This window comes from Heloderma suspectum, chromosome 2 (assembly GCF_057233095.1).
Source record: "Heloderma suspectum isolate Gila_16-S chromosome 2, 16-S_ref, whole genome shotgun sequence".
Lineage (NCBI taxonomy): Eukaryota > Metazoa > Chordata > Lepidosauria > Squamata > Helodermatidae > Heloderma > Heloderma suspectum.
In genome coordinates this window covers 45199856-45344034 of record NC_139459.1, presented here as the reverse complement: position 1 = coordinate 45344034, position 144179 = coordinate 45199856, and the positions used below count along the sequence as shown (strand labels likewise).

The 144179-nt window shown below is 45.6% G+C and overlaps 1 long non-coding RNA gene across 1 annotated transcript; it reads left to right on the top strand.

Annotated features, from left to right (window-relative positions):
* The first annotated feature begins 32229 nt into the window (after positions 1 to 32229).
* Positions 32230 to 117038, top strand: LOC146352155 (uncharacterized). Its single transcript, XR_014787617.1, has 3 exons — positions 32230 to 32500; positions 34401 to 34575; positions 116457 to 117038. It is a non-coding gene; the product is annotated as an uncharacterized LOC146352155 (long non-coding RNA).
* Positions 117039 to 144179: the final 27141 nt, after the last annotated feature.

The window sequence follows — 144179 nt, the reverse complement described above, 5'->3', positions numbered from 1 at the left end:
ACTTCAACTCTTTCTTGCCCTAGGCTCCGAGTCCCCTTAGTTATGTGGTAGCCTAGGAATTTTACAGTTGGTTGGGCCAACTGTACTTTTTCTTTTGACACTTTATACCCCCCCCTGCTAGATAGTTGAGGAGGGAAACCGTCCCACTCAGGCACGCATTCTTGGCCTTGGCTGAAATCAGGAGGTCGTCACAGTACTGGAGGAGATGCACCTCTGAGTGCTGCTGGACCCAGGGTTCGAGATCCTTTTGGAGCTGCTGGCCAAAGACCACCGGTGAGAGATTCAGCCCCTGAGGGATGACTGTCCATGCTAATTGAACTTTTGACCCCCCCCCTGGGCTTTCCCATTCAAAGGCGAACAAAGGCCTTGAATCAGGGTGGAGGGGGATGCTGAAAAAGGCGTCTTTTAGGTCTATGACAGTGAACCAGGCGTGCTCTTCCGGAATTCCTACAAGGAGGGTGTGTGGGTTGGGGACCACAGGATGGGGGGCCTCGATCTGCTGATTAATGAGCCGGAGGTCTTGCACTAAGCGGTAGCCCTTGCCCCCCCCTCCCCTTTTTGGCACAGCGATGATGGGCGTGTTATAGGGAGACATTATCTCAATGAGCCGGCCTTCTTCTCGGAGCTTTGTTATTACTGGTTGTAGGCCCTCCTTTCCTTGGCGGGAAAGGGGATACTGTTTCACATGAACAGGCCTTGCTCCCTCCTTGAGGGGAATTTTGTATGGTGCTGCCGACTTGGCACGAGAGGCTCCTCCAATCCCGGCCCAAGCTAGAGGGTTGACTCTGTTTTCTATTAAGCTCCAGTCCTCGGTGGCCTCTGGGGTGGATTCTTCTGCAACCTTCAAAAGGGCCATTTGGTAGTTACTACTCTGCTGTTTAGGGAGCCGTATCTCCATCCTTCCGTCAGGAGTAAAAGCAATCTCAATTTGGAGTTTAGTCAATAAGTCCCTCCCTAGCAATGCCACCGGACAGGAGGGGGTACAGACAAATGCATGTTCTAGGTGTGTTTTCCCAACCTTGGTGAACAGGGGACGAGAGAGGGGCACTTGAGTTGCCCTTCCCTCGACCCCCATTATGGTGGTGAACCCCCCACCTCCCGTTGGGGGCTCACTGAGGGGGAGGACGGACAGGGCGGCCCCTGTGTCCACAAGGGCTTTGTAGGAGTGGCCCCCAACCTTTATTTTGACCATGGGGTCCCGTCTTGCCTCAGAGACGGCTAAGAGGGGGCCGGGCCCCGGTCTGTCCTAATCTCTTTCCTGTTCATACAGAACTCTCTGCGCTTCTCCCGTATTTTCCCCTCTCTCTTTCTGCTTCAAAGCCTCACAGTCATGCTTCCAGTGCCCCATTTTCTTACAAAAGGCACATTGATCTTTCCCCAGGGGAGATCCTTTCCTTCCCCCTTTCCTCCCCTTCCTGGCTCCCTCCTTGTCAGGTTTAAGAACCGCAGCAAGGAGCTTGGCCTGCCTCTTGTCTTTTTCTTTTCCTTCTTCTTCTTCTCGCCTCTCATAAACCTTTTGAGCTACTTCAACTAAAACTCCTAAGTCAGCTGCCAACCCTCCTTCAACTTTTTGCAACTTCTTTCTGATGTCCTGGCAGCTATTTCCCACGAACTGAGTCATGAGGATCCTTAAATTATTTGGATCATTCAAGTCAATGTCAGTATATTTAGCGAAGGCTTCCCTCAGCCTTTGGAGGAACACAGCAGGAGGTTCGTTTTTGTCTTGCTTTAGAGTCAGGACTTTTTGCAAATTGGGGGCCCTTCTCGCGGCTTGCTTCATGCCTGCTAAAATGAGTCGAAAATAGTCAGCATGTAAGCGTCTATGTGCCGCTGTGGCCACCCCCCAATTGGGTCGCCCTGTGGGCAGAACCTCCACCGTCTCCTCCTCAGTTGCTTGGGGATTTTCCTCCCTATACTTGGCTCGTGCCCCCGCAAGGATGGTTGGCTTTTGGCTGAGAAAACAGGTGTTCAATAGCATTTGTGTATCGTCCCATGTGGGGTTGTGAGTAAGCCTCACATTCTCCATCAGAGACAGGAGTGGCCCGGGATCCTCTTCAAAGGAGGGGTTAAATTGTTTCCAATTATACAAATCAGATGTTGTGAATGGGACATAAACAAACATCGTCCCTTGAGGATGTTGGGCGGTAGGGTCGGGGACTTCTCTGATGGGGAAGGTGAACTTCACCGGTGGTTGGGGGTCCTTTCGCAGGTTGTAGTTAGGTCCCCCTTTTGCCTCTCTCTGTAGGACCTCCAATCTTTCCTCTAGGGAATATAGACGATCTTGGAGAGTGTCCTGGCGTTCAACTAGAGGGGTGGGGTCCTCCGGTACTATTTCATGAGAGGGGTCCTTCTCGGGGGCATCTAACCGCTGGGCGGGCCCCTCAGGAGAGGGTGGTGGTTGCAACGAGCGCCCTGCGACGGCTGTCCCGTAGGGAGGAGGAAGCAGTAGGTCCTCCGGTGCCGTGGCCACGACCCTGGGTGGTCCTTCTTTTGGTGGTTTCCTTTTGACCACCATGGGAGGGGAAGGGACATGCATTTAACAACCCACGGAGCAGGCCTGCCGCCAAGGGGCACACAAGTTGCCCACGAATCAATATAAGGGAACTGGTCCCAACTTCCCCTCTGTGCTACTATTGTTCACACATCAGATACCAAAGTTGGGTCAAAAGACCCCTCGGGTGGCCATTTGGGTTCTAATATTGGCCATTCCCGGGTGCAAAAAAAGACAAGACGATCCTTTGTCATCTTAGTTCCATAATCCTGCTTAAAATGTGACCAATTGCGCAAACAACACTCCAAGGGCGTATGGGACTTCTTCGCAGACTTAGATTGGGACCCGCCCATGACGGTGGGAATTTCAGTCAGCAATTCTTGCGCTTCGCCCTCCTCTGACCTAGCCCGTCTCCGGGGTAAGGAAATGCAGATCGGGGCTCCTCACTCGCTTCGCCCGTAGGCGTCTCACACAATCACAAACACACCACCGTCCCGCGTTTATCCCCTAATGTAAGCTGTTTCACTTACCCCAAAAGCCTCTTCTGTCCCGCCCGCAGCTGCGTCCAGCTGCTTTATTGATCCACTGCCGGTGCCTAAAAGGAGTGATCACGTCTCCCTCTTCCTCTGGCGTTGGTCCCCAGGCGCTTCTGCCGCCACCGTCGTGAGGAGAAGGCAGTATAAAACAACCGCCTGTGGCCACTTCTCCTCCGCGGCCCCTCGGCTCAGCGCGAAGGGGACGCGCCCCGAAGCAGGATCCGAGTCACGGCACCAAATTGTTAGATAAAAAGTCCTTGCTTTCGGTTTAGAAGAAAAGAATGCCAGGCAGGCAGCAGTGGATCCAACACTATTTTATTGAACGTTTTGCAAAACGGGTGCAGAGCAGTCTGGACCCCGAGACACGTGTGCAAAAGCCTTTTATATCATATCGCTTCTATTGTTCTCACCAGTAACCAATGAAACAGTTAGTACATCGGCTCACTAAGTTAATATCCAATAAACAGTCACTATCAGCTTACCAAGCCGTTAGTCATGAGTGCGTCAGTATGATTCCCTTTTTGCTCCGCCTATATTTTCCCGCCACTCGGGCTCTTACGTAACTTGAGACGCCAATGGTTATGGAGTCTCCTTTTTCTAACAGCCAGGGGGCTCTTGTCAGGGCCCCCCTGCTGGGGTGTGGCTCCTTGACAGGTGTCCCACTGCACCTACCATTGACACTGGCCCTGGCTCTTCTGTATTCTACCAGGTCTGCTGGCCTGTTCCCTGCATGCTTGCCTTCGCTTATGCAGTTCCTCCACTTATATGGTGGCTCGATCCTGACTGTCTGAGTCCACCCTATCTTTCTGTTAGGGAAGAGAGGCAGAATGCTGGTTCATGCATGCAAGTTAGCCAATAGCCCCCACCCTCTCCATATGATCCCTCTGGATTCCTCTAAACTTGTGGGCCCATGTTGGTGTGGAATTCAGTGGTACATGGATACAAGCTGGATTACTTGCAACGGTTTGTGTCCCCTGTGTTTGCAAAGGCTGTGAACAGTGCTGGCCTGACTGCAGAAATTGCAACTTGCCTTCGGTGACTTTGGATTACTCCAGCAGCTCACTTATTGATTGCCGGCTGCCAGAAGCTTTAATCTGATCAGATGCAGCACAACTGGTTTCTCTCCCTGGCGCCTGACTCAGATTTCAGAGCAAGGAAGAAAAGTGTGACATCATCCTCACCTGCGTCTGTGTCGGAGAGCTAATGAAATTACACAATGGGTTTTGAAGACCATTAGAGCCAATGTTGATCCTGATTATTATTAAGAGCACTTTCAAATTTACTGCACCACAGGGTGGTCTTGAAAGCATCATTTTTCAAAGGTGTGTGTTGTATTGGATTGCAGCTAAGGTGGGGAGCAAAGGGGGTGAAAGGGAGAGAAAAGGGATTGGGAGAGGATGCTGGAAGCCAGGAGAAGCTGTTCCCAAATTCATTGCAATTAAACGGCCTGTCATTTCCTTCCTATTGTTACCATGGCTTTGTGATAATTGAGCTTGATGACAATCTTATGAGAAAAGCTTTCAAACCATAGGTGGAGCTTCTATCTGAGAGTTTGAATGTATGTACATTCATGCATGCACTGCTTTAGGAAACTCCTGAACAAACTACACATGTGTGTGCATACATGCATGCACACCCACATGCGTGTGGTTTCTTCAGAAGCTAGGCTTAGCAATTATGAGATCTGAAAACCAAATAAATAAGGAGCTCTTCTTGTTGCCTTTGATTACTTAGCTTTTGACTTCAAATGGTGTCTTCCATACTATGGCTGTGTGATTCTCTAATTGTGCACTTTTGACTCATTTGCCATGCAGGATGCTAGTATCTTTCTTTGCCCCTGCCCCACCTAGTTTGTCAGTAGTGAGAGTAGAAAGTGCTGCATGGAAGAAAGGGATGCAAGAGTCTGAGGCATCTATTGGATAGCGTCCATGACATCATTGGTTGTGTTGATCCAATACCCTTCTCCCCAATTCTGATGCTAAAATAAAAGTTCTGTATTGCCTTCCTATTAATGTTGATCTCTTTTTTGCATTTGTGATGAGACGGAGGATTAGGTAGAGAAGAAACTTACATGTGAAATGTGAGTAGGCCTGGCCTAGCTGGGGCAAAGTAAGGAGGTGAGAACAGAAGGGGCCTGCTTAGAGTTGGAAGGGATCTTGGAGATCATTTAGTCCAACCCCTTTCTCAAGGCAGGCTCTGAACTGCAGAGTGCAGCTGCAGCATCCCTGACAGATGGCCACCCAGCCGCTGCTTAAATACCTCCAGCAAAGCAGAATCCACTGCCTCCTGAGTTAGTCTGTTCCACTGTTGAACAGCTCTCTCACTGTTAGGAAGTTTCTCCTAATGTTTAGCCAAAATCTGCTTCCCTGCAATCCCCCCACCCCCGGTTCTAGTCTTGCCCTCTGGAGCAACAGAGAACAAGTCTGCTCCATCTTCTGCTCTTTCAGATATTGAAGACTGGTATCTTCTCTCCCCTTAATCTCCTCATTTCCAGGCTAACATACCCAGCTCTTTCAACTGTTCCTCACTGGACTTGGTTTCCAGACCCCTCACTATTCTGGTTGCTTTTTTCTGGATGTGCACCAGCTTGTCAGTGTCCTCCTTAAAATGGAGTGCCCAGAACTGGGCCCAGTACTTCAAATGTGGCCTGACTAATGCAGAATAGAGCTTGCTTCATGCAAAGTGATACAGAAAGGCAAGTAGCAGCAAGAAGATACATGTTCTCCCAGTCACATAGGAGGCATGTGAGCTGATCTAGTGCTGTGGCTTAAGGCAAACTGCATGTGACATTACCTGTGTCTTTGTACCTAGTGTGCCAGTTTTAAAAAAAATGCAGATTGAATCATCTGGGGTAGGTGGGGTGGCAGCTAGGGATGTAAGAATCCCCTTACCTTGAGTCCGCAAGGGGGTCCACGGGGGGGGGGAGGCAATCTGTTCCTCCCCCCCCGGAATCCTTGCTGGCTGGCTCTGCTCCGCCGTGAGTCCGTGGAGCCGCTGGCCAGGTCTGTTCCACAAGTGATACGGTCGCCATTGCTGTGCCGTATCGCTGCTGAGCAGAAACAGGAAGTGATCCGGACACAAATGGCATCCGCTACGCCGTTTGCGTCCCTGTTTCTTCTCGCGATAGGCTATGCGTCTGTATTTACGTAGATATTTACGTAGCCTATCGCATGAAAAAACAGGGACGCAAATGGCATCCACTGCACTGTTTGCGTCCCTGTTTTTCATACGATAGGCGATGTAAATATCTACGTAAATACAGGCGCGTAGCTGATCACAAGGAAAAACAGGGACACAAACAGCGTAGCAGACACCATTTGTGTCCGGATCACTCCCTGTTTCTGCTCAGCAGTGATACGGACAGCAATGGTGGCTGTATCGCTTGTGGAACGGAGCCGCTGGCGAGGAGGATTTGGCTCTGCGATGGTCCAGCGGGAGGTGGAGGTGAGTGGGATTGTTCCGCCACGGATTCCAGAGGCCATATTCCCTGGAATTCGGCCTCATTGGAGTCCGTGGTGGAATTCTGGATCATCCCTAGTGGCAGCAGCTGATAATCAATGGAATCAGAGCAGGCACAGAGGGGAAATGTAACCCTTTCCTCCCATGCTGTGGTTCTTTGAAAAATCCCTCTTTGGAATCTAGGAGGACGAAATTCTAAACTATCAATGTAGAAAGTGCTTTTGTGTAAGAATTAAGAGCAGAAAACTGCATACGGATAGTAGGAATGTGAACTTGCCTAATTTCCTTTGAAATTGAAGTTATCCTTTGAAATTCACACTTTTCCAAATTTTGCAATGGAGTACAAGGACTAAATGTGTAAAAAACCCAATGTGTATGCTAGGCAAGAGTGGATAAAAAAAAGGATATTTGTGAAAATCACATTGCATTATATTAGGAAACTGCATATTAGCCAAAATTGCATACAAAAATGTATCCATTAGGAGAAATGTGCACAGAAATTCCTACGATTTTGATGCAAACTTAAAAAAAAAATAGAGTTTGGGATGAACTGAATATAAGATTGGAAAACTTCTCAAAGTCTGGGATGAACCAAGTTTATGATTAAAAATTAGAACAGAGAGAAACCAAAATTTACAGATACAGCTCTCCCTAGATAGTAGTAATGCATGATTATTTGCATATTGGTCTGTTTCAGTAGTCATGATAGCTATATATTATTAGGGATGCTATTTATAATGTTTGCATTTTTTTCAAGTTTAAATTTGTTACATCTCAATTATGCATCAGTTTGTGAAAAAAGTTTTTTTTTAAGCCTGCATGACAATTTATATGTATTTTTGTGCGCACATAAATGTGTATTTATTTTGTACACAGTTCCCCCTAATATACACGATTTTGCAAGCATTTTTTGCAATACACTTTTTGGTATGCAATTTCCATTAATGTACACATTTTTGTACACGATTCTCCAATTTTCCTTAATGTATGCACTTGTATATGCATTTTTTTAATTGGAAGACTGCATTGCAAAATTCAGAGAACTGTAAACACCGAAGAATAATTGTGTTCTGGTTTGCATATAACCGTTTTAAAATTTTTTGCATCGTGTGGAGACAGTGGGAAAAATGAAGTAGCCCCTTTAATAATGCTCCCTAATATTAGGCAGGCAGGCTTGACAATCCCCATAGCCACACCCCCAAGGAAAGTACAAAATGCAGGCAGCTTTGTTGAACCTTCTGTGTGTGTGTGTGTGTACTGGTAGAGTGCTTCCATATGAGTAATTTGCAGCAGAATTGCTATGCCCCGTTCACTCATATTTAATGAGCAGCTCAGATGATGCAGCCATTTATTTATGTATTATTTATCTATTTGCATTTATATACTATGCTATCTGCTAAACAGCCATGAAGGCAGTGTATAACAATTTAAAACAAAACTTTGCAACAACAAGAACAGAAATATTATAAAAACAGTAAAAACTACACATTTTAAAAAGGCTAAATTGCAGAGATGCATCTTCACACCCTTGCTAAGTGGGGGCCAGTTGTCGTTCTTGACAGAGTGCATATTCCACAGTATGGGGCTAACCTTACTGTCGTGTTGTGGCTGCTGTTAAGACTGCAAGAGCCTCTTGCTGAGACAGTTTCCAGCACGAAGTAGCTGCTTCAGACTGTTCAGCTGATCTGCATTGCATAACATGACATGGTCGCCACTTTTTATTGGAGTTTTCTAGAATTTGGCCAGTTTATATTTTTCACCACGTAGATTCTTCATCCCAGATTTCATACATTTGGCACAAATTGTCCTGCCTACTGAACTGCATTTTCAAGAACTGTAATGATAGAAGGCCAAACAGACATATTGGCTTGGATTTTGAGTTCCTATTTGCAAACCGAAGGCTCTTTCTGTTCATGGATGGGCTTGCAATTTAGCAGAGGATCCCACTGACAGGACAGGGGATGCAGTTTTTGCTGATTTTCCCTGCAGCCTTCCCCCATGCTTTTCTGGAGGAACCCCAATCCTCACAAAAATATTTCCAAGCAACACAAGGGGAAAATCAGTACAGGGAGTTAGAGTTGTGTGTGACTTGATGAAACATACATAGTACTTTGTGGCATGTCCAGGTTAAAATGCCCTGCCCCTTAGTAGTCCCTGACTAACAACCTTCTTAGTTTCACTTGCTCCAAATAGGTTGGAGTTAGGTGACGTTCCAAACCTTGCAGCTCAACTCATTAAAAATTTGAATCTCAGGGCATCTGCAGAAGTTTATTTCGTTGGAATGGATTGGAAACTTTGTTAATTTCTGGGTTTTCTGGCAGTCTAGCTGTTGCAGAGATGGCCCACTAGACACTTGCCACTGAGCAGGGAATTGTAGACTGATAATAATGTCTAGAACTATATTGCTTTTTCTGACTAATGGGGCTGGGACAAGATAACAGGCACCATCATATGGAATCTATATCTATGGAAGGCTTTGCTGGGTTAGCATTGGGACTGGTGTGGCTGGGAGAGAAAGGAATAAGGGTAACCTCTCCTGTATCTGCATGGATGAAGGGCATAATGAGGGACAGGGGAGAATTTTGTTTGGTCTGCTTTTTTAAGCAGATTGTACTTCCTGGACCAATATCCGGATGAGAACATGATTATCCCTCAGATTGTGCTCATCTCTGAATTTTACAAGGAAATTCTCAGCTGAAACGTTGCATACAAAAATGCATATATTAGGGAAAGTTGCATACAAAAATGTGTGTATTGTGAAAAATTGGGAAAAATCCAATGGGATGGATTTTCCCCCAATGCAAACAACAGGTGTGGATAGCCCAAACTTGATTGGGATTGCAGTGATGGGTAACGGGTTAAAGCCCCCTGCTCCCAATGCTATGGTCTCAATCTGGATTACACCCCCCCCAGTGCCTGCATTTTACTATTTAAAAAGTCATTAACGCAATTGCTAATTGCATGAATAGTGGTGTGTCTAGTTTGGCCCTGGATGTTCCAAAACTGCTGCTGCTACTGCTGCTTCTCTCTCCCCCTGCCCCCCAACTTACATCAGTCCTTCTGCTTAGCCTGCTATAGTTACTACCCCAAGCCCCTATGACTAACACCCAGGAATATTTTCCAGGTACTTCGTAACAATTCCTTCCCTATCAAGTGACAGTAATGGACCATTTGGGGCTATTAACTTTTTTTTGTCAAATTCCAGGCTCTGATCAGGCACTTCTTTAAGGCAAAACCATAGTGATAGACTGATCTAGAGTACTCAGACAGCAAACCCTCAACAACAGTAAAACATTTGAACCGAACTGAGTAAAAACGTGACTGTGACATGGGCCCTTTTCAGATGACGTATCTGTGGAATTCAGAGAATATGTGGAGCAGGAAGTAGGATCATGCCATCTCTCCCTGTTCCCAATCTCTATGTGTTCATCTAAAACTGTGCAGTTTATGTACACACAACTGTAAATATTTAGGGTTTCTCATTTTCAGCTGTGCTGAAAATTTCTCCCACATTTTTTTCAACCATTCTCATTCAATTTGATGGAAAAGAAATTGCTTTCAAAAAGAAATTCAAAGGAGGAGAAATTTCGGAGAAATTCTCATGGGTTGGGTTTGGGGTCCTTGGGCTCATCTTACTTATGAAGTGGCTGAGGAGTGTGCATGAGTGTCCTATCTGTCATTGTACAGTAATCTCTGGCAGCCTGTAGCCTCTTTGGCCTCCCACACTTCAGTTAAAGCCATCATGAGGAAGACATCATGAGGCAATTCTTCCCATGGGGCTTTTTCAGTTCACAAAGTGCAGGTGGCCTGGGAGGCTGCAGAGCAATGGAAAGATGTGTAACAGAGAAAATCACACACCACCCTCAGCCACCTCGCAGTAAGGTGGTATTTTTGAGCGTAGGTAAGCTCAAAAATACCACCAAAAGACATTCAAAATTCTACCTCAGAAAAGTGGAAGCCTCAACACAGCTGCTGCTGTTGCTGCCTACAGAGGCAGTGCAATAAACCAGAACCCCTTACAAAATAAAAAGAAGCTGTGCTACAACCCCTGCCAACAGTGAGCCCTATCTGTGAGAAACTGTTGGAGAATTTCTCCTTCCCTAGGAAAAACTTGGTGAAATTCCCCCCACCCCTTTTCTCCGCCCACAAATAGGCTGGAGAATTTTGAGAGGCCATTTCTGCACAGCTCTAGTTTCTCAGTGTTACTGGGATCAGTTCCGGAGTGCACAAATGATCAAACTAACTGTTGTTTTAAAGATGTAGCTAATAGCCATTTTCTTCTTTACTCTAGTGTAAGCATGGAAGGCCTAGTTCACATTGGGACTTTAGCTTGGGGGGGGGTTAGGAGGCTTTAACCCTTTGCCCCCCACTGTGGTCCTGAGCTGGATCCTCCCCCATTGGCTCCTATTTGCATTACCAGAAAGTAAAAGCTGGGGAAAGAGGGTGAGGCCTTCAGCCTCAAGCATAAAACTGTGCATCCTCTTGTAAGCAGGGGAGGGAAGAAGAGAGTAACAGTTGGAAACGGGGTGGATGGGGAGCAGGGGACCAGGGGAAGGCACAGAGGCAGGATGCACGACAGGAGATGGAGGCTTGCAGGAGACAAAGAGATCCTAGCTCTCCTAAGTGGGAGTTGGGGCTGAAGAGACTTTGTTTCCCTGGAATGACAGAATGGCTCCCCAGTCCCCACCAACTCCGCACCAACTCTGCCCCCCTCTTTACGTTTAAATGCCCATAGAGGAATTTTTCTTTAATAGCACAGAAAAGGCCCGTACCACTTATACACAGTGGTGTAGTGGAGCCAGGGCTCACAGGGATGCGCCACTGGGACTTTTTGATTAGCGGGGACACAGATGACACCTGTCACTCAAAATTCCCTGTTCTCACTGATCTGAACTGCAATCTTCACTGTAGCGGGGGGGGGGGAGAATTTTCCCAATATATTGTTGTGAGCTATCCCTGTTGTAATATTTTGGGGTACCCTGGTCTTGAATGGCTAATTAAGATCCATTAGCTGCCTGAATGTGTGGATTCTCCTTGAGGGCATGGCTGTGGGGGCTGTCATGAGTGCCTGCACCTCAAAAATTACCAGTATACCATGCCTAATACACTGTGGCACCCCCACAGCTCTGCGGTGCAAATAAAAAGATCCAGGTTGTCTTTACACAGGGTAAATCTTCCTGTCAAATCACCCCCTACTGGTAGGACAGCTTGTAACAGCTTATAAAATGTATTATTGTTGTTGTTGTTGTTGTTATTATAGAATACCATGCAAGGGAAGGGAGGGTGGGAAGAGTGACAGCAGACACATTCCTTTCTCTCCACTGTACGAGGGTATATCTTCTGGAGAGGGGCCATCACTACTATGTTTGTGGGGTGAGATAAACTGGGAAGACCACACATGCTATTTAGATCGATAGATCTCCCTATCTCTAAATTTGTAGCCAGTAATGAACACAAAAGCCAGCAAAACAGTGTAAGGGTGCTTCCAGATAGAGGTTCCTAGCACTACTGATCAAAAGTCATTGAACAGGTATTCAGTCTTTTCCTCCTCAATGGATTTTTTTCTGCTAAGGAAAAAGAAAAGATAGAAAAGGTGGTGGGAAAACATGGGAGGATAATGACATGAGGACCCCCAGGAAGACGACGACGACAACAACAACAACAACAACAACAGGCAAGGCGATTGAACAATACATGTGCAAAGTCTGGAGGCAGCCTAAGCTTCCATCTGATTCAGTTATGTTTCCCTTCTCTTTCCTGGCCTTGAGAACCAATACAGACATGAAGGTTATACAACACTTCCCAAAAGTGCTTGGACTTTCACAGGGAAAGTGAAGTGAACTTCATAATTGGGTACCTCTCCACTCAGAATGCCTTTCCTTGTGCCCTGTTGACTGAAACCAGTGTGGAGTTATTATCGAGGGCCATGGTTTATGGATTGCAGAGATTGTGATAGGATACAAGGGAGAAAGCTGTCTCAGTCTAAGGCAGGGGTGCCAGACTTCAGATCCATGGGCCAAGTCCAGCCCAGCTGGGGTCCTAATCTGACCTTCCAGGGTTCCCCTAGTCCCACCCCTTTCCACTGACTGCTGATCGCTTAGCCAGGGTGGTTCAGGCATTGGTAACCTTAAGACTGGATTACTGCAGTGTCCTCCATGTGGGGCCACCCTAGTACTTGGTCTGGAAGCTGCAGCTGGTGCTGAAAGCAGCGGTGAGTAGGGCTGCTGGAGAAATTCGAGGCAGATTAAAATGAGCTCGGATTTCTAAGAATCTGACCTGCGGAATCCACTGCGGAGCAACCCCCTCAGGCCCTGCAGCGTCTGTGGACTTTCGGATGATTTTTTTACTTTCCTGAAATTTACGCATATAAATCTGTAGAAAAATACGTAAGTTTCTGCTGAGGAAACGTAGAATGGAATTGAGGACAATGCACTAAATGTGACATACTGGGGTAAATTATGTAAATACTTACGTAAATATTTCCGTATTTTTCCGCATGACGAAAAAAAAAATTCACATCCATCTGTGGTAGGGATGTACGAAAATCACTTACCTGTTCGCGGATTATGCTGATGGTGGGGGGGGGAGGCGTTCCGTCCCTCCCCCCGGAATCCTGGATGGGGGGGAGGTGCTCCGTCTCTCCCCCCGGAATACTGGACGGGGGGGAGGCGCCCCGTTCCTCTCCCCCGGAATCCGCCTTGGCCGGCTGTGCTCCACGGTGGCTCCGTGGAGCAGCCGGCCAGGCCCAGGCAGGCCAGAGCCGTCCGCAGCCGGATTTCTGGCCGCGGAGGGCTCTGGGGAAAAAAACAAAACAAAACCGCGTACGCAAATGGCGGCGGCTATGGCCGCTGCCATTTGCGTTCCTTATTTTTGATGTCTTAATCTACGTAAATATTTACGTAGACTAAGACGGCGAAAATAAGGGGAACGCAAATAGCGTAGTGGATGCTATTTGCGTTCCCCTTATTTTCGCCGTCTTAGTCTATGTAATTATTTATGTAGACAAAGACGGCCCAAAATAAGGAATGCAAATGGCGGTGGCCGTAGCCGCCGCCTTTTGCGTATGCCTTTTTTTTTTTTTTTACCTAGTCGTTTTAGGCTATGTAAAAACTTACGTAGCCTATCACGTCTCTGTAAAAAAAAAAAAAAAACCCCCTGCAAATGGCAGCGGCGGCAGCCAGTCGGAAGACCAGCCGCCGCAGCCGCCACCGCCGCTGCTGCCACCAGAGCCGCTGCAGATCCACCCCAGGTAAGTCTCATCCCGGGGGGGATCCGCGGGGGGGTGGGGGGATGGCAGGCCGTTCCGCCACGGAGTTCGGGGGGCCAAATGCACTGGCATTCGGCCTCACCGAGATCCGTGGCAGAATTCTCTGCCATCCCTAATCTGTGGGCAGGTGTCGGAACGAAAGGCACCTGACAATCTGCAAAACACAGACGGAGCGGATTTTACACAGTTTGCACATCCCTTGCGGTGAGGCTGCTAACTGGGGCCTCTTTCTGACAGCAAGTTACACCCATGCTAAAAGGGTTGAACTGACTGCCATAAGCTACTGGGCCACATTGAAGGCATTGTTGTTAATAGAGTGTTTAGTGTTGCAGCACCCACCCTCTGGAACACTTTACCAGACATTAGACAGGCCCCCACAGTTCTGATGTACAGACGTCTTCTCAAGACCCATCTCTTCACACAGGCTTTCCCTGATGTGTGACCCAGCCAGCTATTGACTGTTGCACACAGCAGAGTTTTACTGCTGATTAACATTTATTATTATTATTATTACAATAGTAATAATAATAATAATAATAATAATAATAATAATAATACAAACAGGAAGGTTATACAACACCAAAAGTGCTTGGACTTTCAGAGTGAAAGTGAAGGGAACTTCATAACTGGGTGCCCTCCATTCAGAATGCCTTCCTTTTCTTGTGCCCTGTTGACTGAAACTGGCGCAGTTATTATCAAGGGACATGGTTTATGGGTTTTTTTTAATTATAATACAATTTTTTATTATTGTTTTGTTTTACTGTTAGACTTTATTGTTGTTTTGATGATGTATTCTGTGTGTACTGCTTTGATACCTCTGGTATATAAATTTGAGTAGTAAATAATGTAAAGGGGGGAGCAACCCTATGGCCTCTAGACAGCATCTGGGGGTCATAGGATTTTTCAGATTCCCAGATCTGAGGTTAGAGACAGCACTCCAGCCTCAGACCCAGGAGTCCAAGTGCCGCGCCCCCTTGCAGCCACCGTGGAGGGAACCGTGCTGGCCGCCTCTCTGAGGTTGCAAAAGTGACCTTGGAGAGGAAGGAAAGAGGCAATTCTGTGGGCGGGGAGGGGAAGGCACCGCAGAGACCAGCATACGAAGAATGATCCAGCCTCCCCAGCATTCTTCCCACTCCACAGAGCCCCAGCTAGACTGTCGAAAAAGCCCATCTAGCAAAAATGCAGAGTGGGAGGAGCACAGAGGTGAAGATCGCCTCCGCACTCCTTCCACTCGGCATAGGATGCCTGTCACCTCTGAGTTTGGAGGCTGATGGGCATCCGGATAGGATTGCGCCCTAAGTGGCATGTGGCCCTTGGGCTGAAAGAGGTTTGCTAGCCCTGGTCCAAGGCATTGTTGAGCCCAAGGGCTGTTCACTATATGTGAACAGACTGCTGGATGAGGACTACGAATTGGTTCTTTTATAGAAGATTCAGTGCGAACGGCCTGGCAGACAATTTCTAAAACGAGAGCTGGAAACTGCTTTTATGTATAGAATTACAGCAGCAGGGTCCTTCTGTGGGCAGGGCTGCTGCTGAACAGACGCTGCCTGCTGAATGCGCTGATGCCAGGAAGCCGCACAAAGCAAAGCACCTTGAGCACAAAAGGTGCTATAAAAATCTAATTGCATTCTGCATCTGATGCTAATATAATATTCTCCGAGCTAATGGAAGACTTCATGCCGCACACTTAATTTCTTTAGCATTAACATTCTAGACAAATTTAGACATGCTACGCAGGTTTTATGTGGAAAAGGATTCACACACACACACTTTTCTCTTTGTTTTCTTCTCAGTGTGATATGACAAATTGAAAGCCTAACTCAACATGTACACAGAAGCCCCAAACAGACATTCCTTTAAATCTACATCTAGCAGCGTCATCGTTTTGTTCCCCCAATTTGACTCTAGAGTAGGTGCATGGCCCCCAATCTGGACCAGGACCCTATCGTGGGGGATAAGAGGGCTTTTAAGATCTGGATCAGGCCCCCTGTGCCTTCTCTAGAGTAAAAACAAAAACAACAACATACCTGCTAGATACAGATTGAACGTAATGTCCGTTTTGGCCCAGAGCTCCTGGGTAACAGGAAGTGCTGTAGGGAGAAAATTTGGAAGTGCAGGTGCTTGTCATGGCAGTCCCCATAGCCACACCCCCAAGGAGAGTCCAGACATTCAGGCAGCTGTGTTGACCCATATCAGCAACTCAGTTCTAGCATTTTTGTCTCGAACAGGAGCAGATCCTTTGTAAACCTAATGGGTCTTAACTGCCCATTCAGGACCAAGCCACCCCCAACTGCTTTGCATTACAACAGAGAACAATATATTGTTGTTCGGAAAATGAAATTTCTTCCAGCTCCTGAAAGAATTGCAGCTAAATTCAGAGGGAACAGGGAATTCTGAGAGGGGTGGCAAATGTTTTCAGTGCCCCTGCTAATAAAAAAGCACTGGCGCTTTGTCTCTGTGAGCCCTGGCTCCACTGTACCGCTGGTAACAGGGTTTCCAAGTTTGTAATATAAGGGGCCGCGCCCCAGGTGGAAGAAGGATGCTGCCATCAGCCGTGTGTGTGCACAGGACCCATCATGTATACATTATAGCTTCTGCAAGCACAAATAGCACAAATTGAATGGTTGCGATGGTTTGTATTCCTTTTCCTTTGCATTAGAGAGAAACTAGCAAATCATTTGGATCTCCCATCACAAGGTTATATCCAGCGTCTTAGAATAATGTCAGCGTACTTAGGCTCTGCCAGGCACCACTAGTTGACTCCATTAAAATCCTTAATGTTTCGTTCTATAATACCCTTGCTTCCAGGCCCTCTGTATGGTTTGCATGTTTTACCTAGGGTTGCCAACTGATCAGAAAAAGTGGCATGGCTTGCTCCTGTGAAACTCTTCACATTATGGATTAGCACAATGGTAAATATGCAGGCAGGGATAGGCAGTGGTTCCTTCCCCCAGAGCATCCAGCACGCATCTCAGTGTACTCATATCATATCCGATAACACAAATATACAGATGGTAAGGAAATACTCCCCTTCATGGATCACTGCCTTGTTGTGGCGAAGGGGCTTGCGTAACTCAGTGAAGCCATAAGCTATGCCGTGCAGGGCCACCCAAGACGGACAGGTCATGGCAGAGAGTTCTGACAAAATGTGGTCCACTGGAGAAGGAAATGGCAACCCACTCCAGTATTCTTGCCAAGAAAACCCCATGGAACGTATCACAAGGCGAAAAGAGATGACGCCGGAAGATGAGCCCCTCAGGTCGGAAGGTGTCCAATATGCTACTGGGGAAGAGCAGAGGGTATTTCCAAGTAGCGCCAGAAAGAGTGAAGCGGCTGGGCCAAAGCCGAAAGGACACTCAGCTGTGGATGTGTCTGGTGGTGAAAAGAAAATCCGATGCTGTAAAGAACAATATTGTTTAGGAACCTGGAATGTCAGATCAATGAATCAAGGTAAGCTGGAGGTGGTCAAACATGAGATGGCAAGATTGAACATCGACATCTTGGGAATCAGTGAACTCAAATGGACAGGCATGGGCGAATTTAATTCAGGTGACCATCATATCTACTATTGTGGGCAAGAATCCCTTAGAAGAAATGGAGTAGCACTCATAGTCAACAAAAGGGTGGGAAAAGCAGTACTGGGGTACAATCTTAAAAATGATAGAATGATCTCAGTACGAATCCAAGGCAAACCATTCAACATCACAGTAATTCAAGTCTATGCCCCAACCACTGAGGCCGAAGAAGCTGAGGTTGATCGGTTCTATGAAGACCTACAACACCTTCTAGAACTAACACCAAAAAAAGATGTCCTCTTCATCATAGGGGATTGGAATGCTAAAGTAGGAAGTCAAGAAATCACCGGGATAACAGGCAGGCATGGCCTTGGTGTACAAAATGAAGCAGGACAAAAGCTAATAGAGTTTTGCCAAGAGAACACGCTGATCATAGCAAACACTCTTTTCCAACAGCACAAGAGGCGACTCTACACATGGACATCACCAGATGGTCAATATCGAAATCAGATTGATTATGTCCTTTGCAGCCAAAGATGGAGAAGCTCCATTGTTGTTCAGTCGTTCAGTCGTGTCCGACTCTTCGTGACCCCATGGACCATAGCACGCCAGGCCTTCCTGTCCTGCGCTCTCTCCCGGAGTGTGCTCAAGTTCATATTCATTGCATCCGTGATGCTATCTAGCCATCTCATCCTCTGCCGTCCCCTTCTCCTTTTGCCTTCAGTCTTTCCCAGCATCAGGGTCTTTTCCAGGGACTTTTCTCTTCGCATTAGGTGGCCAAAATATTGGAGCTTCAGCTTCATTATCTGTCCTTCCAATGAGCAGTCAGGGTTGATTTCCTTTAGGATGGACTGATTGGACCTCCTTGCAGTCCAGGGGACTCGTAAGAGTCTTCTCCAGCACCACAGTTCGAAAGCATCAATTCTTCGGCGCTCAGCCTTCCTTATAGTCCAGCTCTCACAGCCATACATTACTACTGGGAAAACCATAGCTTTGATTAGACGGACCTTTGTCGGCAAGGTGATGTCTCTGCTTCTTACTATGCTGTCTAGGTTTGCCATAGCTTTCCTCCCAAGGAGCAAGCGTCTTTTAATTTCATGGCTACAGTCACCATCTGCGGTGATCTTGGAGCCCAAGAAAGTAAAATCTGTCACTGCTTCCATTTCTTCCCCTTCTATATGCCAGGAAGTGATAGGGCCAGATGACATGATCTTAGTTTTTTTAATGTTGAGTTTCAAACCAGCTTTTGCACTCTCCTCTTTCACCCTCAACAAGAGGCTCTTGAGATCCTCTTCACTTTCTGCCATTAGGGTGGTATCGTCTGCATATCGGAGGTTGTTGATAATTCTCCCGGCAATCTTAATTCCGACCTCTGATTCATCCAATCCGGCATTTCTCATGATGTACTCTGCATATAAGTTAAATAAGCAGGGTGACAATATGCAGCCTTGTCGTACTCCTTTCCCAATTTTGAACCAATCGGTTGTTCCATGTCTGGTTCTTACTGTTGCTTCTTGACCCTCATACAGGTTTCTCAGGAGACAGGTAAGGTGGTCTGGTACTCCCATCACTTTAAGAATTTGCCACATTTTGTTGTGATCCACACAATCAAAGGCTTTAGCGTAGTCAATGAAGCAGAAATAGACATTTTTCTGGAATTCTCTTGCTTTCTCCATGATCCAGCGAACGTTGGCGATTTGATCTCTAGTTCCCCTGCCTCTTCGAAACCCAGCTTGTACTTCCGGTAGTTCTCGGTTCGCATACTGATGAAGCCTAGCTTGTAGGATTTTGAGCATCACCTTGCTGGCATGTGAAATGAGCGCAATTGTGCGGTAGTTTGAACACTCTTTGGCGTTGCCCTTCTTTGGAATTGGAATGTAAACTGACCTTTTCCAGTCTTGTGGCCACTGTTGAGTGTTCCAGATTTGTTGGCATATTGAATGCAGCACTTTAACAGCATCATCTTTTAGGATTTTAAATAGCTCAGCTGGGAGACTGTCATCTCCGCTAGCTTTGTTGTTACTAATGCTTCCTAAGGCCCACTTGACTTCACTCTCGAGGATGTCCGGCTCAAGTTCAGTGACCGCACTATCATGGCTATCAGGGACATTCAGATCTTTCCTGTATAGTTCTTCTGTGTATTCTTGCCACCTCTTCTTAATCTCATCTGCTTCTGTTAGGTCCCTGCCTTCTTTGTCCTTTATCATGCCCGTCATTGCACAAAATGTACCCTTGAGATCTCCAATTTTCTTGAAGAGATCTCTAGTCTTTCCCATTCTGTTGTTTTCCTCGATTTCTTTGCATTGTTCATTTAAGAAGGCCTTCTTGTCTCTCCTTGCTATTCTCTGGAACTCTGCATTCAGTTGGGTATATCTTCCCCTTTCTCCCTTGCTTTTCGCTTCCCTTCTTTCGTGAGCTACTTGTAAAGCCTCATCAGACAGCCACTTGGCTTTCTTGCATTTCTTTTTCTTTGGGACGGATTTTTTTGCTGCCTCCTGAACAATGTTACGGACCTCCGTCCATAGTTCCTCAGGCACTCTGTCTATCAGGTCTAATCCCTGAAATCTATTCCTCACCTCCACTGTATATTCATCAGGGATATGATTTAGGTCATACCTGAACGGTTTAGCGGTTTTCCCGACGTTCTTCAATTTAAGCCGAAATTTTGCAACAAGAAGCTCATGATCTGAGCCACAGTCAGCTCCAGGTCTTGTTTTTACTGACTGTATGGAGCTTCTCCATCTTTGGCTGCAAAGGACATAATCAATCTGATTTCGATATTGACCATCTGGTGACGTCCATGTGTAGAGTCGCCTCTTGTGCTGTTGGAAAAGAGTGTTTGCTATGATCAGCATGTTCTCTTGGCAAAACTCTATTAGCTTTTGTCCTGCTTCATTTTGTACACCAAGGCCATGCCTGCCTGTTATCCCGGTGATTTCTTGACTTCCTACTTTAGCATTCCAATCCCCTATGATGAAGAGGACATCTTTTTTTGGTGTTAGTTCTAGAAGGTGTTGTAGGTCTTCATAGAACCGATCAACCTCAGCTTCTTCGGCCTCAGTGGTTGGGGCATAGACTTGAATTACTGTGATGTTGAATGGTTTGCCTTGGATTCGTACTGAGATCATTCTATCATTTTTAAGATTGTACCCCAGTACTGCTTTTCCCACCCTTTTGTTGACTATGAGTGCTACTCCATTTCTTCTAAGGGATTCTTGCCCACAATAGTAGATATGATGGTCACCTGAATTAAATTCGCCCATGCCTGTCCATTTGAGTTCGCTGATTCCCAAGATGTCGATGTTCAATCTTGCCATCTCCTGTTTGACCACCTCCAGCTTACCTTGATTCATTGATCTGACATTCCAGGTTCCTAAACAATATTGTTCTTTACAGCATCGGATTTTCTTTTCACCGCCAGACACATCCACAGCTGAGTGTCCTTTCGGGTTTGGCCCAGCCGCTTCACTCTTTCTGGCGCTACTTGGAAATACCCTCTGCTCTTCCCCAGTAGCATATTGGACACCTTCCGACCTGAGGGGCTCATCTTCCGGCGTCATCTCTTTTCGCCTTGTGATACGTTCCATGGGGTTTTCTTGGCAAGAATACTGGAGTGGGTTGCCATTTCCTTCTCCAGTGGACCACATTTTGTCAGAACTCTCTGCCATGACCTGTCCGTCTTGGGTGGCCCTGCACGGCATAGCTTATGGCTTCACTGAGTTACGCAAGCCCCTTCGCCACAACAAGGCAGTGATCCATGAAGGGGAGAAGCTCCATACAGTCAGTAAAAACAAGACCTGGAGCTGACTGTGGCTCAGATCATGAGCTGCTTCTTGCAAAATTTCGTCTTAAATTGAAGAACGTCGGGAAAACCACTAAACCGTTCAGGTATGACCTAAATCATATCCCTGATGAATATACAGTGGAGGTGAGGAATAGATTTCAGGGATTAGACCTGGTAGACAGAGTGCCTGAGGAACTATGGACGGAGGTCCGTAACATTGTTCAGGAGGCAGCAACGAAATCCATCCCAAAGAAAAAGAAATGCAAGAAAGCAAAGTGGCTGTCTGATGAGGCTTTACAAGTAGCTGAGGAAAGAAGGGAAGCGAAAAGCAAGGGAGAAAGGGGAAGATATACCCAACTGAATGCAGAGTTCCAGAGAATAGCAAGGAGAGACAAGAAGGCCTTCTTAAATGAACAATGCAAAGAAATCGAGGAAAACAACAGAATGGGAAAGACTAGAGATCTCTTCAAGAAAATTGGAGATCTCAAGGGAACGTTTTGTGCAAAGACGGGCAAGATAAAGGACAAAGAAGGCAGGGACCTAACAGAAGCAGATGAGATTAAGAAGAGGTGGCAAGAATACACAGAAGAACTATACAGGAAAGATCTGAATGTCCCTGATAGCCATAATAGTGCAGTCACTGAACTTGAGCCGGACATCCTAGAGAGTGAAGTCAAGTGGGCCTTAGGAAGCATTAGTAACAACAAAGCTAGTGGAGATGACAGTATTCCAGCCGAGCTATTTAAAATCCTAAAAGATGATGCTGTTAAAGTGCTGCATTCAATATGCCAACAAATCTGGAACACTCAACAGTGACCACAAGACTGGAAAAGGTCAGTTTACATTCCAATTCCAAAGAAGGGCAACGCCAAAGAGTGTTCAAACTACCGCACAATTGCGCTCATTTCACATGCCAGCAAGGTGATGCTCAAAATCCTACAAGCTAGGCTTCAGCAGTATGCAAACCGAGAACTACCGGAAGTACAAGCTGGGTTTCGAAGAGGCAGTGGAACTAGAGATCAAATCGCCAACATTCGCTGCATCATGGAGAAAGCAAGAGAATTCCAGAAAAACGTCTATTTCTGCTTCATTGACTACGCTAAAGCCTTTGATTGTGTGGATCACAACAAACTGTGGCAAATTCTTAAAGTGATGGGAGTACCAGACCACCTTACCTGTCTCCTGAGAAACCTGTACGAGGGTCAAGAAGCAACAGTAAGAACCAGACATGGAACAACTGATTGGTTCAAAATCGGGAAAGGAGTACGACAAGGCTGCATATTGTCACCCTGCTTATTTAACTTATATGCAGAGTACATCATGAGAAACACCGGGTTGGATGAATCACAGGTCGGAATTAAGATTGCCGGGAGAATTATCAACAACCTCAGTTGATAATTCAACTGTTCAAAGAGTTCAAAGAGAAACCAGAAAGATTGAAAGTTGGTTCAAGATTACAGGACCGCACCAGAGAACAGGCTCAGCTGGACTAGGAAACCCCTTAAACTTCTTCCTGCCCAGAAATACCCAATGGCCAAGCTGGGTGGGCGGAGTCAATGCAGCGCTGGAAGGTTCTTCACTGAGAAGGCTGCCACCTGTGGATGAAGGGTTTGCCATTTAGGGCAGCCACACACAGATCCAGCAGCTTCCTGACAGACAATGACTGATCAACAACAGAAACCAGAAAAGGTGCTATATTATAAATAGGGAGTATGGGGGGATATTTTTATGTAGTTCTTTTATATATGTGTGTGTGTGTAAATGCCTTTTGCTAATCATTCAGCGAGGTCCTGGAAGACTGAAGGTGCAATCCTATGCATGTTTAGACAGAAAAAAAGGCATACAACTCTCAGCATGCCATAGCCAGCCTTGGCTGGGGGCATGCTGGGAGTTGTAGGCCCTTTTTGTGTCTAAACATGCATAGGATTGCGCTGTTAGGCATTAAGCTTGATTCAGTGAGCTTGGGCAGCTCACCTATCCAATCATAAACTGATGGCACCATGAGGTTCAATTGAATGCTCTCTTCAGCACAGGATGTGCATGCTGAGGGCGTTGCATGCGCTGCTCAGCTGCCTCAGTTTTGCATGCAAAGTCGTTTCCCCAGGAAGGGACTTCTGGGCTTGGCGTGCCAGGGCCACAGCCAGAATTCCCTCCCCCACCATCACCTCAGATCACAAGGGCAGGAAGGAGGACCTGGAGATCTGGCTCACTTTCCTAGCCAATGTAACTGGTATATTCTTTTGGCAGGAGCAAATCACCACTAGGGATGTACGAAAGTCAGTTACCTTTTTGCAGGGGTGATTCGTGGTGGGGTGGAGGCGCTCCGTCCCTCCCCCCGGAATCCTCCCTGGCCGGCTGTGCTCCGTGGCGGCTCCGCAGAGCCGGCAGCCAGGGCCGTCCGCAGCTGGAGTTCTGGCCAGGCTGCTGCGGACACAAATGGCGGCCGCTGTAGCGGCTGCCATTTTCGTCCTGCTAAGCTGCCGTGATAGGCTACGTAAGTATTTACGTAGCCTATCATGGCAAAGAGCAGGGGCGCAAACGGCAGCCGCTACACCGTTTGCGCCGCTGCTCTTTCCGTGATAGGCTACATAAGTATTTACGTAGCCTATCACGGTAAAGGCAGCCACGCAAATGGCATAATGGCTGCCATTTGCGTCCCTGCTCTTTGCCGTGATAGGCTACGTACATACTTAGGTAGCCTATCATGGCAGCCTGGCAGAACACAAATGGCGGCCGCAGCAGCCAGCCGAAAGACCAGCTGGAGCCGCCGGAGCTGCTGCCGCCCCAGGTAAGTTTTGTTCTGGGGGGATTCCGCGGGGTGGCGGGGGGTGGGAGGCCGTTCCACCATGGGTTTCGGGGGGCTGAATGCCAGTGCATTCAGCCTCACTGAAATCTGTGGTGGAATTCTCCGCCATCCCTAATCACCACTGGCTCAAATCTTTATATCCAATCTGACACTTCAGGCAGCTTTGGTTTCATGGTTGTGTGGCTGCTGGTGCTCTGGGAATTGTTTCAATCACTGGGTTGCCTTCAGCATCACTTAGGGATGACGCAGGAGTCCGAAAGGGGGGTGGAGTCTGAAGGACTCCCCCCCATCCAGTCTCCTGGACCCCGCTTGCCAAACTCTGGGGCACTGATGGGCCTGGCCACTGAGTGCCTGGAGTTCAGTAGTTGGAAGTGCTGTGGCACCCCAGGAAGAGGTCAGGGCAAGAGTGCTGAGGGCTGGTTGCGCTGGGACCTGCCTACTCCGCGCTGGTTGTTAAGGAAGCCCTTGACAGCTGGCGTGGGGAGGAAAAGTCTCGGCGGCACCCCAGTGCTCTCACCCTGGGTGAGAGCGCTGGGGGCTGGCTGTGCTGAGGACTCAGCGGTCAAACCCTTGTGCACAGAAAGCACAAGGGCTTGACAAAGTCCTTGGCGCAGAGAGGAGGGGCGGTTCAAACGGCTCGGCAGGTGGGCAGGGCGAGCAGGGAGGCTCACCAAGCGGGTCCAGGCCATGTGACCTGGGAGATAGTTCATTAAGCTCCCCCTGCCCTGGACTGAGACGGGTCCATCCATCCCTAGCATTACTAGAGACCTCACATTGTTGGAGTTCAACTCTGGTTGCAGTTTATATATGGCAGGAGGAGTTCAGGAGAGAGAGCTCGATTTTGGTATAACACAGGGTTGTTGTGAGGATAAAACGGAGAGGAGGAGGATTGTGTATGCCACCTTGGGTTCCTTAGGAGGAAAAAAAGGCAGGATATAAATGTAATAAATAAACAAATAATAAATAAATAAATAAATAACAGGGCCAGGGCTAAAGGAAAAGGGGCAGGCCCCCAAATACCAGCATGTTTTAGCTTAAAGCACTTGCTGCCAATAATGTAGCCTGAGGAGAGCCATTTCAAACTCTTAGGATTGGGGGTGGGTGGGTAGGGGCGAGAGAGAGAGAGAAAGAAACTGCACCAATGCCAGAAAACCCACCAAATGATCAGTGGTTAGGGAAAAGGGGCATGGCCATCTCGGAAACCCCAGAAGGTTGGATTGGGCCCTCAGGCAGCTCACATCTCGTCCCCAGGTCTAAGGCTCTGCACCCCTGCTGTAGGGCATATCGTCTCTCTCCCCAGGGCATTCACTGTTGATCTTCTTTGAAGCCATAGGTTCCAGATGTTACTCCATATGGACATAACACAGTCCATTCAGCTCAAATGCAGACTTCAGCATCTCAATGGGGACTTAGAAACTGCACATTACCTGACATGGCAAGAAGGTCATGCTGTGGAAAGTCCTCATCCCACTGCTAATTAAACAGGTGGCAGCACATGACCCACAAGGTGCTATACTCCAACCTCGAGCCCCCTAGATGTATTGGACTACAACTCCCAACATCCCCAGCCAGCATCTGAGGCACTTTCTGGCCCTCATGATTAGGGATGTCAGAGAAATCCAGAATGGATTCAAATGTTTGACCCATGGATTCTACAGCACACAGGCATCTTCCACATCTCATGGACTTGCGGACCAGTTTTTTACTTTCTGAAATTGTACCCAAATTTAGTCATACGAAAGTTAGTAGAAAATACACCATTAATACACCATATATATATATATATATATATATATATATATAATCTCCAATCTCTCTTCAGCCTCCAGTGTGTAGCACTAAGAAAAATACACAAAAAATTGTGTACAAGCAAAAGTTACGTAAATTGCAGCAGATATTTTTGCGTACTTTTCTGAAGGGGGAAAAAATCTAATTCCATCAATGAACAGATGATGGAACAAAAGACACCTGACAATCTGCGAAACATAGATGGAACAGATTAAACAAAATCCATGCATTCCTACTCATGATCTGATGGTCTGATCCACCCATACAGAAATTGTGGTGGGTGGCCACTTTTGAGAAAATGCGCATTTTGCACATACGTAAATATGCACATTCACAAAATTACAAATTTTTGCGATCATTTTATTTTCAAAAAATGGTGATCGCGGAGCTTGATGAGGCTGCCAGGGTGAGTGCAGGCTGCTTGCGGAGCACAGGTGGGGCTTGAGCATGGTCCAGGGACTGGCGAGCGGGGCAGGGGCTGGGTGGGTTCCCGGAGAACCTGGACGGGGGTGGGTTTGCACATCCCTATTCAGGAACAGGCAGACAAGCAAACCCAGCAGGGGAAAACCCAGTGTGTCGAGAAACAGAGGATTATGTACATTAGATACAGGAAGCAGACAATGAAAAGCAAATGAGCTATAAACAGTGCAAACCAAATACCAGAATATAATGAGGAAATTCTCTAGCACAATCACAGAATTAGACCAGCAACCTGAAGAATGTAGTCCTTACATAATGCAGAAGAACAAGGCTATATGAAATATTTAGAAGGGCATTTGCAATACCTGAAACCCTCACCAACATTACACTTAGCTATTTTAGGGTGCAATCCTATGCATGTTTAGAGAGAGAAAAGCTGGGGCATGCTGGGAACTGTAAGACTTTTTTCTGTCTAAACTTGTGTAGGATTGTGCTTTAAGTAAATGAGGCAGGTAGAAGGGTCCTCCATTTTGTTCTGTGCTGAGGGAACAGATGCCAAGGCCTGAAACGCCAATACCAAACAAGAAGTCTGAGCATACAGGAGTGGTGATGTCATCTGCCAGAGCACCAGGGTAATTCACAGACCCTCCTTGTTCTGGCAAGTGAATAAGGTGATAACTTTTTTCTATTGTTTGTGATGGAGTAATGTGGAGGAAATTAGAGAATGAGGAAAATAGCCAAGCAGAGGCTGGAGATGTCTTTCCCCTTCTTTTTAACTGGTTCAACTGCTTTATTAACTTTGATGGAATCCCTATTCCATGCTAGCAGCTTAAATGGTAGCACTTCTTTGCGAGATGGTTTGCATTTATAATTAAAAGCTACACATTGCATTTCAGCCGGCTGAAGATATTTTGTTAAAGCTCAGTGTGTGTTACAAGTTATTCACAGTAAGGACCACCGAACAGGGCTGATGTCAAGGGTAGGCGTGGTTGGGCACCTGCTGAGAGCCCACACCCCAGCAGGGGCCCACTGACAAGAGCCTTCTGGAGTTTCTCCTCCACCTCCTCACCATTTCAATCTGCTTGTTCACCTGCCTTTCACCTGGCCCAGACAACAGTGGTGGTGAGGAGGAGGAGCAGGAGCTGCCCCTGTCTGCTTGCTCGCTGGCTCTCTGCCTGTCAAGCAAGCAAGCAAGTGGTAGCAATGATGGGAAAGAGGATAAGGAGTGATAGCAGCTGGTGACAATGGCTGTGAAAAGGCAGACTCACTGAGGGAGGGGGCCCATCGACGGCGTCTCGCCCAAGGGCTCTCAGGAGCCGGCACTGCCACTGAGTACAACGGCACTTACTCCCAGGTAACTATGCCTAGGATTGCAGTCATGCTGCTTCGAATAAATTGGGTATTATGCTGTGTGCTGCTGCTGCTTGTTCATGTGTGTGCGCGTGCGTGCGTACACATGCCATCTTGATGAGCTCCTGCACTTCAGAATTTGCCACAATACCACCGAAAGCAGCTTGAGGCTAAGACATATTCCCCCCACCCCCGCCAAATATGGGAAGATAGCCATCTCCGGTCTGCAAAGAGCCAGTGTGAGGGACTACCTAGAATGTTGTTTCTGATAGGCTGGAAATCCCCACTTAGTCACGAGGCGCACCGAGTGACCTCGGGCCAGGCAGTATCCCTCTAATTTATCTCACAGGGATGTTGTGAGAAAGATAAACCGGGAAAGCCCCATTTGTGCTATCTTGAGCTCTTTAGAAGGAGGGCAGGCTATAGAGGGAATAAAAAGATTATAGTAATTGGAAACTATGGAGTTAAATCTTGCCTCCAGTTATTATGGGTTGGAGTTTAGACTCCACCCCTTAAAGTTGTGCTTGTGATTACTTTCGTTTTCTTATTTTGTCCAGTGTTGGCCTGTTCCTCAATAAACAGCCTCTTATCGTTTGGGTTTATATGCGAGTACTCTGTTTCATTTATATTACATAAAGGAGAACTTAACAAAGATACTATATGTCAGGGCTCACAGATAAGGTAAAATCAAGGAACATTATGAATACCAATACTAGTACTGTCTGCACTTAAATAATCAGGCCATATTTTTTAAAAAACGATTATTACATTTATATCTTACCTTTTCCCCCTCTTGTAAGGAACCCAAAGTGGCTGACGTGGTCCTCTTGTCCATTTTACCCTCACAACTACCCTGTGAGGTAGGTTAGGCGGAGAGTCAGTGACTGGCCCAAAGTCACCCAGTGAGCTTCATGGCTGAGTGGGGTCCAGAACTCAGATCTCTCTTTCTTACTGGAAGTAATATTTTCAAGAGGGATAGCTGTGTTAGTCTATTACAACAAAAACATCAAATAGCCTTGTAGCACCCTAAAGATGAACAAATGTATAGTTTTTTAGGTGCCACAAGACTCTTTGTTGTGTCTGGAGATAGCCTTCATGACGAGTAGCCATTGATAGCTTTATCCTCCATGAATTTTCTGATCCCCTTTTAAAGTAGGGATGTATGAAAATCACTTACCTGTTCGCGGATTATGTTTATGGGGGGGGGGAGGCATTCCGTCCCTCCCCCCGGAATCCTGGACGGGGGGGAGGCGCTCCGTTCCTCCCGCCCAGAATCCTCCACGGCTGGCTGTGCTCCGCGGCGGCTCCGCGGAGCAGCTGGCCAGGCCCAGCCAGGCCAGAGCCGCCCACAGCCAGATTTCCGGCTGCGGAGGGCTCTGGGGGAAAAAAAAAGGGTACACAAATGGCGGCTATGGCCGTCGCCATTTGCGTTCCTTATTTTTGACGTCTTAATCTACGTAAATATTTACGTAGACTAAGACGGCAAAAATAAGGGGAAAGCAGCGTAGCGGACACCATTTGCGTTCCCCTTATTTTCGCTGTCTTAGTCTACGTAATTATTTACGTAGACTAAGACGGCCCAAAATAAGGAATGCAAATGGCGGTGGCCATAGCCGCTGCCATTTGCGTACACTTTTTTTTTTTTTTTTTACCCAGTCGTTTTAGGCTATGTAAGTTTTTACGTAGCCTATCACGTGGGTGTAAAAAACAACAACAAAAAACCTGCAAATGGCGGCGGTGGCAGCCGGTCGGAAGACCTGCCGCTGCCGCCGCTGCTGAAGCCGCCGCCGGAGCCCCTGCCGCTTGGAAGATCCACCCCAGGTAAGTCTCATCCCGGGGGGATCTGTGGGGGGGTGGCGGAGGGGGTGGCAGGCTGTTCCACCACAGATTTCAGGGGGCCAAATGCATTGGCAGTCGGCCTCCCTGAGATCCATGGCAGAATTCTCTGCCATCCCTATTTTAAAGCCATTCAAATTGGTTGACATCAACACATCCTGTGGTAGCAAATTCCATTCTTTCACTATGTGCTGTGTAATGAAGTACTCCCTTTCATCTATCCTGAATCTTCTACCATTCAGCTTTGTTGGATGATTCCAGATTGTTTTGAGAGAGGGAGAAAAATGTCTCCCCACACATTTCCTCCACACCATACATAATTTTGTATACCTCTATTATATCCCCTCTTACTCACCTTACTAAGGTAAAAAGCCCTGGTTTAGTCAACTCAGTTGATCATTTTGATCATACTCCTATGCCTTAAATTCTATGGCACTTTGATCTTCCAAATCTCTTGTTTCCATATAATGCCAGTTTTCATACAATACCAGAAATACAGTATATATATGGGTGTGTGGGGGGGAGGGCATTTCTGAGGGGAGGGGATCAAGCTTTGTCTTTCTGAAAGCACAGTAATAGTATATTTCAAATTAATACTCCCATCTTCAGTGTATTTTCTCTGCTGTAAGTCCTATTATTTTGATGGATTTAACTTTCAAGTAAACATGCTTAGGATTTCCAGTTTATGACTCAGAATTTTGTATGTGAAAAGTGCCTTTCCATCAAGTAAGCACAAGGGTCTAGCAATGGGAGGAGAGATGCTTGGACTGGAGGGTGCTTGACTCCTCACCCTCCCTGACACTGCCTCTGAGAGGAGCTGATTGAGACCCTAAGCCAGGGGTCTTGACCCTCTTTCAGCTTGAAGGACAAATTCAGTTTTGGAGAAGCTCTCCAGTGGTGGGTGAGGCCAAAGGTAAAATGGGGCAGGGCCAAATACCAGCATATTTTAGTTTCCAGCTGTTCCTGCCAGTAACTAATCCTCGGGAGAGGCATTTCAACCTGTTTGAATGGGAAAAAGACTGCACAAAAGTCGGGACAATAGGTGGTTGGAGGAAAGGGGTTGGGCCAGTCGAAGGGAGTGCAGCCCCTTCCCTGGGGAACCTTGGAGGGCAAGATTGGGACCTCAGGCTGGCTGGATTTGGCCCGTGGGCCTGAGGTTCTCCACCCCTGCCCTAAACACTTGCTTCAAGTAAATAGCTTTCTGCATATCTCCAACATTCTTTGAAAGTCACTGTGGATGGTGCACTGTCTATAAATGTGAAAACTCGATTATCTGTCTTACAGTGGTAAGTCTTCTATGACAAGCTTATAGATCCGCTTCATTGTCCAAATGCATATATAATTGATGTTTCTCCATTAGAGTGTCTGGTCTGGTGGTACCTCTTTGCTCCAGCTCCATCAAAAGATCCCAGAGTGCCCATTCATGAAGGACGATAATGGCCTTATAATGCTTATTTTACAGCTGGCAGTGATCAATATCAATTAATTAACAATGTTATTATCACAACCACCAAATCAAAGAAAGCCAGTATATTGCGTATTATTGAATTTAGAGCTGAATGGTGGTGTTTCATTTAGATGGACAGTGATTGTCTGTTATTCAAAGTTCCTCTTAAGCTTTGGCATGGCTGACAAATGAGAATGGCTACTAATGAATGGGCAGTGAAAGCCAGCTAGGCTTGCCAGATATGAGTGAGGGCTGAAACAGGTTTGGACTTCGACCTGGTGGAAAATAAGGGGCAGATTTGAATTTGAGAGTGAAATAATTTGAGTTTTTGAGATGGTTGGCAAGATGTAGTCTTGAGTAGTTGCAAAGACTTCTTGCTGCTTTTGTAGACTGATGGACTATTGGACTAATGCACCTGCTTTCTTCCGTCCTGCTATACCTGTGTATTTTTCAGATAAGAGGAGGAACTCATGAGAGAAGGTTGCCAGTGCAGTAGTAATAAATGACTACTGCTGCCAAGGGGAAGTGGACAATGCCTCCCACTCCGGTACTGTCTCTCTTGGAAGCAATTCCACTTGGCTGCATCAGAAGGAGAGGTGAGACAGCATGGCCCACTCCAGAGCTTGGCTCGAAGGAACTGCCATTTGGCTTCTCTCCTCTCAGATGTTTTATAACAATTCTATAACAGAACTGGTACCTGAAATTGATGATTTTCTTCTTCTGTCCTCATCCCCTTTTCCTCTTGTATTATGTCTATTAGATTGTATATCATTATTTTAATCTGCAAACTACCTTGAGTGTATTGGCATAAATCAGTAGTAGTAAAGACATGTTGCCTGATTGCTTCCATTTTGTCATCATATCTCTATTTTTTCTGTTTCTAGCTGGGAAAGGCTAACAGCAAATAGTGACAGGGTTTGACCCTCAGGACTGCTCTCCATTGAATTGGAGAAGAGAATGCCCTGGCCAAGGAACTCCTGGACATGCTAAATGAATCTCCTTTGCACCTATTCAGTGTTTCTGACCCCTTCCCCACGTGGGAAGCCACATCACTACAGCTTCTTAGTGAAGAACCTTCTGGATTGACTCCACCCAGGCTAGCCATTGGCTCCTCTTGGACAGGAAGGGGTATAAGAGGACTTCCTGTCTCAGTGGAACTTTGCTTGAACAACAAGGTCTACCTGAGTTCTAGGGATGCCTCTGGTGGCTCTTTTTGGTCCTGTTTCTTAGTTTGACCACTGATTCTTTTAGCTCCTTGGTCATGCCTCCTTTTCCCCCTCTAATCCTGATTGTTGACTCTTGGCTTGTCCTCTGATTTGCTTTCTTTGATATGGACTCCTGGTTTCCATACCAAATTATTATTTGGTATCGACTCCTGGTTCCCAGGAGCTCCTGGCTCGCTCCAGACTGCTGCCTATGGCCCTGATAGAGCCCTAATGCAATCAGGGCAACACCCTGTCACTCATTAACTAAAAAAACTGAAAGTCTTTGTGACATTCTACTTAACTCCAAAAATGCCCATCCAGCTCTGGAATATCCACTGCTCTTGCTCCCCTGAAAGCCTCCCATTTTAGCAGACACTGTTGTCTTTGTTTTCTAAAACAAGAGGAAGAAAAGTATAATTACTTTTGGATCCTTGGACCAAGAATACCTTTTTGGGAATGATCCTCTGGGCATCCACATTGCCCATGGCACTCTTTCTCTGAGCTCCCAGCCAGCCATCTGTATTTGTGCCTCACCCCCGTTTCTGCCCAGTGGAACCCCACCCTACTATGGCTTGGGAAGAGAGTGCTCCTGCCAGGTGAGTGCCTTATTCTGGGCTGGGAATGAGTGATTTCTTTGGCTTTCATATTAATTCACTGCTGAAGATTTCCTCTACCCTTCTCCAATTGTCTCAGCAGACTACGGATAGGTAAAAAGCGCCCCGCTTCTCTCATCATTTCTTATCTTTTAGTTTATTACCCTTCATTATTCCTCCTCCTTCTGCCTTCTCTCTCTCTCTCTCTCTCTGATGCTCACATGCACACATGCTCAGGTGCTCTCTCTCTCCTGTTTAGGCGCAACCACCCTTGACTTGCCGTAACTCCAGCTTCCCTTCTGGTATAGCTTTGAATATATTGACTGTGATTTTGAATGTCATTGGCCTTTAATAATAATCATTTCTGAGTTACGTCCCTGCTCTGTTTCCCGTCCTGGGAACCTAACAAGGACACTCCGCTATCTAGACCAGGGGTGGGCAACTTCCAGGGGTTGGGGAAGACAACCATATTATCCCACCCCTGGGGTTACACTCCTCACCCTGTTGGTGTGCTGCCAAAATTTGGTGGTGCAGATGTTCCTTTTTAAAAGCCACAAGCAGTGGCTAGCCACTGAAATTTGTCAGCATGATTGTGATGAGGGGGAAAAAGTGGCTATTTAAAATAGGCTGTTTTTGTTGCAGCTGCTGCACTACCAAATTTTGGCGGTAAACCTCGGCTTTTGGCTTTTACAAGGAGGCTATTTTCCCTCACTGCTGCCAAATTTCAGCAGCTTTTGGAGGGTGGGGGCAATGAGGAGCTGCAAGAAAGGTCAGGGGGCTGCATGCAGTCCTTTTGTTACATGTTGCTCACTCTTGATCTAGGACCCCCCCCCCCAGTTATGCATGGTGTGCTCCTGTTAGCTTAGCAAATTGTGCTAGTTTCTGAGTCAGATCTACTGGATTGACAGCAGCCTGCCCTTTGGCAGGAATAGAGCCAGAGATTGCATAAGGAAGATGTTCCTCTAGTCCCAAACTAATTCCCCAATCCTCTGTTTTTCCAAATACTCCCCAAACACAGAAGTAAGTTTAGTTGTGTGTTGGAGACACATGTCCCATGGAAACGGGGAGCCGTGTGTAAATGGCTTCTCGAAATTCTCTGCCCTATTTGTGGGCAGAGAAATTGTGGAGACAATTTCACTGAATTTCTCCATAGGGAGGAGAAATTCACCAGCAGTTTCTCACAGATAGGGCTCACCATTGGCAAGGGTGTAGCACAGCTTCTTTCTTTTTTCCTAAGGGTTTTTGGCTTTTTTGTGCTCCCACTACAAGTGACAACAGCATCAATTGTGTAGGCAGCCTCACTCAGTACGTAGGATTGTTCTGGAATATTGTGGGGGGTAGGGGGAAGAGGGAAGGTGAACCCCACCCAAAAATGGAAACAAAATTTGGCCAAATTTCTCCAAAGTGGCCTTTTATTACTGGGGGCGTGTGAAGAGGGTAAGAAAAGAAAAATCTCAGCAGTGTTCCAAGAAAAAAGTCTCAGAAATTCTGGCTCAACTCTAGCTGTCAGTTTTCAAGGTTCAGCACCTTCCCCAGGGTCTTCCAAATGTTAAAATTCTGAGGGATGATTGTGGATGCCTGTTTTCTCTAATGCAGATGCCGATAATACTGCTCATTCCCTGTAAGCCTCATGGCAGGTGTAAGGGGGGCAGTGCTGTGTCAGCTCCAGGGAAGAGGTGACAGCTAGTGCTGTGCCAAAATCTGACCTCCAATTTCCTGAAAATTTTCTTCATGAAAGAGGCTTCCATTTTTCTGCCTCGTTCTCAGGGCATTTTATAATTTTTTTTGAATTTCTTTTGGAGGTAATTTTGATCAGATCTAGTCACTATGAGGTGGCCGAAGGTACTGTGTGTGTTTTTTAAATTTCTATTACACACCACTCCATTGCTTTGCATTCTCCCAGGCGCCCTGCACTTTCTGATCTGAAAAAGCCCTATGGATGGAATTACCTCATGCTGTCATCCCCTGGGCTTTAACTGAAGTGCAGGAAACCAAGGAGGCTACAGGCTGCCAGAGAGATGAGTGTACAATGAAAGACAGGGCACTAGTACACACTCCTCAGCCTCCTCATGAGTAAGGTAAGCACAAGAACCCTGAACCCAATCCAGAAGAATTTTTCTGGAATTCCTTCTCCTTTGAATTTCTTTTTAAAAGCAATTTATTTTCTATCAAATGGAATGAGAATGGTAAAAAAAAAAAGTGTGTGTGTGTGTGTGTGTGTGTGTGTATATATATGTATATATGTGTGTATATATATATATATATATATATATATAATCTACTAGTGCAGTGCCGAAGATTTCTTCCACTTTTTTAATATATATATTAGAAGAAGAAAAACATAACTTCTAAAATTTCTTTTGGAGTCAAATGTATGATGCATTTTTTCTCTTTTTTGAGAACACTGTCATCCTCAACTGCTGTTCTTGCTGACAAAGTGGCAAATGGTAGGAAATAATTGAGATGTTACTGTATTGAACAGAATGAAGCAGCTCACCCACAGTACCGCCCAAATGTGGCAGAACAGCATGTATCAGAGCAGAAAACAAACTGGGGCAGGCCCAAACTTATATGCATTAAGAGAAATGAAGAGTCATGCCAGAGCCATTAACTCTTGGCACAGCTGCAGTCTTGCTCTGAGAAAAAAAGAATCGGATGAAAATGCTGCATTTGCCAAGATTAGAAACATTCTATGAAGAATAAACAAGGCAAGGATTGTTGTTGCTGCGATTGTCTGCAATTGCTCTTAGTTCTTGCAGCTAGCTAGATTCCCAGAAATGTGGTCCATTTTCAAAGAGAGCAAGAGGGACTACTTTAATGTGCTGTCTGGAAGACAGTCTTGCAGAATTCACTGAGGTGCCCCCAAATATCGCTAGGCTGCAAAAGCTGGTGGATATTGTTGTCATGTGATCTAGAGGGAGCATATCCTGTGATACACCTAAATCATGCTAGACCCTAATTAACCCATTGACATGATAGCCCCTAATATTTCTTTTAGTTGGGGGAACAGCAGGCTGTGGCTGCAGTCCTAAGTCCTGGAGCATAGTGGCTAAGAATGTGGCTTTGATTTGGGAAGTCTCTGGGTCAAATTACTTCTTAGTCATAAACTCACTAGGGGTTCTTCCATTGTTGTTGTTGTTGTTGTTCAGTCGTTCAGTCGTGTCCGACTCTTCGTGACCCCATGGACCATAGCACGCCAGGCCTTCCTGTCCTGCGCTCTCTCCCGGAGCATGCTCAAGTTCATATTCATTGCATCCGTGATGCTATCTAGCCATCTCATCCTCTGCCGTCCCCTTCTCCTTTTGCCTTCAGTCTTTCCCAGTATCAGGGTCTTTTCCAGGGAGTTTTCTCTTCGCATTAGGTGGCCAAAATATTGGAGCTTCAGCTTCATTATCTGTCCTTCCAAAGAGCAGTCAGGGTTGATTTCCTTTAGGATGGACTGATTTGACCTCCTTGCAGTCCAGGGGACTCGTAAGAGTCTTCTCCAGCACCACAGTTCGAAAGCATCAATTCTTCGGCGCTCAGCCTTCCTTATAGTCCAGCTCTCACAGCCATACATTACTACTGGGAAAACCATAGCTTTGATTAGACGGACCTTTGTCGGCAAGGTGATGTCTCTGCTTCTTACTATGCTGTCTAGGTTTGCCATAGCTTTCCTCCCAAGGAGCAAGCGTCTTTTAATTTCATGGCTACAGTCACCGTCTGCGGTGATCTTGGAGCCCAAGAAAGTAAAATCTGTCACTGCTTCCATTTCTTCCCCTTCTATATGCCAGGAAGTGATAGGGCCAGATGCCATGATCTTAGTTTTTTTAATGTTGAGTTTCAAACCAGCTTTTGCACTCTCCTCTTTCACCCTCAACAAGAGGCTCTTGAGATCCTCTTCGCTTTCTGCCATTAGGGTGGTATCGTCTGCATATCGGAGGTTGTTGATAATTCTCCCGGCAATCTTAATTCCGGTCTCTGATTCATCCAACCCGGCATTTCTCATGATGTACTCTGCATATAAGTTAAATAAGCAGGGTGACAATATGCAGCCTTGTCGTACTCCTTTCCCAATTTTGAACCAATCGGTTGTTCCATGTCTGGTTCTTACTGTTGCTTCTTGACCCTCGTACAGGTTTCTCAGGAGACAGGTAAGGTGGTCTGGTACTCCCATCACTTTAAGAATTTGCCACAGTTTGTTGTGATCCACACAATCAAAGGCTTTAGCGTAGTCAATGAAGCAGAAATAGACGTTTTTCTGGAATTCTCTTGCTTTCTCCATGATGCAGCGAATGTTGGCGATTTGATCTCTAGTTCCTCTGCCTCTTCTAAACCCAGCTTGTACTTCCGGTAGTTCTCGGTTCGCATACTGCTGAAGCCTAGCTTGTAGGATTTTGAGCATCACCTTGCTGGCATGTGAAATGAGCGCAATTGTGCGGTAGTTTGAACACTCTTTGGCGTTGCCCTTCTTTGGAATTGGAATGTAAACTGACCTTTTCCAGTCTTGTGGCCACTGTTGAGTGTTCCAGATTTGTTGGCATATTGAATGTAGCACTTTAACAGCATCATCTTTTAGGATTTTAAATAGCTCGGCTGGAATACTGTCATCTCCGCTAGCTTTGTTGTTACTAATGCTTCCTAAGGCCCACTTGACTTCACTCTCTAGGATGTCCGGCTCAAGTTCAGTGACCGCACTATCATGGCTATCAGGGACATTCAAATCTTTCCTGTATAGTTCTTCTGTGTATTCTTGCCACCTCTTCTTAATCTCATCTGCTTCTGTTAGGTCCCTGCCTTCTTTGTCCTTTATCATGCCCGTCTTTGCACAAAACGTTCCCTTGAGATCTCCAATTTTCTTGAAGAGATCTCTAGTCTTTCCCATTCTGTTGTTTTCCTCGATTTCTTTGCATTGTTCATTTAAGAAGGCCTTCTTGTCTCTCCTTGCTATTCTCTGGAACTCTGCATTCAGTTGGGTATATCTTCCCCTTTCTCCCTTGCTTTTCGCTTCCCTTCTTTCCTCAGCTACTTGTAAAGCCTCATCAGACAGCCACTTGGCTTTCTTGCATTTCTTTTTCTTTGGGACGGATTTTGTTGCTGCCTCCTGAACAATGTTACGGACCTCCGTCCATAGTTCCTCAGGCACTCTGTCTATCAGGTCTAATCCCTGAAATCTATTCCTCACCTCCACTGTATATTCATCAGGGATATGATTTAGGTCATACCTGAACGGTTTAGTGGTTTTCCCGACGTTCTTCAATTTAAGACGAAATTTTGCAAGAAGCAGCTCATGATCTGAGCCACAGTCAGCTCCAGGTCTTGTTTTTACTGACTGTATGGAGCTTCTCCATCTTTGGCTGCAAAGGACATAATCAATCTGATTTCGATATTGACCATCTGGTGACGTCCATGTGTAGAGTCGCCTCTTGTGCTGTTGGAAAAGAGTGTTTGCTATGATCAGCATGTTCTCTTGGCAAAACTCTATTAGCTTTTGTCCTGCTTCATTTTGTACACCAAGGCCATGCCTGCCTGTTATCCCGGTGATTTCTTGACTTCCTACTTTAGCATTCCAATCCCCTATGATGAAGAGGACATCTTTTTTTGGTGTTAGTTCTAGAAGGTGTTGTAGGTCTTCATAGAACCGATCAACCTCAGCTTCTTCGGCCTCAGTGGTTGGGGCATAGACTTGAATTACTGTGATGTTGAATGGTTTGCCTTGGATTCGTACTGAGATCATTCTATCATTTTTAAGATTGTACCCCAGTACTGCTTTTCCCACCCTTTTGTTGACTATGAGTGCTACTCCATTTCTTCTAAGGGATTCTTGCCCACAATAGTAGATATGATGGTCACCTGAATTAAATTCGCCCATGCCTGTCCATTTGAGTTCGCTGACTCCCAAGATGTCGATGTTCAATCTTGCCATCTCATGTTTGACCCCCTCCAGCTTACCTTGATTCATTGATCTGACATTCCAGGTTCCTAAACAATATTGTTCTTTACAGCATCGGATTTTCTTTTCACCGCCAGACACATCCACAGCTGAGTGTCCTTTCGGGTTTGGCCCAGCCGCTTCACTCTTTCTGGCGCTACTTGGAAATACCCTCTGCTCTTCCCCAGTAGCATATTGGACACCTTCCGACCTGAGGGGCTCATCTTCCGGCGTCATCTCTTTTCGCCTTGTGATACGTTCCATGGGGTTTTCTTGGCAAGAATACTGGAGTGGGTTGCCATTTCCTTCTCCAGTGGACCACATTTTGTCAGAACTCTCTGCCATGACCTGTCCGTCTTGGGTGGCCCTGCACGGCATAGCTTATGGCTTCACTGAGTTACGCAAGCCCCTTCGCCACAACAAGGCAGTGATCCATGAAGGGGTTCTTCCATACTAGGTGTCTAATGCAGAATAGCCAACTCTGGTTCACTTACTTTTTTATGCAGCGTAACTTTTCACTTTTCTAAAATAAAGCCAATTGTTGCCCTCCTGTATTATCCCCATGGTTTTTCTGCAGGTGGCTGAAAATCCTACTTTGGGGAGGGGGGTGTCAGGGTGAGGTGGTGGCCAGGGAGAGAATGGAACAGTTCTTCCAAAAGACAGTGCAATCATGTTGATCACCTTAGCACTACTCTTCTGTCTTCCTTAAGGTGGCATGGTTTTGATATGTGACCTCTTCAAACCATGTTTTGGTTTGGGTCAATTCTGGTTAGTGCTAACCATAGTTTACACCATTTCAAATATTATATCAAACCATGGAAAGGAAGGGGGAACCTACCCGAAAGGGGGAAGAGAGGGAGCATGTGACCACATGACATGGTTGTTACCTCCAAACCATAAGTAGGAGATCGGGAAACATGTTGTCTGAATTTAGCCAGTGATTGGCTTCTTGCAGACACCATCCCTGAGATTACTGCAGAGAAGGCCTGCAGTGGTCCTCATTGTGGTGCCCTACTGATGGAAGGCCCTCCCCAGGAAAGTTTACCTGGTGGCAACCTTGATTCTAGTTCAGCACCAGGCAAATACTTTAAAAATAAAGTCTGGTTATTTCAGCATGCAGGTAAGCTGATTTCAAGTGTAGGTTTATCCGTTCTGCCAAATGTTATTGTTTTGTGACTGCTGTTCTGCTATTTTTTTATGTTTGTACAGAGAGAGAGAGAGAGAGAGAGAGATCAGAAGGGCATATAAGTCTCTCTCATACTATATATATATATTTATATATATATATATATATATAGAGAGAGAGAGAGAGAGAGAAACTTTATGCCCTTCTGAGAGTTTTATTCTCAATGGCAGCACAGCAAACTTCTAAATAAATAAATAAGCAAATAAGGAGCTTTGTAGTTGAGTGAGTAACTGAACCCACACTTCTCCAATCCAAATGTCGCACTCTATTTGCTATAGTGCACTGGCTAACCAAATCCAGGTAAATGTCTGTTTTGTTGCCTCCAGAAGCATACTCAAACACTTAGGGAGCAATCCTATTACCGCTAGTCAGTGGCTAGACGGCCATAGGATATGTGGGTTTCCAGGAACCGAACTGACCTCGGAGCCCACGGTCCGAGGTCCGGTCCCGGAGAACTGACCTTCCCCCCTTACACGCTGCCTCGCAGGCAGCACAGAATGGCCCATGCTCTGCCCTCAGAAGAGGAATGTGGAGCAGCCAAAACGGGGCGTTCCGGGGCGGGGAAGGCGGAAATACTGGCACGACACATCCTATGTGTCGTCCGGCAGCCTCCTCCCCTGCTCCGCCTTCCTGCAGCTAGAAACCAGCTCTCTAGCCACAAATGCAGGGCAGGAGAAGCGCAGAGGGGACGCTCCCCTCCATGCTTCTCCTGCCCGGGATTGATTTGCAGTCACCTCTGAGTTCAGAGATGGCCGCCTATCCCCATAGGATTGCGCCGTTACAGTACAATTCTATGCATGTTTATGCAGAAGTAAGTCTCACTATATTCAGTGGGGCTTCCTTCCAAGCAGGTGTGCATAGGATTGCAGCCTCATCCGGATCCATATCTCAGTTGGGTTCTGCTCTATTAATTCAGGAGGGAGCAACTCTGGAGGGTCTGGAGGTCCCCATCTCCCACTGCCAAAATCGCTCCATCATCCCACCAAATTGCCACCAAAATTTGGCAGCACAACAGCAGTGGTGCAAGGAAGCTGTATGTCCACTTTAAAATAAGTTACACGTTGAGCATGCATGCCATGTTTAAATGCAAATCACACTCCTGGAAGACCCGAAAACAAGGGACGTGCTCACTGGTGCCTTGTTTTAAAGGGGAAATGTGGCTTTTTTTTGCTGCTGCTGTGCTGCCAAAATTGGGTGGCAACTCAGCAGTGGCAGCACTTGCAGGGGGTGGGGGAGTGGGGGATGCAAAACAGACTGGGGCCCCACATCCAACCCCTGTGTTGCCCAGCTCTGCATTGTTTGAAATACCGAGGACCAGCTCTGAAATGTGTAAAGAAATCAGCAAGAAGAGAATGCTTCGGAGAATGTGCAGAATACTGTCCCTTCACTGCTATGGGCTTGTATATACCCAGCTCACAATGGCTGTGCTTTTTCTCTGTAGCCATAATGGCTGCCTCAGTGTGGGCTGATCTGTGGCACGCAAGATTCAGCTTGCCTGCGGCAAATAAGTTAAGATATCCTAACCAGGCAGCTACTGGGCCACAGGTAACAAGGAACACTGGCCTTAAATAACCCCAGACAGCCTGTAGAACTCTGAGAATAGGGTGGCCAGATGCAAACAACTTCCTACCCTTTGGGCTGGATAGACTGTTCATCTTGAACCCCAATTCTATGCATGTTGTAGAACATTCCCCTAAGTTCAATGGGACCTATTGCCCAGTAAGTGTGAAAAACTGCAGCCTTAACTTCCACTCCCTTGCTATCGGGTTCCAGTCCATTTTTACTGTTTTACTCACCAGCTAGTCTGTGTTCAAGAAAAGGACTGTTTTCATACAGAGTATGTGAATAGTTGTAGTACATGACGTTAAACATTTCAATGCAGGGGGAAAATGACTCTTTTTTAAAAAAATCATCCTACAGCTGCTCTGAAAAAAGCAAAATAATTCAAGTTAACAGAGGGGAAGGTTAACAGAATTGGTGAGGAGCAAGAATAGCTGAATTACTAGATAGGAATTGAGATGAGCTTTTATTTGGTACCGAGAAGGTTGTTTTAAATTCTCAGTGTGAGTTTTTTGAGGGAAAATTCAATTCGATTTGCAACAATGGGAAGAACAGCTCTAATAGTAAGGCCTATATGGGAACCATGCAGAGAAAATTTTGGTGACCTAACGTAATTGAATTAACACTGTGATCCTAACATACCTCAAAATAAATCTCATGAAAACTCATGAAACTTACTTATAAGTAAACATCCTTAGGATAGGAATTAAGCACCATTTATTTTGTTGGGAAATAATGGTCTCTGGGTTGTATCTGATATTTCCTGCAAAATCCACATGGATTTTGTATTCCAACGCAACAGGGTTTTCTTTCAGTTGTATTTCTACACAGCTATAGAAGAAAAATTTCATTTATTTATTACATTTCTATACTGCCCAATAGCTGAAGCTCTCTGGGCAGTTTGCAACAATTAAAACCACAAAATACAGCATAAAATACAATATAAATTTAAAGGTTTAAAACTACAATATAAAAGGAAAAACCAGAATAAAAACTAGCAGCAATGCAGAGATTTAAAATACAATAACAGATTTAAGACAGCAGAGCTGAAAGACTAAAATGCCTGGAAAAATAAAAAGGAATTGGCCAACATGAGAGGCATAGATAACATGGCTCACTAATGGTAAGACAGGACATAAAAGGTATAAGAACACCAAAAGGGCCCTGCAGGTTCAGACCGAAGGCCTGCCCAGGGAAGCCTACAAGCAGGATATGACTTGCTGCAGCAGCAGCAGCACTGCCCCCCCCCCCCCCGGGCGCTTCCCCAGCAACTGGTATTCAGAGGCATGCTGTCATTAATCCTGGAGGAAATATAGCCATCCTGACTAGTAGCCATGGATAGCCACCTCCTCCATGACTTTGTCTAATCCCCTTTTAATGCCATCTAAATTGGTGGCCATTGCTACATCTGGTGCTACTGAACACCATAGTTTAACTATGCTATGTCCACAGATCAAAGTGCTTGATGTGGTTTTGAAGCAGCATGGTAAATGGCCAGATTGTCCATAACTTGCAAGGTCAAAAGGTAGCAACTCTGAATGCAGGTGCCCAGAGAATTGCGACATTTTTGAGTGCAAGTAGGGCGTGTGTGTGTTTATCTACTTAAGCATTTTAATTAAGAGCATGCTGCAATTATACAGATATAAATTATGTGTTGGCAATCCTACTGTGCACACAGTTCTTAAAAACCATTGCCTCCGGGGTCTGGCACCCAAGGGATTAAGTATAATACAGGTTCCAGACATCATGCATAGGCCTGTTTCATATGTGCAGACATTGTGTGCAAAGGTATCTCGGAGTATATCACACCTAGCACTAAAAGCAATCTGATAAATTGTCTTGTGTTTTTCTCATTTGAACTCTTCAGCTGATTTTCTCTAACATGCTGGCTGACACTGATTCGTAGCTGGCTCCCTTCTGCAATCACAAAGGAAGATGGCCTCTTTTCCCTTTGGCCTTAATCACGGTCACATGGCTCTTTGTACGGTATTGAGTAGCAAAGACGACTGCTTTGTTAAAAAGACAGCAATTGTAAAACAAGGACGTGTGCTTTCATATAAAAAATAATTGGAAGGTTTTCCTCAGTTCTGAAAACTATAAAGCAAAATTTCTAAGGAAATTATTCTAGATATTTTAAGATCATAATAAAGGTCTGATGATGGGGAAATACAGTTAGGCCGGAGCACTCTATTAGAAACCCCCACCAGACCTCCCATGATTTTTCAAACTTTCTCATAACTCTGGAATGCAGGACCACCTAGTGAAATTGATCCGCAGTAGGTTCAGGACAGGCAAAAGAAAGTGTTCTTCATGCTACACAGAAAATAACCAATGGGACTGTGACACAAGATGTGGTGAAATCCACTAGCTTAAGGGCCAAACTACACTTAAAAAAACAACTGCTTAAACATGCAATCCTATGCGTATTTAGACAGAAAAACGTCTTGCAACTCCTACCATTCCCCAGCCAGCCTTACTGGCTGGGGGATGTTGGGTGTTGTAGAACTTTTTTTCTCTGTTTAAACATGCATAGGATTGCACCCAGAGTGGGTACTTTTATTGTGAAAGAATAGCAGCCACACAGGGTCCCAGTCCCAATGATCCCAAGCTGGATTAGGTCCCCATGCTGATTTTCCATCCAATATATCCCAGGATCTAGTATTATGAGAAAGGCACCTCCGCGTCCTTCTTTCTCGGCAGCCTGCATAATTTTATAAAACTCTGTCATATCCCTTCCCCTCCATACTCACCTTTCCCCTGCCCCCCCAACTAAAAAGCCTGAAATATAATCTTTCCTTATAAGAGATTGCTCCAGTCTCCTGATCATCTTGGTTGCCGTATTTTTCCCTACAATATACTTTTCAAGCCCTACCTTATACTTTTTGAGGTGCAGTAACTAGAACTGTACATGGTATTCCAAGTGTGGTCACAACACAGATTTGTATAAAGGTATTACAATATTGGCAGTTTTATTTTCAGTCCTTTTCCTAATGATCCTTAGCATGGAATTCACCTTTTTCATAGCTGCTATACACTGCTGAAACACTATTTAAATTTGATTTATCTGCCACAACTGCAAGACCTGTTCCCTGGTCAGTAGGGATGTCGCGGGAGCTCGACTGGGTCCGGGGGTCTGTCAGGACCCGCCCCATCTGTGACTCCTGGACTGCACCCACTGAGATGCTGTCCTCACTCACCCCCCACTTGCACCCGCTCGCATCCCGCTCATGTCCTCCAGGACTCATCACGATCCTGTCTGGTGAGCACCCGCCATTTTCCCGCCTTTGTTGTGTGCACAAAAAGGAAGTTAAAAATGTGCATATTTAAATATGCGCAGTTTGGGGGCCAGGAAAGTGTAATGTGTGCAATATTAGAGGCATAATACAACTTGCTGAACTCATGGGTGGCCCGAGCATGGCTCTGGGGGGTGGGAATGGGGGCCATGCTTCTATGGCCTCCCAGAGAACCCGAGTTGGGATTCCTACTGGTCAGTCACCACCAGCTCAGACCCCACCAGCATCTATGTGAAGTTTGGATTCTTTTGCCCCAGCATAATCACTTTACACTTACAACGAACCACCTTTGCCATTTTATTGCCTGTTCACCCAAATTGGAGAGGGCCTTTCGGACTGCTTTGCAAGAGCAGGCTCCAGGTTTTGAGGGGCCATGTGCAAGACACCCTCAATGGGCTCTCTCCCTCAGTCTACTCTCCCACTGCCATTGTCACCAGAAGCTATTGCTCCTCCTCCTCCTTTCATTGCTACCACTTGCGTGCTTGACAGGCAGAGAGCCAGTGAACAAGTAGGCAGTGGCATCTACTGCTTCTTATCGGGGACAGAGCGAAAGGCAAGTGAACAAGCAGGTTGCATTGGTGAAGAGGAGGAGCACGTCCAGGGGGCCATTGTCAGTGGGCCCCTGATGGGGTACCTACCTTTGGCAGGTGCCCAACCATGCCTACCCTTGACACCAGTCCTGCTGTTTGCAATCCTTTTTTGTTTTTACCATCCTGAATAATTTGGTGTCATCCAGCATAGTTGGCCACGTCACTGCTCACCCCTAATTGCAGGTCATTTATGAACAAGTTATAAAGCACTGGTGCCAATACAGAACTTTGGGGGAACCCTCTTCTTACATCCCTGCGTTATGAGAACTGTCCACTTATTCCTACTCTCAGCTTCCTGTTCTTTCACCGTTTACCGAACAATAAGAGAACCTGACCTCAGGCCTCTTATTGCTAAGTTTACTGCTATATTTACCCAGGAACTTTTGGAGGACTTTGTCAAAACTTTCTGAAAGTTCAAGTAGCTATCCATATGCTTATTAACACGTTCAAAGAACCCTAAAATGTCTTCCATCCCACCCACTTATCTGACCCTAAAAATCAACACTTAGAACTTTCTCGGTAGACTGCCAACACGCCAGTGGCTGTTCATTAGTTTAAATAAGCCCTATATTATCTGGAGTTAATTATATGGACTAATCTGGAGACTAGTCTGGTAAACATGCACCAGAGAGGGCATGAGTAGGCAGTGCTGGCGCAAGCTGTCCTGCTGCCTGAGGCAGGAGAGCACACACGTGCTACCACTGCTCACCATTGCCACCTCTGCTGCATCCATCTCCTTTCCTCCCACCCACTGCATCTCCTTCAGCCTGCCTGTTCACCTGCTGCGGCAGCATCCATCTCCCTCCTCCCAGGCTGCCCCACCTCCCTCCCTGTCAGGAATGAATCTGAGCGTGTGGACTGTGGAGATATCTGGCAGCTCAGATTCAGAATCAGAATGGGGACAGCAAGAACAGAGGGAGGCACCCTCCCTAGTGAGCCAAGATACGGTGAGACTCTCTTCCCAAGACCTTGACACACAGATGGCCCCGCCTGAATGGCTCCGCCATTCCTTCACCATGAGAACTCAAGTTTTGGAGGAGGAGGGCAAGGGGCATGACTTGAGAGTGGCTAGGGTCCATCATAGAGCTAAGCAGGAAAAGTCAGGGGCAGGGCTCAGATGCTCTGCCAGGTTGGCCACTCGTAGAAGCCAATGTAGGAAGGAGCCACCCTAAGGGAAGGGCATCCCTGTGAAGCAAGTCTGGCTGTGAAGGTCATGCCCAGACTGCTGGCAACTTCTCTAACTTTCACTTCGTATCCTCTGTTGCTATTCATAGATATGTGGATTAGCTGGTTCTATGCAGTCTGAGAGTTTCCTAGAATCTGCATTTGTAAAGAAGCTAGTTGTTAACTAATAAAGTAGAGTTAGCCTGAAGCCTTGTGTTCTGGAGTGTGTTGATTGCAAAGGGAGAGGATGTACTAGGTACGTGACATTCCCTTCCCTCCCCGCCTGCTGCATTGGTCTCCTCGCACTGCACTACACTGCCCAGCCCACTCACTGCTTTGGCACTATGTCTCCCGCCCCATTGCCATTCTCTGAAGGGCTGCGTCAGCCAGAAAAGTTGCTGGTGCAGCTGTTCAGAGAGTTGGCCAGGCCCAGAGAGCTTTGGCTATTCGGCAGTGTAGAAATGAAATAAATAAATAAAACAAAAAATGCCCAGCTTTGAAGGGTCCTTCCTTGAAGCCAGCTATTGTGGGAGGGGCCTGCCAACTCATGAGAGGGCCTGCCCTATGAGTACAGGTTCCTGGAAAAAAGTAACCCCTGCTCACATTCAGGCACAGAATTATGATTTTCAAAGTAAAATTCCAATTATTATAAAAGAAATCAATGTTCATAAAAGTAAAGGACAGAAAATACTTCTAATGAGGTGGGGAAAAATAATAAAAGGAGAAAAATACAAGATGGGTGACCTGTATAATTTGCTGTTGTTGTAGGATTCTCTATTTATTTAGCTGAGTTTAATACATGATAACAAGGTGGAATGTTCAGCTAAATGATTCTGTACTATAGTGGATGGTTTTTAGATGATGTATTATTGCTTATTCCCCCAAAATTGTATTTTGGGGGGCTATTATGAAAGTGCAATTATACTTTGCCTGATTCACTGTTCATTCACTTAGAGCTGATTTTAAATATTTGTTTCCCTTACAATGGCCTACTGTGGGAATAGGAAGGTTAAAGACAGTTCTGTGGACTTTGCTTGCAGTGTCACTTGACCCTGGTTCATTTTGCTTAAAGGTTCTCCTATTTATTTGGATGAGATTTCCTACATGTTTTGAGAGAGAGATGATTTTTTGTCTTGTAAATGCAGAATCTTATAGAAATGCCTTTCACTTCCCTTGAATTCCCCACATACCCCTTGAGATTCCTACAGTAGTTTCATTTGTAGAAAAACATCCAGGTTGGCCTCAAATTCTGGAACTTTTAAATTTTGCAGGTTTGCTTGCCTCCTCTGAAGTTAAAAACTCCCGGCATCAAAAAGCTATGGAAAAATAAGAGTTGAGTGTTTGATTTATCGATGGTTTGTATTATCTGGAGCTGATAAAATGTTTCTAATTACTCTAGTGTAGGGGTAGGTAGACTCCAGTGGAGGCTGGTGGCTCCTAAGTCAGTGGGGCAGAAAATCCACTCCAGGTTTCAGCCTCCACTGTTGCCTACCCCTGTTAATGCCTCTATAGTATGAATTTTTTTCCATGCCATACTTTAATGGGCTTTGGGATGTTATTGTTAAGAGTGAACTATAAAAAGGGAACCAAATTACAAACATAGGCTTACTTCTACAATTACGCTATAGACTTGATCAGTCATTGATCAGCTGTTCTCTCTTCTTTTCCTCCCAACACCTTATCACAATATAAAGATTTTGCTGACAGTGCAGCAGCAGTAGAAAGAAATGCATGCACTTATTGGACTGATACCCAACATATGGGCAGCACAGAAGTATATTTATATAGCCAACATGTGCAGGATAGAAATGCATATGGTCACCAGATCAATATGTAAAAAACAGTTGGGTGCAAAATGCATTACAGTAATTCTTCATGAGCGCAACCTTTTCATATCTTTGAAACATTCCTTGTGTTCATGTGCAGGTGGTGGGGCTGTTTATGTATTTATTCAATTGCACTAAGTTCAGTAGCTAATTGCTAATGGGTGAAATTGCTGGCGCTTACAGGGAGACATTCTGGTAACAGATAATTAAGCATCTAAGTAGTTGAAAATGTCAGGAGAGAAAAATGATCTCTTCACTTGGCTGAGCTCATTTTAAAAAGCTGGGTCAGTTCATCTTATGTTGCCTCCACACAGCCAAGATCTCACCACAGTCAATGAACTGTAATAAAGTCATAGCATTAAATGGAACGAAATACAAAATGGAAATATGGGTGGGAAAGAATTTCCCTCACCTATCCCCTTGCACTCCTTGTTTGATGTTTAACTTGATTCAGAAGAATCAAGTAATAAAGCTTTTCCAGGACTACACTGCTTCAGGTTACAGGTAGTTAGGGTGGCTACTTATGCATTGCCAAAAAAGGGGAAATGCACCACAAAAAAAGAGGACAAAAGAAGGTTTTTGCATATGCTAACTTGTATGTATAGATGCAAATTTAGAAATAATATCTATAATTCAAATAGAAATACAATACAGCTCACCAGAGTGGGGATGACTGACCAGGTGAGTCGTGTGCTAGTTCACTCTGCTCTCCAAATGTTAACTGTATCTGGTAACATGAAGGTCCTGACTTGCCGTTCTTACAGTTACTCAACTTTCAACCAAACTTGGACTAGACAGCCCTTCAGACAGAGGGCACATTCAAATACAGCACTGTCCTCTGGCAGCACTTCAAACAGAGGACTGTCCTCTTTAAAGCAGGCCAACTAGCCACCTTAGGAGTTTGAAAATTTGAAAGCTCCCTGTGGAGAAATGCTGTATTTTTATCTGTTTATATGCTGTAATATTTATATGAGTAACATCTGAGTGAGGTTATCAGACAACCAAGTAAGCCAGAAGCCTGGCTCTTCTACTTTGTACTGAGCATAAGTCAGTTGCTGCTGCCTTAGTAGCTGCTGCCTTAGTAACTGCAGCTAAAGAAGAGAGGCTTCAAGCTGACAGTCTGAGGAAGACTAGTGGGAGAAGTTGTCTTTTGTTATATATGGATAGAGTAGATAGCAAAATAGAATTTGGACTGATCAAGGGGTCAACAAATTTTAGTGATGGTTATAAGGTCAACATAGAATCAATGATTGGTCACTACAAGAAGACCATTAGGTGAGAGCCCTGACAGGGGTTGATCAGAAGTTCTGGTGAAGAGAAATAAAAGGGCCAGTCAGAGTCAGGGTTTGCTCAGTTAGAGATTGTTGGGTGGAAGAAGGCTTGAGGACTAGGCCTGGCGGTTGAAGGCAACATAGCTCAAAACTGAGAAAGGAGAAGTTTGAGAGAATCCTGCTGGGAGAAGACCGGAGCTGGTGGCTCAGGAGAGTAGGAAGCCATGGTGTGAGCTTCTGGTGAGATTTCCATCAGGCAGCACTGCCCAGCACCAGAAGGCTTCAAACCATAGAATCCTAGAATCTATGACCATAGAATCATAGAATCATAGAATAGTAGGGTTGGGGGGGCCTACAAGGCCATCGAGTCCAACCCCCTGCTCATTGCAGGAATCCAGGTCAGAGCATCCCTGACAGATGGCTGTCCAGCCTCATCTTGAATGCCTCCAGTCAGTGTGGGAGAGCCCACTACCTCCCTAGGTAACTGGTTCCATTGTCATATTGCTCTAACAGTCAGGAAGTTTTTCCTGATGATCAGCCGGAATCTTGCTTCCTGTAACTTGAGCCCATTCTTCCATGTCCTGCACTCTGGGATGATTGAGAAGAGATCCTGGCCTTCCTCTCTGTGACAACCTTTCAAGTACTTGAAGAGTGCTATCATATCTCCCCTCAGTCTTCTCTTCTCAAGGCTAAACATGCCCAGTTCTTTCAGTCTCTCTTCATAGGGCTTTGTTTCTAGTCCCCTGATCATCTTTGTTGCCGTCCTCTGAATCCTCTCCAGTTTGTCTGCATCCTTCTTAAAATGTGGTGCCCAGACCAGAGGGAGAACTTCAGCAAGCTGTATTTGGAACATCTGAACCCCCTTAGAAGCCAGAAGAGCTTGATGCAATGGATGACTGCTACCCATTATCTGTTCCTGGTTGTGAGTGATTAGCTGGGATGAAGGTTAGGGAACTCGGGTCTGAGGGAAAAGCTACTGAGAGTTTGTCTGTAGCTGAGGAAGACTCTCTTAAATATTAAGAACTGTAACCAAGCATAGCTAAGAACTGTACGCTTAAGCAATTGCATCCTCCCATCTGTAAAGAAGCCCTTTATTCCCTGATGTAAAGAACTCTCTTAATAATCCTCTTAGAGAGCAATTTGGACTGGACAGCCCTTCAAACAGAGGACCACTTCAAAATAGAGGGCAGCCCTTCAGACAGAGAACTGTCCTCCATAAAAGAGGACACATGACCACCTAAAACGTCACAGAAAAGCAGGAGAGAAAAAGTTCTCAAAATGCCTACATATTCTCAGATAGCACTGTGACAGATGTTTTTGTGTATATCAGCATCCAGACCTACAAATGGGAGATACATAGGGATCTCAGTGGAGGCCCTTCAGCTCGAGGGAGGAGACAGTTGGAAACCCCGTTTCTCTCTGAAAAAATTGTGGAGGAAGGGCAGAGTGCAAATCTTGTTGGTGGGCCATTAACGTTCCAATCAAAACCTGCTCGTATGTAGACCACTTTCTATCCTGTGCTCCAGTTCAAGATGAGGAGTGTAACACTTACGCCCTGTTGAGGACGACATAAGGACTTTGGCTGTATGTTCCTACATCTCACTAGATTTCTGATGAAATGCAAGGCAAGCATTGCATAGACCTTGCATCATTGCAGCACATGTGGTGACCCTTTATAAATCACATAGCACGTCTTTTGCTGCCATAGGTATAATGCACAGTACTTCTCAGTCTGAGATTGTCTTGAAATAGAAATCCAACTGTTATGTATATATTCTAGTCTGATTACATTTGAGATAGATTACAGATACAAAACTCGAGGAATGATTGGGGTGATGATTTTGCAAACTTGAGAGTGAAATGTATGTAGCGATCGACAAAATATTTGCTTTGCAAGACTACAAGATGGAAAACCGATACAAGTAACTGCATCTGTTCTCTTTCTTCCCTTGCTTGTGTGCAACAACAAAACATCTTTGACGGAAAACAAAGAAATCTGGCGAGAACTTATATGGAAAACAGATCTATAATGTCAATCTGTACTGAAAATGTGCAAAGGATGCTATAGAAATGAAACGGTGACCTAAAAATGTAGAGCTGTGCGCAAATGACATCTTGAAAGTCTCCCCTCAAGTTGTGGCCAGAAAAATGGGGGCTGGGGGGGCGGGGTGAGAGATTTCACTGAATTTCTTCAGAAGGAGGTGAAATTCTCCAACAGTTTCTCAGGGGTGGGGTTCACCATTAGCAGTAGCATACCTTCTTTCTTTTATCTGTAAGATTTTTTGTTTTTGCTGCTGCTACCTGTAGCAACAGCAGCAACAACTGTCTTAGCTTGGCAACTGTCTTAGCTTGCATCTTCCACAAGACCCTGGACCTAGCATCATTCTGGGGCATTGAAGGGAAGGAAATGGTGGTTGTCACCAAAATAATGATGGACAATATTTGGAGAAAATTCTGTAAAATGGACTTTTCCTAGGGACATGAGAAAACGAAAAAATTCAGAAATTTTCTCAGAAAAATGTCTTCTGAGCAATTTAAGCTGAGCTCTACCTAAAATTTAATGGAACAATATTACTCGTTTGCTTCAGTGAGTTTTGGATCTGGCCCAGTGTTGAAATCTGTACAGTGTCAGTGATATATATTTTTGGTAGAGAAACTTCCTCAACTTTTTGTAATTTGCCTGATAGGAACAATTATACTTGGCTTGCTTAACATTCCTTTCACATAAATTAGTGAATCAACATTAAAACCTAAAATTGCATGGCTTCAAAGAAAGTATTGAGCTCTAATGGGGCGTACGAGTAAGTATACTTTTTTTAAAAAATGGCCTAAATACAGTTTTATTTGACAGGTTAGAACAGGTCAGTGTTTCATGCATACTTCCCACCCACCCATCTCAATTATTTGCAAGCCTGAGAGAGTTTCCTTAACTGATTTTTTTTTTTAAATTAAAGTGATATTAATCTCTCTGTCTTGTCCCCCCCTCCAGTTGGTGGAAGTGGGGTACACTAATAACGTAGGGCGCAATCCTATGCATGTTTAGACAGAAAAAAGTCCTACAACTCCCAGCATGGCTGGCTGGGGAATGCTGGGAATTGTAGGACTTCTTTTCTGCCTAAACATGCATAGGATTGCATCCTTAAGTGTTGATGACATAATAGTAAGAATAGTAATAATGCAAGTAGACCTGCAACAAAATGTTGCAGTATGTGGCATGCTGCCTTCATTCCATTCTCCCTCTCCCCTGGTTTTCTCTCCCCTCCTCCCCGATAATTCAGTATTATGTGGCCACTGAGTATGTTCAGTCCTCATTGGACTGTTTTGAGGGTTCCTCCCTTTAAGGTTTTTCTAAAGACTTTTACATACTTCTGCAATTGTCTTAAGCCTCCTAATGCCTTTCTTGTGCATGGGTGGTTACTTTTGGCTATGTAAGCAATGGAGAGCCAGGGCCTGCAGGAGAAGCCACCACCACCGGGGAAGAGGCGTGCCTGCTGCTGCTGGGCCTGCCGCCGCCGCCACTGCTGCCGCCGCCGCCGCCGCCACCAACACCAGGCCTTCCCCGCAGACTTCTGCCTGGCATTATTTTTAGGGGGATTTTTTAGTTGTTGTTTTTTAATTTCTGGGGGGAATCTGTTGCGTTTTTAGGGGTGGGTAGCCTGCCTGATAGGCGGGAACGAGGGGGCAGGTGTCCACCTGATGGAGGCAGTAGGGGGAGTGTTGGGGGCCAGAACATACCGAGGCTGGGCGGCAGGCGCTGGCAGAGTGCTGGCGGAGCGCTAGGGGCAGGCCATGCCAGGTAAGGGGAACAAGGGAGAGATGTGTAGTATCTGTCCCCTGCTCCAGGCCTGTCCAGAGCCAAAGGATGACTGGGGGAGGCGTGACTCCATCTTCTGGCCTTTGTTTGCTGCTCTGCAATGCCAGGTCTGTTACCCAGAAAACCTCCCTCATCCATGATATGATCCTGGACGAGGGTGCAGACCTGGCATGTATTACAGAGACCTGGCTGGCCAAGGCTGCTGCTCCAACTCTTGCGGCCATGTGTCCAGCTGGATTTTCGTATGCACAGTAGCCGAGGGCTGGGGATCGGGGAGGGGGAGTGGCTGTTATCTACCGAGAGTCCCTGGTCTTCACAAGACCCCCTCTCCGGGAGACCCAAGGTTGCTGAGTGCATGTACTGGAGGTTGGGCCCAAAGGGCAGTCTGGGGATTCTGCTTGTGTACCGTCCACCCCGCTGTATGACTGACTCCCTGGCCGAGGTGCTTGAGGTGGTCTCTGATGTGCGTGTGCAGTCCCCTAACTTATTGGTGTTGGGGGACTTCAATGTACATTCGGAGGCCATCCTCACAGGAGCACCTCGGGACTTCATGGAGACCATGGCTTCCTGGAAGCTGCACCATATTCTAACCGGGCCCACCCATGTAGCTGGTCATGCACTAGACCATGTGTTTGTTTCTGGAAGTCGGGGGAATATCCACCCCCCCTTGTCATGGTGAGATCACTATCTGGTGACGTTAGACTTCTTGGTTCCACAACCCCTCCGCAGGGGTGGAGGACCCATTAAAATGGTTCACCCCAGGCGTCTTATGGATCCGAATGGATTCCTGAAGGCGCTTGGGGATTCTCTGGAGCACGCCAACGGCCACTCGGTCGAGACCCTGGTGGGTGGCTGGAATGCCGCAATCACTGGGGCATTAGATCGGGTGGCTCCGAAACACCCTCTCCCCCTGAACAGGGCTCGGACTGCGCCATGGTTCAATCCACAGTTACGAGCTCTGAAACAGGAGGTGAGACAGCTAGAGCGCCGGTGGCGGAAGTCTCGCTCCAAAGACGATCAGACACGGGCTAGAGTATCTTCAGCCTATCACGTAGCAGTGAAGGCAGCAAAAAAGGACTATTATGCTGCCTTTATCACGTCAGCAGAGTGCTGTCCCAGGAGGCTGTTCCAAGTGGTCCGGAGCCTGGTCGGTCCTGTGGCTCTGGAACCACTGGAGCATTCTAAGGCCTCCTGTGAGGCCTTGGCAAGGCACTTTGCAGATAAAATTGATCAGATTAGGAGTGTTACTCTGCACGCTGTGGATACAGTTAGTGAGCAAGAGGCGGCCTGTGGCAAACCGGTTTTGTGGGATCGGTTCCAGCTTCTTCCTTCTGATAAAGTGGACAAGGTGCTTTCATCTGTAAGGCTGACCACCTGCTTACTTGATCCTTGCCCATCTTGGCTCATTATGGGCTGCAGAGAGAGACTGGGTGAGGGGATCAGGGCGGTGGTGAACACCTCCCTTGAGGAGGGAGTGATGCCATCAGCCCTCAAGGAGGCAGTGATAAGACCGCTCTTAAAGAAGCCCTCCTTGGATCCCCAATTTCTGAACAACTTTTGCCCAGTCTCAAATCTGCCATTTCTGGGCAAGGTGATTGAGCGGGTGGTGGCGATGCAATTAGGGATGGCGGAGAATTTCTTCCCGAAACTTCGGGGGGCCTAGCGCCAATGTGTTCGGCCCCCCGAACAAGTTTCAGGGAGAAATTCTCCGCACCCCCCCCGGGACAGGACTTACCTTTGCCGAATGTCCCTCCCGGTGGCGGGTCCGGCTGGCGGTTCGGCGGGTGTTCGTCCGGGGCGGGAGCGGCAGCCGGTCTTTTGACCGGCTGCCGCCGCCGCCATTGCAATAAAAGAAAAAAACAAACAAACGCCCCCGTGATAGGCTACGTGACGATTAACGTAGCCTATCACGGCTAGATCTTCAAAGTCAGCCGTGATAGGCTACGTAAATCGTCACGTAGCCTATCACGGGGGCGTTTTTGTTTTTTTTTAACTTTTGAGTTCGCGGCCAGGCGAGGCGAGGCGCCTCCTCCCCGGCCTGAATTTCGGCCGGGCGAGGCGGGAAGCCTCCCCCCCGGCCTGAATTTCAGCCGGGCGAGGCGGGAAGCCTCCCCCCCCGGCCTGAACTTTGCGGGGGGAGCAGCGAAGCGCCTCCCCCCCACCGCGAACAAGCTTCGAGGACAGGTAAGTGACTTTTGTCCACCCCTAGATGCAGTTGAAGGCACACTTGGAAGAAACTGATTATCTAGACCCATTTCAGTTGGGCTTCAGGCTTGGGCATGGGACAGAAAAGGCCTTGGTCGCCTTGGTGGATGATATGAGGAGGGCTCTGGATAGGGGTGAATGCTCCTTCCTTGTTCTCCTCGACCTGTCAGCGGCTTTTGATACCGTTGGCCACGGTATCCTCCTGGACCGCCTGGAGGGGTTGGGCATTGGAGACACCGTATTGCGGTGGTTCCGGTCCTTCCTCTCCGGCAGGTACCAGAGGGTAGCACTGGGAGAGGAGGTTTCCGACCCGTGGCCACTCACTTGTGGGGCGCCACAGGGTTCCATCCTCTCCCTGATGCTATTTAACATCTATGTGAAGCTGCTGGGGGCTATTATCAGGAAGTTTGGGGTGCGGTGTCATCAGTATGCAGATGACACGCAGCTCTACCTCTCATTCAAATCTTCACCAAGGTTGGCCGTAGAATCCCTGTCCAAATGTTTGGAGACGGTGAATAGCTGGATGGGGAGGAATAAGCTGAAGCTGAACCCTGACAAGACCGATGTACTTTTGGTGGGAGACAAGAGGAAGCTGGGGGATGTTGACCTGGTGTTGAATGGGGTACGGCTACCCATAAAAGACCAGGTCCGCAGCCTGGGGGCGATTTTGGACTCCCAGCTGTCCTTGGAGGCTCAGGTGTCAGCTGTGAGCCGGACAGTGCTGTATCAACTGCATCTGATACGGTGGCTGCGCCCCTTCCCGACCATCTGCTCGCATTGGTAGTACATGCCCTGGTCTCTTCTCGTTTAGACTACTGTAATGTGCTCTACGTGGGGTTACCCTTGAAGACTGTTCAGAAGCTGCAGCTTGTACAGAACGCGGTGGCTCGCCTGATGAAAGGCAGCCGCCGGCAAGATCACATCACTCCAGTGCTGAAGGAGTTGCACTGGTTACCAGTTGTTTTCTGGGCCAAATTCAAGGTGTTGGTTTTGACCTTTAAAACCCTATATGGTTCTGGTCCAGCCTATCTTAAGGAGCGCCTCCAGCAACACCAGGCAGGCCGCTTAACAAGATCAACTTCAGATAGCCTTCTCTCTGTCCCATCAGCCAGGACAGCTAGACTGGTGGGGACAAGGGAGAAGGCATTTTCTGTGGTGGCCCCCACTCTGTGGAACTCCCTCCCTAAGGAACTCCGTCATGCCCCCTCTTTAATGAGCTTCCGCCGTGCATTAAAAATGTGGTTGTTCAGGGAGGCATTGTCAGAGGCTCCTTGGAGGCCTCTCTCAGTCTAATCCAGTAGCCAAGTCCAGACACAGACAAAGGAATTCCTTTCCAAGCTTTATTCTTCTTTTACAACTTAACAACTCTACACGTAGCAACTAGATCTGAGCAGCAGAGTACCTATGCACTAAGTTGGAACAGTTGGTCCCCGTTTGAAAGGGAATTACTGGCAGACCCCTGAACTTAAGGACTAGGGAGAGTCCCTCCCCTTTTCCCTTGGATCCTCTGGGCGCAGCTGTTGTTTGCACGCCAACCGGGCACTATGCCTCCTTTCTGCGCCCTCCATTTGGCGCCGCTCTCTGCGTCGGCATCGCGCGTCCACCAAGTCTGCTATCTGCGCTCGGTCACTGCCTGGACTGCTATCTAATCTAGGAATGCTGGTGGGAGGAATCTCCGTCAGCTGTGGGCCCTGGGAAAGAGGAGCGCGCTCCTCTCCCAGGAGCGACTGCTTTTCCTCAGAATCAGAACTACTCGGGGTTTCTATGGGCTCAGTGTCCACCCTGACAGGCATTTGGGGTGGGTTAGGGTATTTTATAAAATGTTTTTACTGTAGAATTGTATTGTTTTAAACTGTTTTATTATATGTTGTACATCGCCCAGAGTGGCTGGGTGACCAGCCAGATGGGCGATTAATAAATTAAATAAATAAATAAATACAGCCTGAATATTGCAAAGAGAGGGAATAGAACACAGGAACATAGGAAGCTGCCTTGTACTGATTTAGACCATTGGTCCATCTAGCCCGGTATTGTTGACATTAATTGTTAGCAGCTCTGTAGGGATGACGACGACGACGACGACAATAATGATAATAATCAGTGCCAGCTCCAGATTTTTGCAGGCCCCTGGGCAAGATGCCCTCAATGGACCGCCTCTCTCAGTGAGTCGACCTTCTCACCAACATTGTCACCAGCTGTTGTTGCTCCTCCTCCTCTGTCTCATCATTGCCACCACTTGCTGGCTTGACAGGCAGAGAGCCAAGGAGTGAGTAGGTAATTGCATCTACCGCTTCTCCACCACCACCACCACCACCATTGTCTGGCCCAGAGTGAGAGGCAGGTGAATAAGGAGGTTGCAGTGGTGAATAGGGGCACCTCAGCAGGGGCCTCCGGTCTGTGGGCCCCTGCTGAGACGAAGGCCCTTGGCAGGAGCCCAACCCTGCCTACCCTGGTCATCATCTTCATCATCATTTGTATGACACCTGTAAGTGTTCAAAAGTGCACATGTCATGCTTACCAACAGTTCTCTAAGATAGGCTGGCGTTATTGCCATACTGAAGACAGGAACAGGGTGCTTGAAGTTATCTTGTGTGTTAACGCTCTTGCCTACTATGCTATACCAGCTCTCACATACCATCAGCAAGTGTTTTCCTGATGGGGGTGTTTTGGCCAATTTTTTCATCCCAATGTTCACTTGGGGTAGAGATGGATACATTGATTGATTGATTGATTGATTGATTACATTTATATCCCACCTTTTTTCCTCTTGCAAGGAACCCAAGGCGGCTAGACAATGATAATTAAATACTAGACAGTGATAATTAAAACTGGTGTCCATACTGGAGAACTGGAGGATAGGTTCATTGTGAAATTTGAATGAAATCGTGACAGCAACATTCCTGTATTACCAATTAAACCTAGCAATATTATTTATTCATTGAAATACACTTTGTAAAAGTGTAGTTCTATACCCTAATTATGTTTATCTAATTCTTCTGTCCAGTTAAATGAGGATAAACTTTTATATCCAAGTGGGAGATTCCACACAGTTCTCAGGTCTGATTTTAAAAATAACTTCTAATGTGGAAACAATCATACCCTTCCAGATTTTAGATAAGCAATATGGCTACAGCCTCAACCATACAAGATGGTTGTACCAAGTGACTTAAAAATGGAGCTAGCTTGGGGATGGAGGAGCATCGTTACCACATTTTATACCTGTGGAAACTACTGCAGCAAATTTAGCACTTATAGACTTGTGCTAGAGTTCATTTTGCTGCGGGTAATGTGTGTAACTGAGTCCCAATGCTTTTTTTTAAATGTAAAATGTTTTGGGAGGGAGAGATGTGGATCAGGCAAGCAGCGGGGAAAAGAAGGGATGCTTAATCTGCTTTTTGAACCTCACAGAGGAAAAGAAACTGGGGGGAGGGGGGAGACAAAGAGATTTGGAGAAAAGAAATGGTGGACCTGCTCCTCACCTACTGCTTTTTTTCTCTTCTCTTAACTGATGCTGTTCTATAGATTATGAATAGGGCTGTGCAGGGACCCCTCCTCTGCTGCCGCCGCCCACTGCTGCCTCTGCCTCCTCCTGAGGCCTGGATGCACAGCGTCTGGTTTTCTTCCAGGGAGTCACCATTTTTAAAGTGGCAACCTCCTGGAAGTTCCAGGAAGTTGCCATTTTAAAAATGGCGACTCCCTGCAAGAAGAGTCACCCCGCGTCCAGGCCTCAGGAGGCAGCGGCAGAGGCAGAGGCACGGCAGCGAGGAGAAGGCAGCTCAGGTAAGGACCTGGAGGCGCTGGGGTGTGTGAGTTGGACCACGGGCTGAAGTGCACTGAGCCCCTGACCCACTTCAGGCCACTTTGTGCCCCCTCTGCTTCGGAAGGGGCACAAAGTGGCCCGAAGCAGCCTGCTTCAACTCAGGGTTCGGGCCTCGGGCCGAAGCAGTGCACAGCCCTAATTACAAGCCTGTCTACACAAGCCATTTATTATGTGCTTGTGGTTCCTCATTCACAGTAGTTTGCAGGTGCGTTACATGATGTCATCCTTCTCCAGGGCCTCTCCCATTGTTTGCAATCATTATAGTGGGGTTTTTTTCTAACAGGGAAAGTCTGGTATATCTGTGAATGGTGTCATGAAACCATAGTGTATTTGTGCAATTCCGCTATACCACAGTACCACCTAGTGGTTGTGTAATGGAAGATATAGAAAGGCAGAGAAAGAACCCCCACCCCAGAAAAAAAAACACCCTATGTGTAAAGGAGCCAATCTCAATGCCACAAAGAATCTGGAAGGAGAATCCTCAGTGAAGTGGCAGGTGAAAAGTCTGATGCAGAAAAGCCCTATATTATATTACATACTGGATGGTATTGGTTTTTATACATGTTTATTTTGTAAGGCACCTTGCAAAGGACTTTGTCCTAAAAGGCAGGATATAAATATTTAGAATAATAATAGGTTGGATCCAGAGTTATTCATACTTGTTTTGGTGGAAGCCTTCCTTAGGAGCACAAGCATTTAATTCAATTTATTTATTTAATCTCAAAATACATGTTGCTTTACTAGAAATACTCAATGAGATGAGTTCTCTGTAAGCTGAATCATGTCAAGAAATGGAATACATTTAACTAGGGAAATGGAATTCTCAGTAAATGGAAGGCATCCACCAAAATGAAATTTGTTGAGCATTTTGCTATTTCATCAGAGTTATATATGGAGTCATACTTAGAGCAGAACCATTGAAATCGGTGGGATTTAAATTAGGCATGACTAGGGACGGACAAGACCATCAGTTCTACTTTCTCCGACATCTGGGTTTTTTAAATCTCAAGTTCTTTTTGTCCTTTTTATGAAGAACATTGTGAATTTTGGTAAGTTCTTATTAGACAGTGAATGGAACAAAATTCTCACCCATTCCCACTGGCCAAATTCAATAGATACCGCTATTCCTATCATGGGGAGGACCATGTTGTGCTTGCCTGGCATGTAGTTATTGAAGCTGAGGCATGTATCAGGAAAAAAGAGCTTGCATCTCTAATTCAGTACCACAAATATAGCTGAATACATAGAGATTCAAATCCAGACTTCTAGAAGCCAAGCAAGCAAAGCCCTGGACCTGGATGGACAAATTTCAGTTTTGCTTTCTCCTGCATTCATTTTTTTTCTTTTTAATCTCAAGTTCTTTCTGTCCTGTTTATGGAGAAATGTGCCAACTTTGGAAACTTCATATCAAAACTTGAACTGAATGGGTCTACTCTAAGCATGGCTAAGGCTGGATCCAACCCATGCCCCCCCCCCCCCAACGCACACAGAACCATTTTAAGGCTTCTTTCTTTTTGCTGCCTTGTGTCTGGTGCCCTTCCCCCCATCAGGTGTGATAAACCAGCGACTCCTGCTGTGGCTGGTGTTTTGCTTGACAATAGCCATGTTCTTGCCACATTTGTTTATTTGTTTTTTAAATGTTAAGCTATATAGACTCAACTTTTTCATTCTGTTCTTCAGCAAATGTTTATCTGTCTCTTTCTCCCACCCCCTTTAAATCCAGTTGTGACACTGAATTAGAAGAGTGACTGGGGAAAAAAGAAGGAGTATCTTGATGTTCAATACTTCGTTCCTTCCAGTTTGTAATGAATTTTTTTAAAAAATGCTTCAGATTTCAATCTGTGGTTCCCAGCAGTACTGTAGTAGGCCCACAAAAATCACTCATGCTGATCCAACATTAGATAATGCAGTCAGCAGGGATGACATAATGCCCTAAAAGAAGACGATGATGTAAGATAGCTGCAAAATAAAATAAAATTATAGCCAATTTTCATTCCCTAGCCTTGAAATCTAGATTAGGGTAATGAACGCACTTTGCAAATTTGACATGCAAAAGGTTTCAGGCTTAGGCTTAGAATATTTAATGTACTTTAAAAAAAAAATTAAAAATTTTTTTTCTTGAGATTTAATATGTGTAGTCTCTATTGTTGCTGTGTGTTTTTTTAAAGCTCACCCCGCCCTTAGTGTAACTCTTGTGTTGTCATAAAAAATGTTTAAAACAATACACAGTTTTTATATTGTAAGGAAAGGAAAGGTTCCTCCTGTGCAAGCACCGGGTCATTACTGACCCCTAGAGGGACGCCGCTTATGCTGGCGTTTTCATGACAGGCTATAGTGGGGTGGTTTGCCATTGCCTTCCCCAGTCGTGACTACCTTTCCCCCAGAAAGCTGGGTACTCATTTTACCGACCTCGGAAGGATGGAAGGCTGAGTCGACCTGAGCCACCTACCTGAGACCCGACTTCCGCTGAGATCGAACTCAGGTCTTGGGGAGAGTTTCGGTTGCAATACTGCCACCTACCACTCTGCGCCACACGAACTGGTGAACAAATACAATAAATCTCACCATACTGAGGAAGACTGTGACCAGGTGGCCTGTGTGCCTTGCTCAGACTGCTCTCCAGCTCCTGTTGAGGGCATCTTCAGGGCCCAGCTTTTCCTTCTGAGGGTTCTTTATCTTTAAACTGGGCTTGGACTAGACAGCCCTTCAAAGAGACGACGCCTTCAGAATAGAGGACCCTCCTCTGGCAGCCCTTTGAATAGAGAACTCCTTGATAAATGAGGACATATGGCCACCCTACATGTCTAAGCCTCATGTGTGGGCCAGAGGCATTCATGGGAAAAGAAGATGGGAGCAGCTTGAGACTAGGGATGGCAGAGAATTCCGCCACGGATCTTGGTGAGGCCGAATGCCAGTGCATTCGGCCCCCTGAAATCTGTGGCGGAACGGCCTGCCCCCCGCCCTCCCTGCGAATCCCCCCCCGGGACGAGACTTACCTGGGGTGGATCTTCTGGGTGGCGGCGGCGGCTGCGGTGGCTGGTCTTCCAACTGGCTGCCGCCGCCGCCATTTGCAGTTTTTTTGTTTTTTGTTTTAAAACAGAGACGTGATAGGCTACGTAAGTTTTTACGTAGCCTAAAACGTCTGGGTAAAAAAAAAAAAAAAGGCTTACGCAAATGGCGGCAGCTGCAGCTGCCGCCATTTGCGTAAGCCTTTTTTTTTTTTACCCAGACATTTTAGGCTACGTAAAAACTTACGTAGCCTAAAACGACTGGATTAAAAAAAAAAAAGCGTACGCAAATGGCCGCCATTTGCGTTCCTTATTTTTGCCATCTTAATCTACGTAAATATTTATGTAGACTAAGATGGTGAAAATAAGGGAAGTGCAAATAGCGTAGCGGACGCTATTTGCGTTCCCCTTATTTTCATTGTCTTAATCTACGTAAATATTTACGTAGATTAAGACGGCAAAAATAAGGAATGCAAATGGCGGCGGCCGTAGCTGCCGCCATTTGCGTACGCGGTTTTTTTTTTCCTTTCCCCAGAGGCCTCCACGGCCGGAAATCTGGCTGCGGACGGCTCTGGCCTGGCTGGGCTTGGCTGGCTGCTCCGTGGAGCTGCCGCAGAGCACAGCCGGCCGTGGAGGATTCTGGGGGGAGGAACGGAGCGCCTCCCCCCCATCGAGGATTCTGGGGGGAGGGATGGAAAGCCTCCCCCCCACCATCAACATAATCCGTGAAAGGTAAGTGACTTTCGTACATCCCTACTTGAGACTCTCGCTTTGCTTTGAAGCCATTGCAGCTGCCTGTAAGAAAATGTATGATTAAAAAATAAATAAAAATTAAAAATTCGTGGGGTAGGGTGCCTCGGTGGGCACCAAGAAAGCTGTCTGAGGGTACAATGGTGCTCAGTGGAGGCTGGTGGCTCCGATTTCAGTCGGGCAGTGAATCCACTCCAGATTTCAGTAAGAACCAGTCAGAACTGTAAAGTAGCTATCCAAGGTGCACCTGGATAGCTCCTTTAGAGCTCTGACTGATACCTGGAGCAGATTTCCCACCCCACTGACATTGGAGCCACCAGCCTTCACTGCACTAAACCAATCCCATGTGACATGGGAGACCTGAATATTGCATCCTCCACTCCTAGATATAGGGGGGCAGGGCTTGTGTGGTCATGCTTGATGTACTGGGATAGCAATCAGGAACCAGAATGACAATTAAGGGTGTTTTCACAAGAGATCCTAAAGGAGTCACAGAGTCTGGAATTGTTCCCCGATCACTGTCACTAACATGTTAAAGAAAGCTCAGGGGAGTGATTATTTTAGAGTGCGGATGCTTCCAGAAGGAGGGCTCCTATCGCTAACCATTGAAAGGCGTTGTGCAGCTATTCCATCTTCCTTGACAATTTTTTTCCTGGTAAGAAAAAAGGTGGAAAAAGTGGTGGGAAAACATGGGATGGCTACAAATTGAAGACAACGTTGTGAAGAAGGCAGTGTGATTACACAAAAGAAGCCTCACCCAGAAACTCTCTGAACTGACATTCTAGTCAGTGCCATTATTTTCCCATTCAATTTAAAGATGTGGGCAAGAACCACCACCACCATGCGCCACACTGTAAACAGCCTGACTGCAATCATATGCATGTCTACTCGGAAGGAAGTCTCATTGTATAAGATTGAAGCCTGAGTTCTCTTTTCTTTACTGTCCTGCCAGTTACATTCCTGTAGACAAAGAAGCCATTACTCGGATCTTGTTCTGAGCAATTAATGAATTGCTATCATCACCGCCAGGAGAAGAATTGCATGTATTGTCTCAAGTCTGAACCTGCCATCCTTTTTTTAAAAAAAGCTTCTTTAGTTGAAAGTTATAATCTTATTCACGCTTTACAGGGAGTAAGCTCCATTGAATACAGTGGGACTGACTTCTGAGTAAACATGCATAGGATTGCTCTTCAAGACTATATCGGATGATGATGATGGCAAATGGCTGTATGAAGCTCTGAACATTGAACGCCCTAGGATGTTATAATTGCAATAGGAAGATGAAGATAAAAAGGCATGTGTTTATTGTATAAATAACCTCAAGTGTTCTCAGTTTGCTCACTAGTTCTTCACCGGGTCCAATCATTATTGTCTTTACATTTGTATTACAGTCACCTAGCATTCTAAGTACGTGTGCGGTGATAGTAACATTTCATTAAGTGATAGTTGGCTTTCACAAGTTGCCCTAGCAACTGAGTTGGGGCTGCGTTAAGCCCTGGTTCAGTCAGAATCTACTAGTGGCAACTGCAGCAACAGAAATGTAAAATGGCATTTGGGGGGAGTTTGCGAATCAGCAAAACTGAGCTTGCTGAAGTTCTCCAGATTCCATCCTGAAGCTTGTTCTGACCTGAGTTCATACCAGATTTCAAGCTTTGCTTTTTCCCGTTTGCATGAAAATCTGTGCTCTTTTTCGAGCATGTTTTTCCAGATGTATGCATCAGTTGTGCACATCTTTGAGATGTATGCATTCTTCTCCCTACTACCGTGGGCAAGAATCCCTTAGAAGAAATGGAGTAGCACTCATAGTCAACAAAAGGGTGGGAAAAGCAGTACTGGGGTACAATCTCAAAAATGATAGAATGATCTCAGTACGAATCCAAGGCAAACCATTCAACATCACAGTAATTCAAGTCTATGCCCCAACCACTGAGGCTGAAGAAGCTGAGGTTGATCGGTTCTATGAAGACCTACAACACCTTCTAGAACTAACACCAAAAAAAGATGTCCTCTTCATCATAGGGGATTGAAATGCTAAAGTAGGAAGTCAAGAAATCACCGGGATAACAGGCCAGCATGGCCTTGGTGTACAAAATGAAGCAGGACAAAGGCTAATAGGGATGTACGAAAGTCACTTACCTGGTCCCGCAGCTTGCTTCGCGGTGGGGGGGAGGCGCTTCGGTTCTCCCCCCGAAGTTCAGGCCGGGGGGGGAGGTGCCCCGCCTCGCCCGGCCGAAATTCAGGCCGGGGAGAAGCGCCCCGTCCCCCCGGCTGCGAAAGAAAAAAGTGAATGTTAAAAACACACACACACACACGTGATAGGCTACGTAACGATTTACGTAGCCTATCACGGCTAGATTTCCAAAGTCAGCCGTGATAGGCTACGTAAATCGTTACGTAGCCTATCGTGTGTGTGTGTGTGTGTGTTTTTACATTTACTTGGAAATGGCGGTGGCGGCAGCCGGTCGGAAGACCGGCCGCCGCCCCCGCCCCCACCGAACCGCCGCCGAACCGCCGCCGAACCGCCGCCGGGACCCGCTGCCGAGAGGGACATTCGAGGGAGGTAAGTCCCATCCCGGGGGGGGGGGCGGAGAATTTCACCGCCAATTTTGGGGGGCCGAATGCGTTGGCATTCGGCCTCAGATTCGTGGAGAAATTCTCCGCCATCCCTAGCTAATAGAGTTTTGCCAAGAGAACACATTGATCATAGCAAACACTCTTTTCCAACAGCACAAGAGGCGACTCTACACATGGACATCACCAGATAGTCAATATCGAAATCAGATTGATTATGTACTTTGCAGCCAAAGATGGAGAAGCTCCATACAGTCAGTAAAAACAAGACCTGGAGCTGACTGTGGCTCAGATCATGAGCTTCTTATTGCAAAATTTCGTCTTAAATTGAAGAACGTAGGGAAAACCACTAAACCATTCAGGTATGACCTAATAACCCTTATGAATATACAGTGGAGGTGAGGAATAGATTTAAGGGATTAGACCTGATAGACAGAGCGCCTGAGGAACTATGGACGGAGGACCATAACATTGTTCAAGGGGCAGCAACGAAATCCATCCCAAAGAAAAAGAAATGCAAGAAAGCCAAGTGGCTGTCTGATGAGGCTTTACAAGTAGCTGAGGAAAGAAGGGAAGTGAAAAGGAAGGGAGAAAGGGGAAGATATATCCAACTGAATGCAGAGTTCCAGAGAACAGCAAGGAGAGACAAGAAGGCCTTCTTAAATGAACAATGCAAAGAAATTGAGGAAAACAACAGAATGGGAAAGACTAGAGATCTTTTCAAGAAAATCGGAGATCTCAAGGGAACGTTTCGTGCAAAGACGGGCTTGGTAAAGGTCAAAGAAGGCAGGGACCTAACAGAAGCAGATGAGATTAAGAAAGGTGGAAAGAATACAAAGAAGAACTATACAGGAAAGATCTTAATGTCCCTGATAGCCATGATAGTGCGGTCACTGGACTTGAGCCGGACATCCTCGAGAGTGAAGTCAAGTGGGCCTTACGAAGCATTCCTAACAACAAAGCTAGCGGAGATGACAGTATTCCAGCTGAGCTATTTAAAATCCTAAAAGATGATGCTGTGAAAGTGCTGCACTCAATATGCCAACAAATGTGGAACACTCAACAGTGGCCACAAGACTGGAAAAGGTCAGTTTACATTCCAATTCCAAAGACGGGCAACGCCAAAGAGTGTTCAAACTACCGCACAATTGCACTCATTTCACATGCCAGCAAGGTGATGCTCAAAATCCTACAAGCTAGGCTTCAGCAGCATGTGAACCGAGAACTACCGGAAGTACACGCTGGGTTTCGAAGAGGCAGAGGAACTAGAGATCTAATCGGCAACATGCGCTGGATCATGGAGAAAGCAAGAGAATTCCAGAAAAACGTCTATTTCTGCTTCATTTACTAAACTAAAGCCTTTGATTGTGTGGATCACAACAAACTGTGGCAAATTCTTAAAGAGATGGGAGTACCAGACCACCTTACCTGTCTCCTGAGAAACCTGTACGAGGGTCAAGAAGCAACAGTAAGAACTGGACATAGAACAACCGATTGGTTCAAAATTGGGAAAGGAGTACGACAAGGCTATATATTGTCGCCCTGCTTATTAAATTTATATGCAGAGTACATCATGAGAAACACCGGGTTGGATGAATCACAGGTCGGAATTAAGATTGCCGGGAAAATTATCAACAACCTCAGATACGCAGACGATACCACTCTAATGGCAGAAAGTGAAGAGGATCTAAAGAGCCTCTTGTTGAGGGTGAAAGTGGAGAGTGCAAAAGTTGGTTTGAAACTCAACATTAAAAAAACAAAGATAATGGCATCTGGCCCCATCACTTCCTGGCATATAGAAGGGGAAGAAATGGAAGCAGTGACAAATTTTACTTTCTTGGGCTCCAAGATCACTGCAGACGATGACTGTAGCCATGAAATTAAAAGATGCTTGCTCCTTGGGAGGAAAGCTATGGCACACCTAGACAGCATAGTGAGAAGCAGAGACATCACCTTGCCGACAAAGGTTTGTATAATCAAAGCTATGGTTTTCCCAGTAGTAATGTATGGCTGTGAGAGCTGGACTATAATGAAGGCTGACTATAAGGAAGGCCGAAGAATTGATGCTTTCGAACTGTGGTGCTGGAGAAGACTCTTACGAGTCCCCTGGACTGCAAGGAGGTCAAATCAGTCCATCCTAAAGGAAATCAACCCTGACTGCTCATTGCAAGGACAGATACTGAAGCTGAAGCTCAAATATTTTGGCCACCTAATGCAAAGAGAAAAGTCACTAGAAAAGACCCTGATGCTGGGAAAGATTGAAGGCAAAAGGAGAAGGGGCCGGCAGAGGATGAGATGGCTGGATAGCATCACCGATGCAATGAATATGAACTTGAGCACACTCTGGGAGAGAGTGGAGGACAGGAAGGCCTGGCATGCTATGGTCCATGGGGTCACGAAGAGTCGGACACGACTTAAAGACTGAACAACAACATTCTTCTCCCATTTATTAAAGCACATTTGTCCACATTTTTCAAATGCATGCTGTCAAATGCATTTTTTGTTATTCCACGAATCACTCTGCAAGCTCGGACAAGTATGGTTTTTGATTGCAGATTGTGCCTGAGTCTGCAGATTGTACCCAGATGGTATCCATCCTAGAGTTCTTAAAGAACTCAAATATGAAATGGCTGATCTTCTAACAGAAATATGTAACATGTCCCTAAGGTCAGCCTCTGTACCAGAGGACTGGAAGATGGCCAATGTAACACCAATTTTTAAAAAGGAATCTGGGGGGATCTGGGCTGGTTAGCTTAACGTCTGTTCCGGGTACATACGTTGAAGGCATTATTGAAGATAACATTAGTAAGCATATAGAAGGACAAGCCCTGCTGAAAAAGAATCAACATTGTTTCTGCAAAGGTAAGTCCTGTCTCACTAACTATTTAGAATTCTTTGAGAGTGTTAATAAACATCTGGAGAGGGGTGATATGGTAGACATTGTTTACTTGGACTTCCAAAAGGCTTTTGACAGAGTCCCTCACTGAAGACTCCTGAGCAAACTTAGCAGTCATGGAATAAGAGGAGAGGTCCTCTTATGGATCAGTCACTGGTTCAAGAACAGGAAGCAGAGTAGGAATAAATAGTAAATTCTCCCACTTAAGGGATATAAAAAGGAACTATTTTGGGACCAATGCTTTTCATAAGAATATAAGAACAGCCATGCTGGATCAGACCAAGGGTCCATCTAGTCCAGCATTTTATTCACACAGTGGCAAACCAGCTGTTAACCAGGAACCCACAAGCAGAACATGAGTGCAACAGCACCCTCCCACCCACGTTCCCCAGCAACTGGTGTACACATAGGCTCACTGCCTCTGGTACTGGAAGTAGCACATAGCCATTAAGACTAGTAGCCATTGATAGCCTTTTCCTCCAGGAATTTCTCTAACCTCCTTTTAAAACCATCCAAATTGGTGGCCATCACTATGTCCTGTGGTAGCGAGTTCCATAGTTTCTGCACAGGATATGTGCAGCCCCTTTATCATATTAGTTGCCCTTTTCTGCACTTTTTCCAGCCCTACAATATATTTTTTTAGATGAGGTGACCAGAACTGTACACAGTATTCCAAGTGTGGTCGCACCATAGATTTGTATGAAGGCAGTATGATCTTGGCGGTTTTATTCTCAATTCCTTTTCTAATTTTGTCTAACATGGAGTTTGCCTTTTTTTACAGCAGCCACACACTGGGTTGACATTTTCATTGAGCTGTCCACCTAAGATCTCTTTCTTGGTTAGTCACCGCTAGTTCAGATCCCATCAGGTTATACTTGAAGCTGGGATTTTTTTGCCCACATGTACATCACTTTACACTTGCTTATTTGCCACTTAGATGTCTGTTCTCCTAGTTTGGAGAGATCCTTTTAGGAGCTCTTCACAATCCCAAAGGATCTCTCCAAACTGGAAGAATACGCATCTAAGTGGCAAATAAGCAAGTGTAAAGTGATGTACAGGTGGGCAAAAAATCCCAGCTTCAGGTATAACCTGATGGGATATGAACTAGCGGTGACTAATCAAGAAAGAGATCTTAGGTGGACAGCTCAATGAAAATGTCAACCCAGTGTGTGGCTGCTGTAAAAAAAAAAAAAAAAGGCAAACTCCATGTTAGGCATAATTAGAAAAGGAATTGAGAATAAAACCTCCAAGATCATACTGCCTTTATACAAATCTATGGTGCGACTGATTTGGAATTAGGGGTGAGCAGTAAAGTGGTCAAGTTTGCTGATGACACCAAACTATTTAGGGCTGTTAAAACAAAAAGGCTTTGCAGAGCTGGAAAAAGTGCTGAAAAGGGCAACTAAGGATGCAATCCTATTGGGATAGGCATCCGCCTCCGAACTCAGAGGCAACCGCCTATCCAGTGTAGGGCAGGAGCAGCGTGGAGGGGATCTCCGCTGCGCTTCAGCCACCCTGCATTTGCTGCCAATTTCAGCTGTCCAGCCATGGGAAGTCGAAGCGGGGGGGAGGGGGCGGAGGCCGGACGACGCATAGGAAGCATTGGAAAGGCACTTCCACCCTACCTTCCCCACCCCCAGGAACACCCCATTTTCGCTGCTCTTGCGAGCATGGAGCACAGGACCGATCGCTGCCTACGGGGCAGCATGGGGGGGAGATCTGTTCTCAGGGAACTGACCTATGGCCATCTAGCCGCTGACTAGCAGCCATAGGATTGTGCCCTAAAATGATCAAGGGGCTGGAGCATCTCCCCTATGAGAGAAGGTTACAACAGCTGGAATTGTTAGCTTAGAAAAAAGGAAAGTAACGGGAGACATGATAGAGGTGTACAAAATTATGCATGGTGTGGAGAAAGTGGATAGGGAGACATTTTTCTCCCTCTCTCATAATACTAGAACCCCGGGGTCATCCCATGAAACTGATTAGTGGGAGATTTAGGACAGATAAAAGGAAGTACTTCACACAGTGCATAAACTATGGAACTCACTTCCACAAGATGTAGTGATGGTCACCAGTTTGGGTGGCTTTAAGAGGGTATTGGACACATTCATGGAGGATAAGGCCATCAATGGCTACTCATCCTGATGTCTCTATCCTACCTCTCGTATCAGGGCAGTATGCCTATGTACACCAGTTTCTAGTATTTACTGATGATGTAATATGTTGTGCCATTGATTTTGCCCTGTTGTCAGTGTACATGTGGTTGCAAGCAGAATCTGGTCTCTCCCTTTCAGGTGCTGGTCTTTCAAACAGTAGACGCTTCTATTGCACTTTAGAAACACTAATTTACTTTATCAGCAATACAATGGGTGGTCAAGGGCAGACCTGTCAGTGATAAATTCGGATGAAAACAGTTGTGGTAGGGGATAAAGAACTGTCAGGGTGAGCAAAAGATGTATTGGAGATCTGCTTTAAGTGAGCAGAAGCAGTCCTCCCATTTACAGCTCCCAGAGTGCCATTTTAACAAGACTTGTGGAGGATGAGAGGGTTTTTGTGGATGAGCCTTGTTTTTGTGAAAATGCACTTTTATTTGGAAACCCTAGGATGATGAAAAACAAACAGCTGCAAAAACTTCCATTCCACCTTTCATCATCTAAGGGGGAGTTTGTTGGGAGACATGGCTTCTTCTGAGGAGCCTTGGGCCCAACGCACTTTGGAGCTTTCAAAGGTAGCATTGCTCAGGGTGATGAGTTAATGACCAAATGGCTTATTGCTCTGTAGCACAGCAGCAGCACAGAAGGGAAATGTGGGGAAAGGCTTCCTGATGGAGAGATTTACAAGGAAGCCTCTCAGGAGGAATTGAAATGCCATGCTATACATTGCTTTTGAAAACTAATATGTATATATTCAGATATAAGCTGCCTTTTAGAGTAAACCCTCCCGAGGTGGCACACAACAAAATTTAAACCATAAAACAATAAGAATACTGATAAAAAATGATAGTACAATCAAAATTAACAGTTAAAACGAGATAATTCCATATGCATAATGGCCCCAGTAGACTCCTAATTCAGTTATAGGCCAAGAACAGGTGATTCTTTAGGGCCTACTTGAAAGCCTGTAATGATGAGGCTTAGCAGCTGTCAGCTGGAACAGTTCCACAAATGGGGGGCCACTACCAAGGAGGTCATATCCCATGTGCCTATCAGCCTAATTGCTCTTATAAGCTGGCACAAAAATAGGACTAATGATGCTGATCTCAGAGTGCAGGCAGGGTGGTCTATCATTGCTGTTAAGCAAGCGTGGTTCCCTTTTTCTATTAAGCAGAAGTGGTTCCTGATGGGGAAAATGGACCAATTAAGTTACGTTTTGTCCAAAAGGCCAATTTGGAATGCTACATTCACTGGACATAGCTCTCCAGGGTTTCAGGCATGGGTTTCTCCTGCCCTAGCTGGAGATGCTAAACCTGGGATGTTCTTCATGCAAAGCATCTACCTCTGAGCTATGGCCCTCCCCTATGCTGGATCTGATCAAAAGCCCATCTAGTTCAGCATCGTGAACTAGAGCAGCAGAAACATCCAGAGCACGGGAAGAGACTGAACACCACCACCCTTGTCTCTGTTGGAGCCTTGAGAACTGCACCACTGTGAGAGAGTGGAGCATGGGAGAGATCTGCTGCAGGCTTGAAGAAACCTGGCTGCTATTTTCTGAACTTTGTTCTCCTGGCATGGCTGTTGCAGTTTGTAGTGTTTATTAAAGCCAAAAGATTTAGTTTTTTGGGCTCTGGTTTACACACTACTGAAAGACAATAATTGATATTGTGTTGCAATGTTTGTTTTCGCCTATTTTATAATTAATCTGAAATGAGTTGTTTATGACTGTAATGAGGTCCTATTATAATGTTGTTGTATTGCTGTTTTGTTAGCTGCTTTGGGCACTTTTTGTGGAAAAGCGGCATATCAATTAAATGATGTTGTTGTTGATGATGATCCTTTCCCACAGTGGCCAATGAGGTGCCCTCAAACAGGTGATGAGGCCAATACCCCTGGTCCGTTGTTCCCCAGTAACTGGCAATACAGTGGCCCACTGCCTTTGACCCTGGAGGTGGCATGTAGCCATCATGCCTAGTAGCAATCCTTCAAGAATTTGTCTGATCCTCTTTCAGAGCCATCTAAGCTAGTGGCCATTACTACTTCTTCTTTCAGTAGGATGGCCACTTTCACATCGCCAAAAAGAAGGACATGCATCACCCCAAATATAGGACAGAAGAGGACACTAATTTGCAGAACATTGGCATATGCTAACTTGTATGTATAGATGCTATAGGGGTCGTGGTGGCTTAGTGGTTAAGATGCTGAACTGCAGACTGGAAGGTCGGCAGGTCAGCAGCTGCGTGATGGAGTGAGCTCCCGTCTTCAGTCCCAGCTCCTGCCAACCTAGCGGTTCGAAAGCAAGAAATTGCAAGTAGATAAAGGTACAGCCTCAGCAGGAAAGGTAACAGCGTTCCGTGCACCTCAGTGTTCAGTCATGCCGGCCACATGACCATGGAAGCATCTTCGGACAGCGCTGGCTCTTCGGCTTAGAAACGGGGATGAGCACCGCACCCTAGAGTCGGACACGACTGGTTGGGGACACCTTTACCTTTTACCTTTTATGTATAGATGCAATTTTAGAAATAATTTGAATTGAAATACAGTGCATCTCACCATAGTGCAGAAGTCTGTGCCCAGGTGACCTGTGTGCCTGCTCACTCCGCTGTCCAGGTGCTAACTGAGGATGGGCAACTTCAAGGCCTCTGCTGCTCTCCCTTCTGATGGTTCTTTATCATTAAACCAGACTTGGACTGGGCAGCCCTTCAAGCAAAGGACACCTTCAAACACAGGATTGTCTTTTGTAAAATAGGATACCTGGCCACCCTATGGCACTGAATTCCATAAGTTAATGACATACTGTGTGAAGAGGGACTTCCTGAATTTCCCGCCATTCGGTTTGATTGGATGACACCAACTTCCAGTATCCTGAGACGGAGAACTACTTCTCTCTGTCCACCACTTTCCACCTAGTTTACTTCGCAGCTAAAGAAGCACTGGAAAAATATCATGCATTTCCAGTGTTGTTTCCTTCCAAGAAAATGGACCCCGAACCTTTGAGTGCTTGGGGAAGTGAGGAGCAGGAAACGATACCGTCATGAGAGAAATACTTCCCAAAGATGTTGGGAGGAACTGGTACAAACCCCGGTCTTCATCAGGCTGTTGTTGTTCTCACTGCTTTCCCTAATAAAATAGGGAAATCCTACAATGTTAACCTATAATTTGATTCCACCATAGTGGATATGAGATCACATTTTTTCCATTGCCATTGATAGATGAATATATGACATTTATGGATTTCTCTTGGCTATGTAATCACTGCTTTTTTCAAGCCTTGGAGCTTAGGCGTACATTATCATTTTGCAGAATTTGCCAAATATTATCCTGGGATTCTTGCTGCCTGACCTGGTATTATATTAGGTCAGTCTGCTAGTGCCTCACATATCCTGTGCAGAAACCCTCTGTGGTCTCTTGGTCTCCAAACCCCGTTTGTCTGAAGATGATTGCGGGACAGGAAAATGATTTGCACGATGTGGTTAACCATGGCTGTGTCACATTGTGTTCAACTCTCTGATAAAGGTGACATATGTTAGCGGAGTCAGATGATGTGCGTCAGCTTGAGGATACTGATACTTCCTAGCTAACTGATGGAATACACGATAAAAATTACACCTAGCTTCCTCTGATGGAAGAACACATTGCTCAAAATGCTGTTAGTCTTAGTACCTTTTATTTGCACTTGATGACACTCTGTCCATGTGGTTGAAGCCTACAGTAACCTCTTCAGCCAGTAGGGGCAGACCTCCCTAACCAGTACATAGCTCTGCTGCAGTCCACACAGTTTAAAGCCTGGGGAGATTAGTAGGCCAAGGGGCAAAGTGATACGCCTGCCCCCTCCCCACTGCTGTGGTACAGCCCTCCCTCATGGAAATGGAGTGGACAGACACCTCCCTCGGGGCTACAGGAGTGCACCATGGCAGGCATGGCCTCACTCAGGCAAGACAGGCACAAAACAATGTGTCCAACTCTGGAAGTTGGATAACACCGCTTGAAGGCATTGATGTATCAAAATATGGCTATTCCAACCCGTGAGAAGCTGGGTCTGTTAGCTGATACTTCATAAAGTGCCATGGATGATACAATAGAAGTAAATACCTCTCAGTGCTGGGTCCAGGTTTTGGAGGGCCTTTGGGCAATGCACTTTCAATGGGCCACTCCCTCAGCGAGTCGACCTTCTCACTGCCATTGTCACCAGCTGCTCTTTCTCCTCCTCCTTTTTCTCATCATTGCTATCATTGCTTGCTAGACAGGCAGAGAGCCTTGAGGCAAGCAGGCAGTGCCATCTGCTGTTCCTCCTTCTCACCACCCCCAATTTCTGGGCCAGATTGCGAGGCAGGTGAACAGGTAGGTTGCAGTGGGGGGGAGGAGGAGCAACTTGAGGGAGCTCTTGTCAGTGGGGCCCTGCTAGGATGTGGGCCCTCAGCAGGTGCCCAACCATGCCTACCCTTGACACTGGCCCTGAATGTAATGTTTGGCTTGGTGTGGAAGCGACTAGAAACAAATCTTACTAGGACACCTCAACATGAAAATCTAACTTCTGACTACTAGCAGGAAAGCATAGCAGTTTAGAAAACATAGAGTGGATGCACACAGCCTGTCCATCATCTGGCATGTAGGAGAGAGTGGCTTCGTCTGAGCAAATGTAATAAGGAGTCTGCATAACTGAAGGATCAAAGAATCCCAGACAGAGAGGGAGTTGTGAGCAGCTGAGCTCATACACAGGGCTGATTCAGCATCTTGTGATTTGGCAGGAGCAGCCAGGGAACCATCCAGGCCAGAGACACTGTGGCCCTTTGCCCTAAGCAAACGACTAACCTCACATATCTTCTTAAGAGAAGAAAGAGATCCATTGATGAATGCATTGATTCAAGAGTAGATAACATGTTATTAATCCTCATTTTGTTCTGTATGTTTAATGCCCTTCTGAGGAATCCTAAGGTGCATGCTGGGGACAGGGAAGGATCTACTTTATTTTGGACTGGATCCCTGGTAACCACTGACTGGAGCCAGGTGCAAAATAGTGGCTCAAGAAAGCAGGTATAGCATTGGAGAACCAAGTGCTTCTGAGCACTTGCTTAGCCCAGGAGTTTGTTTTCAGTAGCAGAACTGGATCTGGCACAAAATTTGTTTACACACGGAAGTCTACTCCGATTTCCCTTCAAGCAGCTTACTTGGTTTCAGCAACCTAGTGGGGGGGGGGGCATTTTATTGTTGCTATTACTAAACTATTGAGAGTAGGAAACTCTTGTCTTCACAATCTTAGGGTGCAATCCTATGCACATTTAGGCAGAAAAAAGTCCTACAATTCCCAGCATTCCCCAGCCAGCCATGCAGGACTTTTTCTGTCTCAATGTGCATCAGGCCTCTCTCATTGGTTGAGCAGCCCCTGCCAGGTTGATGTTCAGTTCTATTCTCCCCACCCCACCCAGAAGTATGTTCCTTTCAAGCACTGTGTGACCCCTGAAAACCAGATTTTAAAGGTATGGTGCTCTCACCTTTTCTTGGTTCATGTGTCCCTGACGGACCAAAGCTGATTCCATGAAAATCTGGGTAATACTCCAATGCTCTTCTCATTCCGTTGTCATGAAGATCCCCCCTTTGTCCTAAGCACTGTTGAAATGAAATGGTAACAGAAGTTGAAATCCTACTATCTACACTTACCTTGGAGTAAGTACCATTGAACTCAATAGGGCTTACTTCTGAGTAGACCTATATAGGATTACACTCTAACTTACGTATTGGGGGCCCCAACTCTTAATGACAGGGACATGTTTGCAAATGAATCGCTGAATTCCCATGCTGAGGCAACTGGGAATCCTTTTCTGGACTTGCTTTGTACATTTTGGGAAGATATACTTTTATTCTGCTGATGAAACATAGTCCCTTCCTCTTTTGGAAATTAATTTGGCATTGCACAATGCAGCCTGAAAGATCATCACACTCTGAGGATTAGGAGCCTCCAAACTTGCTTTAATCATGCGTTTCAGTATCCCTGAGACTCAAAGTGTGTCACATTTCTTCATCATCCCACCGCAGTCTTACAACATGCTAAGAAAGTTGAAATGAACTCCTTCATCTTCGACAAGGATAATTAATCTTCAAACACTGTTTTTCTTAATGCAGAAGGCCCCAGAATTCAGAACCAAATTAAAGTATAAATCTCTTTTAACTATTAATTGGTTCATCACTGGGCTTGATGTGTAATTATATTCTTTGTTCCTTACAGGCTTGGAGACACCACATAATTCCTGTGGGTAATTAATTTAAAAATACACAGAGGATATATAGGTTACCGAGAGAGAGAGAGAGAGAGAGAGAGAGAGAGAGAGTTTTTTCCCCATATGATTAAGAAACTCACTAAAACCTCTCAGTAGACCATTTACACTAGTCCAGATCCAGCACTAAAAGTGATTAAAAAAAAATTCATATAAAAATTTTAAACAATCTAAACAATTTAAATTATTTTAACATTGTGTTTTTACTCTTTATCCTGTCTGCTGTTCACCGCTTTGGATGTGGAGTGGTATACAAATACTATAACTAACTAACTAACTAACTAACTAACTAAAATCAACAGCAGTAACTTTATTATAGGTAGGATCTACAATGGAGGCCATAGGCCCAAATCTAGCCCCCCCCCCACCATCTAGACCCTTAGTTGCAATCCCAAAAGCAAAAGGGTTGCGTGGAGGAAGTGACAGCTGTGATAATGGGATCTACTGGCAGTCTATTTTGGCATGAGATGGAGGTGGAATCTGTCTCCCCCCACCCACCTCCCATCTTCTCAGATTGTCCCTCCTTCCCATAAAGCCAGTTACTGGACAAGGCTGCGGGCATAGCCATAATCCTATTCAGTGCTGGCTCCATGTTTTTGAGCACCCTTCGGCAAGTCACCCTCAATGGGTCCCCACCCTCAGTGAGTCTACATTCTCATCAACATTGTCACCAGCTGCTATTGTTCCTCCTCCTCCTCATTGATACCACTTGCTGCTTGATCGGCAGAGAGCCAGGGAGTGAGTAGGCAATTGCATCTACTGCTTCTCAACCACCGCCACCATTGTCTGGGCCAGAATGAGAGGGAGATGAACAAGCAGGTTGTAAGGGTGAAGAGGAGGCATCCAGGGGGTTCTTGTTGGCAGGCCCCTGCTGGGGTGTTTGCCTCACCTTGCCTACCCTTGACACCAGCCCTGGTATTTGCAATCCTTTTTTGTTTTTACTATCCTGAATAATTTGGTGTCATCAGCATATTTGACCACCTCGCTGCTCACCCCTAATTCCAGTGCTATTGTTTCTCCTCCTCCTCCTCCTCCTCTTCACAATCACTTGCTTGCTTGACAGGTAGAGAGCCAGTGAACAAGTAAGCAGTGGATCTACTGCTCTTCCTTCTCACACCCACTGTTCTCTTGGCCAGAGCGAGAGACAGGTGAATTAGTAGGCTGCAATGGTGAAGAGGAGCAGGAAGTCCAGGGAGCTCTTGTCAGTGGGCCTCTCCTGGGTTATGGGTCCTTGGCAGGTGCCCAACCACTCATAATCCTTGACACTGGTCCTCGTCCTATTCTCTCTCTCTCTCTCTCTCTCTCTCTCTCTCTCTCTCTCAGGTTAAATATATGAACGCCTGCTGGGTAGAAACAAAAGAAGCAAAAGGTGAAAAGCATCACAAATTTAAATGTGTCTTTCTCCCTAGAAAGATTAGGACTACAGCCTTACATTAAAACAAAATAAAATACAGACAGACATGTGCGCATGCGTTCCCCCACCCCATTATAACAGTATGCAGAATAACTCTTTGCTGAGGTGTGGGAGAAGCTGTCACTGCTCAGTAATGATGGCATGGCCACGAGGTAATTGTGCTTATGCTACCTGTGCAACCACATTCCACCTAGCACTTGCAGTCACAGTGGAGGTAGTGGCTGAGGAAAACAAACCTCATGTTTGCACAGCACCAGCTAGATTTAGCATTCTATTCAATTTCCTCACAATGGAGGTGTTTGCTGAGGGGGATCTTGCACAACAACTTAGCAACTGCTGCGCATTTCTGCACCAATGCTACCATCACCACCACCACTTCATCTGGAAAGGCCCTAAGACATCGCCCATAGCACATCAGACAGGTAAAAGGGAGCCTGTTTTATTTGAAAAGGAATGGGGCAGCCTCTTTTATCTGAAGAGGGGGGATTGGCGGAGTGGATAGGGTAGTGGTGAACACCTCTTTATGGCAAGGTGATTCCTTCTTGCCTAAAGTAGGAGGTGGTAAAACCTTTATTAAAAAAAACACCCGCCCTGAACCCCACTGTATTGGATAATTTCCAGCTGGTTTCTCCAATATTCCATTCTTGGGCAAAATGCTGGAGCATGTGGTGGCTTCTCAGCTTCAGGGATTTCTGGATGAGATGGATTATCTAGATCCTTTTCAATCTGGCTTCTGGCCTGGTTATGGGACAGAGACTGCTTTGGTCACCTTGGTGGATGTTCTACGCTGGTAACTGGACAGGGGAAATATGTTCCTGTTGGTTCTGCTGGACCCTTTGGCAGCTTTCAATATCATCAACCATGGTATTCTTCTGAGGTGTCTGTCTGAGGTGGGACTGGGAGGCACTGTTATATGGTGGCTTCCGTCCTTGGAGGGGTGATCTCAGAAGGTGGTGCTGGGGGATCCCTGTTCAATGCTATTGCCATTGGCCGGTGGTGCCCCTCAGGGTTCCATCTTATCCCCCATGCTATTTAACATATAGATGAAACTGCTGGGAGAGATTCTCTGGAATTTTGGGGTTTGGTGCCACCAGTATGCTGATGAAACCCAACTCTCTTTTTTCCATCTAAATCCAAGGAAACTATTCTGGTTCTAAATCACTGCCTCATGTCAGTAATGGACTGGATGAGGACAATTTGAAGCTTAATCCAAACAATACAGAGGTGCTTTTGGTCAGTTGAAAGGCAAATCGGGGAATAGGGATTCAACCTGTGCTTGATGGGGTTACACACCCCCTGAAGACTCAGACTTGCAGTTTGGGTGTACTCTTGGATTCGGCCCTGAACCTTGGATGCCCATTCCTTGGCAGTTGCCAGGAGTGCATTTGGACAGCTGAAGCTAGAGTGCAAACATCACCTCTTCCTAGAGATGTCTGATTTGGCCATGGTCAGACATGCCTTACTTACATCCTGTTTGGACTACCGTAACGCGTTCCACATGGGGCTGCGTTCAAAAACTGTTCAGAAATTTCTGTCCAGAATGCTGTGGCCAGACTGTTGACCTGACCAGTTACAGGGAGCATGTTACTCCCTTGTTACAACAGCTTCACTGGCTACCAATCTGTTTCCAAGCATAACCAGAAGTGCTAGTAATGACCTATAAAGCCCTACACAGTTTGGGAATAAGCTACCTGAAAAACCACCTCTTCCCATATGAGCCTGCTCAGATCTTAAGATCTTCTGGAGTGACCCTCCTGCTACTGCCTTCAGAGGCACATTTGGTGGTAACCCAAGTGAGGGCCCTTTCCGTGGCTGCTCTTAGGCTGTGGAACTCCCTGCCAAAGGAGGCTACATTGGCTCCCCGTAGGCTGTCCTTTCACCGGCAGGCAAAGCCCTCTTTGTTCAAGAAGGCTTTTGGCCTGTAAGTGAGTCTGTTGTGTTGGGTGCTGTTTTTAATTTTAAAAATCCTGCAATTGTTATGTTTTTATTGTATTTTATTGTGCTGTTTATTGTTTTAATCAAGTTTTAATTGTGCCTGTAAGCCACCATGAGTGCCATTTTTTGGCAGAAAGGTGAGGTACAAATCAATCAAATAAATACAATTTACAGAGCAATTTTATGGGCATCGTTAGTATAAGAGAAACACTCCCATAAATGAACATTGTACTGAATATCAACATTATCAGCGAAGACCAGAGTTGCATGCACCATTGCATGTTAGACCAGATCTACCATTTTGAACTACAGTGGAGGCAGGTAGGTAATAACCAATGGAGGGTTATTGTTTCAACTGTTCTAGCACATCAGTGGGAGACCAGTAAACTGAGTTTTGACTCAGACATAGGTTCAAATTCAGACGTAGCTCTTTACAGCAGTCTGTGAAATGGATACATTAAAAGAACAATAACACCCAACAAGGATGCAGTGAGGAAGAGTAAGAAAAAGGTTGTAAAGAACTGTGTACCAAATGCAGTGGAGACTGGTGGCTCTGATATCAGTGGGGCGGCAAATCTGCTCCAGGTTTCAGACAGAACCAGTCAGAACTCTAAAGGAACTCCTTTAGAGTTCGGAATGGTTCTGACTGAAACCTGGAATGGATTTACCACCCCACTGACGTTGGAGCCACCAGCCTCTACTGACCAAATGTGAATTTTGGACTATAATTTAGATGGAAATACAATACATGTCATAGTGGGGAAGACTGTGACCAGGTAGCCTCTATGCCCTGCTGTGTCTGCTGTCCAGGTTTAGTGATGCATTTCCTCGTTTTTGGTGACATGTAACTGGCCAACCTAGGGTTTGGGGACATTAACAGAAGCATTTCGGAGAAAGTTGTCAATCCAAGTTCTTTATTAAGCTTAGCTGATGAGCCTGAAGGTCTTGCCTGGCCATAGTTTCAGATTCTGTTCCACATCCAGTTGAGAGATGTAATTAGAACTGTACCTATGATCTATGGGTCATTCATTCTCAGGATCTGAATTCTAGAGGACTCTGAACAGAGTCTGGTAAGAGGCTGTTGCCTGGCAAAGCTGTACTCAAATTTCTCTCTGCAGGTCACAATCAACTCATCAGAGCGGCTTCTTTCCAGGAAGTGTTCTTTTTAAAGAGCCTTCTTTGAAAAGGGTCCCCTAGGGTGAGGTGTATTAATAGTGCTATGAACACAACCAGAACAAATATTATAATATTTGTAAAGCCAGGCAACAAAGATAATTTCTTCCTGCCTTTCTGTGATGGTCATTTCCTGAATGTTTTCCCTTTCTTACTGTTCTTGTGAATATACATACAGATGACGTAGGCAGATATTTGTATTAGCACAACCATCCCAATTGGTTTGGATCGTTTGAATATTCTGGAATACATCAAGGTCTTATCTATCTTTACTAGGACTCCTGTCCTTTTATTGCTGAAAAGTACCATTCCACATCAGCACCCTGAGCCCAGTTTCTCCTTGATTGATATTCCTGTCCTGAATCATTGCTTTTTCTAATAGCAAACTTGGTGACCCTGTGTTGATCAGCAGGACAGTAAAACAGGGTTTCTGTAGGTTTGGATGAATCTAACAGGCTCGATTTGGCTTGGGACTGAATCTACACATAGTAGTTATACCGTTACCATACCATTATCATAACTATTGGTGCCCATTGGTGTTATGTGTATCAATAGTTGTGAAAACGGTATGATAACAGTATAACTGCTATGTGTAGATTCAGCCTGGTTCTCATTTTTTCACTTTTAAGTTCATTCTGTCCTGTTTTTGTTTCGGATTTTGATCTCCCCCCCCCCCTACTTAAACATTTGTATGGATTTTGGTGTGCATTTGGGGGGAAAATATGCAATTTTTGTACAGATTTTTAAACGTGCACACTTTTGTGTACACTTTTGCAAATGTATGTATTTTAAAAGTGATTTCAGAATGAATAAAGCGCTTTATGTGCATTTAAATTTTTGTGTGCATTTTGTGAAATGTACACATTTTTATGTGCATTTTTTGAAATATATGCTTTTTTGTGTGCATTGGGAGTGGGGGTGGGGCAAACTGCCTTTATAAAAAGGTACAAACTTCAGAACTGTGCAGATTTTGATGGCAAGCAGTATTTTGGTTCACGTTTAGGTTGAGGAAGTGCAATTTTGGTAAGTTTACATTAAAATGGCAACACAGCGAATTTCTCACCCATCCCTAGGTTTCTGCATACTTGGGACTCTGCAGGAATGCAATAAAACATTTCTTTGTTTAAAAGAAAAAGGTCCCCCCCCCCCGCAATCTTCAGATAATGGCTGTGCCTGTGCAAAGCTGTTCCCAGTTAGAATGTTAGAACCAGTTAAAAGCCCAGGCAGTGTTGAAAGTAGTGGGGAAGAAAAGACCCCCCTCATTCCAGAAAGACAGTTGGGCTAATTCCCTCCACCCTTCAGAAAGGTCAAAAAGGAACTTTTCCAGACAGTGTGGGTAAGAGGGGTGACCACCCCTCCCTGCTGAAACCACTAAGATGGTGGAGGGAGGGGGTTGGGGCTGGCTGAGCAACCTGTGGGGGGGAGCAGCCCTCCACTGCCCTTAGCACTCAGGGTCCAGGCTGGGGACACAACACAGGGTAGGAGTGCTGGGTCGGGGGCTGCCCGCACTCTCTTCCGCTCACAACCTCTTCCCTTCTCCTGCAAATCTCTTTGAGGGAGAAGCACGACTCTGTCCCACCGCACTTCCCTTGTGGACATTTCTGCATGTCCATTCTGAAGTGTGGCTGCCAGGTTGGGCCTTGCAATCAAGGCACTTTCTAGAGCTCTGTGCAGACGTGGGAAGCCACTGCACAGTGGGAGGAGGTTCAGGATCCTGCTGCCCTGCCCCACGTGGTGTGCCTGGCCTGACCCCCACCCTTCCTGCCGTTCATACCTCGGAGCTAATCTGTGCCTAGGGGCTGACCTGTGCAGAACACAACATGCAGAAAGAAACAGCCTGCCAGGAATGGAAGGTTATGCGTTAACAGCAAGTTTTGGCCATACCTTTTCCCTTCCTAGCTGTACTGCAGCCTTCCCCGACCTGGTACCCTACAGATGTGTTGGATGACAACTCCCATGGGGTGTCCTGGCTGGGGATGTTGAGACTTGTAGTCCAACACATCTCAAGGACACCAGGTTGGAGGAGGCTGCTATACTGTGTGCAGCTTTGTACTTCTGTCCCATTCCAATATTGGGATGGTATGTTACATTGCTGACTATTTTTATGCTCCTTTTTGGCTGAGGCCTGGATGGTTTTATTTCACCTAAACCAGCCTTCCCCAACCTGGTGTCCTCCAGATGGGTTGGGCTACAACTCCCAGAATCTCCCCAGCCAGCTATGCCATCTGGAGGGCACCAGGTTGGGGAAGGCTTACCTAAACCATCTCCATCACACACATACCCAAGGATGGCAGTGGTTTTGATGGGCAGATAGCCATCCGTAATGTAAGCTCAGACCTTCAAGGTCATCGGGAAAGTGGACAAGTCTGCCTGGATGTTAGCAGACCAGATTGCAGTTAGGTAGGTCTTCTACTCTGTTAAGGAGAATCGAGGAAGAAAGATTTTGCTAACTCTGCCCCACAGCTTAGGACAAGTTGGCGGTATAATCTCATCAGTATGGATGCTGACCCATGACATCATTAAATGGCTAGATCCCTGAGGCATGGGTGCAGTGGTCCTATTCTGCAGGCTAGGTCCTTAAGGGAACACATGTTTTCATACAATTTTAAGGCTTAAAGAAAGGGTGAGAAATCAGCCATCTGCAGCTCTCTTATTTCATATTAGAGCACTGAAGTTCAGGTGAAAAGGGATGCTGTAATGTCAAAGCCAAGAATGGCTGAAAAATGAACGGCCTCCATCAGATGCTCTGGGATCTGGCTGTTCACATATATTTCCAATTCTGTGCATGAGTTTTATTTAGAGTAAAGAAAAAAATGCACTAATATCAGTTCTGTGTGCTGTTTCTACAGCCAAAACACTGGTTGTCAATATTCATCGTCTGGGAGAAATCTTTACTCTATATGGTTGCACAGTAACCAGCTGGAAAGGATATAGGGCTAAACCAGACCTAACATTGGGCTAAATCTCTGTGCAGTGGAATCGGGGTGAGGGTGGGCAATTTAACCATTAGAGATGGCCAGGAGTGGGGTCTTGAACCCTTCCCTTGCCTAGACTTCCGCCCTCCGAATGGCTTCTACTCAGCATTTTTCCCATTCCTGGCAGAGGTTTTTTTCCAAGTTGAGATCCTTACCAGGGGAAAACACCTGGGAAGAGGAGATCTGCAGGTAAAGTGGCCATGTACACATTGCCCCCAAAGGGGAAACACATCACCCAACAAGAGAATACAAGAGAACATAGTAAATATGTGTAAAATGTGCATGTGATCATATAGATGTATAGCTGCACATTTAAGAAATCATGACTATAATCGAAACAGGAATGTAATACATTTCAGCACAGTGGGGAAGACTGTGACCAGGTGACCTGTGTACCTGCTCAGTCTGCTGTCCAGGTGCTCACTGCTGAGGGGCAACTTCCCTGCTCTCCCTTTATCTTTACACTGCACTTGGACTGGGTGGTCATTCAAATAGAGGACTGTCTTCTGCAAAGTAGGACACGTCGCTGCCTTTTTTTTTGGTGCAAGGATTCAGCACTCCACTTCATTCCACCCCTAATGCACTTCAAATTGCACCCTCCACCCCCATATTCCTCCTTTATAAGAATCTGCCGGCACATCAAGCTTTGTCCATAGACAGTGAAGCCTGTTTTTCATACCCAGCAGATGCCACGTGGCGCTCCCGTGTGTGTGTTTTTAATTTGCGTCGTATTCAAAATATAATAGTGAAGTCATAGAAATGTTAATTGTAATGGTAATGTAATTAAAGGATATTGATTGCTGGAAACTATAATCTCTAACCTCATCAATCTGCCACCTCTTCTTTGAGTTAAGACCTGAATCCTATTTGGGAGGTATCACGCGTTATGATACTGTGATATTGTTCCTGTATTAGGATGAGGTTCACATTGATTTACTTTTACAAGGCACATTGGGCTCTTCTGAGATAACAAGAAGACTTTGTGTGATGTATTCACTGAAGGAGATGGGATAGTGTCACTGATTCTTTATTATTAAAGCAAGTGGAGGGGGAAAATAATATCTGGAACCGTTTTAGATTCCAGGGATGCCACTTCTCAACAGAAGGCCCAGGTCTGGACTGACGTTTGTCCTTGATAACCACGTACCTGGCATTGATGTTAATGAAGTCTATAGCGAGAAGATTGATATGGTGGAGATGTCCCGTTATCAGATTGTCTGCAGATGTGCAGTAAGGAGCAGTGTTGGCTCTAGATTTTTGAGGGCCCTTGGGCAAGGCATGCTCAATGGGCTCCCTCCTTCCCTGTATCTTCTCACTGCCATTGGCACCAGCTGCTATTGTCCTCTTTCTCATCATTGATGCCACTTGCTTGCTTGATAGGCAAAGAAGCAGTGGGCAAGTAGGCAGTGGCATTTGCTGCTGCTGCTGCTGCTCCTGACTACCACCATTATCTGGGCCAGAGCGAGAGGCATGTGAACAAGCAGGTTGCAATGGTAAAGAAAAGGAGAAAGTCCAGGGAACCCTTGTCAGTGGACCCTTGCTGGGGTGTGGGCCCGCAGCACGTGCCTGACTATGCCCACCATTGATGTCGACCTTGGTAAGGAGGAACATGGAATGAAATGGTAGAACATTTGGTAGAACTCAGCAGACTTGAAGTGGATTCTTGGCTTCAGTTTGGGAGAGAGGAAAAAGAACCAATGAAGAAGAAGGTTGGAGGGATGGAGCCTATGCAGGTATCTCAGTTGTGCCATTCAGTCTGTAGATTGGGCTTTAGTACCTGTACACTCTTTTCTGTCTTATGCAAGCCTTCTCAGGTCATCAGTTTTTCTCCCTCCCCTTAAAAAAATGCTTTATGTAATTGAATCTAGGTCTCCCTCTTGCTCATCTTCCTTCCAATTTCTTTTCAAGTATATATTGGGCCAATCCCCCATTTCTTAAAATGTTTCCTGTTTCCTGTTGATTGCCTCTTCTTCACACTTTGTAGTAATAGCTTTCTCTCTCTGCAATCCTAGCCAATATTTTATTGACTGCTCTCTCTTCTATCCAATACACTTTACATGTTCTTCTCCAGAACCACATTTCAAATGCATCCAGTTTTCTTTCTTCCATTATGCCTGTTACCCAAAATGGAAGAAAAGGAACTGTGGAGGCTTCTGATATGTGGTGCTGGAGAAGAACATCAGATAGAAAATAGAGCTGATGACAATATATTGGTTAGGACAGGTATATTTAGGTGGAATAGGAGAACAGGAGGAGGATGAAAAAGTTGATGATGCATTGAATTGGTTTCACTCCTAGGTCAGTGAAGGAGATTCTGTAGATTCAGGAACCCTAATCAAGAGCCCATTGGACCAAACTAGATGTGACACCATTCAGATAATTAGCAATTGACTGATTTTTTAAAAAGTAAGTTAAATAGCAAGTGCAGCTCCACAAGAGGGTGGTGGTGGTGGTGGTGGTATTATTATTATTATTATTATTATTATTATTATTATTAGACACCTTTCTCAAAAAAATACTCAAGGCAACTTAAGAACAAAATTAAAATATCTAAAACTTTAAACAGCTAAAAACTATTATCTACTAGAATACTCCCCCCCCCAAAAAAAACAACAAAAACATCAGTGACAGCCATAAACATTTCAACTGATGCATTAAAGAGCCCATCGTATGTCATCAAATGCCTGGGAAAATGGCAAAATGCCTTTAATCATTCACTGCCCAGGGCCATCCCAATCTGGATTGGGCTAACCATATCTGCTATTTGCATTGGAAGGAAAGATCCCATTTGTACCAATGGAGCCTTCCTTTCCAATGTAAAAGGCAGAGGCCCTTTGATCTCCAGGGCCCTTTGCCCCTGCTGTGGTCCAGGTCAGCTCCACAGTGGAGGGAAAGGGTTAAAGCCCCCCTCCCTGGGCTCTCTGCACTTGCTATTTACTTTTTTTGAAAGCCATTTATGCAATTGGTAATTATGCGAATGGCAGCTTGTCTTGGTTCTTACTTTCGAAGTCTACCTAAGTCTATCTCCCTCTGATATGAAGTTCTATGTCTGATGCCTGGGTCTGGGAGCTCAAAGTCTGGGAACTGGTAAGGAAACAAGCAGATTGGTTAGGTTGCTCTCCTGTCCTTTCACATGATTCGTTTCTTGTCAGTGAGGATCATGCTGTTCACTTCCAATCAAGAGAGTGGGAGAGACCACTGACTTCAATGAAAGGTGGAATGCGAATAAGATCAGTCAATTCATTTAATGGTGCCAGTGGTGACAGTTGTGGGAGGGAGCAGCCACCTTGCCTGAAGCACTGGGAGCTGGGTGGTTGCAGCATACAAAGCTGCCTCTGATTCCTTACTGAGGCACTGTGTTTCAGTGGTTAAATGGTGGACGAAGACTGAGGAGACTTGAGTTCTAATCCCTGCTCAGCCATGAAGCTTACTGGGTGATTTTGAGCCAGTCACTCTCATCTTAAATTACTGCACAGGGTTGTTCTGAGGGCAAAGTAGTGGTGGGGAGATAACTATGTGTGCTGTCCTTGAAGGAAGGGTAGGATGAAAATCTAACAAATGAATAAATACATGACAAAATAAGAATAACGGATGTTTTGTACAGCTGACTAATGATGGCAGACAGATTTCAAATGCCATTTTTAGACACTGGTACAAATTCACCGAAAGCCTTCTGTTCTGGAAATCTTATTGATTGCTTTCTACTAATCAATTGGTCTTTACATGCCAGCTTGTATGTACTATAAGTACTCGAGGGAGCGCCTTCCTCATTAACAACAGACTCGCACTCTATGATTGGCAGGGGATGCCTTGCTCATTATCCCACTAATAGCCAAGGCCAGGAAGAAGGTGGCACATAAGAAGAGCCCTGCTGGATCAGACCAAGGGTCCATCCAGTCCAGCATTTTGTTCACACAGTGGCCAACTAGCTGCCTATGGGACACCCACAAGCAGGACATGAGTGCAACAGCACCCTTCTGCCCATGTTCCCCAGCAACTGGTGTACATAGGCATACTGCCTCTGATACTGGGGGTAGCACATAGCCATCTGGACTAGTAGCCATTGATAGCCTTCTCCTCCAGGAATTTGTCCAACCCCCTTTTAAAGCCATCTAAATTGGTGACCATCACTACATCTTGTGGTAGCAAATTCTGTAATTTGACTATGCGCTGTATGAAGAAGTCCCTCCTCTTATCTGTCCTGAATCTCCCACCAATCAGCTTCATGGGATGACCCCGGGTTCTAGTATTATGAGAGAGGGCATTCTCTGTGGAATTCCCTCCCAGATGATATTAGGTCTGATCCCATTGTCCGACTGTTCAAACAAAGCCTGAAGACTGTTTATTTGTTCAGGCATTTGGGTCTTGATGTATATGGAGTGTTAGGTGTGGTCCTAGAGAGATTTATTGTTCCTGTTTTACGGTCCTTTTAATTTAAGTGTGATCCCTCTTATTATGGCTGTTTTATTCTCTTTGTGTTGTCAGCCATCCTGTGCTCCAGAAGGGCAAGAAAGGTTGTGATTGGTAAATAAATGAAACACTATGCAAGCATACTACTCTTATGTCGGGAAAAAAAATCCTATTTTTTCTTCAGTGAAAAAAGATGCACATTCTCATCACATTTGACATATGACATGGGGAATCCATGGGGCATGTGGAACTAGATGCACCCATGGTTCTTTCAACCCTGGCCCTCATGTTTCAGAAGCATGTCTGGTTCCGAGCTCCATGTTAGAAGTGATATAATATGATAAATGTGCCTTTATCTTTAAACGGGATGCGACAGTCAGCTTCCAGGCCCTGCCTGGGCCTCTCTCCGCTTTCCTCTCCAGGCAGCCATATTGTAGGTCATCTTGTAATGAACTATAGTTGGCTGGCTGTTATCCTTGGATGCCTGTTTGAGACAAGCCACCAAGGAAGCTGGATCATGATGCCTCCTGCACAGAAAAGTAAGTGGACAAGAATACTGTAGTTTCAACTCAATTCACATTCTTGGATGCTTGGAGCAAATTCCTAGGAGAGGATTGAATTGCTGGGATAACAGTAATCCTGTGACTTTGGGCACATCACACATGTGCTCTTTTGTATACCTGAGACAGACAGCTGTCAGATTCGCTCTGGGAATAGTCTTTCTGCTTAACCTGTCTTGAAAACCATGTGTGTGTGCTTGTATGTGTATGTATATGTATATGTATATGTATATGTATATGTGTATGTGTATGTGTATGTGTATGTATATATACACTGTATATTCCTCAACCAAATCTAACTTCATCTACGTCCTGAATTTGCAGATAGAGGCAAGTGCTTTCTAATGCCGGTGATTGATAGCTGAAGTTTCCTTGGGCTCAGATTGTTTCCTAATGCAGGCCATTTTTCATCATCTAGAGTTGGCTGATAATTATGTCGTTTCCATTGCTTGAACGTTGAGGCGGCAGCCACATATCATGGAGTTAAAATGACTGTCTATAGGGCAGCTAAATTGTGTCATTATCAGTTTAAGCCAGCTCTTGCTTTGCTCCTGGGGACAAAACAACAATGTGAGTCTTCTCAAACTCATCAGACGAGCAGAGAATGCCAAGAATATAAATCTGCTCTGGAGCCAAAATGAAGGAGAAAGATGTGTGTGAGCATATAGCTGTGCTGACCATCAGATAAAAGTGAGAGCGATGCTCTAGACAGAAAATAAGTCAGATTGCTGATCAGTGGATAACTTTGATGTAATATTCTGCAATAATTTTGCTGAGATTTTATGGCAAGATTAATAGGCAATGATGATAAAAAAAATGCATGTAGAAAAGGTTCATACTCCCCTAAAATTCAGCTGTGAGATATTGCTGTATCTAGATCTAACATGAGTTGATTATGATTGGTGACAATGTAGATAACAGAGCAGAAGCTCAGTATAATTTTTTTCTTAAAGTAACATATAACTTCTTGAAACTTTTCCAAACACTGAAAATGTTTAATATCCTGACTTTTACAATGTGGGTGGGTATATAGGTCAAGAGTGTGAGTTGTGAGAAAAACGTCCCTGGTTCAAACTAGGGCTGTGCACCACTTTGGCTCAAACCCCAAATCCTGAAGTGGATTGGGGTGATTCAGGCTGAAGCGATCCGGTTCCGGAGTGGGTTGGGAGTGGATCAAAGCAGCCCAAAGGGGGTTGGACCTCTCCTGAAGCAGTTCAGGCCACTTAGAGCCACTCCAGGCAGCCGCCTGCCCAGCTGTGTGAGCCCCCTGCTCTTTACCTAGATCCACGGGGAGCGCCTGCAGCCATCGCCATCTTTGAGGAGTCGCCATGGTGACTCTTTTTCCAGTAAGTAAGTGGTGCATAGATTGCGGCCATAAAGGGACCATCTATGCAATATTACAGGCGTAAACGGGCCATTTACACCTGTAATATTGTGTAGATGGCTTCTTTGCAGCCTCAGTCTATGCACCATTTACTTACTGGAAGAATAGTCACCATTTTAAAAGAAAATGGCGAATGCCTGCAAGATAGTGGTGGCTGTGGGCTCTCCCCATGGGTCCAGGTAAGGAGGAGCAGGAGGCTTGTGTGGTTGGGCAGGGTGGGTGCAGGCGCGAAGTTCGTGTGGCTGGGTGGGAGGGACACTTCAGATCATGCTTCAGATCCAGAGGCTGAAATGGGTTGGGCTGGCTCTGGATCAGCCCGAGGTGGGTCACGCCAATTCAGAAGCTCCAGCCTCTGGAGTGGGTCAGGGGTCCCTGTGCGGCCGTACTTCAAACCTCGTATCAGAGGAGGCACTGTAGTTCACTGATGATAGAGCACTTGCTCTGTCTGAAGTCTCATGTTCAGTTCTTGGCCTTTCCAGTTAAAGGTTTCAGGTAGTGAGTGAAAGGAAAGATATTTGCCTGTGATCCTGAACAGCCTGTCAGAGTAGATAACAGTTAGCCAAATATTCTGAGCTGGTAAAAGACAGCTACCCAGATATGCACTACATAGAGGGCATTCAGCTAGATTGCTGTTCTGTCAGGCACAGCCCACATTGGCAATCTAGAGGTAGCAGCACTGGGGTTGTATCCATTTAGCCCCTACCACTGATGGAATGGCTTCAGTCAGTGGAAAGGGGAGGGGGGCAATTTTCCTTCTTCCCTGCAGCCTGCAAAATCTGGTCTGGATTGCTGGGGAAATTCTCTGGAGCAGATTTGGGTGGTCACTCAGGGGCTGCAGGAGGGAGAGTGGGGGAAAGTCCCATTGTGTGAGCAAATGTCCTCTCATGCCACATTGGATTTCACTCATGGTGTTCTTTGCAAGGTTGTTGTAATTATTACTGAAATAATGGGTGTGATGTTCTCTGAATGCTTGAAATGTATTCTGTGTGTTCATGTGTTCCAGATAGGGATGTTGGAGATAGGGATGTTGCAGGACCCTGAGAGGGGGGTGGACTCCTGCAGACTACCCCCTGCTCACCCCCCTGGACCCTGTTCACCAAGCCACCACCACTTACTGGACCCATTCACTGGGTTCCTGTAATGTTGCATAAATGACCCCTTTACCGCTGCCATATATGCAACATTACTTTTATGGAGAAACGCGAGCCACCATTGTTATGCCAAATAGCATCTCACTAAGGGGATGGGTGACCACACAGCACTTGCTGGGCTTGCTGCGTGAGCTCCTTAACCCAGCTGTTGAGGGGCTCACGCAGTGTGGCAAATGGGCGGTGGCAGCAGTGGTGGCATGGCGAGGTGAGTCCATCCATCCCTAGTTGGAGAAGTCCACAATGGAATCAAATGTGTTCATATTTCTAAGAATCCAACTCGCGGATTCCACAGTAGACTGGCTTCTCATGAATTAAATGGATTCCGCAGACTTGCGGACTATTTTTTTTAACTTTCTGGAATTTTACGCAAATTTAGCCATAGAAAAATTCATAAAATTAAAAAACATGAACCAAAAAGGTGCATTTCCCCCATAGGCTAAAGCATGGAAATGTGTACTTTTAGGGGATTTGTGCATTTTGGGGGGATTTGCGCATTTTCACAAGTACAAATTTGCGCAAATGTGAATCTGTGCAAATTCGGGAAATTGGAAAAAATCCAATTCCATCCATGAGCAGACGATGAAATGAAAGGCACCTAACAATCAGTGAAATGCAAATGGAATGGATTTTACAAAATCTGTACATCCCTAGTTCTAAATGAATGCTCAGCATCAGCATCATCAAATAGCTTAATTGGGCATGCACATAATGAGTACACCATTTAACAAGACAGGCAGAACTCCTTACTATGTGGCTGACCTAATATGGGCTTTTTGGTATTTAAAATTTAGGGCACTGAACATTGTTTCGCGAAGGCTATATGACGAGTAGTCACACAAATGGACTCCAGATGTATTGATCCAGTCCAACACATCTGGAGGGCATCAGATTGGAGAAGGCAGCTCTGCTGCATCCCGCCTAGGGATGTATGGATTCCCCACCATCCATTCCGGTGGGGAAACTGCGGGGGGGAGGTGATCCATTCCTCCCCCCCGGAATCTGCGCAGAGTGGTCACACTCCACGAGGATTCCGCAGAGCCGAGGGCTGCCCCGTTCCACCGTCTGCATGCTCCTGATTCCCCCATTTTTTTCCGGCTCCCCCAACTTATGTAAATAATTCCATAAGTACCACTGAAAAATCCTTTCCGCGCGCCTGTGGTTGGTCTCCGTAAGCCTTGGGTCATAGGGAAAATGCCTATTTATTTTCGTAAAAAGGGTAAAACCCTTCGCGGGGATTCCCCACATAACTTCTGGTCACCTGACCTCACTGGACCTGTCCTGACCTCACCTCACCTGACCTCACTGGACCTGACCTTACCTCACCTCACCTCCACAGACAATAAACAGAAAAGATGGAGGATTTCCGTGGAGTTCAAGACTCAGCCCCAGCGAAAGAAAGCCTCTGGTCACAGGGAAAATGCCTAATAAAAAGGGTAAAGCCGTTTGCATTCTTCTTCCTTCATTTCCGATTTACGGATTTCTTTTCATAATTATTTTCATAAAATCCGCCGTTCAGCGGACAAAAAAAAAAGGGTCTGCTGGAGCTCCAGTCTGGGTCGACCAGGCCGCTCCATTCCGAGGAGGATTCCGTGGACCGGATTTGTCAGAATTCGATCCCATTTAAAATTCGTGCGGAATTCTCTGACACCCCTAATCCTGCCTTGCTGCCACTTACAGGTGATTAGAACAGAAATTGACTTATCTAGCTGTACAAACCAGCACTGGATGGAATATTCTGCTACTATCTTGTCCTTGCTATCCATGACTTTCAGATTTTGCTGCTAGACATAGGTAAATAGGGATGGCAGAGAATTCCGCCACAGATCTCGGTGAGGCCGAATGCCAGTGCATTCGGCCCCCTGAACTCCGTGGTGGAATGGCCTGCCAACCCCCGCCCCCCTGTGGATCCCCCCTGGGATGAGACTTACCTGGGGCGGATCTTCCGGGCGGTGGCGGCTCCAGCGGCGGTGGCGGCTGGTCTTCCGACCTGCTGCTGCCACTGCCATTTCCAGTCTTGTTAAAAAAAAAAAAGACGTGATAGGCTACGTAAAGATTTACGTAGCCTATCATGGCTGGGTGGGTTTAAAAACAACAACAACCTGCGTACGCAAATGGCGGCAGCTACGGCCGCCACCATTTGCGTTCTTTATTTTTGGTGTCTTAGTCTACGTAAATATTTATGTAGACTATGACAGCGAAAATAAAGGGGAACGCAAACAGCGTAGCGGGCGCTATTTGCGTCCCTTTTTGATTCGCCGTTTTAGCCTACGTAAAGATTTACATAGGCTAAAACGGTGAATCAAAAAGGGACGCAAATAGCGTCCGCTACGCTATTTGCGTTCCCCTTTATTTTCGCCGTCATAGTCTACGTAAATATTTACCTAGGTACAGACGGCCAAAAATCAGGAACACAAATGGCGGCGGCTGCAGCTGCCACCATTTGCGTACGCGTTTTTCCCCCCCAGAGCCCTCAGCGGCCGGAAATCCGGCTGCGGACGGCTCTGGCCTGGCTGGGCCTGGCCGGCTGCTCCGCAGAGCTGCCGCGGAGCACAGCCGGCTGTTCGAGGATTCTGGGGGGGAGGAACAGAGCGCCTCCCCCCCCCGTCGAGGATTCTGGGTGGAGAGACGGAACGCTCCCCCCCCACCATCAACATAATCCATGAAAGGTAAGTCACTTTCATACATCCCTAACTTTGGATATAACTTTGGGATGAACCCATAAAGGAAGCTCATACGGGCACTCTTCTATCTACTTCTGCTATTTCAGTGGAATTGCCTAGCAATCTTATGGCTTAGTCTTCTTTTTGTCTTGCCTTTCTTGGACCCCATCTACATGGCACTGCTTTCACCCTTCACCCCATCACAACTGTGCAGCATTTCAAGTTCAAATTAGCTTCTGCTGGGATACACTTGTGATTTACCACCAGCTTCTCTAACAGACTCCGTGGTGCCCTCTTTTTTTGCCTGTATATTTTAATCCTTAGCTGTGCAGTCCCATAAGCATGGGGGTGCGACACTTCAGTGGCTGTTTTGTATTTTAGGGGTTCTGTTGTGTCTTTCTGTCCCTTGTTAGGTAAAAAGTGGGTCTGTGCTCCTTCATTTCCACGCAATCTGTTTTTCAGTTCCCCAGCCTGAGACTCTCACGATGGTTTGCGTGAGCAGTACATGCGTACCCATTGCTCCAAAATGGTGGCTGGATCGAAGCTGGTCCTCCCCCCGGCCCTTGGGCACTGAGTTCAAAAGCAACCATTGCGGAGATACGAAGCTGCAAAAATGTGCAAAAGTGTGATTATATAAATGAAAACGTCTCTCTGTGCCTCTGTAACTGCGCAGCTGCGAAGGGACAGGGGGAGTAAAGGGGCATCACAGAGTGACGCAAGGACTACGCCCACCTACAACACGCCCAATGCAAAATGTGAAGTCAGTTTGGGGAAGGGACAGACAGCTCACAACTGCAGGGAAACCCACAGCAAACCAAAAACATCGCAGCAAAATGCCTCCTTGGAAATCCGCATTTTCTGGGAGAAAACCATGGATGGCTGTGAAGTGGCGACTATGTCATCTGTCCTGAGGGACCTCGACTCACAGCTGCCCTGGAGTAAAAGGCTTGTGTAGATGGGGCCTTGGAGCTCTTTAACCAGTCATCTGAATGGAAAGAGTAAGATTGACTACACCTTCTCTTCCCTGTGTCCCATAATAATCTCTCCCTCCTTTCATACAAATTATGAGGAAAAGGAACATGACCAATTTCACAGTAACCTTCAGAAAGCTAATGGTTTTTAGGGCTCAGTTGATGGGCAAATGTGCACTTACAAATCCTTCCAAATGTAACAGATGCAGCCACATAAATCTGTAGCTTGTATTTCACAAAATGTGTAAAGTATGTGATTCATCTCATAAACAGCTGCTCTGCGCGGTTAAATGTGGGCTTAATGTCTTTAATGTTGGTTTTTAAATGTGCCGATCTTAAAAGCAAATCAGTTGCTAGTCTCATGATACCAAGCAGAAACATAAATAACACTGAAGTCACCTCAGTATTTCTTGCTGTGTTGCTGTGAGTCAGTTCAAAATGATCTCGGATAAACTGGGGAAAAACCCAGCCTTCTTTTATGACAGTTTTCACAGAGTTTCAGAAGAGAAGTCAAGAGTGACACTAAAAAAACTTATATAAAACTCAGTCTTGGATGATGACACAGTTCTTCAGTGGCATCTCTGAGGGATGATGGGATGTGGAGCGTAGCCTTTGGAATTTAGCATTTTAATCTGAACCAGTGGCTTCGTGTTAATAGGCCTGGTCCTTACTCTGGCTATAGCAATGGCCTTAATGATAGACGGGTTGAAGATGAACTCTTCCCTCGTATCTCCTTGCGCTCCCAAGTTTCACCATAGCCTTTGCCTGTGTAATGAGCAGAGCAAGCAGAGAGGCTAGGCCTGCTTTTTCCAAATTGGCGCTGTCCTCTATTCTCTGGAACTAACCACAGCCTTCAGGCCCTGATAAGGATGTTCCAAAGGCTTCCATTCCCTCCCAAGCCAGATGCTACATTTAGGAAGGGAGGGGACGTGGAGGCATTAGCCTCTATGTTGGATAAGAGGGACAGAGAATACTCCACACAGTCTCCTTGCCTTCACAAACTTCTTGGTGGCTATTGCCATTGTAGCGGGCAGTGCAAAGGATGGGGCTAGCTCTCTTCTATGATCAATAAACAGATGACTACATCAAACCTAGGAGTACACTTCGAAAACCATTATTTAAACACAATAAATATAGATTTAAATTATTATTATTATTATTATTATTATTATTATTATTTTCCTGGGCCCTATATTTATTTCCTAAAAATATTTATTCAATTCACTTTTAGCAATACATTACAGATGAAAAATATTCACTTGCATTATTAATTTTCATCATGGTGTTCTTACAGCTTAAGTCTACTGATAGGCAGCATACAATGGGGCACTTATACACCCACCATTTCCCTTATGCCCAGCCAATTACCTTGCACCCCACCATTTCTTTTGTGCAACTGCTGGGTCCCGCCAATTCCATTGCGCAAGTGAGACCCACTGCTTGTGCAATAGAAATTTAACGCTTCCCAGAGGAAGCCCTGAAAGGACTGGAAATGCCTGTTTCTGGATCTTTATTTTTTATTTTGCTCTTTGTAATGTTCTTGTTTTTATTGTTGCAAGGCTTTATGGTTTAAATGGTTGTACACCACCTTGGTGACTTTTTAGCAGATAAGGCGGTATATAAATGTTAATAATAAATAATAAATTTTGCAGCAAATGGTACACAGACACAAGTAACCTATGGCGATCCTCTCTTACTGGCATTCACACAGAAACAAGACACATGACAGTGCTGTGTAAATGGGACATAAATCACATTTTGGAATGGCACCGACTTTTTTGTCCAAACAGGCAGAATACATACATAACCACTCATGATGACACCCACACTACACATTTCATACATACTTCAGTCTCTCCCTCATACACATAGGGGAAGGAAAGGAACTGACCCAGCCAAGCCACTCAGCTAATCTGAAACTCTAAGGGAGCAATCCTATCTAGATAGGCGGCCGCCTCCGAACTCAGAGAGGCACTGAGGGGATTGTTCCCTCCGAACTCCTCCTGCCCTGCTTCTTTGCCTAGACAGCCGATTGCGGCTGTCTAGCCACGGGAGGATGGAGCGGGGAAGGAGGCTGCTGTGCAACACATAGGACGTGTTATACAGGCAGTTATGCTTTCCCCACCCTGGAACGCCTCCAGCCACACCCCTTTCCAGCCATGCTGTGCTCCTCTTGCAAGCATGGAGGATGGGGCTGTTCCGCGCTGCCTCCGAGGCAGCATGGAAGTGGGGGGAGGTCGGTTCTCTGGGAAGTGGGCTCTGAGGTCAGTTCCTGTAAAATAGCATATCCTATGGCTGTCTAGCCACTGTCTAGTGGCCACAGGATTGCTCCCTGAGCTGCAGTTCAGAGTTAGGTAGCTTCTCTGCCAACCATTTCTACCACTGGTACCAACAGCAGCCTGGTCCAAGTGCAGGTCTCAGGCGCTGGCCTACCCAGTGCCTCCCTGCCATTGCTCACTGCTCAGATGGGAGGCCAGGAAACTGCCTCCAGCCAAGATGGGGCTTTGCCTTTCTGTTTTCTACCTCAGAGCAGGCAGACTCGAGGCAAACCGTGATATGGCAGCCCTCCAGTGCCACATCCTAGCTTCCAGGTCCCATCCCTCTTATTCCTGGCCTGGCTTATTCCCTATGGATGCTTGCATCATTCACCCCAGCCAGTGAAAAGAGAGACATGCAACCACTATCAGTGATGATTCTAAGTGGAGATGTGGCATCTGGCCCTCTTGAGGAAAGTTGCTCCTTGCTTTCATGCCCTTTCTTCCCATCTCCAGCTATTGGCTGGATGAACTATTACTCACAGAGCCCAACCGTCATGGACAGTGCTGTTCAACGTGCTGGCTTGTAAAGCTCTGAATGGCTTAGGACCAGAGTAGCTAAAGGAGTGTCCTGCCTGCACCTGCTCAGACCCTTAAATTATCTGGGGAGACACTCTGCAAGTGCCCCTGCTGAAGGAATTTAAGTGGGTGGCTACCAGAGGTAGATGTGGTGCTCTGTTTATAGAGTGCCTTTCCATTCCTGCGGCTGCACTGCCAAAATTTACCAGCACAGTGGTAGCAAAAAAAATATGTGGTGTGCTGCCAAAGTCCAGTAGCAAACCATGATGGAGGCTGAAGTATTTTCAAATCATTTTTTTCGTCCTTTCAGCCTCCCTTGCAGTTTGCTGCTGAAATTCGGTGGCAAACCACCAGTATTTCCTGCCATGATGCCAAAATTTGGCACCGTGTTCTAAATGGAGGTATTTTAGTTTCTCTCTAAAGAGTGTGCACATTCAGAGTAGGCAAGACCTGTTGGTCACATGATGACCATGTGCAACAACCTACCTTGACTGTTTGTTCATGAGAAACACCGAGCCACACTGTACGCATCTCCCGCCTCCGTAGGAAATGCTTGCTACGTTCCTTGCCTGTTTGCGAAAAGTGTTTTCTGGGAGAGAGGGAAGATTTCTATCGATAGCAGCTAACTTCTATCGCTTCATTTTGCATGTTAATTGGTTGTGGAAGGTGGTTTCACACATCCATTGTCATTATTATACTGTTTGGGGGTAGGTTTAACTCCTGGGAATTGAGGAAACAATTATAAGTTGTTGCTGAATGAGCAAGGGGAGAGATTGCTGGTGGTAAGATAATTCCCAGTTTATTCAGTGTATCAGACTTCTTCAGGCTATAAAAGATTTGCCAACCTGCATGGGCAGGCTCTGACAAGAGCCGTTTCCAAAAGACTTGGAGACTGAGCGCAATATTTATCTGCAGCTTTTATTCAAATCATCATAGGGACATAAGCAAAGGTTTTAGACAATGAGATAGTTCTGGGAAAAGAGGTAATGTTATTTGCATATGTTTACATTATTTAACATATAGCTACAATCCTGGTGACGGGGAAGCATAGCCATTATTTGGATTAAGTGTGATCCAAACAACACTTAAACTGGTTGAACTCCATTAATTTCAAAGGGACAATGTTAATTTAGTTACACAGATTCTGGCTAGAGTGATTTCTTCACTGAGGGTTGCTGAGGTTTGAATATACAGGAGATCTGTAATCGTATAAAATAGTGTTATTTTGGTAATATTCTGCTACTTCGGGTTACAACAAATACATTTTATTAACTCATTTTCTGAACTTTTACTGTCATCAAAAAGGAGTGCGGGTTGCATGCTCAGGTTATACTCAATTTGTATTTTATCTGAGTTGTTTTCTCCAGACTGTTTCATCTTTTCCCAATTTATTGTGTACCTATAAAGTTTTATTTAGTGTATTATTAAACTTCTCTCTGACATTGCGGATGACATTCTGGAAATGGTTGTATACTCCTGTACCTTCTTTAAACTAACCTGATTCGCATCCGGGAGGGGGATGAGTGGAAGGCCAGTTTCAGTTCTAGGTATGGATTGTATGAATACGTAGTCATGCCTTTTGGCCTAGCGTCCGTTCCCTCTACGTTTTCGCATTTTGTGAATGCCATCTTCCGGGACTATTTGGACACTTTTCTTATAATTTATATAGATAATTTACTTATATTTTCTTCGGACCCCCACTCCCATCAACAACATGTGAAAGCTGTCGTACAGCGCCTCTGGGAACACCATCTCTTTGTTAAGCTGGAGAAATGTGTGTTTGACTTGACTTCTTTGGACTACCTGGGTTATATTATTTCAGCAGAAGGCATCAAGATGGATCCTGCAAAGGTCCATGCCGTCCTCTCCTGGCAGGCTCCATCCACAAAGAAGGACTTACAACGTTTCCTGGGTTTTGCCAGTTTCTACAGAAAGTTCCTGCCCGGCTATGCAAGACTGACAACTCCTCTCACAGACCTCCTCAAAGGCAAGAAATCTCCCTTTCACTGGACCGCCTCCACCCAACAGTCTTTTGAAGAGCTGAAAGGGCTATTTAGTTCTGAGCCTATCCTTTTACATCCCAACCCACGGAAGCCTTTTGTAGTGCAAACAGATGCCTCTGACTTTGCAGTGGGGGCCGTACTCTTCCAGCCAGGACCAGTAGGAGGTGAGCTGCAGCCTTGTGCATACGACTCCAGAAAATTAAACGCGTCTGAGTGGAATTATACCATCTGGGAGAAAGAACTGTTAGCCATAAAGTCTGCCTTAGAGACGTGGTGTCATCTTTTGGAGGGGGCACAGGTAGCACCAAGTCCAAGTGAGAATTGACCATCGTAACCTGGAACATCTCTGGACAGCCCAAGCCTTAAATCAGTGTCAGATTAGGTGGTCTATTGTTTTCATGATTTAACCTTAAGATCCGCCATGTGAGAGCCACCAACAACCAACAGGCAGACACACTCTCCTGTAAGCTGGATCTACAGCCAGGAGGTGAGGAGAGCCCCTCCCCCGCCCTGATCCTACCCCCCCCCCCCACAGTCTGGCAGCTGCTGTTGAACCTCAATCTTGGATAAAGCTCCTTCGCACCGAACAAGCTCAGGATCCCTTTGTGCGTGAAAAGGTGGCGGAACTAGGACAAACTACTGGCACCCCCAAGTCTACGCCCTTCTCCTTGCAAGGAGGACTGCTTTGCTACTCACACAGGGTTTATGTGCCTTCCAAACTCCTCCGAGAAAAAGTCCTCCATCAGTGCCACAGCTCCCCCCCCACTGGGCATTTTGGCTTCTCTAAGACCTTATATGGTGTTTCTCAGGACTTCTGGTGGCCCGAGTATATCGGGATGTCAAATCCTATGTTGCCTCCTGTGATACCTAGGGGTGTATGGCTTACTTACCCCGTTCTGCTGGGGCCGTCCGCTGGGGGGGAGGCGATCCGTCCTCCCCCCCGGAATCCTCCCCGGCCAGCTCCACTCCGCAGGGGGCCCATGGAGCTACCGGCCGGGGCCGCCCGCAGCAGGACTTCTGTCCACTGCTGGGCTGTGGCCGCAAATGGCGGCCTCCGTAGTGGCCACCATTTGCGTCCCTGCAGTAGCCGTGATAGGCTACATATATATTTACGTAGCCTATCACAGCAAAAGGCAGGAATGCAAATGGAGGCCACTACGCCATTTGTGTCCCTGCCTTTTGCCATGATAGGCTACATAAATATATATGTAGCCTATCACGGCTACCACAGGGATGCAAATGTCATCCGCTACACCATTTGCGTCCCTGCGTTAGCTGTGATAGGCTACATATATATTTACATAGTCTATCACGGCAAAAGGCAGGGACGCAAATGGCGTCCCTGCGTTAGCCGTGATAGGCTACATAAATACTTATGTAGCCTATCACGGCTAAAGTACAGAGGAAATGGCGGCTGCAGACTGGGGCAGCCATTCGCGGGGCAGCAGATGGCCGACAAAGGTAGGCTCTGTCCCGAGGGGATTCCGCAGGGTGGCGGGGGGGATTGCTCCATTCCGCCATGGACTCCAGGGGGCCGGATTCTAAAGAATTCTGGAGTCCGTGGTGGAATTCTCTAACATCTCTAGCAATACCTGTCAGCAAGCGAAAGACTCCTCGGGCAAACCTACTGGCTTACTCCGCCCCCTGCCTACACCCTCAGGCCCCTGGAAGCTGCTCTCCCTCGACTTCATCACCAACTTGCCCCGCTCACAAGGTAAGACCACCATTCTGGTCATAGTGGACTTATTTTCGAAAATGGCCCACTTTATCCTGTGCTCAGGGCTAGGGTTGGCGGAGAATTTCTCCCCGAAACTTCGGGGGGCTGAGTGCCAACGTGTTCGGCCCCCTGAAGAAGTTTCGGGGAGAAATTCTCCACCCCCCCGCGGGACGGGACTTACCTTTCCCGAATGTCCCTCCCGGCAGCGGTTCATCGGGTCTTCGTCAGGGGCGGGGACGGCAGCCGATCTTTCGACCGGCTGCTGCCGCCGCCATTCCAATAAAACTAAAAAAAAAACCCCGCCCCCGTGATAGGCTACGTGACGATTAACATAGCCTATCACGGCTAGATTTGCAAAGTCAGCCGTGATAGGCTACGTAAATCGTCACGTAGCCTATCACGGCTGACTTAAAAAAAAAAAAAAAAAGCGCGTACGGCTAATGACGGCCCCCATAGGGAGCCGCCATTCACGTTCCTGATTTGGTCGCTGTAGTCTACGTAAAGATTACATAGACTACGGAGAAAATAAGGGCAACGCTATTTGCGTTGCCCTTATTTTCGCCGTAGTCTACATAAAGTCTACATAAAGCCGTAGTCTACATAAAGGGGGGCGCCTTCAATACTTGGTGGACTGGAAGGGGTATGGACTGGATGAACGTTCCTGGGAACCAGCTGAACATTTGCATGCTCATTTGCTGCTGTGCCTCTTCCACCAGCAGTACCCTCACAAGCCCGGGACCCCAGGGGGGAGCAGGAGGGGGGCCTCATGGCAGTGGGGATGATGTCAGGAGTGCTTCTGAGTGCAGGGAGTGGGAGAGTAGTTCAGATTCTGAAGAAGAACCGCCAGACATGGGGGCGGTATGTTCCCAGGCTAGTCCAGACATGGCTAGGCCAGCTCCTCAGGTTTCAAAGGTCCAGCTGCAGGAGGAGGTTCCCTCTTCACCCCCCTCCACAGCAGCTCCCTTAGATACATGCAGAGAACAATGCAAGGCAGAGGCCAAAGACGTTTCTTGCTGCTGTAACCAGGTCTTCTAATTGTACAGAAAGAGGTTCAGTTCTAGTGTCAGTGTGTGTGTGTGTGCTTTTTGCCAGCAAATAAAGTTTGCTTTGTCAAACCTTCCATTTCGTGGACTCAGTTATTCAGCCACTTGCGAACAGGAGCCACCACAGAGCTTTCCACGGTAGCTCGACAGAACTTAGGTGCGGTGCGGGGGGACCCACAGTCGGGGTGCAGGGGATCCACAGAGGTCAGAGCTCTATTTCCAGCTTTGGGATGGAAGATCCACTGCATCCTATGACCCCGCAGACATGCTCCAGAAGTGACAGGATTGGTCTCTAAGGCCTATTTATTTATTTATTTATTTATATTTTAAAGTGTACATAGAATCATAGAATAGTGTCATAGAATAGTAGGATTGGAAGGGGCCTATAAGGCCATCGAGTCCAACCCCCTAATGCCCTACATAATGCCCTAATATTGTTTTTGTGGTTTTATTTGCTGCGTCTTGTTATGATATGGATGATACTGTTTCACTGTACATTGCCATGGAATCTTATTCGATAAAGGGCAGTATAAAATGTTTTAAATGAATAAAGAAACATATAAAATAAAAATTGAAATGTTCTGTACAGATGTGGCCAAGTCATGACTCATACCGTGTACATGATCACCAAAAACATGGAGGATAAGGCTGTTAATGGCTACTAGTCTTGATGGCTATATGCTTCCTCCAGTTGCTGGGGAACATGGGCAGGAGGGTGCTGTTGAACTCATGTCCTGCTTGTGAGTTTCCTGTGGGCAGGTGGTTGGCCACTATGTGAATAGAATGCTGGATTAGATGGATGCTTGGTCAGATCCAGTATGACTTTTCTTATGTTCTTAACTTTTAAGTCTAGCTCCTCATTGCTTCCCTAACTCACAGGTCAAACAGGAAGTGCAGGACAAGATGCTGGAATATATGTTGTTGTTCAGTCGTTCAGTCGTGTCCGACTCTTCGTGACCCCATGGACCATAGCACGCCAGGCCTTCCTGTCCTGCACTCTCTCCCGGAGTGTGCTCAAGTTCATATTCATTGCATCCGTGATGCTATCTAGCCATCTCATCCTCTGCCGTCCCCTTCTCCTTTTGCCTTCAGTCTTTCCCAGCATCAGGGTCTTTTCCAGGGAGTTTTCTCTTCGCATTAGGTGGCCAAAATACTGGAGCTTCAGCTTCATTATCTGTCCTTCCAATGAGCACTCAGGGTTGATTTCCTTTAGGATGGACTGATTTGACCTCCTTGCAGTCCAGGGGACTCGTAAGAGTCTTCTCCAGCACCACAGTTCGAAAGCATCAATTCTTCGGCGCTCAGCCTTCCTTATAGTCCAGCTCTCACAGCCATACGTTACTACTGGGAAAACCATAGCTTTGATTAGACGGACCTTTGTCGGCAAGGTGATGTCTCTGCTTCTTACTATGCTGTCTAGGTGTGCCATAGCTTTCCTCCCAAGGAGCAAGCGTCTTTTAATTTCATGGCTACAGTCACCGTCTGCGGTGATCTTGGAGCCCAAGAAAGTAAAATCTGTCACTGCTTCCATTTCTTCCCCTTCTATATGCCAGGAAGTGATGGGGCCAGATGCCATGATCTTAGTTTTTTTAATGTTGAGTTTCAAACCAGCTTTTGCACTCTTCTCTTTCACCCTCAACAAGAGGCTCTTTAGATCTTCTTCGCTTTCTGCCATTAGGGTGGTATCGTCTGCATATCGGAGGTTGTTGATAATTCTCCCAGCAATCTTAATTCCGACCTCTGATTCATCCAACCCGGCATTTCTCATGATGTACTCTGCATATAAGTTAAATAAGCAGGGTGACAATATGCAGCCTTGTCGTACTCCTTTCCCAATTTTGAACCAATCGGTTGTTCCATGTCTGGTTCTTACTGTTGCTTCTTGACCCTCGTACAGGTTTCTCAGGAGACAGGTAAGGTGGTCTGGTACTCCCATCACTTTAAGAATTTGCCACAGTTTGTTGTGATCCACACAATCAAAGGCTTTAGCGTAGTCAATGAAGCAGAAATAGACGTTTTTCTGGAATTCTCTTGCTTTCTCCATGATGCAGCGAATGTTGGCGATTTGATCTCTAGTTCCTCTGCCTCGTCTAAACCCAGCTTGTACTTCCAGTAGTTCTCGGTTCGCATACTGCTGAAGCCTAGCTTGTAGGATTTTGAGCATCACCTTGCTGGCATGTGAAATGAGCGCAATGGTGCGGTAGTTTGAACACTCTTTGGCGTTGCCCTTCTTTGGAATTGGAATGTAAACTGACCTTTTCCAGTCTTGTGGCCACTGTTGAGTGTTCCAGATTTGTTGGCATATTGAATGCAGCACTTTAACAGCATCATCTTTTAGGATTTTAAATAGCTCGGCTGGAATACTGTCATCTCCGCTAGCTTTGTTGTTACTAATGCTTCCTAAGGCCCACTTGACTTCACTCTCTAGGATGTCCGGCTCAAGTTCAGTGACCACACTATCATGGCTATCAGGGATATTCAGATCTTTCCTGTATAGTTCTTCTGTGTATTCTTGCCACCTCTTCTTAATCTCATCTGCTTCTGTTAGGTCCCTGCCTTCTTTGTCCTTTATCATGCCCGTCTTTACACAAAACGTTCCCTTGAGATCTCCAATTTTCTTGAAGAGATCTCTAGTCTTTCCCATTCTGTTGTTTTCCTCGATTTCTTTGCATTGTTCATTTAAGAAGGCCTTCTTGTCTCTCCTTGCTATTCTCTGGAACTCTGCATTCAGTTGGGTATATCTTCCCCTTTCTCCCTTGCTTTTCGCTTCCCTTCTTTCTTCAGCTACTTGTAAACCCTCATCAGACAGCCACTTGGCTTTCTTGCATTTCTTTTTCTTTGGGATGGATTTCGTTGCTGCCTCCTGAACAATGTTACGGACCTCCGTCCATAGTTCCTCAGGCACTCTGTCTATCAGGTCTAATCCCTGAAATCTATTCCTCACCTCCACTGTATATTCATCAGGGATATGATTTAGGTCATACCTGAACGGTTTAGTGGTTTTCCCGACGTTCTTCAATTTAAGCCGAAATTTTGCAAGAAGCAGCTCATGATCTGAGCCACAGTCAGCTCCAGGTCTTGTTTTGACTGACTGTATGGAGCTTCTCCATCTTTGGCTGCAAAGGACATAATCAATCTGATTTCGATATTGACCATCTGGTGACGTCCATGTGTAGAGTCGCCTCTTGTGCTGTTGGAAAAGAGTGTTTGCTATGATCAGCATGTTCTCTTGGCAAAACTCTATTAGCTTTTGTCCTGCTTCATTTTGTACACCAAGGCCATGCCTGCCTGTTATCCCGGTGATTTCTTGACTTCCTACTTTAGCATTCCAATCCCCTATGATGAAGAGGACATCTTTTTTTGGTGTTAGTTCTAGAAGGTGTTGTAGGTCTTCATAGAACCGATCAACCTCAGCTTCTTCGGCCTCAGTGGTTGGGGCATAGACTTGAATTACTGTGATGTTGAATGGTTTGCCTTGGATTCGTACTGAGATCATTCTATCATTTTTAAGATTGTACCCCAGTACTGCTTTTCCTACCCTTTTGTTGACTATGAGTGCTACTCCATTTCTTCTAAGGGATTCTTGCCCACAATAGTAGATATGATGGTCACCTGAATTAAATTCACCCATGCCTGTCCATTTTAGTTCGCTGATTCCCAAGATGTCGATGTTCAATCTTGCCATCTCATGTTTGACCACCTCCAGCTTACCTTGATTCATTGATCTGACATTCCAGGTTCCTAAACAATATTGTTCTTTACAGCATCGGATTTTCTTTTCATATATTTCGCTGGAATATATACTTGAACTTAATTGGGATAAGAACTTTTTTCTTTTTAATATGACTGAAATAAAATTTCAGCTTTTGCCTCAATGTTTAAAACTTGAGTGCATTTCAACAGAATCCTAAGTAAGTGTCATTGAGTCGAGTGGGTCTTACTTCCGTGTATGTGTGCATTGGATGACAACCTCAGATTTGTTGGGATTTCTTGATTGTTTTGAGCCTCGTAGGGGTCAAGTATGAAATCTCATATAATGACAAGTGTTAGTTACTGTTCAGTACTAAACATCACTGTATAATATCATGTATTAAATACTTTCAAATATAAATGGTCAAATATCAGAAACTACAAATGAAATCACATATTTTTGTTTGCAGCAGGATACAACATTTACAAGTAAACAAAAAACAAACATACATGCAACGTTTGTGACTATTCAATTTTTTTTCTGGTAAATATTTGACATCCAAATTGATAAGAGAATTCTCATGTAACTTCTTTTGGAGACCAAATTTATTTTAGCTTCATTTTTCTTCTCCAGTGACCATGAACAGAGATCAGCTGGGATGAACAGAGATGATGAAGATATCTATATCTGCTCTGGCATGGGGCACAATAGACATCATGCCAAACCATTGTTTGTGCTAACCATAGTTAAGAACCCACATAATTGGTTGAGCTTCCAAACATACAACAGGCAAACCACTGGTTAGAGCTGTTTGTCTGCTTTGGTTTTGCATTTGCTCAGCCCTCAGCTTCCTAAATCTATGTGTTTGCTCCCATCTCTTTCATACAGCAGCTTTTTGAGGTGGAACAAGAGCTTTAATTACAGTTTGTCAATCCAGATGCAATGGCAAACCACAGTTAGCATAAATGGGGGTTTGCAAACCAACTTTGAACCATGGTTTGATGTCCTGGTTTGGCAGCCTCTCACAAACTATGATTTGTGAGCTGATATAAGTTCAAATGAAAAAGCAAATCATGGTTTTTCAAATCATTGAGAGCCAGTGTAGTGTAGTGGTGAGAGTGACGGACTGGGAGCCGGGAGATCCGGGTTCTAGTCCCCACTTGGCCATGGAAGCTCACTGGGTGACTTTGGGCCAGTCACAGACTCTCAGCCCAACCTACCTCACAGGGTTGTTGTTGTGAGGATACAACGGTGAGGAGGAGGATAATGTAAGCCGCCTTGAGTTCCTTGCGAGAGGGAGAAAGGCGGGGTATAAATGCAATAAATAAATAAATAAATAAATAAATAAATAAAATGGTGTCACTCAATGCAGCCATTGTGTTATTCAGGCTGTGATCCTATACACACTTACTAGGGAGTAAGCCTTATTTAACTCAATGGCACTTGCATGCCCAGGATTGTACTATGATTCACTTCTTTGCATTTATTGATGGTTTTTCTATTAAAAGTGTCCAGAGCAGTGGACAGTACAAAACGCAGATAATAATTAACAATGCAAACAATGCAGTAAAAAATAGTTCATAAAACCCACATTAGAACACAATATAATAACGATCTCACTAAAAGCAGCAGTAAAACTTCACACTTGGAAGAGATGCTCAGATGCTAGCCTGACTCAGATTTGGAGAGCTTGATTGAGTCTCCATTTTGAAATTTAGTTTTATAATGGGCAATATTTGAAGTTTTTCTGAGCTGTGAGAACTTGGAATACGAACCACTTATTTTTGTGCTGTGAAGTTCAGTGAGATGCACCTTTGTTTTATGTGATCTGGTTTGGTTTTTGTCATGGCATGGTGATTAATGGACTTTCACCCAGAAAAAAAAAATGGAAAAAGGCTAGAACGTGGTGTGAAGCAAAACAGAGGTGTTTGTTCACGCTGCAAGTTTTTTAACATCTCATAAGCCCGAATGTCAAATTATTGCAGCTGGAGTGTCTTCATCCCAAAATGTCAAGTAGATCTGAGCACATCTCAGAATGTGGACTACCTTGTTTCAGTAGAGATCTTTTCAATAGTTCATTGAAAACACAAAATTGATGTGCTCCCTCAGTCAAAACAGGCAAGCAGGATAGCATGCACTTTGGAAAGGTGAAAAAATAAATGAGAATATATAATAATGCCTCTCTCATGCATTGAGATCCCATATCCATTTGTTTCCTATGTCTCAAAGATCCATGTCTGCCTATTTAATAAGCCTGAAAAAATTTCAAGCCACCTTCTTTTTAATGCTGAAGCACCAGAAAAATACAGCAAAAATGTTATGAGAATGTTAAAGGCCAATTGAACATCAATGACAAAGTGTTGTACTATTTCAATTTTTTTAAAAAAATGTATAGAACTATGTTGTATAGTGCATATGTACTGGAAAAGAAAGGGGGTTGTGGGGGGGGGGAGGAAAGTGTGTATGTGTGTGTTTGTTAGGGGAGTGTTATTGCCCAAATGTAATATGTAAGTTACTCCCACCATTGTGCTGCTCATTTATGCATTAGCATAAATTCTGGACAAGGATGCCACAGGGTTAGTGGAAGAAATAATGTGAGTTATTATTCTGCTTTGAGATGATTGTGGAAGAGCATTGATGGCATTGTGCTAAAGAGCCCTGGTGCAGAAGGAAGGACTTTTTGTCTGTCATAATATATAAGAAATAATCTGAAGCAATTTGCTTAAGATAGTCACAGTACAATCTCTGCCCTGTCAGCCTTTGTTAGAGTCCCGGTTGCCCCTTTATTGTTGATAGGCCATAAGGCTACGGTGAAAATAAAAGCCACCAGCAGCTAAAACCAAACCAAACCAAAAACGTCTATGCAATTCTTAAACGTACAGCCGATTTGCCATGATCTTGTCCTCCCCCAATTACCTTCCCCAATCCAGTGTCCTCCAAATGTGTTTGACTACAAATCCCATCAGCCCTAGCCATCATAGTCAACAGTCAGGAATCTTGGGAGTTGTAGCTCTGGAGGGTACCAGGTTGGGGGAGGTAGGTCTAGACAGTAAACCTAGCAAACCTCTGTCCCTTGGCTGCCTGGTTCACAGTCTCCACCCTCCAATGCTCCCTTGGATGACTTCTTCAGTACCCAGCTCCTCCTGCCTCTCCATGCTGGGTGAAGCTTTGCCCCAGTTCTCCTTTCTCCTTTGCTTTCCTCCTTTTATTACACTGTGGCTCCACCAGGTGTTGTCCCTTCATTTCCTGGCCTACTTTGTCTTGCCTCTTTTAGTCACCCTGTCTCTTGGCCAGCATCTCTATAGTCTACCTGCCTCCTTTTATCTCCAGCAGTGTTCAGCCTTCCCGAGTGCTGTGAGATTCCTTCAAAAATGTATTTCATTAGCCTCTTCAAAGGAGTTCCGGCTTTAAAGGGGGATTAGACAAATTCATGGAGGATTAGGCTATCAATGGCTACTAGCCCTGATGGTTCTATGTTTCCTCCAGTATCAGAAGCAGTATGCCTCTGTATGCCAGTTGCTGGAGAACATGAGCAGCAGGGTGCCTCATGTCCTGCTTGTGGGCTTCCTGTTGGAACGCCTAGTTGGCCACTGTGGGAAGAGAGTGCTGGACTTTGGTCCGATCCAGCATGGCTCTTCTTATATTCTCTTTGTGCCTCAATTCCCTGTCTCCTTTGCCCCTTTGCACAATCTTTCCCTTTCCCATTCCCGTTTCTTAGCTTATTGCACCCTCCCTTAAGCTACGATGCTCCTGAGCTCCTATCCTTAGATTGCCTAACCTGGGAAGGCAACTTGTGGCCTTCAGCCTAATTTCAAAAGTGGGAAGAAGAGGTGGGGAGAGAAAAGGGGGTGGCAGGTGGCGGATAGCTGCGGAACAAAGACGATGGACCTGGACTAGCCGCCGCCTGGTAGGGTCCGTCCCGGGGAGATTTTGGGCAGTGGCGGGGGGGGTAGTCCATTCCGCCATGGACTCTGGGGGGCTGGATTCTAAAGAATCCGGCCTCATTGGAGTCCGTGGCGGATTTCTCCGCCATCCCTAGCCCACTCATAGCTTAACTCCTGGGTTCTTTTCAGGGCCAAACTAGAAGTCATTATAAACCACATCAGAGGGTTTGTTTAAAGTTTTTTTTAAAGAATAGCAGGCACAGGAAAAGTGTTTTTTAGCAGGACTTTAGCACATAGGGTGAAGAGTTTTAACCCTTCCCTACCCAGCCAAGATCCCAACAAAAATTCCCCTCCAGCCACCATGGATATGAAGGAAAAATATCTCCCATTGGCAGCAATACGACCTTTTTTTAAAAAGGCAGTTTTCAGCAGGTTTGTAGTTGTGGACAGAAGGGTTAAACTAGCCCTGCCTGCATGTTGCAGTCAATGAAAATTAGTCTCCCTATGCCTGTTATTATTTTTTAAAAACTTGATGTGGTTTCTTGTGGCACATTTAACATTATGACTAGTTTGGTGCTCAGATCTCAGCTTGCCATGCAAAGCTACCCCTGTTTCCAAGATCTAGGGCCCACCAAAGTGACAACTTTGGGAGAGGGCCTTTTCGGTGGTGGCTCCCCATTTATGGAATAATCTCCCTGACGAGGCTTGCCTGGTGCCAACATTGTCATCTTTTCAGCACCAGGTTAAAACTGCCCTCTTCTCTCAGGCATTTGGCAGCGTATAATGAGCCTCGGGTTGTCTCTGACTGATTGTTTTAAATTCTTTTAGATATATGTTGTTGTGTTGTATGTTATTTGTTTTATATTGTTATGTGAATGCTTTTTATATTTTATATAATGTATTTTAATGGTTTTTAATTTTTGTGAACCGCCCAGAGAGCTTCAGCTATGGGCCAGTATAGACATATAAGAAATGAAATTAAATGAAATTAAACTTCCCTTTCTCGCACAGAGGATCTGGCTGCAGCTGTTCAATCTTTCCTTAAACTATTGGTCTCAAGCTACTTTTCTATTGTAATTATTCATGACTATGAAAGCAGTAGAGGGTGGTGGCTCTAATGTCAGTGGAGCAGTGGATCTGCTCCAGGTTGCAGTCAGAACTAGTCAGAAGGGTATTGACTGGTTCTGACTGAAACCGGACTGGATACACAGCCCCACTGACATTGGAGTCACAAGCCTCCACTGCCAGAAAATTTATTTCTAACAGGAGTTTAGAAATATAGTGTGGTTCTTGTTCATTCATCCAGTCATTCATCAGGACACATTTAACTTGCTGGCCATACTAATAACTTTTTCTGTAAAATGAAGCAAAGATGCATACAAAGTTTTTATTCACTGATGTGTTACTTTTTGCTGGCTGCTGCAGTGTCTTCCATTTGATCATTTATCTCAAGGACATTTTTAAGAAAGGAAATGAAAGAAATATAGAAAGCTAGTGTATTACTTGGGGCCTTACGTTGTATGTGGTCTCCATGACATAGCAATATCTGATTTATGAACAATTGATGAGGGCACAGTTCTCAGTTGTACTCACCTGCCAGGTCACTCATTACATCAGAAGATCAGGCCAAATTCTTGCACTGAGCAGGGGGCTGGACTGGATGGCCTCTATGGTCCCTTCCACTTCTATGGTTCTATAATTCTATGAAAAATCTATGTAGTCCAGTCTTCTGTTTCCATCTAGTTGATGCTCACAGGCAGGGTGTGAAGGCAATAGCCCCCCCTCACCTTGTTGTTTTCTCCCAGATCTGATAATCAAAGAACAGACTGCTTCTGAAAACAGAGTCAAAGTCAGTTGATTTGTATGCTGCATTTCTCACAATACATTGTGCTCAGAATGATCCACCAAACAACCAAATTCAATAGCAATAATTATAATACATTACATTAACTCCGTGTTCATTTAAAATATTCCAAAATGTAAGTAAGCACAAGAGATACCAGTAGATTAGTTAACAATATCCAGTACCAATAATAATAAAGGGTGCCGCAGTGGCTTAGTGGTTAAGATGCTGAACTACAGACTGGAAGGTCGGCAGGTCAGCAGTTTAAACAGTTCACTAAGGCACAATCCTATGCATGTTTAGACAGAAAAAGGCCTACAACTCCCAGCATGCCCCAGCCAGGATGGGGCATGCTGGGAGTTGTAGGCCTTTTGTTCTCTGATGGGAGTTGAAGTCCAGAACACTTGGAGATCTGCTTTCTGCCCACCCCTCTTCTATAACATTTTGTAACCTTGCAGGAATACTGATTTCCCAAAGATTCTACTAATGCCAGGCATGCCAATATCTGATATGGGAAACCAGATTAATTTGTTAAATATTGAGGGAACAAGGGTTTCCTGGTATGGTAAGATATAACCAAATGCAATTCTTGGAATTGCAGATTAGCAACTGTGTATGTACTTGTTCAACAACAAAAGAACCAGATGAACTACCTCTGTTTCCTTTCTACCACTGCTTATTACTGGTCCTTCCGACTAAACTGAACCTCCCCCCACAACTGAAGAGTTGGGAAGAAGAGATTGCATTTCAACACATTGCAGGGACCAAGCTGGGAAAGTAGAACTGCCATTGCAAGGAGCATTTGCCAGAGAACCTCCAACTAGCCTAGCGGAACTATTCTGTAATAATGGGGAGATGATGGAAAAGCAGACGTAAGGGACACATACTCCAGCATCGATTTCCAGCAGCCTCTTGTAACTCTCAAGTGATACTCTCAGGGGTATAGTGAACTCATGGACCCCACTCAGCCATGACCTTCAGGCCAATCGCTGTCTTCAGCCTAACTTATCAACGGGTATGAGCCATGATAGCTACTACAGCCTTCCCATTCAGAGGCACTATACCTCTGTCCTGAGTACTGATTGCTGGGGAGCTACGAGAGGAGAGGGCTACAGCTTTCATCTCCTACTTTTGGCATTGGAGGCTGGTGGCTTGGATGTCAGCAGGGTGATAAATCCACTCCGGGTTTCAGTCAGAACCAATCAGAACTCTAAAGGAGCTATCCAAGCTACTTCGTACTTTGTTTCACACCTTGGAGAGCTCCTTTAGAATTCTGACTGAAACCTGGAGCGGATTCACCGCGGCCACTGACACTGGATTGGAGCCATAGGCCTCCACTGACTTGTGGGGTTCCAAGAAGCCATGCTGGACTCGATCAGGGGGGCAGAACCTCGGGTCTGGGGCCAAATCCAGCCTTCTTGGGTCCCAATCTGACCCCCCGGGGTTCCACAGAGGGTCAAGTCCCTCCCCCCCACAATCATTTGGTGGTTTCCCAACTTTTGTGCAGCCCCCCCCCCCAATTTAAAAGAATGAAATGCCTCTCTTAAGGCATGGTTACTGTCATTACACGCTTTAAGCTAAATATGCGGGTATTTTTCCTCCTCCCACCTTTAGCTCTGCCTGGTGCACCTCCTCCCCACCCCGCCACAGGAGCTTCTCTGAAATGGAATTCATCCCTTGGGCTGAAAGAGGGTCAGCACCCTTAGTCTAGTTGGACATTTGTTCTGATCCAGCAGGGCTCTTCTTATGTGGGCCTCGTATTGGTGGGAGGAGGGGCATTGTGATGACTTTTGCACAGCTCTGTGGCCTTTATATTTTCGTGGCCGGGTCAGAAGGGCCCCGGGGGTCTTGAGCATCTGGATGCTGACTGCCAGAGCCCTTGCAGCAATGGGAGAAAAGCTACGTCCCGAGGCAGCTGGGGGACAGCAACAGACTTGGCAATAGGAGACAGGGGCGCGTGTGTGGAGTGACCGGTCTTACACCCCTGCCGTGCCACCCCTCCTCCTCCATGCAGGAGGAGGCTGACCAGCTCTCTCTCTCTGCTAGGCCTTGGCCAAGCTCTGAGACAGGCCGCAGCTGAAACAGAAGACATGCCTCTGACAGGGGGGCAGACAATGTGATCGGACGTGAGCTGGTGTTCAGGGTTCAGGTCAATAGGTGAAGAAAGGCAAGGCTGCCTGTGTGACTGCTCAGCTGGATGGCGTGCTCAGACTGGGGGCCCAGGAGGCACTCTGGTCCCGATTGGTCCCTCAGGTTACCAATTCTGACTGGGCGGATGAGGAGTTGTGCCCTCTATGGCTGTGGGTGGTGCTTCAGCATAGGAAAGACCACTGCAGTAACTGCTTTGGCCTGCGTTACTAACCCTTTTGGCCCTGCTCCCTGGGGGCATGGGGAGGCGTAAGGTACCTGGGCCCTAGGGTGGCCACTTGTGAATCGCCAAAGAGGAGGACAACAATGTGCATGCACTAATTTATATGTACTGATGCAGATTTAGAAACTATGTCTATAATTTAAATCAAAATGGAGTACATCTCAGCATAGCGGAGAAGAGTAGGACCAGGTGACCTGTGTCCCTTGCTCAGTCTGCTGTCCAGGTGCTGCTGATGGGCAACTCCAAGGTCAGCTGATGGTTCTTTCAAAGAGAGTACACCTTCAAAATACAGTCCTCTGACAGCCTTTCAAACAGAGGACTGTTCTCTGTAAAAGAGGACACCTGGCTGGTGGGCTCAGCTGCCTGAGTAGAGTTCTTGGTTTGGGTACCGCCTGCACCTTCTACTGACCCCATCCATCCCTGGAACTGTGACCCAGGTGAGTTAGGGATGAGGAAAAACCACTGCCTTCCCTGGAACCCAATGATCCTGGTAGCTGGTAGTTGCCCAGTGATGGGATTGGCTCCCCATCTTACATGAAGTTGATAAGGGCTCGTGGCCCCTAATCAACTTCAGCCACAGGATCAGGGGCTGTGTCTTCTGTGTCCTTCTTCAATGCCCTGAGAGAGTCCAATGGCCTCTACTCCTCATAGAGTTGTTATGAGGAGAAAACTAGGCGGAGGGTGGGGTGGGGAGGGGACTCCAGGCATGCTCCCCACAGCTCCTTGGATGAAAAGTGGGATACAAAACTCTCAGCAGTTACTAAACTGCTCAGTGCAGCTAGTACAGAGCAGATGTATAAAGTCCAAACATTTTCAGATATTTGAAGAAGTACTAAGTTGTGGCAGTCTGAATATGGCAACATTTAAGTTTTTCATGGTATCCATGGGTTGGAAGTTATTATGAAAAGCCATTGAGGTAATGAAAATAGGCCTTGTTCTCTATCCTGCTGTAACCATTATGCCAAAATAGCCACTTCAACCGTTGTTATGCAGTTTTCTGCAAGAAAGAGGGAAGTGGAGTGTCTCTCCTTTGCTTTGACACGATGACATCAGCTTATAAGTAGAGTGATTGCTACTCCTGCTGTGTTGGAGGCGAACGGCCACAGAGGAGTAATATGAATCATAAGGAGATGTCAGTGTCTCTAATGGAAGTAGCTCCAAGGCGGAGAGAGCCTGCTGAGACCATTCCAGTGCAAACGAATTGGGCAAAGGGAGCCTGTGTATACAAGGGAACAGTTTCAAAGAGGACTGGGCAGATCTCAAGTCGCTGAGAGTGATCCCAGAGCCAGTGCCTGCATCCGCATAGGCCAAAGATGTTATTGGTTTATTGAATTCATTTAAATAAATAAAAAGGTGCTGAAGATTTGTGCCAGCCTACAGATCAAGCACTGACTCTTTTCTCCTCGAGCCATTGCTACTGCTGCCTTAAGGAGGGAACTGTAGGCAGTGCAAGTTTACTAATGCTGCAACCCAGAACCCTCTTGGTTTTGGGAACCAGGTGATCTCAGAGAGCCAATCTTGATAGATAGCTGACAGATCTGCTCCAGGCTCTCAGTCTGGGCACCTTGTCGCTGAGGGAGGTGGCTGGGCTCTTGACGTCTGCTACCGGACCGGTTCCTGACTAACTGCCTGTTTCTTCCCCTGCTCCAGGTACAGTGCCAGCACAAGGTTTTCGAAGGCCCCTGGGCAAGACTCCCTCAGTGGGCCCCCTCCCTCACCGAGTCCGCCTCCTCACCGCCATTGTCACCAGCTGCTCTTGCGTCTTGTCATTGCTGCCAGTTGCTCGCTTGGCAGGCAGAGAGCCAGTGAGCAGTACACAGTGACATCTGCTCCTATTCCTTCTCACCACCACCGTCATCTGGGCCGGCGCAGTGGGAACATGCAAATTGCAATGGGGAAGAGGAGGAGCAACTCCAGGGGGCTTTTGTCAGTGGGACCCTGCTGAGGTGTGGGACCTTGGCAGGGGCCCAACGCTGCTGTCTTTTGATACTAGCCCTGTCCGGGTATTTGCTGCTGCTCCAGATACAGAGGGAGAAGGAGGCCCTTGTCAGCACTTCAACCTGGGCGCTTGGGATAGCCCATCCAGCCTGAATTTTAGCTATTGGCTGGTTACGTACGATTTGAGGGCTCAGTTTTGGATAACGCGTATGAACTTTATAATATACCATAAACTGCTCAGAGGGCAGTGCTATGGAGTCATGTACACAAATAAATACATTTCATTTGTGGTGATACACTGTGCTGTGATGGCAATTGGCAGTGTTTTGCTGTTTTAAGCCGAATGAGAGATGGTCAACGTACTCACTCTAAGTGAGATGATTCAGATGGCTGGGATGTAATGTTCCAAAGGTTTTTCATTCTGTCAGTGCCTTGGAAACTCCAGATGTTTCCTTCTCATTAGAGAGCCAAATGGTAATGGCTGGGGCCACTTCTATCATTACCAGTTCAGATTAGTGCTTTCATTTTCATCACTCATCTTTCCCTGGGCTGAATATGCCTCCCTTTTTGGCTATGTGATTCAAGCAGAACGTGGAGCATCCTCACAGGGCAATAAAAAGAGAGAGCCCGCATGCTGCAAGAACAAGTTGGAGTAATACGCCACATAGAAAGAGAGAGGTCCCCATCCCCCCAAATCCAGGCTGGGTCACCACGGCACTTGTGCACTTTGGTAGAGAGGGGAAGATTTCACTGCTGCCCCCCCTTACTATAGGTCTCTTCAGTCAAAAGCCCTGTGCATTCTGCACCAAACCATGATCCAAGCAACACAATATGGAAACCCCCATTGTTGAATATAGACTATGAAATCAGATGTATGTCGATTACGGTGATTAGCTTGATTTGTGTCATTGTAGCTGGAGACCCGACACTGCTCTATAATAAGACTTGGAAATTGAGGGAAAGTATGGGGCAGATTCGAGATCGGTGGCGAGCAGACTTGAGGCTTGTTAGATTTATTTTAGGTTTCTTTTCCACTAGAACCCCAAGGTCCATGAACGAGCACTGGGTGCAAAAGACATACAATAGGAGCCGAACTCCATGTTACACCGATTGTGTAGCCTGTGGCTGAGGCGTGTCTTTTGCTTTACTCCTGTGTAAGTACACATGGCCCTGATTTGGATCAGGACCACCAGGCTCTGGGAGGGTTCAACCTTCCCCCCCCCACTGTTTTTTCCCCTGAAGTTCCCCCCCCACACACACACACACAGAGGCGGGGGTGGGGATGGGATAAAAGATAGGGAAAAAAAGCTCTCCATTGGTGTCAAGGTGTGATCCTCCCCTCTTGAGCATGGTGGCCCTGATTAGAGCAATGTATAGCTTGGCTCTTAGAGTGAAAGAAGTGGGCACCTCCGAGCACATTCCGAGCCTTGGAATTTGTTTCCGTTACCAGAACTAAACTGAGCTCACAGTCCATTCACAGAAAAGTCCACTCCTGGTTACTCCAAGCTTTTGTCATTTCAGTAACTTCATTCAGGTGGAAATGTTATTTTGTTGCTCCCACAAGGGGAGTCAGAAGCCCTTGCAGGCTGACTGCAAATCACCCAGAAATCTTCCAGTAGATCCCCATCTACATTTTGCCCAGCCCCGTTCTTGATTATTGGAATTGTGTGTGGGCAGAAGGCAAAGCCCTCCTGCTGCCACCCCCCTGTAGCAGGGGAATGCTGAAGGATGTGGGGATGTGAGAATTGTGTGGAAATGAACAAGAATGCATAAACTACTGTTCTTGCTTCCTGGCCCTGCTCACAGTCCTTCAGGCTGCATCCCAGGGCTTAGCTTATTGGTGGCAGTTCAGTCCTATTGCTTAGGTATACTGGGGAATGCATACTGATGCCTTGGAAGCTGTCACCTGTCCTGTTCACCTGCTGCTAGGGGTGTACAAAACCCCACTCGCCTCCGTCCACTGGGGTCCGCGGGAGAGGGGAGGCGATCAGGTTCAGTGTGCTGGGGTCCACGGGGGGGGAGGTGATCCGTCCCTCCCCTCCGGAATCCTCCCTGGCTGGCTCCACCCCACGGCAAGGCCACGGAGCTGCTGGCTGGGGCCAGCTACAGCCGGACTTCCAGCTGCACCCAGGCTGCAGCTGCAGCCGGGCTGTGGCTGCAAATGGCGGCTGCTATGCCGGCTGCCATTTACGTTCCTGTCAAGCCATGATAGGCTACGTAAGTATCTATGTAGTTGGCAGGGATGCAAATGGCAGCCACTATGACGGCCGCCATTTGCGGCCGCAGCAGCCCGGCAGTGGCCAGAAGATGACCCAGAGCTGCCTCCAGAGCCGCTGCCGCCGCCGCTGGAGCTGCCACCACCGCCAGGTAGGTCCGTTCTGGGGGGGGTTCGGGGGGTGGCAGGGGGGGTAGTCCGTTCCGCCATGTGAGTTCCGCCTCACTGGAGTCCGTGGCAGAATTCTCCAACATCCCTACCTGCTGCTCATGCTGGTGTCTGAGACCCAGCTACTGGGCTTCTTCCTGGTACCGCACATGCACACATGTATTTGCATGCACAATATCCTCAGTAAATGTGGAGTCCAGGTAAGGACGCATGAATAGGGATGTCAGAGAGAATTCCGCCACGGATCTCGGTGAGGCCGAATGCCAGTGCATTCAGCCCCCCGAAATCTGTGGCGGAATGGCCTGCCACCTCCCCGCCCCCCCGCGGATCCCCCCCGGGACGAGACTTACCTGGGGCGGATGTTACCTGCGGCGGCTTTGGCGGCGGCGGCTGCGGTGGCTGGTCTTCCGCCGGCTGCTGCCGCCGCCATTTGCAGTCTTGTCTTTTTTTTTTTTACAGAGACGTGATAGGCTACGTAAGTTTTTACGTAGCCTATCACATCTCTGTAAAAAAAAAAAAGACGAAGAAAAATAAGGAATGCAAATGGCGGCGGCCATAGGCGCCGCCATTTGCGTACGTGTTTTTTTTTTACCCAGATGTGATAGGCTATGTAAGTTTTTACGTAGCCTAAAACGTCTGGGTAAAAAAAAAATGCGTACGCAAATGGCGGCGGCTATGGCTGCCACCATTTGCGTTCCTTATTTTTCTTCGTCTTAGTCTACGTAAATATTTACGTAGACTAAGACAAAGAAAAATAAGGAACGCAAATGGCGGCGGCCATAGCCACCGCCATTTGTGTATGCGTTTTTTTTCCCCCTTACCCAGAGCCCTCTGCGGCTGGAAATCCGGATGCGGACAGCCCTGGGCTGGGCCTGGCTGGCTGCTCCACAGAGCCACCGCGGAGCACAGTCGGCTTTCAAGGATTCCGGGGGGGAGGACCGGATCGCCTCCCCCCCGTCAAGGATTCCAGGTGGAGGGACGGAACACCTCCCCCCCACCATAATCCGCGGAAAGGTAAGTGACTTTCGTACATCCCTACGCATGAGAAATTAGTTTCAGTTCATTTTTGATCAAGATTTACCCAGTTCATCCCTTCCAAACATGGACTCAGGTGCGTTCTGCGGTCAGACTCTGTACATTTTCAAGCTTGCAATGTGATTAGCAGACCACCCCCAAATGTGTTTGATGGATGTGTAGATTTGAAAGAAAGGGCAAGAAAAATGCATACATTTAAAAATGCACACAGATATGCTTTAATTAATGCATGACAAATGTGTACATTTCAAAGATGCGCACAATTGATGCGTACATTTGGAAAAATACACCGAAAGTACACATACATTTTCATGTGGAAAGAAAAATAAATAAAGCTGATATGAACTTGAGTCGGGGAATGAGCTTTGAGATAGAATTTGGCCAGCTCCAGTTTTGCTGATTTGCACACCTCTAAATCCAGCACAGCATTGTGAGCATCTCTCGCAAGCAGCAGAGAAGAATGCAGGAGTTATGAAAGGGAGAGAGGAGTGAAAGAGGCAGAAGATAGGAAGGCCAGTAAGACAGGCTTGGTGGGCCTGTTTGCATGGTATCTATTGATGCACAGGACTCTAGTATGTCATTTTTATTTAAAATGCTGGCAGATGGCGACTGCTCTTACTCTGGGAATCTTTTGACTGAAGAGCGGGATATATAAATGCTTTGAATAAATGAATTTGAATGAATTACACTGTAAGCCTTGAAAATATGAGCCATCCATGTTTTCCACGTTAGGTTATTACAGCCTTTAAATTGAGGAGGGACGACATGAGGCCCTCCAGATGTTTTGGCCTACAACTCCCATCAGCCCTAGCCAGCATAGCCAGTGCTGTGGGATGACTGGAGTTGTAGCCCAAAACATCTGGGGCACTGCATGTTGACCACCTCTGCTCTAAATTCTACAGAATGGTACATCCTCACAGGTTCTGCGCCACAGAGTTGGTGAAATCACACACGATTTATCCGGAGCCAGAAAATAAGTTTGTATAATATTTACTTCAGTTTCAATTGTAACATGATGTCACTGCTAAACTACTAAGTTTTGTAGTATTTCAGTAATCTGCAAAGGTAGCAAAAGTTGACGAAGGTGCTGCACCAAGCTGGTACATTTGCAGGCAAGTTCCAATATTAGAAACAAGTTCAGCAAATAGTACACTCAGTGTGAAAAAATGTAGGCTGGAGACAGGGGTGGATGAATCTCATCAGGTTTGCTTTCTCCCACATTTGAATTTGTTTTATCTCAAGTTTTTTTTATTCTGCTTAGGAAAAAATATATAATCTTATATATATAATTCAAAGTTGGAAGTTCGTCGGTCAGTCCTTTTTAACTGTCTTCCCGTTGACTGATTCTTATGGAACACACTTCTTTGGAAAGCTCTTGACATGCAGTTTCCATGAATAACAATGGTTTCCACTATAATTCAAAGTTGGGAGTTTATTTATGTCGTGCGCGTGTGTGTGTGTTTAAGAATGAGGCTCTCTTCTATAACAATGTACTATAAAGTTTTATTTTTAATATAGAAAATGTCAAGTATAATTAAACAAACATAATTAATTGCAAATTGGAGCAAAATGAAATATGAACACTAAAAAGTCTCTGTACACCTTTATAGACACAGGCCAAAGTACAATGATATGCCAGTAACATATGGCCTGTAAACAAATCATAAAGGGTTTAAGAGACACCTACAGTTAAAAGTAACCCAGTCAAAGGGCTTCTTCACATGGGGCTTTTATCTTGATTTTGAGATTGGTTACTCACGGGAGTTTGAGGGTCCCTTAGATGACGTTGTCAAGCTCCAGGGCATCTCTTGCACTAAATGACAGTTATTCCATTTTTAAAAGATCAGAGATAATGAGCTATCAAATTACAACACTTGAGTTGAGTTCCCTTGGGAAAAGAAGAAAACCTGCAATAAGAGGAGCTAGACCACAGCGTTGTCTAGCAGCTGTATAATGAAACATATGGAAGACTCAGATAAGGGGTAAAAGGAGGCGGGGAGGAAGCATGTGTAAAGGGAGTCCGTAGTGATCCTGCATTTAAAAACAGACGCAGAAAGCCCTGTTTTAAATGTGGGCTTTTAGCCTGGTGTAGACATGCTCAAAGTTTAGTTTACACCAAGAACATTGTATTTAAGGAAGTTTTGTAAAGATAAAAGCTGTATCGCTTTGAATGTTTCAATAAACATTGAAACATTGTTTATAAACATTAATAAACATTGGAGAGCCAGCGTGGTGTGGTGGCTAGAGTGCTGGACTGGGAGCTGGGAGATCTGGGTTCTAGTCCCCATTCGGCCATGGAAGCTCACTGGGTGACTTTGGGCCAGTCACAGACTCTCAGCCCAACCTACCTCACAGGGTTGTTGTTGTGAGGATAAAATGGAAGGATTATGTATGCCGCCTTGGATTCCTGAAAGAGGAAAAAGGGTGGGATATAAATGAAATAAATAAATAAAAAACACAGTTAAGTTAAACCTTTTGTTAGATTTGATTTTTCTCCACAAACTGTGTTCACGGGGAACCAACTAGTTATATTTTTTCAAAAATGAACTGAAGGAAATTCTCAGCCAGCCCTAGCTGGATGATATGACATGTCTAAACTGACAGACAGCGGTAGAAACCCAAGAAGTTTTGCTTACCAACGTTTTAAGTTATATGTCCAAATAATTTTTTTTAAGAGGAAAGTAGTCCTATAGTACAATGCTACAGATATATTCCCAGCTAAGTGGGCATAGGACTGAAGCCTCAATCTAATTTTCTGTAGTCCTGTATGAGCTATTTGGAAGCTGTTTCATGAAGAAGAATCTTTCCCATTTAGATAGAAGGAAAGCTGAAGAATGTTTTGTATGATTCAAATAGTTTCTGCACGGCTTGAGACAGTGCAGAATGCCATCAGGAAGGGAGACCTTCTCACAGGTTGAATGCAAAGGTTTGAACTCAGTGATCAGAGAGTCCAGTGAACTGCCTATGAACTCGAACAAAGACCCAGAGGGCTCAAGCTGCCAGGAGGAGGAGGGAGAATGCTTGGCTTCCTTCAAAGTTTGGAATGAGGTTGGAACAGAAAGTGCCCCGGGTAGAAGTTAGGCAGCAGGAAGAGACAACAAAGATATGAACCAGTTGCTTTGTTCCAAAGGCTTCTAGGTCAGAACAGCAGCCTCATCCCCTGTTCCAGTTGGTAATTTGGAAAGTGTGGCAAGCATGAAGGAGTTCTGCCACTTTCCCATTAGCCTTGTGCGCTTTTGTTCACACGTCTTTGTCAAGGTCAGCCGAGACTTAAATGGGGAAGCTCCTAGTTTGCACACTGATGCCATTTGGTGAGCTATTCTAAGGGCTGAGACTAGTGCTATACCAAGCCCTGCCCCCTACTTTCATGAAATTCTCCCTGCGAAAAAGGCATAGTTTTTTCTGCCACTTTCTCAGGGAGGGGCAGAATTTCTTAGAATTCGGGGCGGGGGGCAGGGAGTCTATTTACCTTTTAAGCATAGGAGATGGCTAAAGGGTCTAATTCTTTCCTTCTTTTTTTTAACTCTAAAAATGCTTCCTGGCATGCCCAGGCAACCACGTGATGTCGCATAGTCCCCTGAGCATTCAGGAACTGAAAGCCTCTGTCCTAAGAGCCCCATGTGCTGCAAGCGAGAACTGGGCTTTCAAAAGCCTCTTTGTGAAGAGCTCTTGATGCAGCAGCTGCACATGGGGCATTTTAGAGATAGAGAAATAGAAAGAAGACCTTTAGGCCACCTCCTACACTTAAAATGTCAATGGAACCCCTGCCTCCCTCCCCAGTGAGAAAATTCTATGAGATTCTCCCCTTCCCCAGCCTCTTTTGTGGGAGTCTTCATTTCACCTCTACGCCCCGTGAATTGCCACGATGAAAGCCATGAAATATTTGTGCATGCCACTAGCTGAGACATACGACAGCAACCGTCTGTGGTAAAGCATTTGCTGGTGCATATATGCCACACCTCCCCATTATATATACTTTTTCTGAAGTCATTTCAGTGTGACATCCAGCCTGGTTTTGAGCCCAAAGTGGCTTTGGTCACTTTGGAAAGTATATACCCTGAAAGGCAGAGTAAAAATCTATTAAATAAATAAATAGGAAAGTGATAGGGGAAGTACGTGTGACCTGTTGACTCTTCTGGACCTCCCAGTGTCATTCGAAGATCAATCAGTGTCCTTCTGAACTGACTGTCTGGAATGGGAATTGGGGGCACTGTGATCCAGTGGTTCTACTCCCACCATTTTCAGAAGGTGTTACTGGTGGATTATAGTCGGCACTCTTTCACCTTTGCTATGGTGTCCTACAAGGTTCTGTCCTGTCCCCCATGCTGCTTAACACCTATGTGAAACCCCTGGAATAGGTCCAGTGGAGTTGGGTGCCATCAATATGGAGATGACACCCAGCTTGAGGGAGAAAGATCTTTCTATCAGATCCAGGTGTACCCATGGACACCCAGAACCAGTGCCAAGTCACTAGTAATTCAGCTAATAAACTGAAGCTCAATCCAGACAAGACAGAAACTGTCAATTAATAGCATATCAACCAAAGGAAGTACTATTTGAGCCTTTTTTTAATGGGGTCACACACCTTCCTCGGGGTCACGTTTGCAGCGAATGATACCCTTGGAACTAGCTCTGTGGCTGGATGCCCATTTCTTCTTTTTGGGTGATGGATAAGTGGCCAGCCTACCTGGTTGATTCCCTATTGGTTTGCACTTCACACCCAGCCTGTGTGTTTCACTGTCTGCCTGTCTGCTGCCTCTCTACATGCTGCTCCCTCTGGACTGACAATTTGGTGGCAGCTGCTTCTATCCTGCTGAGTGAATGACTTGGTCTTTGGACTGCCCCTTGCTCAGCAGTGACTTAAACCTCTGGTTGGCAGGTACAGGAACTAGCAGGCAACCCCAGGCCCTGATATTCCAGGCACAGTCTGCAAGCAGTGACCTTTGGATGTTTGCTTAGCTGACGGTTTCCCACAGCTTCGCAGCCAGAAGGCCAGGCACACGCTGCCTGCATCAGTCTCTTGGTGGCGCTGCAGCAGGCTGCAGGAAAGTTTCTGGATGCTGCTGCCTTTAAGAGAGTGGAGGATATTTTCTGGGGTGGAAGGACATTCCAGCCTGAGTGATGTTCACAGAGAGCAATGAAGCACACACCGCCATGCCAGAGAAACACGAGGGATGTGACTTAAACAGCCGTATTGCAGGCGTGTGTTTTAATCAGCAAGACCCGCTGCTGCTCTCTCTGTCTTATATGCAAGCTCTTGATTTGTTGGACTGCTTCGGCCAACGTGTAGGAATTGGATCTCCGTGGGGCTCACTCCTTGCAGCTTTCATCTTCTCCCCTGAGTGTCAAAAGTGGCTTGCCATCAGGGCAGCGGTGGGTGGGTGGCTCTTTGAGAAACGTACGTGTAAAGTCCAGCTGCGGAGACAAGTTCAGCAGTGGATCTCTGGATAGTTCTTCATCCCCATGACTGGTAAAGGGATCCGACTACTAGGCCTGTCATGCTCTGGACTGCAAGCTAAATTTGTGTGCTGACTATGCACATGCACTTATAATCTTGGCTTGTTGTTGTTGTTGTTCAGTCGTTCAGTCATGTCCGACTCTTCGTGACCCCATGGACCATAGCACGCCAGGCCTTCCTGTCCTGCGCTCTCTCCCGGAGCGTGCTCAAGTTCATATTCATTGCATCGGTGATGCTATCTAGCCATCTCATCCTCTGCCGTCCCCTTCTCCTTTTGCCTTCAATCTTTCCCAGCATCAGGGTCTTTTCCAGAGAGTTTTCTCTTTGCATTAGGTGGCCAAAATATTTGAGCTTCAGCTTCAGTATCTGTCCTTGCAATGAGCGGTCAGGGTTGATTTCCTTTAGGATTGACTGATTTGACCTCCTTGCAGTCCAGGGGACTCGTAAGAGTCTTCTCCAGCACCACAGTTCAAAAGCATCAATTCTTCGGCCTTCCTTATAGTCAGCCTTCCTTATAGTCCAGCTCTCACAGCCATACATTACTACTGGGAAAACCATAGTTTTGATTATACGAACCTTTGTCGGCAAGGTGATGTCTCTGCTTCTTACTATGCTGTCTAGGTGTGCCATAGCTTTCCTCCCTAGGAGCAAGCATCTTAATTTCATGGCTACAGTCACCATCTGCGGTGATCTTGGAGCCCAAGAAAATAAAGTCTGTCACTGCTTCCATTTCTTCCCCTTCTCTATGCCAGGAAGTGATGGGGCCAGATGCCACGATCTTAGTTTTGTTAATGTTGAGTTTCAAACCAGCTTTTGCACTCTCCTCTTGCACCCTCAACAAGAGGCTCTTTAGATCCTCTTGGCTTTCTGCCATTAGGGTGGTATCGTCTGCATATCTGAGGTTGTTGATAATTCTCCCGGCAATCTTACTTCCGACCTGTGATTATAATCTTGGCTACTGGGCACATTAAAAAAATAATAATGCAGGTAGTAGTACCAGTCTGCATTCCTGCTGAACACAGCTAACACAAACTCCAGAGAGAAAAAAGGATTAAAATATTGACAAAAAGTACGTATCTTGGAATAAACTCACTATTTTGGTGTGCCAGAGAATTAATGTATAAGGGACTGGGAACAGTGTACAACAGGCCTATCCTTTAAAAACAGTCTATGAGCTGTTTTCTCTTACAATACTCTGTTAATATGTCTTGAAACTGTGCACATGTGGCCAGAAAGGTTTCTATCTTGGATGTGTTCCTAAGACCTCACATGCTGATAATTAAACCTGACAGGCGAATAATCCCAGCCATTCCATCCATGCATGTTCATTGCATCGTGTCGACTGTCAGCAAGTTGTTAGGGTCTGGAAGAGAAGGGGAGAAGCTGCAGAATGCTGTGGTGTGCAGTATGTGTGTGGTTGAAATAGATGGCCCATCATGTGCCTCATCTTTCCCGCAACAGTTGCATGCCAACAAGCTGTGCCGTGTCAATGCTCGCTTTTGGCATGCCACCCTTGAAAAGCAGGTGTGGGACAGGCCTTTGACGTTTATTGCTTGCATTCCGCATGGTGTGACCCCTCTCTGCTTTGGGGTGAGCCATTTCTCTTGGGCTGTGTGTCCTGTCTTTCATGGAACTCATAAAGGTATACATAGAGCTGAGAATGGAATTTGCTCACATGATACAAGCCCACACAAGCAATTTGCTATATTAAACTTTTCAAGGCACGCTAGTTTGCTATAAAAATGTAGTTAATGTTCATTCTGTCAGCTTAGCGTGGCCTGACCATAGTATAACTGCCAGATGTAAACCAGCTTCATTTTTATCATCTCCTCCATCTACATGCTATAATCAGCTGGTTGGTTGGTAGTATCTAAGGTGGAGTGTGGTTAGACTAGGAAGAATGTATCTGTGGGCTTGTTATTTTGGTACTTGAACAAGCAGATGTTTCTCTAACTAAAGCAAACATAAGAACGATTGGGGGTAGAAATTGTCAAGGGCTCCTTGGAGGTCTCTCTCTGTCTAAACCAGTAGCCAAGTCCAGACACAGACAAAGGAATTCCTTTCAAAGCTTTATTCTTCTTTTACAACTTAACAACTATACCGATTGTGACTAGATCTGAGCAGCACAGTACCTATGCCCTAAGTTGGAACAGTTGGTCCCCGTTTGAAAGGGAATTACTGGCAGACCCCTGAATTTAAGGACTAGGGAGAGTCCCTCCCCTTTTCCCTTGGATCCTCTGGGCGCAGCCGTTGTTTGCGCGCCAACCGGGCACTACGCCTCCTTTCTGCGCCCTCCATTTGGCGCCGCTCTCTGCGTCGGCGTCGCGCGTCCACCAAGTCTATCCGCGCTCTGTCACTCCCTGGACTGCTATCTAAGCTAGGAATGCTGGTGGGAGGAATCTCCGTCAGCTGTGGGCCTGGGAAAGAGGAGCGCACTCCTCTCCCAGGAGCGACTGCTCTTCCTCAGAATCAGAACTACTCTGGGATTCTATGGGCTCAGTGTCCACCCTGACAGAAATGCCATCTTGAATTTTCCTTTTCCATTTCCTGTTACAGTAGCATTAAAATAGACTAAAACCATGTGTGTCCTTAACTCTCAGCCCCACCAATAAGCAATGACATTCAGAAATGTAAAATTAGTTGTGGGTGATTAATTGGCTGAAACTTTAAGCTGATTGATCTACCAATTAAACTGATTAACAGTGGCATGTTTTGTATGTCCCACTGAGTTTAATGGGATGATCAACACCACCCCACACATATTTACTCAGAAGTAAGTCCCACTGAAATCAATGGGGCTTACTCCCAAATAGCACATAGGAGTGGAGCCTTACTTTTACAGTCCAACCTATTTTAAATTCTCCCAGCATTTTATACAAATATTCAATATTGCATTATAACTTTCTCAAAGAGGGAGAAGTGGTTTCCGGGGATGCTAACCCAAATAGGGCTAGGTTGTTTCCTTGCTACCTATCTTCAGTCCATTCTTGGCTTGTATCTAAACAACCCCCCCGCCCCAGCCTTTGTGCCTAAAGGAAAATGGAAGCTCCATTACTGTAATGGTTTTAATGGTCTGAATTGTGCCAGGTCAAGCGATTTAACTGTGTGTTTAATTAATCATTTGTATGCATGCAGCTTAAAGGCGCTCAGCTGTGCTATTTTATAGGGATTAACTAAGTGGGCAGTAAATCACCTTTGCTGCCTATAAACGTATTTATAGAAGAACTTATTCTTTTTTTTTACTGTTGCACTGTGTGTACTGGCAGAGGTCAGAATGAGGACAGGCCTACCAGCTTTTTCTGTGAAGAAGGGATCGAAGGAAGAAAGCCCAATTCGACTGACATGGATGAGCGGTGTCATTACTCAACATCTTCATGTGCTGAAACATGCAGGGAGGTTCAAGAGGCTCCTTCCAGCAGCTGTATTAGGGGAAATAAAAATATAAGGAACTTGGATAAGTAAAGTGGAAGCACAGAACCCAAGACAGAATTCAGTCATTGAGAAATAGGCCAACAAATTGTCTGTAGCAGACTTCTCCAACCTGGTGTCTTGAAGTTTTGGATTTCGGCACCCATCAGCCCCTCCCAGCATGGCCTATGGTCAGGAATGCTGGGAGTTCTAGTCCAAAATGACTGGAGGGCACCATGATGGGCAATGCTGATCTAGATGTTTTTCGAAAGAGAACTTACACAACTTGTAACCCATCATGGTGAATCCAGCCCACAAACAAGTTTGCTGGCTACCACCAGGGACTTAATAAACTGTCAGCATGAGGCTGATACTTAAGACCAGGGATAGGCAACCTGATGCTCACCAGATGTTTTGGGCTGCAACTCCCATTAGCCCTAGCCAGCATGGCCAATAGTCAGGAATTATGGGAGTTGTAGTCCAAAAGGTCTGGAAGGCATCAGGTTGCCTGCCTCTGCTCAAGACTCTCAAAGGCTCAAGTGAGAGCCAGCTAATGTGAGTTGTGACTAAATCCCTTTGAAGCAATAGAACTTGGGTTGGTGACTACTAACCCACGTCCCATTGTTTTCAGTGTCACTACGGGTGCAATCCTATGCATGTTTAGACAGACCAAAAGTCCTACAACTCCCAGCATCCCCCAACCCATCATGCTAGCTGGGGGATGCTGGGAGTTGTAGGACTTCTATCTGACTAAGCATGCATCTTTAGGCTGCAATTCTACGCATATTTGCATGGTAATAAGACCCATTAAACACAACAGGACTTATTTCTGAGTAGTCATGCATAGGACTGCATTGTCAGTAACAACTAATTCTAGCTCAGTTGGGACCTGTAAGATTTTATTTCTGTGTTCATTTCTCGTGGGCAGACATTTTTTAACTGACGTATTCAGACAACCACTTCTGCTTTCTGCAGTAATTCACTTTACATTCTCAACATGCAAATTTGGTTGGGTAGGTTGCTTATAAGGGATCTTCCATGTGTTACAAGCTTCTGATACGGAAGGCACTGGCATGCAGGAGTCAACATTCAGTCTGTGTGTGGAATGTCACATGGATTGCCACATGCCATGACAAGCAGCACAGTTTCTTGCAACACATGCAGATGCCTCAAAATGTACATGTTGTTGACAAGGGCAGGGCAAGGACTGGGGCATGCTGGGAGTTGTAGGCCTTTTTTCTGTTTAAACATGCATAAGATTGCACCCTAAAATGGCCTTTTCAGTGGTGGCACCTCATTTGTGGAATGCCCTTCCCAGAGGGGCTTGCCTGGTGTATACATTGTGGTCTGTTTGGTGCCAGGTGAAGACTCTCCCTGCCCCCCAGGCCTTTTAGTCCTTGTGTTAGTGCATTTTTAGGTATTTGCACTGCTCCTGGCTTTTACTCAGTTTTTTACTTTGATTTGATTATTTTTTAAACTTACAGTTTTATATTATGTTTCACTATGTTGTTGTATTTTATGGTTTTAGGTTTTGTTTTGTGAACCATCCAAAGAGCTTCAGCTATTGGGTAGTATAGAAATGTCATAAAATGAATGAATAAATAAAAATGTGTAGTTCTGTATACTTTTCTTTCATGTAAACTGCTTATTTAATACATGTATTACAAATAAATAAATACATAAATAAATAAATCAGTCAGGACATGACTTATTTATTATGCTGAAGCTAAGCAGGCCTTACTTTGGTCAGTACCTGGTGCCCAGGAGACTACTGGGAGACTGTACACTGCCTTGTAGATGTTTGTTTAGCTTGGAGAAAAGGAGGGTAAGGGGAGACATGACAGAGGTGTTCAGAATTGTGCATGGTGTGGAGAAAGTGGATAGGGAGACATTTTTCTCACTCTCTCATAATACTAGACCCTGGGGTCATCCCATGAAGCTGATTGGTGGCAGATTCAGGACAGATAAAAGGAAGTACTTCTTCACACAGTGCACTGTGGAAGTCACTACCACAAGGTGTAGTCACAGCCACCAGTCTGGATGGCTTTAAAAGGAGATTAGACAAATTCCTGGAGGAGAAGGCTATCAATGGCTACTAGTCCTGATGGCTATGCCCTAGTCCAGTATCAGAAGTGGTATGCCTTTGTACTCCAGTTGCTGGGGAACATGGGCAGGAGGGTGCTGTTGCAGTCACATCCTATTAGCTTCCAAATCCCGGGAAGTACTAGTTCCTCTCTACTCAGCACTGGTTAGGCCTCATCTGGAGTACTGTGTCCAGTTCTGGGCACCACACTTTAAGAAGGATGCAGACAAACTGGAGAGGGTTCAGGGGAGGGCAACGAAGATGATCAGGGGACTGGAAACAAAGCCCTATGAGGAGAGACTGAAAGAACTGGGCATGTTTAGCCTTGAGAAGAGAAGACTGAGGGGAGATACGATAGCACTCTTCAAGTACTTGAAAGGTTGTCACAGAGAAGAAGGCCAGGATCTCTTCTTGATCATCCCAGAGTGCAGGACGCGGAATCATGGGCTCAAGTTACAGGAAGCCAGATTCTGGCTGAACATCAGGAAAAACTTCCTGACTGTGAGAGCAATACGACAATGGAACCCATTCCCTAGGGAGGTGGTGGGCTCTCCCACACTGGAGGCATTCAAGACGAGGCTGGACAGCCATCTGTCGGGGATGCTCTGACTTGGATTCCTGCATTGAGTGGGGGGTTGGACTCGATGGCCTTGTAGGCCCCTTCCAGCCCTACTATTCTATGATTCTATGATTCTATTCTATATTTGTGGGTCTCCCATGGGCAGCTGGTTGGCCACTGTGTGCACAGAATGTTGGACTAGGTGGACCCATAGTCTGATCCAGCATGGCTCTTCTTATGTTCTTATGTTATGGATTAAGCCTGTGACATCCTCCATGCACAGTATGTATCTTGCTATTGAACTATGACTCTCTCTTTGTGGCCTAATGAAGAAGCTGAATTCAGATCTCACCTTCTGAGAATGAGGCAGCTCCCTGAATTGTCTTTTAAGGCTGCAATTCTATACACACTTACCTGGGAGTAAGCCCCATTGTGTTCATTGAGGCTTACTTCTGAGTAGACATGCAAAGGATTGCACTGTAAGTGTATTATGGAAGCTCACTGAAATACTTGGGATTATTGCTCTAAGGGTCTTTGGAATGGAACACAGTGCACATTTTTCTTATAACTTTAAGCAATAATACCCTCTCTCTAATGATTAAATCATGTTTTATTTCCAAAATGCAGGGATGATCTCACTGCCAGGCTCTCCATTCCCTTTTCACTGGGCATTGATTTCTTGAGAGCCCCTCCCTAGCATGACTAATGCTGAATTATTTCACCAAATACCTTTTATTTGGAATGATGTAGGCAAAGCAGTTAGATTTATGGCATTTCAACATCATACAGATTCCCTTTTAAGGAACTTCATCCAGAACTTTTGGAATACTGACATGAAAGCATTCATCCAGTGCCCTTAGTATTAACCGCATTTTCACAAGCCCTTTATGAAAGTTGATGAGACGCCTGGGATAAGGAAAACATGTTCACTTAACCACATTGATGAGGGTGGATTGTCAGGGGAGGAGAAGTAGATGATAGATTCTCCATGTGTTAGGAAACCATTATTTTGGGTGTGTTTTGTTTGCTTGTTTGTTCGTTTTGCCAAGGAATGGAGTAACAGAGGGGAGCAATTGGAAGGAAATTCATGAAAATTAGCACTGGAACTAGGGAGCTTTGGAGTACCATCATTTGCCACATAGAGGCCCAGGAAAGAGGGCAGCTCCCATTGGGATGGCAGTTGGTTCACCGTGCATACAGAGCCAATTAGCACTAACCGTTTTCCACATGGGAGTGCATAAACAATCGTATGGAGAAATTAACTTCAGCAGTGTAAACCAGTCTTAAGACTTTCTCCATTTGGAAAACAATTCCTGCACAATAGGATTATTTTCTTGGTTACTCTGCTATTGCCTCATGAAGGGCTCCTTTGGAGCAAATGGTGGTGTTTTTCATTAAACCAGTTGGTTCCCCACGAACATAGTTTGCAGAGAAAAAACAAATCTAACAAAAGTTTTAACTTAACTCACTGTTTTTAATGAAACATTCAAAGTGTGGGTGTCTCTTAATCCCTTCACAATTTGTTTACAGGCTGTATGTTACTGGTATGTCATTGTACTTTGGCCTGCACCTACATTTATAAAGCTGTATTTCTGTGTTCATATTTCATTTTGCTCCAATTTGCTATTATGTGTGTTTAATTATACTTGAGATTTTTTGATATTAAAAATAAAACTTTATTGTACATTCTTATAGAAGATAGCCTTATTCTTAAAAAAAAAAAAGAAGCTTTATGGACATAAATAAACTCCCGACTTTGAATTATAGTGAAAACTGTTGTTAATCATGGAATCTGCGTGTCAAGAGCTTTCCAATGAAGTGTGTTTCATGAGAAGGGAAGGCAATAAAAAAGGGATGACCAACTAACTCCAGATTTTGAATTATATATATATAAGATACTTTTTACAGAACCTCAGTAACTGTCCCTTGTTAGTTTCTTTTTGCATTGTTAGACGAGGCCAATGAAAGGATTGTTCCAAGCAGGATGCATTTGGATCTGTTACTAATTCTGAGCCTTATGCTTTCAATTCTAGCAATTTCCACATTGTATATTCAACCTGATTTCTCCTTTTCTAATTTATCTATACCTCTCTTTTTGGTGGATTAACCTGATTTCCCATCTGCGCAACTAGGATTCATGAAGATTTATTTCAAAATTACTAGAAAGTAAGCTCACTAGCCTCGCTTGTTCTTGACTTCGCCATTTGGTTTTCCAGTTGCCTCTAATAATTGGGGCTAATTCCTGATTCTGGCCATATGATTGTTGGCTTTGTAATGCCTTAGTTTGTATAATACTTTTGGAAGTCACTGCAAGTAGGGATGTTAAATCAAAATAGTTTTGATTTTCAAACTTTCAAAATAGTTTTTCGTCTCCCCAAACCCTGGTGGGGATGAGGGAGAGGGCCTTTTCTGTGGTGGCCCCCACTCTGTGGAACTCCCTCCCTAAGGAACTCCATCATGCCCCCTCTTTAATGAGCTTCCACCGTGCATTAAAAATGTGGTTGTTCAGGCAGGCATTTGGGGTGGGTTAGGGTATTTTAGAAAATGTTTTTATTGGTTTAAACTGTTTTATTATATGTTGTACATCGCCCAGAGTGGCTGGGTGATTAATAAATTTAATTAATAATAATTAATAATTTTTAACAAAAGGATTAAAGGCAATGCTACATGATGCTTGTGGTGATCTGATGTGTCCTTAAATAAGGAAGGACCATTACATTCCGGAGCGCTGGAATGAAACATGAAGCACAATCAATATCCTAATGGGACCAAAGGCAACTGGGATTTTAAAAGTGTGGTTTGTGTAAACAAAGTGTGCGACTCTGTACATACTAATGTTCAAGTAGGTTCAAGTTAATTTACTGGATGGGATTGGACTGAAAATCATCCTCTAAAATTTGGCAGTCCTTCTGCTTGGCTGCTACTGGCTAGTGATGACAAAACCAATGTCTATATTTGAGATCTGACAGGGAAGCATCTTTGAAAAACAGGAACGTCAGTATTTTATCCCATATATTTTGATCCCATTTCCATTTGCTGAGCTGGATTTAGAGCTCTCCCCATTGAACATGACTAGAATCTTATTCGGGCTAGTTGTATCCTGCTCTTATACAGTGGAGGCTGGTGGCTCTGTAGTCAGTGGGGTGGTGAATCCGCTCTAGGTTTCATCAGGGCCAGTGAGAACCCTAAAGCAGCTATCCAAGGTGCAAAGAAAGCACTGACTGAAACCTAGAGTGGATTCATCACCCCACTGACATCAGAGCCACCAGCCTCCACTGGACTTATAGATCTACATGGGGCCAACACACAGGAGGAGGCTTAAAGCAACATTGCTACTAGGCCCTTAGGTTACAACCGTCTGCACACTTACCTGGGAATAAGTCCATCTCCTTTGTATTTACGTAGTACACTTCCAGTGACGAAGGCACTCAGAGCAGAGCTTCAGTTAAAGATCTTAAGAAATGGGCAGGGTGGTATGGGAAGAGACACCCTTTCGAATATTTCGATCTCAAGCCATTTAGAGCTTTAAAGGTAAGCGCCAGCACCCTGAGTTGGGCCTAGAAGTGCAACCAGTGCAGTTCTCTTAAGATCTGAGTGATGTGATCCGACTCAGCAGCACCAGTTAAAATTCTGCCATTCTGAAGCTTCCAGGTAGTCTTCAAGGCCAGCTTCACATATAAAGCAATCCAGTAATCCAACCAGGAGGTTACCAGAGTATACATCACCATGGCCAGATTATCCTAGTCCAGAAATAGCTGCCGCAGCTTGCAAACTGGTCAAAGCTGGTAAAACAATTTCAGTGACCCCAGGACCTCGAGTCACAAAGCTGAAACTAGGAGCACACCCACGCTGCAAATCTTTTTTTTTTTTTTTAAAGGGGGAATACAATCCTGTCCCAAACAGGCTGAGCACCATTCCCTAGGCCTGAGAACCATCTATCCACAGTGCTGCCATATTGTCAGGATTCATTCTCAATTTTTTGGCCCTCATTCAGCCTTTACTGAATCCAGGCACCTGCACAGCAAATCCTGACATGGGTAGGATTGTGCTGCTAGTCAATTCATTAGTTGGCTTCAGCAATTAAAAACTTTTTGATAGATGAAAAAAATTGCTGCAATGAATCGGGCAGCAGATTTTTGTTGAAAAATATTAACAAAAGGTTCTTCTGTATGTCCCACCACCAAGAAAGGCTAGGTTGTTGGGAACATGGGACAGGGGCTTTTCTGTGGTAGCACCTGGCTTGTGGAACTCTTTCCCTAAGAAAGCAATCCTATGGGCTAGACACTCGAATGACAGAAGCCTCCAGGATCGGAGGCCTCAATTCATCCTGGGCAGGAGAAGCAATGGAGGGTTTTTTAGCCTCTCTGTCCCACAACAGAGCAATTTTCAGGAAGAAAGTCCTGAAGCAAGAAGCACATTTCTCCCCTCCCCGCTCACTCCTGATGATGCAAATGTCTCATAGCAGGCAGGTATAATCTTAGAAGTATTCCTCCAGTGTGTGAGAGATGGCCCTCTCTTAAGATGGCGCTTGACATGGGCAGTTCTTATAAGATGTATGTATGTATTTATTTATTTATTACATTTATATCCTGCCCTTTCCCCTCCTTAAGGAGCCCAAGGCGGTATATATAATCCTCCTCCTCTCCATTTTAGCCTCACAACTAGGGATGGCAGAGAATTCCTCCACAGACCCCAGTGAGGCCGGATTCAAAAGAATCCGGCCTCCAGAGTCCATGGAGGAATAGATCGCTTACCTCCGCCTCCCTGAGGAATCCTCCCTGGCTGGATCCTCCCCGCTGGCTGGCTCCGGAGCACCAGTGATACGGCTGCCATTGCCATTATCACTGGCTGGGCTGACCGACTCTGGACGCAAATGGCATCTGCTACGCCATTTGCATCCAGAGTCAGTCAGCCCAGCCAGCGATACAGCGATGGCGGCTGTATCACTGGTGCTCCGGAGCCGGCCGGCGGCAGCTCCGAGGAACTGCCGTGGAGCGGTGCTGGCCAGGGAGGATTCTGGGGGGAGGGACCGATCACCTCCCCCTGTGGGCGGATTCCCAAACAGAGGAACAGGTAGGCAATCCACTCATCCCTACTCACAACAACCACCCTGTGAGGTAGGTTGGGCTGAAAGTCTGTGACTGGCCCAAAGTCACCCAGTGAGCTTCCATGGCCGAGTGGGGACTAGAACCCAGATTTCCCAATTCCCAGTCCAACACTCTAGCCACTACACCGACCACACTGGCTCTCCAGTGTATTGGAGAATACCATGGATAAGTATTCATATTAAACATTATATATCTGTATCTGCTGCCCAATAAATCAAGCAACTGTTTAATAAATTACAAGTTTTTAAATTGATAAAAGTTTTTTTGAATGATTACCCAGCCTTCCCCAATCTGGTGTTGGACTACAGATCCCAGCATTCCTGACCAATGGCCATGCTGGCTGGAAATGATGGGCGTTGCAGGCCAAGGTACCTGGGGAAGACCAGGTTGGGGAAGGCTGCATTATCATAGCTGTTGCCTTGATTAAATGTCACCGTGCTAGCATTCCAACAGGGCGAGTGTTTAGGATTCCAACCTCTAGTGCTTAGAGTACATTTTTGGCTCATGGGAAAAATTAGATCGATCTGGCGACAATTGGAGAATCACCTGCACCGGTATGAACCTGGCCAGGCCCTAAGGTTGGCTACAGTGGCTCTTCTCATGTGGCCATGTGGCCTCTTTTACAGACGACAGTCCTCTGCTTGAAGGGCTGTCGGAAGACTGTCCTCCACTTGAAAGTGTCCTCTATTAGACAGACTGTCCTTCCCATTCCAGTTTAAAGATAAAGAACCATAAGTACTGCTGCCCCCTCAACAGTTAGTACCTGGACAGCAGATTGAACAGGTAGGCACACAGGTCACCTGGCCACAGTCTTCCACATTATGGTGATTGATTATTTTAAAATGTGCATCTATACATATAAATCAGCATATGCAAATTTATGCAAAATGGTGTCCTTTTTTCTCCCCCTTTTTAGGGATTCTTTTCTTTTTGGGCGGTGATTCATAAGTGGCCAACTTAGATGGTGGGCATGAGAGATGGCCTTTTCTGTGGAGGGCCTGTCCTTATGGAATGCCCTTCCATAGGAGGTATGCCTGGCTTCCCCCCTGGTTATTTTTAAATGAACCTTAAAAATCTGGATGTTTCAGTCCACTTTTAATTGTTGGATTATATTCTTTATTTTATGCATTTAACTCTAGCCAATATTTTTTATTCTTGACTGGTATTTTAATGCTGCTGTTTTAGTTCATTGCATCAATTAATCCAGGGCTTTTAAACAAATGTGCATTTTAAACAAATTTCGGGCTCTCACTGTTTTAGGGCAGCTTTTAACCAATTGTTTGATTCTGGCTCCACTAGAAGGAACACTTGATGCTGCATTTGTATTGTTTTTAACTATTGTGTTTTTGTATTTTTATATTGTATTTACTTCTGCTCTGTAAGCCACCCAGAGAATATTTGTTGATGGGTAGCCATATGCATTTAGTTAATGATGTTTTTATCTTGGAAACCACCTTGAAATTTTTTTTAACCTTTAAAAAGTGGTACAAAAATATTTTAAAAACAGTTGTTGCAGAAAGTATTAAGTTACTTTTTAGATGTGCAATCCCCACAGAGAACTGCAAGAAGGCATGTCGGACATGATTGCAAAGACAGGAGAAACAGAGCAGGAAGGTTGAGAAAGAGAATGTAGACATGGCAGGAAGTCCCTTTTGTGCTGCTCAGAATTCCCAAAGGGCTGAGGACATTTTGCCTTTTGTAATCCGCTCTTGCATTCCCACTGCAGAGTCTGCAGCACTGGCAGAAGGGGTGCATTGTGGTAATGATGCTCTAGTTATCCTCAGCTGGAGGAGCAAGGTCCCTTGGGGCCCCTTACCAGCTGGCACAGTTTAGAAAATGTAGAGGCGGGTGCCAAGTCATCTAGAGAGTCAGGCGCATGAAGCCGGCTCCCCCATGCTTTCCCCCAATCTACTGCCTCCACGGTGGCAAGCAGAATTCTGACACAGAGCACAACTGGAGTCAGTGCATGTAGCCCCCAGCTAGGAAACCTCAAGCCTTTGCAACCTATGAGCCTTTCTGCTGTGACCCATGATACAGCATCCTCTGTCATCTGTGCTAAATGATGATAGCCTCACCTTTAGCTTCTTCTAGCCTGAAGGGACTGGATGAAGTCAAAGGTAACCCCATGAAATAGGGGCTAATTTTGCTCCTTTGGGCTTTTCAGGAGTTAAAATGTTTGAAAAGGTGCCATGCAAATTAGGGTATACACATTTTATGCAAATCTGCTGTGTCCTCTTTTTTTAGTGATGCATAGGGAGGGGCACACTCCTAACCTCCTGTCAAAGGTGAAAGCTTTTCCCATGTGGCGTTTTGTCATGGGTTGCTTTGAAAGAAGTGATAATCAAATCATAGGGCCAAACTAGATGTGATGCTAATGTTTTTGTTATGTAAATATTTACCCCTAGGGATGTCAAAAAAGGGTGCAGATATGGATACAATTGGTATATGCTAATTTATATGAACTGATGCAAACTAAGAAACTATTACTATAATTTAAATAGCAATTCAATAAATCTCACCTTAATGAGGAAGATGCTCCTTCATCTTTAAGAGTGCAACCTTATGCGTGTTTAGACATTGCTGGCTGGGGCATGCTGGGAGTTGTAGGACTTTTTTTCTGTCTAACTAAGCATGGGATTGCACCCTAAACTGGAAAAAGACCAGGTAGCCCTTCAAAGAGAGGACTGGCCCCTGTAAAGAAGGACACTTTACCGCCCTACAGCCAGGACTTTTAAATGTAATTCGAGCAATGTCTCTTGGTAAGTTTTTTACCAAGAGATCAGGGGGACTGTCACATTCTTTTGTCCTCTCGGTTCGCAGTCAACACACTCCAGGAAACAAAGCTTCAAGCCAACACTACTTTATTAGTAAACTAGCTTCTTTACAAATTCAGATTCAAGGAAACTCTCAGGCTGCATGAAACCAGCTAATCCACACATTTATGAATATCCATAGAGGATACAAAGTGGAAGTTACAGAAGTTGCCAGCAGTCTGGGCATGAACCTCATGGCCAGACTTGCTTTGCAGGGATGTCCCTCCCATCGAGTGGCTCCCTCCTATGTTGGCTTCCATGAGTGGCCAACCTGGTGGAGCATCTGAGCCCTGCCCCTAACTTTTCCCACTTCACTCTGCGACAGACCCTAGCATCCCTCAAGTCACACCCCTCCCCTCCTCCGAAACTTGAGTTCTCATGGTGGAGGAATGGGGGAGCAGTTCAGCCTGGGCCATCTGTGTGTCAAGGTCTTGGGAAGAAAGTCTTGCTGTATCTGGGCTCACTAGGGAGAGTGCCTCCCTCTGTTCTTGCCGTTCCCATTCTGATTCCGAATCTGAGCTGCTAGACTCTCTGGGGTTTTGTTTGTGATTTTAACTAGTTTTCATTTTTATACTTATTTTATGGTTACTTTTTATTTGATTTTCAATATTTATATAGCACCCATTATGAAAAGTTCTCTGGCTGTAAAAAAATTAAAAGCCTAATATTTCAAAACTGCGAGGTTAAAATAAAATTTAAAGCAGGGAAACAGCATCAACAACCCAGCAACAGAAGAAAGCTAGAAGTAAAAAAATAAAACAAAAGATCAATACAACAGATGTAAAAAGTACTAAAGATATTTAAGATGGAAATACATAAGATGGTTGCTTATATATTTTTTGCTGCCTTAGGGGTGTACTTAACTGAAACTGTGTTCTGCTTGAATCTCGGAGGATGCTGTGTTAGCTGTTGTGGCTCAAAATCCTGCTTCTGCTGCATCCACTGTAAGGCGGGATAGGATCTGCCTGTCCAATGGAGGGGGTTGGATGCCTTCATGCCAGAGCTGAAGTGAGCAGGCAAGCTCATCATGATTTAAATCTGCAAGGTGTCTTTTGAGAAGGAAACAGAAGTTGTCAGAATGGAAGGTGCATCTCTGGAAAGGCTGATTTGCCTGGAGGCAGAATCAAATTTTGGCTCTGACCTTTCATGTGGGGTTTATGTGATGATCAGCCTAGCAGTTCAATAAATAATGGAGGGAACTTGGCTTTCAAGCTGCCTGAGTCAGGTGACCTGCTAGGATGCTAAGCAAATTTTATACAAATGAAAATATATATGATAGGAAGCCCAATGGTGGTTGGGAGTGATTTTTTCATCTGGAAGGCCACAAATTGCCTACTGCTGCTATAGTATGTTGAACTCCGTATCACCTTTGCCCACATGGAGCTTACAAAAACCACATATGTTAAGGGAAAATGCATCTGGTAAGAGAAATGAACAGGAAAAAGCATCCAGATATTATATTAATTGGTCACCCTATAGCCGAAGCTCTCAGGGTGGCATACATACTAAAAGTAAGTAGAATAAGAACAATAACATGACTTAAAAACTAAAGAAGTTTAACGTTGCAGCAACAGCAACATTTTCAAAGCGCAAGATAAATATCAAGGCAGCATGGAGTCGTTGTTGTTGTTGTTCAGTCATTAAGTCGTGTCCGACGCTTCATGACCCCATGGACCATAGCACACCAGGCCTTCCTGTCTTCCACTCTCTCCCGGAGTGTGCTCAAGTTCATATTCATTGCATCAGTGATGCTATCTAGCCATCTCATCCTCTACTGTCCCCTTCTCCTTTTGCCTTCAATCTTTCCCAGCATCAGGGTCTTTTCCAGTGACTTTTCTCTTCGCATTAGGTGGCCAAAGTATTTGAGCTTCAGCTTCAGTATCTGTCCTTCCAATGAGCACTCAGGGTTGATTTCCTTTAGGATTGACTGATTTGACCTCCTTGCAGTCCAGGGGACTCGTAAGAGTCTTCTCCAGCACCACAGTTCAAAAGCATCAATTCTTCGGCACTCAGCCTTCCTTATAGTCCAGCTCTCACAGCCATACATTACTACTGGGAAAACCATAGCTTTGATTATATTGAGCTTTGTCAGCAAGGTGATGTCTCTGCTTCTTACTATGCTGTCTAGGTTTGCCATAGCTTTCCTCCCAAGGAGCAAGCGTCTTTTAATTTCATGGCTACAGTCACTGTCTGCGTTGATCTTGGAGCCCAAGAAAATAAAATCTGTCACTGCTTCCATTTCTTCCCCTTCTCTATGCCAGGAAGTGATGGGGCCAAATGCCATGATCTTAGTTTTGTTAATGTTGAGTTTCAAACCAGCTTTTGCACTCTCCACTTTCACCCTCCACAATAGGCTGTTTAGATCCTCTTCGCTTTCTGCCATTAGGGTGGCATCGTCTGCGTATCTGAAGTTGTTGATAATTCTCCCGGCAATTTTAATTCCGACCTGTGATTCATCCAACCCGGTGTTTCTCATGATGTACTCTGCATATAAGTTAAATAAGCAGGGCAACAATATGCAGCCTTGTCGTACTCCTTTCCCAATTTTGAGCCAATCGGTTGTTCCCTGTCTGGTTCTTACTGATGCTTCTTGTCCCTCGTACAGTTTTCTCAGGAGACAGGTAAGGTGGTCTGGTACTCCCATCTCTTTAAGAATTTGCCAGAGTTTGTTGTGATCCACACAATCAAAGGCTTTAGCGTAGTCAATGAAGCAGATATAGATATTTTTCTGGAATTCTCTTGCTTTCTCCATGATCCAGCGAATGTTGGTGATTTGATCTCTTTGGAACCCAGTTTGTACTTCCAGTCGTTCTCGGTTCACATACTGCTGAAGCCTAGCTTGTAGGATTTTGAGCATCACCTTGCTGGCGTGTGGAATGAGCACAATTGTGTGGTAGTTTGAACACTCTTTGGCGTTGCCCTTCTTTGGAATTGGAATGTAAACTGACCTTTTCCAGTCTTGTGGTCACTGTTGAGTGTTCCAAATTTGTTGGCATATTGAGTGCAGCACTTTCACAGCATCATCTTTTAGGATTTTAAATAGCTCAGCTGGAATACTGTCATCTCCGTGAGCTTTGTTGTTACTAATGCTTCCTAAGGCCCTCTTGACTTCATTCTCGAGGATGTGAGAGTGAACTTAACTCTGCTCAAGTTCAGTGACCGCACTATCATGGCTATCAGGGACATTAAGATCTTTCCTGTATAGTTCTTCTGTGTATTCTTTCCACCTCTTCTTAATCTCATCTGCTTCTGTTAGGTCTGTGCCTTCTTTGTCCTTTATCATGCCCGTCTTTGCACAAAACATTCCCTTGAGATCTCTGATTTTCTTAAAAAGATTTCTAGTCTTTCCCATTCTATTCTTTTCCTAGATTTCTTTGCATTGTTCATTTAAGAAGGCCTTCTTGTCTCTCCTTGCTATTCTCTGGAACTCTGCATTCAGTTGGATATATCTTCCCCTTTCTCCCTTGCTTTTCGCTTCCCTTCTTTCCTCAGCTACTTGTAAAGCCTCATCAGACAGCCACTTGGCTTTCTTGCATTTCTTTTTCTTTGGGATGGATTGAGTTGCTGCCTCCTGAACAATGTTACGGACCTCTGTCCATAGTTCCTCAGGCACTCTGTCTATCAGGTCTAATCCTTGAAATCTATTCTTCACCTCCACTGTATATTCATAATAGATATGATTTAGGTCATACCTGAATGGTTTAGTGGTTTTCCCTACGTTCTTCAATTTAAGCCAAAATTTTGGAACAAGAAGGTCATGATCTGAGCCACAGTCAGCTCCAGCTCCTGTTTTTACTGACTGTACAGAGCTTCTCCATCTTTGGCTGCAAAGGACATAATCAATCTGATTTCGATATTGACCATCTGGTGATGTCCATGTGTAGAGTCGCCTCTTGTGCTGTTGGAAAAGAGTGTTTGCTATGATCAGCGTGTTCTCTTGACAAAACTCTATTAGCCTTTGTCCTGCTTCATTTTGTACACCAAGGCCATGCTTGCCTGTTATCCCGGTGATTTCTTGACTTCCTACTTTAGCATTCCAATCCCCTATGATGAAGAGGACATCTTTTTTTGATGTTAGTTCTAGAAGGTGTTGTAGGTCTTCATAGAACCGATCAACCTCAGCTTCTTTGGCCTCAGTGGTTGGGGCATAGACTTGAATTACTGTGATGTTGAATGGTTTGCCTTAGATTCGTACTGAGATCATTCTATCGTTTTTGAGATTGTACCCCAGTACTACTTTTTTTTCCCACCCTTTTATTGACTATGAGTGCTACTCCATTTCTTCTAAGGCATTCTTGCCCACAGTAGTAGATATAATGGTCACCTGAATTAAATTCATAGAATCATAGAATAGTAGGGTTGGAAGGGGCCTACAAGGCCATCGTGTCCAACCCCTTGCTCAATGCAGGAATCCAAGTCAGAGCATCAATTCACCCATGCTTGTTCATTTTAGTTCTCTGATTCCCAAGATGTCAATGTTCAATCTTGCCATCTCATGTTTGACCACTTCCAGCTTACCTTGATTCATTGATCTTACATTCCAGGTTCCTAAACAATATTGTTCTTTACAGCATCGGATTTTCTTTTC